We start from the raw sequence: 144,179 nt of genomic DNA, 5'->3' as shown, positions 1-144,179 counted from the left end.
GTGCTTGGGATTGCCCTGGCCCAGATGCTGAGGTCGGGACAACCCGACCCTGTCCCTAAGGAAGTCGTTCCAGTAGTTGTAAAAAATTTCAAGACAAAACCTCTCCCACTCTATCTTTGTACTCTTTGCCCTCTGTCTTCTCCTGTGGTTTCTTGAGAAGAGAGAGCCTCTGTCAACTCTGGAGCTGCCCTTTAGGTACTGTAATAATGGGATCAAAGTCCCCTTCTAAAGGGTGAAAAGATCTAACCCCTTGAGTCTTTCCTTAGAGGACAGGTTCTCCAGCTCTTTGATCATCTTTCTGGCCCTCTTTTGGACCTCCAGTCTGCCCACATAATTTTTTAATTGTGGGCCTCTGTAGCTTTGAATTCCTACTCTTCAGTGTATCCTGGTATCCTGGTATTTCTTTTTTCTTTTTCTTTTTTTTTTAAACTAATTCAGATAAGGAATTTCGTAAGACTTTTAGAAAGCTTTCTCAGAAGCAGCTAAAGCTTCCCTTATGTATCATTTCTCTTTCTCTCCCCCAACTCAGAGATGCAATTCTGATTACCAATTTCAGGTGTCTCTAAGGCCAGAATATTGAATAATTTCCTTATGTTCCAGTTGCTCGCACACTTTATGCAGAGGAATAGATTAAAGCAGACAGTAATCATTTCAGGGAGACTCAAAAACAGCTATTGTTACAAGAACACCTTTAATCTCCTGTTTCTGATTTTGAATTTAAAAGGAGACAGAACCTGGATAGCCTTGAGTGCAAGAACAGCAATGAATCTTACTATTGCCTATTTAATTGTTGTGGACATAAATTTGAGTTACAACACTCAGATCAAACCTGATCATTTTCCAATTTCGAAAGTACATGGACTATCTACACTTTTTAAAGTATATGTACACATACACATAAATACAGTTAATATTTTTTATGTATATGTACATATATCTAATATGTACATGCACACATGGTGACTTTTGAACTGACATATACACAGAGCTACAAATAACACTTTCTTGTTGTCAGGGATGGAAAAAAAGAAAGAAAGAAAATATATATATAACAAAAAAATAACAACATAAAATAACAAAATAAAAAATAATAAGAAGAAAAGCCATGTGAAGTAAACACTCTCTAGTATGCAAACCAGCCAAGCACCCTCAGAAGGTATTTTCCAGGAGGTTTGTAAAGGACAGGATGAATTGTTAATAGGAAGGTAGGGTTTACCTCTGATCTCTGCCAAGGAACGAATGTGATAGTGCCACTGCTATTAGAAAAATCGGTAACAGAGTAATTAATGCCAGTGGAATCAACCTGTGAGATAATGTACTTTATATACACATAGTCTAGGGCTCCCCTTGTACGCTCCACAACACAGGATATAGTGGAACCTTCATCAGCAGTCTGGAAGAAAGCAAAAATTTGGAACGTTTATTACTGTCAAAGTAAATCAAGGCAATTTCATTAAATAACACGAAAATATTTAATGCCAGACAAATGTTCAAGTAAAAAATTGCTGTCATGTTACTTTCAGCTCTTTTGGAGTGTTAGGAAGCTGAAACTGACCTTGATGCCAATCAGAACAATCCTAGTGGAATCTGCAAAAGTCTGATGCCTCCCTGAGGACTATTAAGGTAACAAATAACAATACACTGCAGTTCGTCCTGGACACAACCCCTTTCCTAAAACTATGCGTCAGAGACAGAATCAATATGCTTGAAATGTACCTGTCGAAAGCAAATGAAACTATTGCTTTATAATAACGTCAATATTGTAATTTTCCTTAGCAATAATTTAAAGAAAGATTTGGATCAGCACTTTCTCTAACCAGACACACTATGGATAGAAATAAACTATACCATCATCATTCAGAAAAACAGATTTTTCTCTTCTACTGTCCTCCTTACAATTCTGTATCTTCACAGATAACATGACTTCTGCAGCGACAACTTCACGTCTCTGGAATGAAGCTTTAATTGGTACTGACCTTCTATTTTAGAAAATAACGTTCATAAAATTAACATAGAAAATAATTTTATCTGAAAGTTATTGGAAAGGTTAAAGCTATCTTATGCATTAGATAAATTTCAGGGCTGCTTTGTAAGAAAGCATAGATACTGTGTGTGACTTCAGCTGCCTAGTAGACAGATATGCACAGTTAAACTACTGGTAAAAAAATGCTGTGTTCCTGCATCACCACTAAGAGCTCTAATACTTCCCTGGTGAAATGGACATATGATAGGTGCAAAACAATTACCGTGCCATATAATTATTTTTTTTCTTCATGGTTGGCTGATGATCTGTGGCATCACAGCGTATCAGAGGTACTTGAACCTGAAGGAATCTATTATCATAGCATATGGTAGGCACACAATAAGCAAACTGAACCAAACTGAAAACTAGTATCACTCAGGCAAGACAGTTATTTTAAAAACATCATAAGCACTTTGATTAAAAAAGAATGTAATTAAAGCTCATAAGAGTTCCCAAATGAAAACTGTATTAAATTTTTTTTTCCACAAAATAATCCAATACCAGTAGAGATAGCTATCATGTTATTCCCCCTTATAATTGATTAAAGAAGTAAAGAATGATTTATGTTTATTTCAAGCCTCCTCAAAAAGTAGCAAGTTTACACTCTGCATATAGAATGGATACCACTGAAAAAAGATTTCATCTGTTAAAACTAAAACAACAAAAAAACCCACTACTAAATCAACCAACTGACATCAAACATATGCAAATTATAACTTAGTTTATGACAGCAAATGAAGGTGGAAAAATCCATAACACTTTGTCATTGCATGATCTCTAGTAAAATTATCTCAAACACATCATGTGACACAGAAAACTAAAATAAAAATCTTTGCAATAATCCATTCTCAAAAAAAAACCAGAGAATTAAATCTTACATTTTAACTGGTAACTCAAATGTAACAGAAGTGAAGGTAAAATATTTTTCTAGAAAAAAAAAAATTAAGCCTTAGTCTTCAGTTTATATAGTAAACTAAATTTTCTTAACCATTTTTTTCTTTAGTTTTTTAAAATTATATAGTAAATCCCAGTGGAACTGAGGTTGTATTAACAGAACATATGCATCTCCAAATCCTAGGAAAACTTTGCTTAACCACAAAAGCAAACACTGCAAAATCTAGGGTTTGTTCAGGTCACTTGGTCCTGCCATTTAGCTTTCTGTGCCTGAAATATCACCTACAATTTCCATTATGACCACCTTACCTCAGGGATACATGCTCCAGTGAAGCCAAATAAACCATTAGCATTATCACTTTTCTGTATTCTTAATCTTGCTGTGGTGTTTTCTTGTGAAATTCGAGCTCCACCACGCACAGAAATGAGCTTTAGTATGAATAATTCTTCTCCTTCTTCCTCTTTGTCATCCTTTGCAGACACGATGAATGATTTATTGGTCTCTCCTTGCCAATACTCCAAATACCCAGAGACAGGGTGGACATCACTTTTTGCAGGAGTTGCATGAAGTTCATAGATCTCTGCTCGTGTCAACTTACGCTCATAAAGCCTTACATCCTGCATTAACCCTGTGTACCTACTGCTGCCGTTGATTCCTGCTCCAATTCTTACTATTCCTGGACCTGAGAAGGAAATTATAATTTTTTCTCATGTTATTGTATTTGTATGAAACAGTCAGCAACTGACTACCTGTTTTTCTTAAAAACCAATGGTAAACTGTTCATTGTCCCTGGATGAGGAATCATATTGATCTTGAGATCCAAAATCAGGAGGTTCCTTGAGCCTCATCTCAATGTTACAGGTAAGTCCTCACAGGCCAAACAATTCCATCCTATGCTGTCCAAGTTTTTCATCCTATTAGTTCTAGCAGCACATTATCATCATCCCTCATTTTTATAAGTCTTAGAGACTTGAGGCTCCCTCTTTCCTCCACAGATTTTCAGAGCAGAACTGCAACCCCTTTTAGCCCTTGTTTTGCTGAACAAATCCTACTTTGTTTCCCTCTGCTAGGGCAGCTGATCCATTCTGATGATACTCATGATTACTGCATTAACCCTTCTGGACATCCATTTCATCCACCACACTGTAATTCCATGCAAATTCCAAACTCTTTTTACAACAGCATTTATATTTCTCTGTCTCCAAACTATAGGATCACAGCTGCCTCATATTCATTCCTACTCTATCCTATTCTGTGCCATGCTATGCTCTTGTGCTAAAACACACACATCAGCTGTTTTCAGTTGCCTTTCAGAAAACGAAAGAAAACAAACAAACAAAAAAAGCTGTGCTCTTCAGTGTATTGTCATACATATGACACTGAGTGGCAGTTGTAGAGATGAGCAACCACAGGAACTGATAAAAGTCCCAGGGCACAAAGTGGAGGATGCTGAGAAAAACTGGGCTGCTATGCACACCACTGTGTATTACCCAACATTCAACGGAGAGAGATGACATACTTGCCTTACTATTGCATTATCCCCAGACACACGCCATCCCCACTAATAAAGAAAATTTACAGCACAGACATATCCTTCTAGCAATAAAAGCATAATTGCATTTCACATATATTTGTTCTAGAAACCGAGGGAGGGAAAAAAAAAAAACCTCTCAGCCTCTCAGCTTAGCTACAGTACTGCAAGTGTGATGGAAATTACTAATTGCAGAAGTACTATTCTTTTTACAAATGGAAAATTTGATTTCTTAAACTTCAACCTGGAATTTTAAAAGCAGAAATAAAATAGTACACCATACAATTAATAGTCCTCTACTCTCACTCAACATCGCAGCAGTTTGAATTTTTTAGAACATTCACACAATTTCCATAGGCTTTCTGAAAATCCTCAAAGAATTCTTATCCATTCCTTTCAATTAACTTAACAGATATAATCATTTCAGTGTATTTCTTCCACCTTTGAAGTGGCTAGACTATGCATTTCAGAGCTTTATATATGGAGAAAAATAGCAAAGGCTCACCATCAAGAATTGCTTCTCCTTTTAGACTCTTCATTCCTCCCAGAACTAGAATTCCATCAACGTAAAATTCAATTATACTTTCATCCAGAGTAATCAGAACGTGAAGCCAAGTATTCTCATCCAGGTATTTCATGACTGATGTTTTAGCCATGTATGTCATATTGGACCCTAATGCTGTATAATGAAGCACTACAGAAACATGAGAATCATTTGTCTGAATTTTCACACCATAATATAAAGTCCCATTATCGTTATCCTTTTCAACTATATAGCCATCTGTACTGACATTAGGAATTAACCAAGCTGAAAATGTAAAATTGGTTACTGCATTATTTCCATTGTTATGGGTATTCAGGACCGATAATGCCAAATGCATCCTCTTTTCCACTGAAATACAGAGCGTCTGTTCCACTGTGATGGCGCCTCATGTGGGGCTGTGATTGTACTGAGCTTGGGAATGATCCAAGCAACAAGAAATCTACCATTGATGGCAGTCCAGCTTGGAAGGTACTAGACAGTATTTCCCAACCTAGTCGGACAACACCAAAGGTGCCTTGCTGTCTCCAGATGGTGAAGTCCGTAATATAGGAAAGGTCATCTTCAGAAAGAGTATCTTCCACTATCTCTCTGTCCTGGCTCTCTGGATCTATAACAAACACTCCAAAAGGGTCATCATTGAAAGGGATCATGACAGTTACAGTAGGACTGGTTTCAGATAACTGACCACCAGGACCAGGAGACCCACCTGCGTAATAGAAGTTAGAGTAAAAGTTAATGATTAAACAACACACTCAGAAAAAAGTTTCAAAGTACTTTTTTTTTTTTTTAATAAAACAAGTTTCTAAAAAAACCTCAAACCCTCCTTTAAGATCCTCTGGACTTATAGCAAATGATCTAACTTGAAAATTACATAGGTTAATTGTATTATTCTTAAAACACTGTGCTGATGTAATTTCAGTAGAAAACAAACCCACATGCTATTTTTCAGCTGTAAAACACACAGATGTCTTTCAGGTGAAACATGACAAGGTCCATCTTTTCTTAATTAGCCAATAAGGTAGGTTACCTTTGATTCGTTTGATAAGCATGGGGGCCAAATTCAATTCTTGTATTGCTCAAAGACTTACAGGAATAGAGAATGGCAAAATCTTGCCTGTTGCCTCTGATACAGAAGTACATACACCTTGCAGAAACAGTAACCAGTTGTGTGTTAAAACTGCTGCCCAGTCCTGGTGTTAGTCATCTATCTTTGCACAGTAAGAATTCATGATATGAAGATCATGTTGTGAATGGAGAATCTCCGTGTTCAAAGTGTACAGTGATCTACCTGTTATAAGCAGGAAATCTTTTGTACATCCGTATGGACTTCACTTACAGGAAAGGCCAACACACATTTTCACTTGTATCAGAGCACAGAAGACCATGAATAGTACTAAAGTGGAATTAATCCAGATTAGGAAATGTGTCCAGTAGCAATTTAAAGTTGTAATTTAAGTCATGTGAAGTGGTAACTACAAGTATTTTACCTCCTCTAGGGAAACAAACAAACAAAAAAGCAACCTCTATTATGGTAGACACACATAACCTTTAATACCTTTGTTATTTCTTTGTTAGTATCTTTGTTTTATATTTTGTGCATGGAGATCTATGTATCTGAAATTCAGAACTCTTGGTTTTTGAAATGAAACTTCTGAACTTTAAGAAGTTTAATTTCAAAAACCAAGAGGCATCCCTTTTAAAGTTCAGATCACCAAAATGTGTTTAACAGTAATTCGGGAACTGAGTAACTCTCTATATATGGAAATCAAGATTAAATGAAAAATAAGACCTAAAACCTTACCAGAAAAGCATAGGATATCAAGACATGATTCAGAGCAATGCTCTTTCTAGTGTTGGTTTCTTTTTGATTGATTAAACATAACTCTTTTCTACCAGATATGAAGGAAATGGTGATATGGAAGACAATACCTGAAGCATTCACCAACTTTAGAATGTAAAATTCATTGAATTCAGGAATTCTATCTGAAATGGCACGTAGTGTTATTGACTTCGACCTTTCACCATCCATGAAGCACACAGTCCCATAAGTTTCATAGAATTCTTCTCCTGGCTTCAGTGCAGAGTTATTATCAAACAACTGCCAGGTCAAAGAAACATTGCCGAAGTGTCCTCTGTGTCTCAAAATCCTGTTCAGTGATACAGAAAGAATGAGAGTCCTGGCAGGCATGCATCAGCGTTGAGTAGAAAAGGAAAATGTGGAGACTCCTTTTACTGTAATCTTCCTTACAGTAAGAAGTAATATACTATGTAATATAAAGTAAAATACTAATATACTACAACTGTTCCATGAAGCCTTCCTTTTAAAGGCAACCACTTTTGCAGTACAATTCTACTCCCGGAATACGTACTTTAGAAAACAGAAGTAGCATACGCAGGTCCATGCAGAATACTACTGTGAAGCTACACATCACTGTGTCTTGTAATTCCAATTTATAATAATAAATATGAATGCATAATAGTTCAGAAAGTTAACATTAAAAATTAATATACTTGGACACTCTTAGACAGGAAAGAGAATCATCTACATTTAACCACAAACGTTTCTCCTTTCAGTCATCAAGTCTACTTAAACTTTTTCTTACACTTGTATTAAATTAGAATTACATTCTACGGCTTTCAGAAATCTACTGTTATTTGTGATTAAGAACGTAGTAAATGAAAAGATTTTTTTTTTTTTGGTAACTATCTGCTAACACAATTACACTAATTTCAAAAAGGCACTACAAATAAAAAGTGACCCATACAGTGCCTTTATTAAGAGTGCGCTTACATACAGGAAGTTTGCTTCTGTCGGTTTGCACGGTGACATAAAATGCCTTATAAATAGATTATATCAGGTTGAAGAATTAGTTCAGCTAAACTAGTCCAGCCACAGCAACACATTTATGTTGTTTCTGCTTCCAAAGGTTTTTCTTCTGTGGCGTTAACCAGGGTGCTCTATCCCAGCTGTGTAGCGCTGCTGCACTAATTCCAATTACCTCATTAAAACCTCTGTGTTTTCGGTGGTTTGGTTACATGCTACTTTGACCACTTTTTTATATGCTACACAACTGTCAAAGTAGTGACAGTATGGAAGAGACAGATCCCTAGTAAATATATTTTATCAATGATGACTGAGCAGGTTCCTCAGATGTTGGAGATCTTGGTATCCTATAATTCCATAAAGCACCTGTATATAAGCATGTTTACATCAAAACAATATTCTTAACACCACCAAATCCACAAAAATTATCCTGCAGATTAGACTATAAAGGACAAAAAAACAACAAAGCCCAAAACAGTGAACAGCACAACAACAAACACACAATGAACTTAATATCCTCTTTTCTTGAGACTATTCATATTTCAGATGTATTGACACAAGCATAAAGAACCAATTCACAGCCATAAGCATCTGCTTCAAGGCTTTAAAACAAACAGACAAAAAAAAAAGGATGATTTTTTAAATGCAAGAAGAACCTCTTCCCTAACTATTTGCACTATCGCATTTATTGTGACCTAACTTCTCTTTACAGCCTGTCTCAAGATTTCTTAACGAAAAATCATTTTTTCATCCAATTAAAACCCCATAGTAAATTTATGAAATGAATGTAACAAGGCGAGATGCCAAGTGCATTCAATTTTTAACCCTGCTAATTCTTCAATATATCATGGTGGCACAAAGGAAAATACTTTCAAAGGTCAGACTAATGAAGAGTGTCACATCCGGACTTTAAGTATAGATTTCAATCTGTAATTAACAGATAAAAGAAAAAAAAAATACAAAAACAGAAAGAAAGAATACAGTAGTTTGCAGTTGAAAATTTCAAAGATGGGTACAAAAAGCCACCTAGTGCCACACAGTTTTATTTAGCTATTTGTTGAGTGGTTTTTTTTCTTTTTCTGTCAGCCTAGGTTATATTGTGCTCAATCATTGAGATTTTTCTGTATCTACAGGTTCCTGAGATTATAACAGAACATCAATGCTGAAGTCTTATTTAGTTACATTTCAACATGAGCTTCTGTGCACTTTTTAATATTTACTGTGTACTCCATAGTATTACAGGTGATGTCTTCAACACATTACAAATCATTTAATCCAAAATTTTGTAAAACTGTTTTTCTATAGTGCACTTCTATCAATGCACACTTGTGCATTTGATTTAATCAAAGTGCTATTTATAAAGTACCACATACACCAGTTCCAAAAGAGTGCAAAGATATTCTTTAAACGTTACTTACCAAAAAATGTTACTTTTGCCTTCTTCAACTGGCTTCTCTAAAGGTTCCAAAGAGAAAATTCCATTAGGATCATCATTTGCTTCAATAATAACTGTTGCCATTCCAGCCTTAAAGATAACTGTATCTCCTAAAAAAGAGGACAATTATTATTATTAAAATTGGAATCAGAAATGTAGGTAACTCTAAATCCAATTATGTTTTCTACTCACTACAATTGCTTTTATACAAAGAAAAGGACAATTATAAAAGTCAGTGAAAAACAGAATTTGAGGTATTCAGCAGCAGGCAAATCAGAGTAAAAGTATTTAAGTAGTGTACCATCCAGAGAGCAAGACGTAAGATTTTCAGGAAAAATGACATGAACTGAGAAGATGTGATTCTTACTACACAGTATCCTTGCATGTAGTTGTTATGTGAGGTAACATTTTCTGTTTGATCATCTGGACAAGTCAAAAGAATAAGATATTCAGAGGTACAGAATAAAAGAGTAAGGTATTCAGAGAGCCCCGACCTTCTTTAGACCTAGAAGAAAAGTATTGCATTTAAACTAAATACAAGCTATGAGCAATGTCTAAGAGTTTATTCACTCCCATATCAAAGAATATCTAAAAGGAAGAAACATAAGATTCTTATTATGTAGATGGGAAGCTAGCAGGCTTTCAGTGTGCATATTAGTACAGGTAAATATTAAGGGATGTTAATTCTAACTCCATTGCATTGTCCATAGATGAACATAATGTGTCCACACCCACCCCATTTTTTGTCTTCTTTGAAAGTGTCCGACTAAATTTTGTTCCACGTTAAACAATGTGCTTATTCCTCTAACTTCATATACCTCTATTTGTATTTTCTCTCAGGAACAACAGTCCCCAAAAAAATTTCAGAACAGTCAAGGCCACTGTATGTAACCAATCATAGAAAGAAAACCAACTTTTGCTTTCAGGAATATGTATAGAAATATTCTTTATTCTTAGTGATTCTAGAATGGCTGTAAAACTATATGATGCTCATTTTAGAGGAAAAAGGAGGCTATGGATACCCATTCCCCATGTGCTAGGAGAAAAGCCATGATATGTTCCCAATGGGGTAGTATTGGGAGCTACCAGTAGATCCTGAAGAAAGTTATTAAAGTAGAAAGAGACAACAAAAGAGAAAACTTATGAAGGAAGAAGAATGGTTTTGTCTAATCCTTTCCCTAGTCTGATATTTTATAAGAGACCTGGGTACTACAGTGAATACCAGCCGACCTTGGGAAATAGCTTAGCTGCCTTATACTCAAATTACTGCTTTCCCTGTCAACCTCTGGCTGCCTGCTACCAATGTTCAGGGAAGGATTCAACTCAAGATCAATGCTGCCTTGTGAGAAACTCACAGGCCAGCCGCAGGGTGTCCACTGTAGCATGACCTCAATCACTTCAGTCTTATCGACTGCTAAAGACTAAGACCATCAGAGACTGTAATGAGAACTAAGATGCTTAGCGTGCTTACAGATGAAGAAATCTAATTTTAGGTTTCCTAATCTTGAATTGAATACCTGGTAGGTATTTTACTTTGAGAACGTGTCACACAATCTGAAGGTATAGTCTGATGGTTAATTGCCATCATCTTTCTTTGCTTTATTAAATTACAGCCCCTCAGGTTTCAATGGCTGATTCAATACAGCTTTGCTTTGCATTGCAAAGATTTGCAGCAGATTCAGAGCCTGTTATTACCTCTCAACTAGAGAACAGTAAAAAATGAAGGGCAGTAAATTAAAATTTGATAACACAATTGCAAATGACTCTCCCACAACACCATGAGTTTTGTTGGAGCTAGGTGTGGGGAGGGTCTTTATTAAATACTTAGGGCTCTGGAAAAATTATGAATTTCTTATACTTCACTTTTATTTTCTCATGTATATTACATAACAGTGATAATTTATTCTAAAAGATATGTATTTCAAAAACGTGAGGAATGGGCTGAATAATTTTGGTCATTCCTTTTTAAGTGTAAACTTTGAAAAATAAATAAATAAACAAAAATACGTTATTTCTAAGGTAATAAATCCTTTCTTTAGAGGTGGTCCCCTGGGTAAATTGTGACATATATTTTTCTGCAAATTAAGCCTTTTAAAACTATAGTCTCAGAGTGAAAAAAATGTATGCATACTTTTCGCTACTAATAAAATAGAGCAATTACATACCCTTCCTCCAAAATATGGCAGTTCTGTTTGTTTTTACAAAAATCATGTAGTTTTGTAATACACTCTGGAGCATGAAAAAAATAACTAAAAGAATACCTCTTTTCCTAAGACTGTTGGGTACTAAATTTTGTTTTTTTTTTTTTTTGCTTTGTGTTTTTGTATTGAAGTCCATCTAATTTGGAGCATTTATATTTGAAAAGGGACTTTCACTCCAGTTGTTTTTGCAGGCAAAGTATCAACTCTATCATTTGATTTTTGTTTCCAATAAAATAATTAAGGATGAAAATTCAAACACAGTATGCATTTATTGTATAAAAATCTTGAAGCAAACATTATTCGTATAATTCTTGGCATTTAAATATTGCTTTATGATAAGACCAAGATACTAAGAAATTGCCAGCAAAAAAAAAAAAAAAAAAAAGGAAGACTTACCTGTAGAATTGAAAAGGATAATATAAAATGTTTCATCAGTTTCAGGGGTATCATCATCGTTGATATACACAGATAAATTCTGCTCCCTTTCTCCAACATCAAACAAAATGACACTGTTCTTTCCACTGGGAACAAAGTCTCCCTCTTCAGCTGTTGCATCTCCATTAACAGTAATATACTGGACAACAACAGCGACATCAGCAGATCCATTCCTTAGGACTGTAAAGTTTGCAACACTTCCTTCTTGAACACTCACTGTCACAGGTTCTGAAAATACAAAAGCAACAAATCTGTCTGAGTTCAAGCCTGAGTTGCTTGCATTTGCTCTGTTTTCTTAATTCTCTCTAGTAGGATCTTCCTCTTCAATGAAACAATAAGATGTATGTGATAAAGGTAGGAAATAATTCAGGTACGAGAGAATATTTTGTACCTTGCCTCCTAACTGATCTCAACATCAACAAAGAGAAAAATGACACACACAAAAAAATGGGAAGGTTCTGAAGGAAACAAATATAAATTAAATACAAAAAAAAAAAAAAGTTTGGGGAGCTTTTCCACTTGCTCTTTTGGGATTACGATTTCGCAATGATCTGGTTTGTGAAAAAAATCCGTTTTAGGTAGTGTATGTATTCCACATTTATAAACAATAATATCTAACCTGCAAAATAAATGGGATCATCATTCTTTGTTATTTGTAAAATTGCAGTGGTTACATTGCCCAGCCTGGCTCCACCGGTAGCATTGAATAAACTGATGGTGAATACTTCCTCCTCTTCAGGCACCTGAAAGTATTAAGACATTAATTTCTAGCATACAAAACACTGAAGAATTTAAAATGAAAAGTTAGGGGGATTAATAAGCCAGAGATTTCTGAGTGTTGTTTTTATTTGTCAGTCCTTATGTGTCTCAAGAGGGATGATAATTCATACAGTTATACAGAAATTATCATCCATCTACAGTTTTTGTAAGTAAGTCCCTTCCTCTTTATCTTGCACAGATGACCCAAAAGTTACCTTCCAGTTTTATGTTTCTGATACATGTAGTTTTTTTTACAGCTTTATTTATTTATCATTAGGTGTAATCTTTCTTATATTACTTCAAATTTATCAGCATATAGGATTAGGATTGAAATTAGGATTCCAGTTATCAAGATACGAGTCTCAGTCAAACTTTCCTATAACTTTACCACAGTACAATTACTCTCAGCTTCTACCTTTTTTGTTTAGAGGTATGCACAGCTTCTGAAATTTCTCTATGATTTGCAGACATTATCTCAGTTCTACCCAAGTATTTTGATATTTCCTACAAGTTATTAGGCTCTTGAGAAACACACATTCCTTTTTTCTCCTTATACTCTAATGTTTTAGTACTTACTCTTTGTCCCATATTCTCACCCCAAAACACTGTAAAAGTGTTTACCTCATCTGGCAGTGAGTAAATGGTGATATTTTTTGAAAACTCCAGATTATCAAATAAAATAGTCCCTTGCTCTGGATAGACGTCATTGGTACATGCTGGATCAACAACCCAAGACACACTAACATTTCCATAGTTTCCTTGATTTCTTACAACTCTGTAAACAGCTAAAAAACATAAACAGAGTCAGTGTGCATATTCAGAGCAACAGAAATCAAAAAGGAACATCTGAAACATCTGAAACTGAGAAAAAGGAAATACAATAATAACCAATTTCACTTCTTATGAAACCAGTAACATGTTGGAGTGCTACAGAAAAGGACACACAAAGACAGATTACTAAAGCAGTGCAAACTGCTTTAATTTCACATGTTAATTCTTGCCTGTAAAAGTAATTGATAACTGAATAGATCAATTAAAATCACCCATAGGAAGATTTAACTCTATGTTTCTCTTATATAACACCCCATTCTTCATTCTCCACAAACAGAGCTACTACCTCCACGTTGCACTTTGCACATACATCAGTACTCCATCCCTCCTGTCTGGAAAATTCTCTAGCAATCCTTTTTACTCAGTTAATCCCTCTGTTTTTCCACACCCATACTTCTCCACTTCACTCTCCGCTGCTCATCTTGCTTGGCATTGTACCAATCTGTAAAGTCCTGAGTGGAGATTTTAGTAAGAAGTCTCCTAGACTTCTGTTATCCTAGAACAGGGAAAATAAGACTTGCAGAAGCAGACAGCAGATAAAGAAGTAACTCTAATAAAAAGGAATTACCGGTATGGATGACTTCTCCTTTGCTTTCACTTATTGTTACTGTTAGTTCGTAAGGTAGAAACTGAATGATACCATGCGGATCATCATTCTTCAAAATGGTTATATTGACCATTGTGGCATTCCCCAACTTGCCTGGCATTTCACTGTAGCCACTAAGTACCACAGAATATAGCTCATCCAGCTAGAAGAGGGAAACTCAGTCAGAACAAAAATACATATTCAACATCCACATCAAAAACAAAATGGTCTATAGTCCACAGTCCCCCATCAGGCAGAAAGGGATACAAACTTAAAATGAAATCACACACATTCTACATGCAATAAACGTTTGTATAATGCTATCAAATAAAGGAAATTGTTAGAACTTTCTATCTCTAAAAGCATCAGTTTCTCCAAAAGTCTATTATTATTATAAGCAAGGACTTATTTTGTGTACTTAATTTAGAATCGCATAATTTCACAAGTAATGTTTGTAACACACTCTGAAATGTAAATTTTCTTTCCTCCAAGACTTCTTAAGATTCCTGGCTTTGTAACAGGTAAAGCAAAGATTTTTAAACCATGGACAGCATGCTAATTTAGAAAGAATTGATCAACTGGCTTTATTAATCTAATGGGACATGGTACTTTCAAAAAAGTATCAGAGAACATTAGAAAAAAATATTGCATTTATCTATCTAGAAAACAGCATTACTCTACACTGGGGAGAACTCAGTGAAACTGGCTGGTGGTTAGCAGTAAAGAAACACACATGAACTGGTTCTTCACATACAATTCAATTAAACAATGGTGTTCAGTACTACAGAATGTCATGGATGCTAAAACCTTACCTGCGTTCAAAGCGTAACTGCTTCAATTAACAGAAAGAAAATCTGAAGGCACCCAAAGATACCATCCATTACTCCAGACATCCTTGGACTGCCCACCATTGGAGGCTGGGATGGCATTCTGGAGGAAAGTGATTATATATGTCCTGCTCATGTATGTGGCTTTTGGCCACTCTTGGAGATAGAAGAGTATAAAAGGACCTCCTTATTTTTTAGTCCTGACACTACAATTCGTATGTTTTTGCCTGAGCGTTTCAGCAGGATGACTTACCTAGTCTAATAATACTGCTGTAAGCAGGGAAATACTTTTATCTCAGCCTGCTGATGAACTAGTAAAAACTGGGAATGGAACTATTAAATAACCCGCTGTTTTAGTGCCTAAGTTTTACTAGATTAACTTATGTTCCTGGCTTCTGTAGTGGAGTTCAGACTTCTTATGTCTCCTTTCTTTGGAGTATGTAGGGAAAAGAAACCTGAATTTCTACAGCAGCCTATGCAATTGAAGTTGGAGTTGCTGTGATCCCCTGATTTCCTCATCATATGGTCCTCCATCCCTCCTTCAATCCATGACTGATGACCACCTGGCCCTACAAAAAGATTATTAACCTTCCTAAAACCTTTATGTTTTGTAAAGCTGGCTTTCTGACATCTTACTCCTAGATCAGCTCATTAGCAGGATCAGACAAACACAACTAACTGCTTATGCAAAATACAGCATAGGAATGTGCATGTAAAGGCAGCAAAAAATGCTGAATCACAGCAGCTAAAATTTATGTTAACATAAATGTGGTAAAATCAAACCCTTGCAAACTTCCTGATGGAATCCAGGATGGCTGATGCACAGGAAAGGGAACAAGCTACAGAAAAGCAGAAAGCAAAGAGAAAAGCAACAGACACATGCCTCAAATTGTGCAGATTTCTGGGATTACAAAACAATAGAGATATCAGAGAAATGAATATTCAGGCAAGACTGACAAGACCTGATTTGTATTGATATAAAGTGCTTTCATATGGTGCTTGACTATCTTATAGGCCTTTCAGTCACTCCTCCTCTATCTATTTCTCACACTTAAGAAAAAGAAAGCCTTCAAATGTTACAGAAAAATTGCTGGTATTTACAGGTGAAACCATCTATATTTTAGTAAGTGACAAACAAATATGTATGTGAATGCAATTTAAAGAGAGAAAAATATTAATTCTTACCTCTGGAATCCCATCCATCCTTGTCAGTAGAGTAATTATGATCTCTCTTTCACCAGGCTTAAACTCCAGAATTCCTGTGCTTCCATAAAACTCATTATTATCTCTTGGTTCTACAGTGTAGCGCAGAAACTGTCTGATGAGGCTTCCTCTAGTGCGAACAATCTGCAGCTCAACAGACTCCCCTTCCTGCAAAAAAATAAAATTAATCTTTTTCTAGCACTCTGTTAGAACTAAGTCGTCTGTAATGTTTAAGTGACGTTACTCGGATAGCTACCTTGATGCTGTAGGGACCTCTGGAAGAGGAAGAAAATTCGAACACTCCTCCAGGATCATCGTTTTCCAAAATTGTAATTTCACAAGTAGTAAACCCGTATTTCAGTATCTGATTTTCCACACTGACCCTGAGAAAGGAAGGTAAGAGGTTTTTTTCAACTTGCAACTCTGTTTAGCAAATCCATACAGAGGAGATCAGGATATTGACAAATTTTATGAATAAATTATGAAAGCCAACAGTTACCTACAAGGATTAAAACAAGTTAAGAATGATACAACATCAGAATGTTTTATCCATTCGTAAAAAATAAATAAATAAATAAATAAAATAAATAATTGCCTCTGAAGTAACTTTTTGTTTGTTTGTTTCTGATTAGCTTTTTATAGCTAGTAACTCTGTTGTTTGTTTGTCTGTTTTTGATAACACATGCACACAACACACAGGAAAAGAAACAGAATAGTGCCAGGAAAAAAAAAAAAAAAAAGTTAGTTAAATTCAGAACTACTTTGTACTTGGATCAAGGTATAAAGGAAATTCCAAAATCACCTATGCTGAGATTACACTGAAAAGCATAAATTTCCATTATTGCTTTGTTTGTCAAAGTTTACTACTGACATAAAGAGGCAGAAATTTGACCCTCGATACCATGGATTTCATCCTCAGCTCTGTGTTAGCCTGCCTTCTGTAGATGTGGAGACTACCTGTAGGATCCCTGTCTGACTCTACAAAATGTTGGACCTGCTCTCAGTAGCTCAGACTCATTCCCCTTTCTCATTACTCCTTTAAAGCACATGCTGAATGGTGCAAGAATGAAGTACGTTGACCAAATACGCATACTTCAGATTCCTCTCAGTAAAGGATTTCTCTCTCTGGGCTTCTCCTACACCATCTTGATCTTACTCTGTGACAGGAATGGGCAGTATCTGATAACAGTAATGAACCTTGCATATTACTTGCTTGCCTTTCCTCAGAAGCAGTAATTTTCATCATTTTAAATTTCTTATATTAAAAATTCCAGAGAAGCACTATTGCAGGATGCATCAAGAATACACCTTCAGATTGATGGTCTGCATATGATTTATTACATGTAGTTTTAGGTACTTAGATTCCTTTGCATCTTTCACGTTTCCTGTCAGTATTGTATTTTTCAATGAAATCGTGGTCCTGCATACTGTACATATTTTTGTGCTTTCACTGTGCTACAACCTAGACTTTATCAAACACTATTTCATGAAGAAATGTGATCTATTATATCCAGTTTTTGAAATCAGGCCCAGAACTGTGTCCAGAAGCACGTTTTAAGTAACTGGAACCTACACACACAAAAACAACTTAGCATTGTTGTAGCACAGTCTACAGGACAGGGTACAGGATGCAAAATAGGTAATACCTATTTAATAGAGTAACGTGCTCATGTTTGTTACATGTTTAAAAAAAAAAAAAGTCGGTAGAAAAAATAACCTGTGTTATATAAATTATATGCATGTTAGTCTAAATCAAGATAACTTTCCTTGTCTTTGACTAGAGAAAATTACTCTGTAACTCTAATCAGTTCAGCCATTTAGTTGGGGCAAACTGTATTTGTAGCAGTTTAAAACAATTAATTCATTATTCCATGAAACACTCAAATATCAAACACTGAGCCATGCATTCATAACTTTCATCATTCACAGATCCTACATAAAGAAATGCCTTCAAGCAAGAACCCCATGCCATCAAACGAAACACCAAAGGGGAAGCATGCGTTGTCTGAAGAGATGCAGAGACGTGATTCTTGGGGGGGAAAGAAATGATAAAGACAGTTTCTGTCCAAACCAACCACTTCTAAAACAAAGCATTGATTCACTGAGGACAGAAAACAGTTCACCGCACTTACCCAAAGAACACGACAAACCTTTCTGTCTCTACCCTGTCAACACAGAGGAAAAAAAAAAAAAAAAAAGAGGATGTAGAAAGTAATGAAAGTGCCACTTACTAAAATTTCAATACTACCCATCTTATAAAAGAACAAAAAACTAACAAAAGGGACAAAAAAAAAAAAAAGAAAAAGAAAAAAAAGAAGGCTTTCTTTTTACTTTCCAAAAGTTTATAATGTTCTTTTTATGGGAACCCTGCTTGCTTGGCATTTTCCTGTTGACAAAGGCCAGCAAGTGGGCAGTTCCCACTTAGGAGGAGTGACCCCATGACCAATTCAGCATGTCAAGAGCCACTCAAGGTGTTCCCTACCAAGCCCTCCTCAAAGAGCTTGATTACTGACTGCGTGATCACAACTGCAGCAGCCATCCACGATTATAACCCTTTATTAGGGAAATACATCTACGTGCCTCTGTGATATGGTGTTTCATCAGTCTGACAAAGTAATGATAAAAACAGATAAGCACAGAAAGAGTACTGATGGGTACACAAGGAAAAGTAATTAGGCACAAAATCACAGCAAACCTCATTTACAACAATTTTTTAGTTAATCAGATTACCAAAGTAGTATATATACATGTATAACATAAATACAAATATAAGAAAGAGAAGCAGAAGGAGAAAAAGGGGAAAAAGAGGGGACAAGGAAATAAAGGGACAAAAAAAAGAAAAGAAAAAGGGGAAAGGAAAAGGTATTTGCTAATCAAAAGGTTAAAAAATTAAATCAAGTTTCAACCAAGCATTTATAACAAAACTGCCACATGAAGTCAGTCAAAAGGGCAGCATTATTCTGCAATAGTAATCATGTATTTTGGCTTTCTTAATCAAAAATACATTAAATACAAAAACTGTATCGTCTATCAAAGCACCAAAAACAGATTAAAACAGTGTTTGTAAGGTGATAATTGGGCTCCACTAATCTCAAAAATAATTTAAATTTGGAATTCAATACAGACAAGAGTTCACTCTAAATTCTGAGAAGTAAATACATTCACAGACGTTCTTTCGAATAGGAAGTCTGAATTAATTGAAATTTGTTATTGATATTCACTGAAGCTAGGTATATATTGAGACATTCTCCCTTCCCTCAGAAACATGCAAAAGCATTCAAAAAACAGCAAAATATTAACACAATGAAAAGATCAAGGAGAAGATTCCAGAGTTGGTAATGCTAAAATTTAATTATATCGCTAAGCTGTTAGTAAAATAATTTACAACAGAAAATAAAAATGAATCACTATATCAAGTGAGCTTTTGATATGTATTAAACCTAGACAGCTTTCAGGTCAGGAAGCAACCAGTAAAATTCAGTCCATCAACTGGTAAAAAAGAACATTGTTCAGGTGGTTTCTCCATACAAACCCCATCTTGAACACCTGGATCCTTTTATTTATTTACTTATTTGTTTGTTTGTTTGTTTATTTATTTATTATCTGGTCATTTTTTTTCTCTGGCTGATATCATGAGTGGTCAGACCGCTATCACTGCCCTGGCACAGTAATGTTAGTTACTTCTCCAAAAAGTCATAAAACATCCTATGCAGAAACTTAATAGAAGCAGCTAGGTTTAGGTTTCCAGCTCCAAGATGCTGTTAAGCAAACAATGAATGAACGAAGCTGTGGCTGCCCCATCCCTGGAGGTATTCAAGACCAGGTTGGATGAGGCTGTGGCCAACCTGATCTAGTAGGTGCCATCCCTGCCCATGGCAGAGGGGTTGGAAGTGGATGATCTTTAAGGTCCCTTCCAACCTGAGCCATTCTGTGATTCGAAGAATGGTGCACTCAGTAGTATTCTTTATATCTATACTCTAAGGCATATACATGTAACTTTTCATAACATAGAATGCATATCCCTAACAAGAAATTTTTAAAAAATAGTATTGAAAAAAAAAAGAAGAATTAAGAGAACAAAGATAAATTAGGAAAGTACATTTTAAATTTAAATCCAAAATGTTTGTTGTAAAGTATTCTCACAGGTTTACTTTTTTCTAGGAATAATAAAAAAAAAAAAATCCCAATTCTATTGTTTTGAACAATTACATTGTAATGCAATTATCATACTCACATCCTGCAAACTTTTATCCTTTTAATCCAAATGCTTGCTTTTCGGTTCAGTGTACTCTTCATGTGCTAAACCTAAGTCCATACAGGGCTAAACCAGGCAAGGTGAAGCGTTCAGCAAATAGCTGCATAATACTTCCAGCAGCCAGCTCAGATCGACCCGGAGGAGCTACGGGGCTGGACACAGGGTCCGTGCCACCAGAGAGCTGCCAGGACACCAGCCCCATCCCCTGCCACGTGCACTTCCAACCTCGAAGAACAGAGGGGCGTTCATATACCACCCTTACACCACGGAGGAGATGCTCCCAGACTGCCTGACACTACACGGGTCCAGTTCAGTCCCGTTTCACTCCTCGTGGTATGTGAAACCAGCTCTTTAGGTGTTCCTCTGACAGCAGTATGGAAACAGGACAAAGAGGGCTATTCAGAAGCAGCAATAAAAGTTAAAACAGCTGCTTTGACATGGTGGCTTAACCGTGGCCAGCAGCTCCTCCAGCTAGTGAAAAGAACTCTTGACCAGGAATAAGGTGATACCAATCACTGGGAAAGCCACTTCCCTGTTTTTATCCTCAGCTTATTTTTTCCTGTAAAATGGCTATGTATGGACATGAAGTTTCATATCGTCACAGACAGTAAACCCTGGCAATGCTTATGATGCTGCCAAAAGAAATACAACCTCAAAGTGTGTAAAGCATTTCTTATACAACAAGACTAATGTGAAATGACTGATCATTAGGGAAATTCTTTCAGTAAAAAAAATCATAATTATTATGTAGCAAGAACTACAGATGAATTAGGACAACTGACAGGAGCTTCAAAATGTTTCTTACACTTTTTTAAACATGCAGTACAAGAAAATAGGAGAAATTAGAGTTTTGACTAAGTTTAAGGTACCATGAGAATTTCAATGTTAAGAACTAACTAGAACCACAAAATAATTAAATAAATAAATGAAAAATAGCTTTGAAGTTAATAACTTTTGACAAAATCTGGAATTTCTGCAGAACCTGAGTGTTCTGAAAGACACATGAGAAACTTAATTTCCACTGTGAATCTACATGGCTGTCATTATTAAACCACACTTCTCTAAAAGACTTTCTTTTCTATCAGGGTATCTCAAAAAGGGGGAAGTGAAATTGCTTGTGGAACATTACTCAATTTGCTTGCATTCAGTGTTCACCCCCTCTTCAATTTTTTCAGGATTATCTACTGATTTAATTAGAGGCAGGCTCTAGCTCTAAAGAACTGCATTAAAGTAGGATTTGCCACATTAGACTTTCCATAGTGCCTCTCATCAGAGGAAACACCTTCTCTCCAGGTTTAATCCATCATTTATTTGATTTTTGAGGCTATTTTAATTTTTCTGAGTCATAGCAGGAGAGATATGTTGTTATTTTGAGAAGTAATGAAAACAAGCAGTAGGTGTCCAGCGCACTCATTTCAACATTCTACTATTTTCAAATGACTTTTTCCCCGTTAAAACGCAGTCTGATCAAACCCTTGAGGCATCCCTGGAGGTTTTCAAGGCCAGGTTGGACTAGGCTGTGGGCCGACCTGATCTAATGGGTGGCATCCCTGCCCATGGCACTGGGGTTGGAAACTGATGATCTTTAAGGTCCCTTCCAACCCAAGCTATTCTGTGATTCTATGAAAATTTACATAAGTAAGATAGATATGGTTTTGAAACAGACACTAACCAAAGGGAATTACCAAGTAAGGAGAAAATCCTAGCTCCATTAAGCAGTATGGCAGTGAGTAACCCACAACACATAAACCCTTAAGCCCTGTCCATCAACACTACACAGTGATTTAAATGGCCCTCCTATGCTTTTCTAACTTTTTGACATGTAGCAACCTCTAAAACCCAAAAATGTTTAAAAACTGCCAGATATTTCACAGTGAAATAGTCAAGTCTGTATTTTACACTTTGTAATTTTCAAAAAATTACTTCATAACTCATAGGTCTAATCATTTTCCACATAAACTGATGACAGAATGTCAGCCTATGGAAATCTGTATCCCATCACAGAAATCACTAGAACAATAAAAATCTTCAAATAACGTTGCTTCAGTTTATTATATATAGTAAATGAGATTTATGTCGTAACATATGCATATGGATCTGTTCTGGCATCCTAACTTCCATGAGTTAAGACTCAAAAAATGCTGGAGCATAAGGACTGCCTAAACAGTTGTCTGTTTGTTGATTATCACTTCCACAAAATAAAAGTGATTTATCCCCAGATCCCAAAGTCTCCAAGTTCTCAGTCTCACCACCACTCACTCATGAGCACAAACACAGGCCACGTCCCCAGCCCACATACCCTGCAGGTTCTGGCCCTCTGGTTGTGCCAGGTGCCAAACTGATAGCTGTCTGCACCTTAACTGGGGGGCTGATAACTGCCAGTGAGAGATTACGTTGTGTAGAAGGAAAAAAACAGCAATCAGATTTTAAAAAAACTGATTTCTGTTTGTGCTTACCAGGTAAAATGAACAGCCCTAGTATGCATATATGCTCTCACAAAGCACACACACAATTTCCATGGCCTGTTCCACCTACATTCATCAAGAAGACCAAGGTCTTTCCTTTCTCACATAGATTTCACTACAGACATCTGGTTTTATTTATGCTTGGTCTCAATTCAGGCCTATTCAGATAGGGCAGGCATTCAACCTGAATCTGCTCCTAAAAAAAGAAAATATAGAGAAGCTTCAGCAGATACAAGACTCTCTTGCTCCTTCATTACTCATCATTACTCATCTGTGTTCTTTGGAATCATATTTTTCATGTTATACATTTTCCTCCAGTTTGTGGACAAAATTCAGAGCTAGTTTTAATATCTGTGGTCTAAGTATAGAGAGCATAAAGCAAGAAAGGATAACATTGTTTTTAATGGCTTGGAAAAAATATAGTTATGGATGCACTTAAAGCTTATTTAAAATTGAACTGCCTTGACAATACCACTAAGCCGTAAATAATACATCCTTGTTAGAACTAATTATTTTGATTATTTTACCCGTGCTATTAATAATTGCAATACATTGAATGCTTATGAACATATGTCTATGTCTGTAGTTTCATTAAAGTTCTTACATGCTTTCTTTTCTCGCTGACTTATGCTACAATTTACGGAACAGTACAAGCACATCTACAGCACAGTGCATCTTTGTTTTCATGCTCATTCACTACTGCTGTGAGGTGCTGGCTGCCAGCCTCGGAAACTGAAATCTTCTATTTGTCCACAAAATACCAACCAGGCTGAAAGCAATAGCACGGGCGTACACGTAACCCTGCCAGTATCCTTCAACCCTAATTTGAAGAGTCATGTCTAGTACTGAAAGGATGATCTCTGCAGTCATTTCATTCTTGGCTTCTGCTAATTAGTTGAAGTGAGGGATGCTACCAAGGTCTAGAGAAAAGTTCAGATTCTATCTCCTCCTTGCTTACTTCTTTTTCCAGGACAGACCACCTGTTCCTCGGTTCACTCTCTGACCCTGCCAAGTGTGGGAAAGCTGCTTACTGTTGGCACACTTTTCACCATCCACTTCATGATCAACAGAGCCTACGGCTTGCACCATACACAGCAAAAGCAGAACACTGGTTGTATTTGTTCAGCTGCCAGTTCAATCCCTGTTGCAGCCACCATTTTCAAGGTATAGCCTACAGTTGTAACTCAGGATAAATGGCAGAAAACTGTACTTTCACACACGTGAATCAAAAAAGTTACCCTTTCATGCTGCTTACTTCTATCTACTTACTTGTTTACCTCAATACCACTCTGCATTCTTGGCCACCTTACACTCAAAACTTGAACCATCATTTCTAATCCTAGTTTCCCCCTTTGTGCCAGAGACTCTAAAAAAATTCCTTGAGACAAACCAGTTTCTCCCACAGAAAGAAAGCGGAGAACTGCTTGCAATAGTCTCTGTTTTTATTCTGAAAAGGATTGCCTTTTTAATGTAATGAGTAGCCAAGGTAGAATAAAATAACTAGTTCTGAACTACATGCATTAACCAGCCACCTTTTAATCAAGCAAGCCAATCCCGCAAAGGAATAACATCTTCCCTGTGTGCCATAAAGATGTTCGAAAACCATGTTTTCTGAAATGGGATCTTCTAGTGATCAACAACAGCGTGAGGAGCTTCTTGCCTATTGTTTGCTAATGTGGAATCACTGTGGATATCTGTTGTGGATATCTAAGAGCTAGCCTACGCTTCCTGTACAGAATAAAAATACTTCTTCTGCATAAGGTAAGGACTATGTAAGTAGTAGATGTTCAGTGTGGAAGCTGGTGCTGGCAGACCACTGTAGTATGTTTTCAGTAAAAGTGGAAAATGTACCTTAGACAAATAGGAGGTAATACAAGAGCACGTGTGGTGGTATTTCTGTATTTACTTATGTAACTGAGCTGTGGGAAGCAGGACAGACGATATAGCCAAGACACTCTTGTTAGTAACTCAAAGAGGGAAAAGACTCCTGATTATAAACTAATTTAAGTTTTCTGAACAGTGTTCACATGCAGATAATAGTATCACCTGAGGGCCCTTACAGCCTGTTATCCTAAAATCCTCCACTAGATGAGAAGGGAGACCAGAACACTGTGCTTCAGAAACCCCACTGCATTCTCATTAGCAGAAGACTGCAATAATAGTCACACTGGGATATTCTGGGGGCTATGAGCTGACAGAAGTATCTAATTATCAAGGAATATTGAACATGCAGATCAAACAAATAAACTGCAAGTCTAATTCTACAGTGACACCCAAGTTATAAATGTTTTTTCTGACAGAAAAAGTTCTGCATTGCTTTTTAGTTCTCACTTTAGTTTTTCCCATTATCTTACTAAATATTATTTTTCCGAAAAAAAAAAGTGTTAAAACCAAGAGCTATAAAAAAGATCAAAACTGAAAGAACTTTCTAAATAGCATACAGAATTTTCATGAAAATATAAACAGTTAAGTCATTAGATAATAAATGCAAAATGGTTTCTTACATTGATCTCCACTCAAAGAACCCATACACAGTCTGAAACAAGGGCCCACTATTTCTTCAGACACATATCAACACAATGCAAGCAATACCATGTAATTAACACTGTGCTAATCTGTTATGCATAAATTGAGTACTGCAGCTGATACATATGAATAGAGAATAGGGTACAATACCTGTCCAAAGTTAATAACACAGTTTCGTTCATTTCAGGTACATCATCAGCTTTAATGGTGATGTTAATTGTGGTATCACTTTGTCCAGATAAGAAAACCACGGAGCCGTTAAAAGGACTTATATCATCCTGTGTTACCGCCTTTTGATTGGGACCAGAGGGTTTCAAACTCCAGAACACAGTTGCTTGACCATCAGTCCCATCTCGATGCAATGCAATGGAAACCTGTGAAACACATTAATTTGTTGTGACTTGCAAAAGTAGATGCAAAACCGATTACTCCCTTGCAAATTACTATTTGAATAAATAATAATAAAAACAAAAGTTTGGCCAGTTCTAATTTGAGAATGGGAAATGATCTATCTTATTCAGGATTTGTCTCAGTCCTACTTTACATGACTATGCTCGCAATTGGTGAGAGAGACTAACTGCAGTATCTTTTGCTCTGTGTGAGCATCAAGGGCTAACTGGTTTTAGATACTTACACAGAAAGCAAAGACCAATCTCAGTTCTCTGGAAATCAGTAACAGATTATTTCAGAGCATTTTTTTTTTTTTTTAAAGAAGAGAATATTTAGGATAAGACAGAACTTACAGGAAGGCTTTTCCTCACATTAATTGTCAAATGCTACACTGAATACAGCAAACTCCACCTTCTCCAAATAAGTTTTCCATAGCAAAAGACAATATAAAAAGGCTTACTTACCAGCGTAGCAGGGGAATCTTCTGGTTCAGAAAGAATAATCGGTAGATTGCTAATAAAGCCTATTTCTCCATTTGCAATATCTGGAGTAATCCTCAAAGAAATATTTCGAATTTCGCCTAATCTAGGACTCACAGATGGGACTAGAGGAATTCTATTCACCAGTTCAACTCCTTCCAGCTGTAGGAAAAAGTAAAAGAAAAGTGAGAAATAAGAAGCCTCAGCACCAAGTCAGAACAGTTCTGACATTTCAGAGTAATTTTCATATAAAGGAAGTATACATCTCCAGAGCAAATTCTTCCTACTGATAGCACTGCTGTTATAAAAATTTGTAAGTAGACATGTCAAAGAAATTAAGTGGATATTGTTGAGCTGTCAGCAGAATGGTACACCTCCCAGACAAATCATGTTAGTGTATGTAATTAAACACAGATCAAGCCAGAGAGAGAGACTCTGTTCCAGATCAGCTGATACATTACTAGAGCTATTAACAACAGTCATTGATGAGCAGCATAGGCAATTGTCTAACATCATTTTTTGTGGCTTGCATTGATAAAAATCTAGGGAAATCACTGAAGTCATAATAATTTACAGCCCTTGATCAAACAGCCAAATAATAATCCACTTTTCTTTCCTCTCCACAAAATTTTAAGGAATTCTCTATCTAAGAACTACCAGAGCCACATTAAGAATTTAAATTCAGTACAGTATTTCAAAACTGTATTTTACTTGTCACTGCATTTCTGATAGATTATAGATACTAAGAGGAAATAGATTTTTTTTCATCCTTTTCTTTAAAAGGGAAGCATCACTCGCTAAGCCCAGCACCAGTAGTGACACACCAAGGAAAGCAGAACTTGCCTGTTTAATTATTTCCTTTAAATATTATTTATTCCATGTGATTCTGTCTACATGCATCATTACAATAAATGTTTCCATAACAGATTTGCATATATTTCTGTGAACATTTCACTGGGGCATAAACTCCCACTGACATTTTTTCTTGGAGTTATCAGGTGTTATCATAGAGTAAAGCTTTATTTTTTGGGGATAAAATAGTGGCCTTTCTTAAATTCATATAGTAATCATGGTTCACCATTTCAAAAGATGATTTTTAAAGTCTTACAGTTCTTGAAACCAAACTCTATAAATATGTGGGCTGTATCATATTTTGTTCCACAACTGCTTGAGTAACACCCAGAAATATGCATGAACATTTATCTGATGATAGATGGAAATGTTTTACAAATACTGTATTTAGTAACTGATTCTCAACCATTCCAACTTGTTATCAAAAGTCTGAAGAACAGATGATGGCACTGTTTGTTTCTCCTCTTTTCTGAGCTTTCTCCTAGCATAGGCCCCGATTCTGCAATTAACAGGATGAAAGTGCACCATTGTGCGGTTATTAGCTCAGTAAACTTTCTGAAATACTACACAGCCAAAACAATTTGCTCTATTTAAAGTGTATGCTGTATTTGGATCCTGTATGGTACCTTTGGAATAAAGTAATAATCAATAAAGAACAGAGATTTTACTCTTTCTGCAATGTTTCCTTTAGTACCTTTTAAAGGAAACCAGTACAAAGAGAAAAAAATATATAGTTATTTGAACAATAACAATTAGTTTATGAGCTTAATTTTCAGAGTTAATCTTCCTAGCTATACCAAAAACCGCATCTCTGATTACAGCACGTTATTTAATTGAAGGTGTCACTAAGGAATATATCTCACATTAACATTATCTCCTGTACCTTTATTCATCCTACAGTTTCATTTGCTTCTCTGCTGATTCCTGAGTCAATTCTTTATTTTGCCTAAGTACAACTCATTCTAAACATGTTCACTGAGATTATCATTTATTCACGATGCAGAAGGATTGTCACAGTGATAAATAGTGGTGTTTTCCTTCTCTATGAGTTTCTAAATTAATTATTTGAGCTGGAAAGCTCCTCTGATTTAATTTCTTCAAACAAAGATTTTATTTATAGTTCATGGAGAAAGTACAGAAAAAAAAAAAAACAGATTGGAATCTACAGTTTGAAAATCCAGGCAAAGTGCTTGGAATGACTGAACATTCTGAAATATTTATCAGATGTGTGTCTTGACTACAGTCAAAGGACAAAAAAAAAAAAAAAAAAACAAAAACATTGAATACATGGAATTAGACATTTAAGAATTTTGTGGATCTCTCAAACCTCTTGCAATCATAAAACATACTAACGTGTTCTAGTATTTCAGAAGGCAATTCCTAATCTAACTGTGAATGCCATAAATAAATAAATAAATAAATAAAATTGCATATTAGATAAACAATATAATTCTGGCAAAACTTTTTGTTCTCATTATTCCTCCTGTAAGAGAATGTAGGGAGAAGGATGTGGAGGGAGGAAATCTTTCAAAGGTCTTAGAAGTGATTACAACGTCTTTGGTAGACTATAAGGAAAATATAAAACCTGGCAAATTTGAAATTCATGGATATAACATCAACACCTTCAACGATGATAAAAGTTATCTTTTACAAATTGAGATAGAAAAAAAAAAGGAAAGAAAAAAGTGAAGAAAACTATACAGGGAAAAAAAAAAGTAAGTTCTCCTAACAAATTTATATATAAATGCAATATAATATACATATAATATATAATGTATATTTGACCCTTTTTAATTTAGAATAGTTCAGCTGGAAGAGCAAAGATCACAGTATCACAGAATTGTAGGGGTTGGAAGGGACCTGGTCAGGCTGGAGAGTTGGGCAGGAAGAAACCAGATGAGGTTTAACAAGAGCAAGTGTAGAGTCCTGCATTTGGGAAGGAACAACCGCAAGTATCAGTACAGGCTGGGGGATGACCTGCTGGAGAAGGACCTGTATCAAGCCCAAGATACATTTACTTGCATGTCATTTCTGAAATTTTTCCTGCTTCAGTAATTTAATTTTAAGAACCTTATTTTTTTCACGTTCCAAGTCAGAGGCCAAGCAGAAACATGCTTCAAGGGGCAAGCAACAGACAACGCTGATCTCATTTTGATAAATTCCATGATTAGTACCTGAATCCTCTTTAGTTTTAAAATTTGTTTAATTACTAATGATTAGGGATAGAAAACTTTATAGCATAGTTATGAAAGATGTCTTTTTAAATAAGAAAATCTTTGCTTCAGAGCTAAGCACTTTTTTTTTTTTTACAGGAATGGTCATTTAAATTACAGTCAAGGGGAAGGATCAATTATTGAATCATATTCCTCATATTAAATAAGCTAAAAAACAAAAACAAAAACAAAACAGCTGAGATACCTGTATGAGGAAATGAGCACCATTTTGAAGAAATGCATCTTTTCTTATTGGTATACTCAAAGTATGATGTGTTTTTCCTTCTGGAAACAGGAGGATGCTGTTTCTAGACATATTTAGAATGCCATCTTTTGCTCTCTCAGGATCCAGAGCTCCAGCTGGAATATACAGTGCAGTATAAACTAACTGCACATTTCCAACTGTTCCTTTCTCCCTTACAAAACTCAAGGATAAAAAGCGTCCTGTTGGATTACTTTCAATCTTCTGATTCTCCAAAGGATAAAACTTTATTACGCCATAAACATCATCGCTGTCCTGAATGTAAAACAAAAGCTGCAAAACAGAAAACAGCATCACTTACTCAATGCTACAATTAATATACACCACAGTTTTCACGTTTTCATGAAAGTATGTCCTGACTGTCATCATACATTTTTATCGTTAGTGAATTGGCACTCAAGAAAGAAATCAGATTGACAGCCCCAAAGTGTTGCTTGTGCACAAGCAGCACACCACTGATAGCAGCAACTTTCCTGCTATGCCTCATCTATGTCAGAATGAGCTTTGAATAACTGATTTTTGGTTCAGCAGCCAAAGTGAATAATTTGAATATATTTCAGACTGTGAAAAAATCATTTAATTCACCAAATTCATTCCAATCATATGTTCAAAAAGCAAAGTAGGGACCTGAGTCACAGAATTGTCAGTAATGCTAATTACCCCTTATTTAAAAGTTCAGAGGTTAGTCTTAATCACTAAGCCATCCTCTTGAAGCTGTTACTCTGTGTAAAACATTCCAGTACCTACAGCAAATAAGCAAGTGAAAATAAATGCTCAACCTTCTCTTAGCAAGCAACCAATCAAGATAGCAGTTATGCAATGATATTTATGATGGGAATATTCTAAGCTAAATGCTACTGCATTAAATAGGTCTGGCCTTATAAAATATGTTAAGCCAAAGACTTTGGATGTGGCTCTTTATACTGAGAATACATCAGCTTGCTTCACTTAAACTCAAGCACAACTACTTCAATTTAGCCAATCCACCAAAACTGGTGGATCCTAATCCTAATCCTACTCCCTAATTATTATCTATCACCTCCTCAAAACAAGTTCTGAAATCAAACTTACCTCAGATGGTTCGCTGACTTCTGCGCCTCCCTGTATTGTATGAGCTAAGAGCTTCAGAAGATAGGGCTCTGCTTCTTCTGGTATGTTATCATCAATAATGGTCAGTGAAAGTGTGACCAGCATCTGTCCTTGATCAAAATGTATCTCCCCGGTCTCTGGAACAAGGTCTGCAGTCACAGGTGACAGATCACTGCTATTTCGAGTTATGACCCAGGTCACAGAAACATTTCCATGTGTTCCACCATTTCTTACGATCGTGATCCCTTCAAACCTGTGGTTTTGAATGAAAATAAAAATCTGTAACATGCAATTATAATTAATATCGGTTTACTTAGCTATCTGTTCCCTGGAAGATTTATACTGACTTCAGTGGAATCGATATTAACTGCTGCTACTGACATTTGAGTCAGGACTTAAAATTTGTGAAATCATACCACAGAAGTAGACTTTTCTCAGGTTGCTTATTCATGAGATAATATACATAAAGACATGAGTAATATATCTAAAGACATTAGTTAAAATTTATTTTGTTTACAGTAAGAAAGATACTGAGAAGAGGAAAGTTGGCATGTTTATATTTTTTCTCAGGAAAGATGTTAAATTTCAGAAAACTTTTTCTCAACTAAATTTCTACACTGTTTTATGGACTATATCAAAATACAATTGTCAGGCATGAGTGTTTAAATAATGATTTTATTTAAAATAAAGTGACTCAACTATTTGCCTATGCACTGAAATATAATTTATCAATATTTGTGATTATGGAAATGTCACGTTTCCTGTATCTGTGTATAAGAAAGAAAAAAAAAAAAGTGAATATTGAAGTGCTGGGCTCTACATACTAGAAATTGTTCATAAAATCATAGGTTGATACATTACCTCTTTCTCTGGGGATGAACCACCATCACTAGCTAGCAGTGGACATTTTTACTAAAACTGGCAATATTGTATAGATATTAGTTCTGCTTGTAAAGATTTGTGTGGAGATTTGTTTTTAATTTATCTGTAAAATTACATGTATTTAACTTTTTTGGAAGTCTATGGGTATTCAGTACTTCACAGAAGACACTCACCACCATTTTTTAACCAGAGACTGACTTTAAATACAGTATAGACAAAGATTTACTGGGAAAGGAAGCCTGAAATATATTTTCCACTTGTATGAATGGGTGTGTGGCCGCATCACAACTTCACTGATCCATCTTTTAGATTAAGGGTTTTTCAGTATTTTGATAATGTCATTAAATATTTACAGTTCTCATATATAGTTCATAAATATTAAAATACTTCTGCATAATTAGACATTTTCTCCCTTGAAAATTCTATATCGTTTATAATAATTACACAGTAGGTGATTTCTATATTAATTTTTCACTACTGATTTTATAATTACTGTCAGTGAAATCCTAAGGATGCTTTACAGTGCCAAACAAATCCCTTAACATGACGAGATACTGTTTGAAGATCTGTAGTACCTTGAAATTTGGTCTTCATCAATGATAACAGTTTGAGTAAACAGGATACTGTTGATTGAAAGCACTCCATAGGGTTTATCATTTGGTTGGATGGTGACGTGAACAACAGATGGATTAACCAAAACAGCATCTCCCTGTAACGTGTCCTTAAGGAGCATAATTTGGAAGGTCTCAGCAATTTCTGGTATGGCATCATCAAGGATCTTGAATTTCATATATACTTCATGAACTAGAGGTGTGAAGACAATAGTTGTATTTGGCTGAAGATCTAGGAAGTCTAAATTGAGCTGCGCGTGTGCTGTTGAATTCCCAGTTATGATGGTGTAACTGACGGAGACTTCACATTCATCAGGTCCAATTAATTTTCCACTGTCATCCTTACCACGAATCACTTGAATTGTGAGCATTTCGACTTCCTCAGGCACCATGTAAGTGCTCTGAGCAAATCGCACAGGGCTGTCATTTTTCTTAATATTAATCTGAACAGAATTCCTTGTGGTGTTGATTTCAGCCCCTCCCTCCACACTCCTGAGATGAACAACAAACAATTCATCATTTTCAGGTATCTGGAAAAATAATAGTAGCAACAGGGTGTAAGTCCCATTTCAAATACATGCAGAACACTTACTTAGAAATATGTTATGTATATTTAGCAATAAAGGGAAATAATATAAACATTACAACCCTTTTCACATTAAAATAAACAGGCAAAAAGAAACTCGCTTGCAACTTTGAAAATCCCTTCTCAAAATTGAATGTTTCCATTTTCTAAGACATACTTCTATGCTATGGAAATATGAAAAAGTGGGAAAAGACAAAAAAAAAAAAAGGGCAAACAAAAACTAGGCAAGAATCAGATGAAGCTCTATCTTTCCAACTAGAGAGTGTGAGGAGATCCAAACTCAACTTGTGGAAGTTGCTCTGCTTGGACACAAGTGTTCCTGACAGTTATTTAGTCTGACATCTTTATTTGCTGATGTTAACACCATTTTACATCTATGCATGCCTGAAAGAACAGAGGAACAACATATGAACACAACCTACCTTGGCCCTTTTGTTCCTATTCAACGGGAAAAAGAACAGTTCCTACTTTCAGACAGACTCACATTCCCAGCACAGCTTCAGTCACAGCTCTGAGAATGTGCTTGCTGATGCTTATCTATTAATTAGACTTTGGCATTTCTACATGTGGTTTGTTTAGAACTGCACTTTAGTTTTAGCTCTTTAGTCTCTAATAACTGATGCAGCAGACAAAAAAGAAGGGTTTATAAGCCTTGAATTGCAGAATTTAATATTTTTTACTTTATATTATTACATTTTATTCCCCAGTCTTGATAGGCTAAGTCTGTTTAACTGGAAAATATCATTATTTTATTAATACAGAGAGATTAGAAGGAAATATTTAAATATTACATAAGATCCTCACATCTCATTCTTGTTGTGGACTCTCAGAAAAAACAGTATTATTTGCTTCTGAGATAAATTCCACAACAAAATTGCTTATGTGTTACTAATGGCATTGCTTTGTTATAGGGCTGATGAATCCTTTCCATGTAGTTCTGTTTACTGAGCAAAAAAAGTTCAGAATTCCTTGTGGTCCAATATTTCTTCTCTTTTTACACATTTGTTAATTGGCCACCCTTAGATCCTGTTTCAGGGCACAAAGGGTATGCACGCCGCTGTCTTTGTAGCTGAGGCCAATTTTGTCCCTTGTTTGACTTGTGGCACTTAAACTTGCATAATATTATTGACTGATGCAGGTTGTTTGTTTTTTTTTCCAGCGTGAGATTTGCAAGCTCTCTGTCACCTCTCTCCTACACTACTATTTCCTATTTTATCTTATTAAAATTGATGTTAACTTACGCTTGTTTTAGTTCACTAGTTCATATACTGTCTTGCAGTACAAAAATACGCATTTGACAGTCAGAACGTACATGCCATTTTAGTTGCAGATAAAATCTTAGTATCCTACATAAATAAGGCATTGTGGAGCTTTCAATTACATCATGATTGACCAATAAATACACGAGTCAAACTTCGAATATAATAGTATAAATGATTTCCAGTGCTGCCTTGCCTCTTTAATTTTCTCTTAAAGTTGCAATTATACTTAAAAAGGAAACCTGCACAGGAAAAGTACTATAAATGCAGAGCTGTGGAAATCAGAACTGCAGTCCCCTACCTTCTGTAAGGCTGCACAATTCAGAAAAATACTTGTTTCATTGGTTTCCCTAACTCAGATCCTAAAAGCTCAAATTAAGTTCTGACAGTAGTGTTACTGGATTCTTGTGAACTCTATCATCATCATCATCAATAAAGGTTTTTGTGCAAAATTCATCTTTCACATACACTTGTGAAAGACTTTCAAAGAGTGGAAAGACGTTGACTAGACACACCAAATACAGATCAAACTTTTAGAAACAGAAGTTTGAGAGCATTTCTCAGAATAAAAATAAATAAAATCACATCCTCCCAAGAGAAAAGACCCTAATAATTTATTTCTGTGTGTAAGTCACTGAAATATTACATTGAATTGGAAAGAGATGTTTCTACACTTCAGCACCCCAGGTTGGCACAGCCTCTTAACACTAGAGTATCAGTAGAAATGTGGAAGGACATTTTTTATAACTAAGAGTAAAAAGGAAACAAGCTGCTTTACAGTTCTGTGCTCACTTCTGAGACACACACCTTTCACCATTATTGTTTTCTTATGAATTTCTTACTAAGTTGTTTTGCATCATATATACTTATTTTGATGTCTCAGTTTTCCCTCTTAAGCTTATTATAAAGGAAAAGAAAAACACAAAAGAAAAGTGCAGGTAAGAAAAAAGGAAAATCACAAGTTGCAAATTAGAAGAATGTTTTGTTTACTCTGAGATAAAAAGAAAGCCTCACAACCTATGAGTTATGTTGTGGTTTTTTTTTGTTTTGTTTTGGTTTTTTTGTGTGTGTGTTGTTTTTTTTTTTCAATTGGCCAATCTGAAAACAGAAAAATGTTAATTATCACCTAGTATTCATGCTTTCCACAAGACTGCATGTTTGTTTCAGGAATCTCATCTATTTTTAGGATTTTTTCAAATATGTTTCTACCCTGAAACATATTTGAAAAAAAAAAACCACAAACAAACAACGACAAAAAATATTTTTGAATCTGCCTTTTCCCTGTGAATCTTCAATGTGTAATATTCTTTCTTTAGTGACAAAGATAACATGTCTGCTCAGCCAGGATATGCACATAAACTAAAACTATTCACTGATGAGAATTAAAGAGGGAGCTTGGAAAGAGTAAAAATAATAGACCAGAGAGCCAAAATTTAACATCACTTCATCAAATAGAACTGCTTTTAACCTTATTTAAGCCAAGCCTTTTTGTAACTTATTACTCTAAGTCTTTCCAGAACTTCAGTTAACCTTCTACGTATCAAAGCCTAAGATGAAGTCAGCTTGTTCCTACCTGATCATCAAGCACTGTTAAATTATAAATCAGCTTTGATCTCCCAGGTGTGAATGTAATATTTCCCTTAGCTGGACTTAGGTCTTCTTCAGCTGGGTTTGGACCATCTTTTATCTGCAAAGAATTGATTTGTCTGATGAGAAGTCTATAAAGCAGGAATACAAATCCAGTGCAAGTACAATAACCAATATGCAGTGTGACTTGCATAACAAATGACTATCTGTTCAGCCATCTCCAACTTACAACTTACATGAACATTCAGTTGTGAAAATCTGCTCTTTTCTGGCAGACAGTGTAAGTCAGAACAACCACTCTGAAGAAATCCCGTATTTCCAGAATAAGAGGAAGAAAACTACTTCCATATAGGCCTATGGGGACTCTTTAGTATATTCTGATGCATAACTGACTCTTTCATATTACAGAAAGGATATTCATGCAAATTCAGTTTGAATCAATAGTATTTCATAATAAATTCCAAGACAAAGTAATAGTACTTACTGGTTTTGTGTCCCTTCTATCTTAACTTGTGATATTAAAGATACTAAATTTAACAGTCAAACTCAAAATACTACAAAGCCTCTTAAAGGTCATATGGGATTTTTTGGTTTTAGAACATTTTGTAAATTATTTTTCAACATACATATATAATGATGTGAGACAGACCTAAGTAATTGTCCAGAGAGTAAGATTTACTGTACCTTAAAACAAACATATTTGCAAAAAATTGCACAGAGAATCATATTCAGTACTTTAACTATTCATGCTATATTTAGTATTAATAAAATCCAGTGCAAAGCTTTTCTGGTTTTGACAGGTCTAGACTAAAGCTTTGAGGTCTAGATTAAAGCCTTACCCTATAGGACCAGGCAACTAGTACAGAAATATCTATATGAAAGATTTTATATATAATTTTAAAGTAAATAATAGAGTCTGAGCTAGATAAGAAAAAGAAAGCAATGAAGTCAGTAATTGTATCACATTCAAATCACATATGTAAATAACAGGATAAGTATTCAACATGATTAATTATTTCAAAAGCTTCATTTGCAGGGGATTCAAGATAGAGATCAAGATACAGATGATTATAGATACAGAAATTCACCAAATCCTGAGCACTCACAGTTCAAAGTTGGGATAATCATTAAAGACTCACGTGAATATTTGTATGTAAAATAAATATTTTTTAAAAAAATTAAAAAAACTTAGATAAGACACTTCTTACATACTTAATATGCATTATTTTCTAGTAATACATACTGATGTTGCCTCACGTACCTTTCTAAATGACAGAATATACTCGGTTTTCTCTAGTACCTCTTAACGTTAAACAGTCAATTAAACAGTCAGATAATTACAGTATTTTCTATATGACGGTTAATATGAATCCCTTTTATGAAACAGATCTACCTAATGTAGATGTAGGTATTTTGTCCTTCTTCCCCTTTTGCAAACACTTCAATAAATTATGATTACAGCCTCTCAGTTTAATCCAACAGACTACTGTATGAAGTCTTTTGGATAAACTCACCTCAAAAGTTATGACGACCGTCCCATAGGTTCCCCTCTCTCTAATTAGAGTGAGCGGCACAAATTCATTTCTGCCCCTGGGCTCATTCACTGTGATTAAGGCAGACTAATGAGGAAGAAAAGGAACAGACAATCAGACACAGATCGAATATCAAAGCAGAATGAAGAAACTGTTACCATAGAAATATCAAACTCCCACAGACAAGTTAATCCAATCCGCAAACCAGTCCACTGATGGCATACATTTCCTAGCAACCAATTAGTTCAGCTAATGAAAACCTTAAAAGATTTCAGATAAAAATGTATCACGTAATGCAATTTGTGTGTTTTTGTTGTTGTTGTTGTTTGTTTGTTTCTGTAAATGAACATAGTCAACATACACAAAGCACTGACATATCATCACTGGTATTTTTAGGAGCTCCTACACCCATTAAAAATAGGTTTTCACCATCATGAAGTCGTTTATTAGATAGCTAGCTATAAATGTACTCAGGACAATCATTTAGGTCACTGGTCACTTTTTTAGGCTATTGTAGGTAACAGATTTTGAAGATATCCACAAATCCCAGAAGCAGCTTGGCTTAGTACTGTGGCTCTAACATTTTCTTATGTTCTTATGTTTTTTCAGAGAAGTCCTATACAAAATTATATTGTCAGAATGCTGTCAATAAGGCATAGCTACTCGTTCTACTAATACAACCTCTGTATTATTGCAAATATCATCTGCTGGAGTAACAACAGCATCTTATCCCAGAGGGTGTTATAAAATGCATATATTATGACAATGTTCCCTCAGTAATTGGTAATTAACCCTACTGCAAGAAGCTGTGCCTGCTCTTCAGAGGAACAGGTTTATATTCAGAAGCTACTTCTTTGTTTACATGCTACATTTCAAAACTGAAATAACAGTAGCAATAAAAACAAACCAGATGTAAATTATACACTCAGGTAGAGAGTATTTATACATCCAAACAAGTCTGGAATTTTAACTGTTATAAATTTCCAATAGAAACAAAAATAATATGTCAGAAATACATGCTTATAGATTTACTTCCTTTCATTATCCTTTCAGAACTAAGCAAACTACCCACATTAAAGCCAGAGAAGACTGAAGAATATTCAAACCTGGATGGAACTGGAACTGTTTGTGTGACTCACAATAATCAAATAGTCTTCTTCCTCCACTGCAAAATGTTTCACACGTCTGGTATCCAGAACAGAAAGAGTCTGTATCTGCAAGGGAAATATGAGGGTGACTATGTTTATCTACATATGTATATAAACAAATACATTTTATATTACATTGTATATAGTGAGAAAAAGTACGCATAGAATGTTAAGAATTCCAAAATTATGTATAAAACTATACATGAAATAGCTTTTAAAACTTTATATTTTATATATATATATATATATATATAAGCAACTAATTTACAGAATTAACATAACTTATCATACATTTTCCAGAAAATGTTCTATGACTTGATTGCTTGAGAATTTCTTCCCCCACTTCCAAGCAGAGCTACAGGCTGGGAGATGAGTGGTTGGAAAGCTGCCTGGCCGAGAGGGACCTGGGAGTATTGGTTGATAGTCGGCTGAATATGAGCCAGCAGTGTGCCCAGGTGGCCAAGAAGGCCAACAGCATCCTGGCCTGTATAAGAAGCAGCGTGGCCAGCAGGGCTAGGGAAGTGATTGTGCCCCTGTACTCGGCTCTGGTGAGGCCACACCTCGAGTACTGTGTTCAGCTTTGGGCCCCTTGCTACAGGAAGGACATGGACGTGCTCGAGCGAGTCCAGAGAAAGGCAACGAAGCTGGTGAGGGGTCTGGAGAACAAGTCTTATGAGGAGCGGCTGAGGGAGCTGGGGTTGTTCAGCCTGGAGAAGAGGAGGCTCAGGGGCGACCTTATCGCACTCTACAGGTACCTTAAAGGAGGCTGTAGAGAGGTGGGGGTTGGTCTGTTCTCCCACGTGCCTGGTGACAGGACAAGGGGGAATGGGCTAAAGTTGCGCCAGGGGAGGTTTAGGTTGGATGTTAGGAAAAACTTCTTTACCGAAAGGGTTGTTAGGCATTGGAATGGGCTGCCCAGGGAAGTGGTTGAGTCACCATCCCTGGAGGTCTTTAAGAGACGTTTAGATGTTCAGCTTAGTGATATGGTTTAGTGAAGGACTTGTTAATGTTAGGTCAGAGGTTGGACTAGGTGATTTTGGAGGTCTCTTCCTACCTAGACAATTCTGTGATTCTGTGATTCCCAGGTAATCCTCCCTGCACCCTCAAATGTAAATATATAAAAAATACAAACAATGTAAACAACTAACTATGACAAACTTACATCACTGAAGTTATGTAGTATTTTAGGACACAAAACTAACTCTTGTCACACAGAGTGCTTTTTTCTAAAACATGGCCAGACTGGAGGACCTCCCTTGGTCCTTGCCAACCCATACTATTTTAAGATTTTAAAATTAAAATCGATTTACCCACAACAATCTGTGTCCAGCCATGAATGCATACACACTGTTGTTAGAAGCTCCCTGTGTGGCTCCTCCATGAGTAACCACAAGGTAGGAAGAGGCTCCAATTTGGAAAGACACACAACTTGTAGGATTCCACATACTGAAATTCTGCAAGAAGAATAAAAAAAAAGTAAGATTGTGACTTAAATTCCTTATTAACTAGCATGTCTGGTGTTCAAAAACAAACATTTACCTCAACAGGAACAAATACTCCTTTCCACTGGTAGACAGTAGAAAACAAAGCTGGAGGCATACGCAACAGAACACCGTACAGGATTTCTCTTGAGGTAAAGAAACACCAACCAGATGCTGATTCTTCCACAAAACTTTGCAAGACAGATAGGACACTGATACCACCCCCTGCAATATAGTAAAAAATAAAATAAAATAAAATAAAATAAAATAAAAACACTATTTACTATTATATTACTCTTGATATCTTTTCTAACCCCATTCCCATTATTTACCTCCCAAAGCCAGACCTAGTATGAGAAATGATGAAGTTGTGTCTTAGTATTTGTTATAAGTGTATATAAATACATAGAAATGTTACAATGCTAAGGATATAATGAGAGTTAAGCAGTAAATGTATTTTTCATTCATTACAACTGCACATGGAAGACATATAGGCAATTTGAGTCTGACTCATAATAATTGATCTTGGAATTTAGCTAACAAGAGAATTAGCTAGATAGCAAGTAGTAAAGAAAAAAAAAAAAAAAGACAAATTACAAAATGTTCATGTTTTGTTCCCCATTTACAACATGTTCATGTTTTTATTCCAAGACGGTCCCTAAGCACCGTCTTGTCAGAACTAAACTCCAGGAGCTAGACTCTTGCATGTCACATGTCATTTATACTGTGTTAGAAAGATCCTGAGTTACAAGTAGTACGGAACAAATTTTATTACACACACACAAATAAATAAATAAATAAATGGCTAGTGACAATAATGTTCAAATTAGCAGCAAAGACAGAAATAGAGATTACTGAAACTGGCAGAAGTGGCTGATGACAAGGTGATTCTTAAGCAGCTAAAGTATTTTATCTACTAAATCTTACATAGGAAAATATTAACTGAATTGTGTCTGAATACTTGAATTTACATTCCCAAGCTACATCTCCTGTATGCTTGGCTACTCTCTTACTATCTCCACTTCTACAAAAGCAGTGGACATTCTCTGTAAAGTGAACGTACTGATGCCAAATGCAGTATCTGATGATGTCTCCCACTCAACGCTCACAGAAACGTTAAGCCCATTACTCCGTGAAACTTTCAAATAAGCTGTAGTGTTGGCTTCTTCAATTATGATGAAATTTGTCCTAAATGTGAGAATCATAAAAATAAGGAAAAAATTATTTTATAGTATATTCATTGCTGTAATAAAAATAAGATTTTTACTGTACAATTCCAGATGCAGAATATACAACAGAAATAAAAAGAAAATATTAATAACAGGTTTCAGTATCTGATGGACTGGTAGCTACATTAATTAGGGTTTCCCAATGATCCTTACTACAATCATGCAAAATCATAGGCAATTCAACAAAATCTTTAAACAGACTGAAATTTAAGTATATTAAATTCACGTAATAAATGTTTAGATAATATTATTATTAAATATTAATATAAATTATTAACTCTAAATATCAATGTATTAATAAAATAGCATACATACATTTTTTATTTAAATAGTAAATTTATTTAATCTGTATGGTTTCAGCTGAATGGTTTTTAAAAATGGCAGTCCATATGTGTCACTTGCTTCTGAAAAACAGCCTTCAGTGAAAGTATATTTTTTACAGGTTTAAAAATGAAAGTAAATTATAAAACGTATGACTTCCTGGACACTGATATGAGGTTTGGAACTTTTAACATGGAATACTATCAGTGGAATATGTAGGCACTAGTGAAGTATTAGTTTATAAAGAAAAATAATAATAAATAAATTGAAATTTTGGATTATGAATAGTCCTTTTTATGCATTTTTCTACTCTTTTGTTTAGCAGTAATAGTATTTCACAATACCTTTCAAAGTTACAGATTTACAAATTGGGTTGCTGAATTTCTTTAATGCGATCCATCAAAAACAAAATTGTAGAGAAATATTATCTCTTTGGAGTATGAGCAACTATCTCCTTTTTACTGATCAGTGTAAAGTACCTATTTCCAACTGTATAGATGCTGAAAAGCCCTAGTGGAGCCTGGTTTTGTAATATTGTAATCATAGTTTCCACTCTCGTGCCTAGTCTGGCTCCTCCAGTTGGATTGAACAGGGTGACAATGAAGTGCTCATCCATTTCTGGTTCTTCATCTAGTACCGCAGAAATATGCAGCGTCTGATAACAAAACAAGCATACAATGTTATTGAGACATGATAACAGATGATGACACAGCTCTATCAGAATGTGCTACCTTTTTTTTAAATTTATTTCACTATAAGGCTTTGGATAGCATAGCAGGAGAAGAGCAGCTCATGAAGCTGGAGAGGACAGAATTGAGGCAAGCTCAGACTGAGTTCAGACTGAGGTTCTAAAGCCATCCATCTAGTGGCCTCCATTGGTGCAACACTAAGATGAGCATATTCACTTTTCGTTGTTGTTGTTCTCTTTTCTTTCTTTTCTCATCCTATGATCCTCTGAAGTTTTTGATCCTAATTTCATACTTTTGTTCTCTATTTATTCCATACATTTTTGGGTAGTTTATACTCACAACACAGCTATAAGTGTAATCAGTTAAGTTGGTTTTAATTTATTTTAGTTGGCAGCTAAGCTATCTTCAGGGAAACAGGGTAATCTCACTACTGGTGCTGTCAAGAAAGAAAAGGAAAAGGAAAAAAAAAAGCAAGAATAGTGAGAGATTTGAAATACTCTTTCCTCTCGATGCTTCTTTCCCTCTCCTACACCACTGTGGATGAAGATCAGGTCTTCTAAAGGCAATCTCAAACTAGCAAAGAGCAATCTAGAGAAAGCTAAGTGCTTCACTTTCATTTGGGGCTCACTGTCATCCTTCACACTACTCAAACAAGCAAAAAATTTCATAGGTACGCATAGCCTTGCTGTACAAAATAAAAAGTTAGTGATGATGCATTTGGAAATAATACAAAATTTACAATGTTTTATATTTCTGTTCATTTCCACAATAAACCATATTTACCAACTATATTAAGAAGGCTCCAACTTCTTATAGATCTGCTGCATTGTGATTCCAAATGCATCTAAAGGCCAGAAATTGAAAACCAGTGTTTCCAAGAAAAGTTTGTCTCAGTTTCTATCCTATTGCCTGTAATATGCTAACACTAGCTTCACCAGCTTTACTGGCAAAAATAAATAAATCGAATTGTGATTAAACCTTAGAAGAGTCAGGATTCACAAACTTAAGCTAGTTCATTTTGTAGCTGACATTCTTGTGAGGACAGTATAGAGGCAGTGAGCTTAATACTTAAGTTATTTTCCAATCCTAAGACAGACAACTGTTCTACTTTTTGTATTTGTTGCAGCACATTCTGTTTAGTTCAGACTAACTAAAATGTTAAATTACAGAATGGGATTTTTACTTTGATCTTAACTATTAGGCTTGCAAATTATCACTTTAATTTAAAGTAAGTTTGCATTTCAGCTATAGATTGACTACATAAAAAGAACTGTTCCAAAGCACACATGAACGTTATCTATAGTGTACTGTTTTCAATTTACCTCAACCCTTACAAACTAAGAAACACCTAAAGATGAGCCCATTTAATTTTCACACACTTCCACATCAGATAATAACAGGAAATCAGTCACAGCTCATGACTCAATTCACTTTATGAATGAAAGAAGTAGAAAAAATAAACAGAAGATAAAGCACAGACATTTCTGAAATCTTTCCAATATTTCCAAAAAAAAAGCTTCCTAGACTTCTCTGGTAATAACTAGCATATTACCTTGAACCTGACTCCCTCTTCGAGCACAATATATCCTTGAGAAGGGGTCAAATCCATTGTTGCCTCTGAAGAGTTAATCTCACTTACAAGATACTGAACAGTCACAGTGCCAAATATTCCCTGAGGTGGTTCTCTGATAATATTCAATACTGCAACACTTTCCATCAAATGGATAGATGTTTGCTCTCTCAGAAAGAAGTGATTGCTGTTATTGAATGACAAAACTCCATGGCCATCATCATTGGCAAGTATAGTAATTGTAGCTTTTGAAAAAGAAATAATGAAAATATTCTTTGGTTAACACAGTAAAATATAAATATACATATATAGTAACATAATACATAACATAAACACAAATACATTCTTCCTTTAGTGTGTATATAATGCTTATGTGTCCATGACATTACCTGAAGAGAATGGGAAGGCATTTCACTTTAACTAGGAAGATCTCTAGACAGGAAGAATATAGTCTCTCCTAGAAAAGGATTATGAACTCTCTAAAAAGACCTCAGTTCAGTGAGGTAGTACACATTGAAAAACTCATCTTCGTGCTTTCTGATTCATTGCTTTACATATAAACTTTTTAATTGCACAGATTTCACAGGGATGTTTCAGAACCTTCCAAAGGAGTATAAAGATTCACCATAGCAGGACAATGGTGCTTTCTGAAATATGATTATTCAGAAAAGTGGAATTAAAATGTGTGCCACAGAATTCTAAAGAAATGGAACATTAAAACTAAGTTTTACCTGTTGTGTTCTCCCCTAATTCCAGCCCCAGAGATGGATTTGTTAAAATTAACTGGAACTTCTCATCACCTTCAGGAATCTCATCATCAAAAATCATGACATCAACAGATTTATGCCTTTCTCCATCAGCAAAAAAAAGAGTCTAGCGTTGAAACACATAAAGCACCGAATACTTACATCAGTTAATATCACACAGAAATTTTTGACTACGGTAAACAGAATTCTGTGAAATAGGAAGGAAGGGAAAGCATAGGAAGAGCCATATTCTCTGTTCCTTATAAACTGATTGAATCAGAAATATAAAGGTTCAGCACATTACAGAATGAGGACAAGAAAGAATAATTTATTTTGAAAGTCCTGTTGCAAAAATAGTCTATGAAAAAGTTTGTATGTCTAATCAAAATTAAATTTGAAATCGATGTTTGAAAGTTTACATTTTGCTTTATATTAAAAAATATATTTTTAAAAAAGAAATAAATAGTAAGAATAAGAATATTTTTATTTCATTCTATTTAGATTACCAAAGCAACTGAAACAAGCTGAAACATCTAGCATCACTACTGATCATTCTGCAGAATAATCAAGAAGATATTCTTTTACGGAAGCTGAAAGAATAAAAAGTACTAGATTTAGAGTTGCTTCTTACCCTTGAGGTTACATTAAAATCCAAACCCAGCTGGGCCTCCAAATTTTGGGCATAAAAAAATACAGACACATTGCCATATGATCCTCTGTTTCGGTAAGCCATTACTGTCAGATTCCCATGAGATTCACTAACTTCAAAACTAAAATAAAAAGAATAATTCTCAATGTTCACTGATTATGTTCTTTTGAAAAAGATAGTACATTTTTATTACATTTTCACTCTGAATTATTCCCTACATTATAGTTCTCTAACGCATCCTTTTTACCTTTTTTCTCTTATCTAAATTGAATTAAGTAACATGAGGTTTTTGTTTTGTTTTGTTTTGTTTTTTGCTTACATGAATGGTGAGGCTGGAAGAGTTGATGCAGGCTGGGGAGGTTAGGCAAACTGGTGATATAAAAGGACAACAGTGAAAGTAGTAATAAGTAAAAGAATTCTGATTAGATGAATAGTGAATTTTTGTTTTCAGTGTGGGAATCCCACTTTCTAGTTCAGCTGAATTGAATGATTACTTTACCATCTCAAAGACATGGCCCTATTTTTAACAGGAGTTTTACTTTTAGAAAGAAAATGGGCAACACCAATCACTAATTGGCACAGTAAGTTCTTCAAGGAAGATGAGACTTACTTGGTACCTTCCCATTCAATTACTCCTCTTACACCATCATTAGCATCGATAACAATTTGAGAAGCTAAACCTTCCACATCTAAAAGGCAAAACAGAAAGACAAAAATTAAAGAACAATAAAATCAATTTTCTTGATTTTCAAGAATCACAGAAGCATTTATTCAATCGGTACTAATATTACAGTGTCTTTACAAAAAATGTGTAGGAGAAAATGGGAGTGGGCAAGATAACTGGAAAGAGTCCTTACTACTAGAAGTGCAATAATGCGTCTTGAATTAGCACTGTAATATTTAATAATGCATAAAAAAAAAAAAAGACTAAGGAAAATGTAGAAAGTTAAACAGCACATAAAACATTAGAAAATAATAAAGTCTAGATTTGCGATGGAATCTTAATTTGTCTTCACTATAAGTGTTTATTACAATGACATTCAATATTTTGCATTTGCCATTCTGAGTATGAGAAAGACAATGAGGAAGAATAATAAATGATTCAGCATTTCATCTTCTATTTGTGCTTCAGTGCCTCATCATACATTCTAATGGCACACCTCAGATTTCACTACAAATACACAACTATTAATTTATTTGTGGGGTGTTCACATACTGTAATATTCTACTGCTCCATAAAGACATACAGGTATTTACAATTAGCCTGAAATCGTAATTGAATACACTGCAGTGTGAAAAACACCAAATAATAGGTTAATGTCAGAAAAGTCTACTAACTTCAGAGACCAGAACTTTACAGTCAAAACTTAATACTTCTCAGAAAATAGGTTGTTGTTTTTCAGACAACCGCACCACACAACTACCTTAACTTACTTGTTTACTTTTTATAAACTTCAACTTACTTTCTAAAACCAAATTGACTTCACCGAGTCTGCCATAAGTATATTATGTTTAGATCCATATACATTTTTCCATCAATTCAGATAAAACTGAACAAAAGTAGAAGATTATTGCCATGAATCTAAGCCTGTCACTATGAGGTAGAGATGACGATGAGCAATAGCTCTACACAGACAACAGAAGTGTTACTGAGGTTTACAAATCCTGAGGGAGTAATGGCAATTAGAGACATTTCTGCTTCACTCCTGCATTTTCTCATGTCACCCTGAAGTCAGATCTGTTCACCCAGGATCTGTAAGAGTTTGCTCACAGACACACACGCGGACACACGTATTTGAGTCAGGCTATTTCTTCTACCAGAAGAATTCACTGACATGTTATGTGAACACATTTTTTCCTTATGACTTAAAACTATTATTTTCTCATTGTAAGTAAAGCTGACCCAATGCAGTGTCACATCAGTGTTAAATGGTCATGGTTCAAGGAGACAGCCAAAGAGAAAGTGAGACTATACAACACTGTTTAGTTTGGATGAATCTTTCATTCTTATATGCTACTCCTTTCATATTTTAGACTCAACTATTCACAAATCAGCAATGAGTCTTGCAAGTTACCTTTCAATCTGTAACGAATTAACTCAGTCACTTCTATAAGCATGCAAAGAAAAGGGAAAAGAGTCAAAGAAGATGTCTGACATTATATAACTAGTCTTTAGTACCACAGGATAATCCAACAGTTCTTAAAGCTAATGACTACTATTCTACTGAATTCTGAAGAAGCAAAATGAGAAGCAGACTAAGCAAATAATAAAGATCATTGCAAGAGTAGGAAAACCATAAAATATGTTTCCTAAAAGTGATAAAAGAATAAAAACAGACTTTTTTAAAAGAGTGAGCAGAGTAGCCACATAAAGTTTTTTTTTTACTTTTTTTTTCCATTTTGTAGTTTGTAAATGAAAATCAGATGAAAAAATCACCAATAAACTTTTCAAATAATTGTCCTTTCCAACTGATAATTACTAACTCCTCTACGAAAATTAATTTAAATTTTCCCAGAGTTTAAAAAGCAAGAGATTAAGTGTAATAATAAATCTATTTCATATTCTATGATGTTTCTTCTAAATAACCATGTCTCATCTCAGCATAGTTGGTAAGTAAGAGGAATAATGGTAATCTCCCAAGGTAATATAATATAAACCATTAAAAAGGAAAAGTAAAAATAATTTGCTATAAGATGTTTTTACCTAGCTTAGGTGGGGATGACGTTGAATGGTTCATGATGAGTTCCACTGAAGTTAAATTAACCAAGAAGAATTCTTGCACCTCTGGTATATCATCCTGCAAAACACAAATACAGTACATCCTCTTCTCATTGTCCTTTAAGAAACTTCCACAGAAGTCACCAAAAAGGATCACACAACAAGTCTCTAATATTACTGTGACACTAGAATTCATTTTTCTGTTTTCCTGAAATAATTTTATTGGGTCTGAAACTGATTATCGTGGAAGAATTAAGTAAGACATTATATATCATGAAAAAGATCCTGTGGTGACGCTAAACTATTCTTGCAAATAAATTACTGACCGATTTTAGAGGCATGTATCTCCAGCAATGAAAAAGTATGAGCCTGTAGCCAGCCATGAAGCACACTGTTCTAAATACTACTAGATAGTTGGTAAAGTTTTAATGAGACAACTTTATTACCTTTAGACAGAGGTAGAGCTGCTTTCTGTGACTATTTGATCCCTTGTGATTTTAATATTAAGATTGAAACCATCTTTCTAAATGATAGTGAAATATAACACAGGGCTTCAAATAATGGCTGCAAGCTTTAGTTCCCAAAATATTACCCTTTTGAAATCATACAGAAAAGTACAGAATTAAAGGGTTTAGAGGTTACCTCTAGAATAGTAATATTTATGGCAACTGATGTTTCTCCTTCTTCTAAAATCAGTGAGCCAGAAGCAGGTACATAATCAGCTCCTGGTTCAGCCACAGTCTCTTCTGTCTGATTACTTACAGTGAGCAATCCTGTAACTGTGGCATAAGTAACATTGATAGTACCTGTTTAATTTGTGAGGAGAAAAAAAAAAAGAAAAAAAAAATTGTTTTTCAGTTCTTATATAATGTTCACTGGAATGGATAAAGACAAGAGATCAAATTCTCATCCACAAAATAAAAAGACTAACTGCAAAACAGAAGGATTAAAAGAGTTATCCAAAGTACATTGGAGCTAGTGTACCTTTGTTACCGTTATCAATATGCCTTCAATTTGACCTTTGCTGACTTGTCTGTCTGCATAGGACTCAAAAATCATTGGGTCCAAATGCATCCAGAAATTTGAAGTTCTGTGGACCATAAATATGAAATTGCTGAAAGACTAACTGGGACATCTCATGTACCATTAATATGAGTTTTTGCAACAAGGACACTTTTTGGGAATGACAGATATCTAAGAAAGGCTCTAAAGACAGTGCTGGGAAACACAGATTAATAAATCTAGATACTTTCCTGGGTAGATTGACAAACTTCAATAGAGAACAAAATTAGGGGACACATGGATAAATATTACCAAGCAGAAAAGTTATACATTATAGTTTTGAGAATAAAGCCACCTCTCGCTAATCTGGTAGGGTAAGTCAAGTGGCAAACATAAGGAGTATGAACCTGAAATAAAATGATAGATGAAATTAAAAGCTGCTCTATATGAAATAAAATGTAAGAGATAAAAGAGTCCTAATTAATAAATAAGTAACGATGCTTATTTTAATTCAGTGAGAGATCTTGCACTTACTATGAACAATTATCTTAAAACATTAGTTTACTGAATAGTGTTCAAAGAGTACACTAGAGTATGGACTGGTATTAAAAAATAAATGGAAAAATAGTGTCATTAAAATGTCTCTAAAACTCTCTGGTGTCTCCAGATCTTGAAAAGCACTGTAAATGTTACTTCATTTCAAAACAAGTATGGCAAAAGAAACAGCCAGATTATCACCGAGGTGTAAATATAGTCCAAAAAGGCAAATAGGAAATTATTATACATGTTTTCTCACAACATAAGTTGCTATTTTCAGGCAACAAACACAAGATTCATTTTTTTTTTTCATGAAGCACACTATTGTATTGTAGAATTGAATACTATATAGTTTAAAGGATGTTAATGGATAAATTGATTCAAAGAGGAATCAGAAATTGTCAGAGGAGACATAAATTGAATTCAATGGTCTGGACACAACTTTTTCCATGTGACATTCCTAAGGTGCTGACTTCCTGAAATTCAGAGAAAAAATATGTGGGATGTGTGTACATGTCACTTTTCTCATGTTTTTTATTTTTTCTGAAGAGACTAATGCTTTGAGACAGACTCATTAGACAAAAATATGGTAACCTTAATAGCCACCTGATTGTTACAGCTTTCAGATCCCTTGCTGTATTAATGAGGATTATGACTCTAGTAATAAGTAATATTTAGTTTCCAAGTCTGCAGAAAGAAGCTTAGAAGTTCTGAAAAAAATACCAACTGTAACAAAGATTTTTCCAAACTTTCATTATCATGGCTTTTATTTGCCTAATGATAAGCAAAACAAAACTTCCTTTCTCTTGGAGTTGTTATACAGACCTAGAGATCCAAATTCTCTGTTAATAAAAAGCTGAATTGTTTTGTTTTCTTCTGGGATTAAAACCACCCTGGATGTGGAAGCAAAATTCAAAATTCCATGTGGTTCATCACTAGCTTCTACTGTTAGAACAGCTTCATATCCTTGACTATCCAAAACAGCAGCACCTGTAGAAGAAACTCCTGCAAGAGAATCAGTGGACTGCAGTGAATGAAGTGTTATGCAACTAATATTTTTGTCTTACATTATTGTTAATATTACATTTAAATAACGTTCAGTAGCCATGCAAATACCACGAAACCAAAGCTCACTGAAGTATGTGGATGGTGTGGGACCTACACACATATATATACTTACATTCTATAACAAATAGAAACAGAAATTTTATGCATACCAAGTACAAAGTCACAAAAATGTATTAAAAAATAAGAAAACTTAACAGGCCAGTGCCAAATATCAACTTCCCTATATTTTAAAAGGAAATAAACCATTTTCCCAGGAAGTACCTCCAAAAGCTTAAAACTATATTCCACTTCACAATCATTACATCAATAAACTGATATGTTTTCCAACTATTGCTTTGATGAATAATTTTGCTCATCCCGTTGGGCCACAGTGACTCTCGGAAGTTGATAAGGCACCTCGCAGCAACACAATCCATGTCAAGTTAGTTTGGTGTTTGGACATTAATTTCAGTTTGAAAAAAGGTATTTCAGAACGGATGCAGTTTAAGGCTTCTTTTCTCACTATAATTTTAATGGCAAGAATAAAATATTCTGACCACCTTGAATTCAGGGACAGATCAGTAAGTCTGCAGCTTGACAAGATTGTTTAAAAAGATAAAAATATCTGCATGTTTCATGGCAACTCTATCCATGACATATTAGTAAACTCAGTTTGCATTAAGATTAAGGGAAGAAACAACCATTGAATTAAATAGGCAGAGTTAAATCAGGATTGAAAACCATTTAAGTGTATTTGTGGAGACACGGTGGGATTTATATATACATACATAAGGACCAAGCCTATTTCAATAAAATGTTAATGAACTTTGCGTACTTTGCACCAGCTGCAGTTTGCTCAGTCCTATACCTCCAAAATGAAATAATAAAATTAAAAATATTATATTATTAAATGGTATTTTTAAGATGTAGCTGGCTATAGTTCTGCATTACCTTCTGTTTTGATGTTGTATAGGATGACTTGGTATTCTTCTTTTTCTTCAGGAATATGGTCATCCAGCAGATCAACATACAATGTTGTATTCAACGTCCCCTATTTGTTTTAAGGGTAAATTGATTAGCCATTATTTTATAAAACACAAGTGATATCATAATGACAAGTATTTTGAACAATTTCTTTAAGAAGAGTTAAGTATCAAGAATTGTAAGCTCCCTCCAGTTTGTAAGTCAAAAAGTGAGAAATTAAATAATCAAACCAAGAAAGAAGGACTGTTGAAAAGGCACACTTTTTCTCAGATCAGTTCTAATCACACTATTTTCCTGTAGCCAACATCACTGTTTATGGACTTACCTCAGGAAAAAAAAGTATTCCAGAATAGTTTGCAAAATTTTGTTTTACATTATGTCCTACTATCTTCCACTCAACAGTAACATTTCCCAGTCCTGGAGGAGTTCTTACGATGTGGAATTGTAATTGTTCTCCTAGGAATAAAGGACAAGATGCAGTGTTTCAGGGTCTCCTCTTCTACATGTTGGTTATAAAAATGAGAGGTCAAAAACATGCATCACACAGTTAAAGTATTTTTCCTGAAAGATATTGCTATTTTTGTCAGTTTGAATTTCACAGTAGTTATATACCACATTCACTTTTAATGCTGAAAAGAAAAACCTAAACTTAAACTCTTCTAGTTTTTTTTTTTCTGTTTTTAGTTCACACTTGGAAATAATTATGAACATATGAGGGAACTTGGTATAGATGAATAACTTAGAAAGGGAATGTTCATGAAAACATGCGCAAACATTAGAGCAATACAAGTCTGTAAACTGTACAAAACAGTAACTACTGTATGTACCAACAATAATAGTAGTTTTCTACAACAGTTCCCTGGAAAGAATACACATTATCTGAACATTTGCACTGTCTTGTGACTTTATTCAATGCATGCAGAAAAAAATGCTTATAATTATCTGTAAGTTCCATTTATGTGAGTTCGAACTTACAAATATGGTCACTGTTAGAAAACAAAACATTCAGAAAATGTTAATAATTTCTTATAATCTCAGAGGTAATCAGTATTGCTGGACAATGTGCATATAAAGGAAGCAAATACTATGGTATTTTGCACATTTATAACATTTAACCCCAAAGGCACTTTAATTAAAAAGAGTAGACCTCTTAGTAGGCTTTGTAAAATGTGGAAATTGTTTTATATTCACAAGTTTTTCACAAAATTTCCATTAAATATTTTAAATGTGGACATGTGAAATTAGCATGTTATATCAACATGGAATAGATCAGTAGGCAATATTTTGCAAAACATTCACAATAGAGGACAGATGGTTATTTATAATAGGTAGGTACATGGCATTCATATTTCATATGCATTTTTCAGGTCCACAGAATTTAAGTTCAACAGCACATTTTGTCCTGCATTGGCTTTCAGAGACATGAAATATGCAGAAATCTACAATTCTGAGATTTTTGAAAACAATACATGAGATTTCTTTTGCTTATTGAAGAATTAACAAAACATAAGATAATGTTATAATAACATTATGCTGCCCAACTAGTCCCTTTGATTATGCAATTTAGAGAGCAGCAACTTAGGATGCTGTCTTGCTATTCTACTGTATTACCTTACAGAATTGTACAGCATTGTACAGCTAAAACTGGCAAGAAAAATCTGAAAATTTTCTAGTTACATTTATTTTTTGTAAGGAAGAGTCAGAGATATGCATGTATATTGGCTACCAATGAAAGAGAAAGGAATTCTTAACTTCAAGAGCCCTTAATATACTTAAATAAAATTTAATATTGTAAAGAAGTAATACAAAAACTGTTTACACCCATTTTCAAATACATAAATGTGCTATTCAGCCCCAACATTTCAAACTTCAGTTAAGTCTCAGAGATGTCAACATTGATGTCGACATTGATGTCGACATCTTTGGCTTAAGTTGGTCCATGTTGCTTCTAAGAAAATTAAGGAATTCAAAATTTATTGATATCACAAGGATTCCACTTCTACAGTCAAATATCTGGATGGTAGACTCCCAATTTACAGGTTCCTCTGAGGCTAAATCATTACAGTGTTTAACACTGCACTGCAATCCACTATGTTCTATTTGAGAATTTTGCATATCCATTACAAAGAAATAAAGATTTAAAAGAAAAGTGGTTTCAATGGTTTAGTACCATTGGGAAAACACACACACACACAAATAAGGCAAAGCTTATTTCAATATATCTCTATAAGTTATAATGAATTTTCATTGAAGACTGGGAAAAATGCTTTATGATATAGAAAGCTGTTCCACTATAATCCAAACACTGAGAAGAAACTTGAAGTCATTATTACAGATTCCAAGTAGTTATTTACTGATCCATGTTTCCTACCAGCTTTACCAAGATTTTTTTGGTATTCCTATCCAGAAGAAATGCTAATATGAACACTAATTGATTTCTGAAGATTGAAAGTGTTATTAGGCTAAATTCAATATTTTTTTTAATATTTAATCCTTATCCATACTTTTACATTTCTACATTGTGACTTAATAAGTGATGCATCTCTTACATAGAGAAACAAAGAGGTGGGTATTTATCGCTGTGAAGAAGGGAGCATCAGCCGCTCTCCTCTTCCTCATTACTTTAAGCTACTGCAGTGCATTTTCTTGTAATACAGTTACACAACTGTCGCAGACCCCTGTCCAATAAAAAATACTACACTTATCCTCAATAAGGTAAAAAATAACATGCACATTGTGAAAACAAAATGTATTCACTTAACAGAAAATTTTCAATAACACAATAACTGTAAAAGTAATGATATTTGGATTTATGTCTGGTAAATTTTGCTTTCGAATGAAAAAAATATTTTGACAAACTAAAATAATCTAAATGCCTTAGCTCTTTTGCTCTTTCTCTATTTCTCCCTTTTTCTCTCTCTTTTTTTTTTTAATCAAAGACACTTAGTTCACTTGTTTTGTTTCTGGCTGGAAGGCAATGAACTATTTCTTTTCACAACCTGGAAAAATAATATAATAATAACTATATATAATAATAGAACTATAGCCAAGTACTTCAGTTTCAAGCAGCCAGCATTTGGTAGCATGCTATGAATAACATTTAACCAGTTGAAAGTATTCAGGGACTTTGGGACTGAGACAGTTTTTATTAATTCCTTGTGCTCATTAACAGCTCTTCTTAGCTAATCATATCACATCTGGCTTGGCACAGAATTAACACAAACCATACCTAGATAAAAAACCAAAGGTTATGATGCCCTTTCATGTTGGGAAAACAAAACAAAAAACCTTTGGTTGAGAAAGCCATTTTTCTTCAAACAGAAAATGTAGTGCACACATTAGGGGACAAGTTCCTGTTTTGTGAACTTTCCCTGCCCATCAGTTCAAACATCAGAGAAACGTGATACTGCAATACACTGAGATTCCATCAAAGGCCACCTAAAGCAATCACCACCAGTACTATTATCATCCTATGCAAAACTGCATCAAACTGTAGATGAAACATGCCGTGTATTCTTTAAAACAATAGTAGAAATGTTTAGTACATACCAAATTATTATTGTTCTTTCTCAAATGTTTGCTTTCTCTTATAATTGCTACTTCCCAAATCATCTGCCATAAAAAAACATCAGGTTCATGGGACAGACAAAGGGAAGATGTTACCCTAGTGTTTCTGCAGGAATGTTTTCTAGAATATTTTAAATTCTTTGTAAGTCGCTGATAGATCTGATTTGCTTATGACTATTAGGTGTGTGTATGTTGGCAGTCATGAAGTGGGCTGGCAGGAGCCTCGTGCAGGCCAACAAAGAGAAGGGCAGAGTCCTGCCCCTGGCGGGGAGCAGCCCCAGGCACCAGGGCGTGCACCCTGATGGAGAGCAGCTTGACAGAAAGGGCTTGGGGTCCTGCTGGACACTGCACTGGGCAGGAGCCAGCAACATGCCTTGTTACTAAGAAGGCTGATGGCATTCTGGGCTGAATTAGGCCAAGTATCCCTAGCAGGCTGAGAGAGCTATCCTTCCCCTCTACTCTGCACTGGTGAGGCTGCACCTGGAGCACTGGGTCCAGCTCTGGGCTCCCCAGTGCAAGACAGACCTAAACGTACTGGGAAGACTCCAACAGAGGGACACCGAGGTGATCAAGGGAAGGGAAGAGAGGCTGTGAGAGCTGAGACTGCTCAGCCTGGAGAAGGGGAGGCTCAGGGGGATCTCATCAGTGTCCTTCAATACCTGAAGGGAGGGTGGAACAGGACAGAGCCAGGCTCGTGTCAGTGGTGCCCAGGGACAGGACAAGAGGCAGCGGGCACAAACTGGAGCACAAGAGGTTCCCTCTGAATATCAGACAGCACTTTTGTGCTGTGTGGGAGCACTGGCACAGGTTGCCCAGAGAGATTGTGGGGTCTCCCTCCTTGGAGATACTCAAAAGCCTGGACATGGTCCTGAGCAACCTGCTCTAGGTGGCCCTGCTTGAGGGGGAAAGGACCAGATGACCTCCAGAGGCCCCTTCCAACCTTAAGCATTCTGTGATTCTATGAATGCTTGCACGAGTTCAAAGTACATGTCAGGTATGTGGATATTCACTTCTTGCTGGTGTTCTCTGAACAGTGAAACACAATCATTGTGAGTCATTATCAACTGAAAGCACAAAGATGGAAACTGGCATTAAAATTTGAGCGTGGTCAACACAAAGAACACACCTTCACAACCAATAACAGATCTTGAGGCTGTATGGAAGCTTATAATTCCTGCCACATTGTCACTTGCCAGAATAATCACTGTGACAGTGTCAAAACTGGGCAAAATTCGACTCCCTCCTTCAGTATGGACCAGGCTGATTTCAATACTTTCATCATCCTCTGGCTCTGGATCATCTATAATGGGCAGCGTGACCATCATCTTTGTTTCACCTACAAGGAGAAGAACGTATACAACCGTGTGTCCACTTGGAAACCACCTTGTAAAAAGACTCAATCATCTCATTTTGAAAATAATTAAATACATAAAATATATTAAAATTGCATGAAACAAACTTATTTACCTTTCTGGAAGTCAGTGAATGTCATTATGAAATTTTATCTAATTACTATTGATCAGTCACATTAAGCCAATAAAACGATCACATCATTAAATATACTATGTAGAAATTAATTATATAGGAATTATTTCGGAGTGCCTAGAATTCTTTATTTTCATTACAAATTCTATGACTTTAAAATTTAACTTAGAAAAGGGGAATATCATTCTTGAAAAAAAAATAAATTGCCAGGTGCTAAGCTCTCCGATGAACCATTTACACAAGGGTGTACATTCAATATGAGTACATTTACTGAGCCAGGGAATGCATTGAAATGGGATGACATTTTGTTAGTTCCTTGCCTTTGGGACTATCAAAGAATAATAATGTAAGCAGCAAACACCGTTAATCTCTAGTCGCTATATATCCATTAAAATTTACAACACAATCCTGTTGTTCAGTGCGTGTGCATAACCCAGCTGTGTTTTATGATCATTAGAATATCAATTTACAGAATACATATGTATTTCCTGCTAGATTGTCTTTCAAAATACTTCAAAATCAGTTTTTACTAAACTTATAACTGGTAATGTAATTACATGTCAGCCTCACAATCATTGCCAGCAGCCATGCCTTACTATTCAGATGATTTATCAAGCTAGCACACTAGAATCTTTACTACGCACCTGGAAATTGCTTTCAAAATATCAGTTCGATTAACTCAGACTTTGAAAAAATAAAATACAGCATAAAATACAGCATGCTGCATGGTACTTAAGTAATGTCTGAGAGGGACTTGTTTGTCCTGTTTGCAATTCTTTTAAATATGTTCTGTTATGTTACGTTTAAATATGTTTTGTTATGTTACAATATGATCTCAGAATTTAAAGAGATGTCATGAAAAATTAGTACTGTAGTGACCGAGGGCTAACAAAAGACCACTTAGGCCTGATTCTCATTTCCATTATCCTTGCTGTAACAACTATCTTCGACTTTATTAATCCTTACTTATGTGGTAAAGGAAATCTTTATAGTGCAATATTTATACTGCAATATTTCTTTAATAAAAACCCTTAGGTATTTATTGTGCTTAGATATTTCATTGTGCTTTGCTACCACTGTGTGTGTTCTGCAAGATAATGCTACATGCTAATGAACAACCATACTCTTTTGCACGTGTATCCTTAGCATTCAGGAAAATTTAGCCTAAGAAGAAGATATCAGTTGTCAAAACATCCACAGTATCGTGTACTTGTCACGTTCTTTTTTCTTTTTCTTAGTTTTACAAAACAGAAGCCAAAACGAGAGCTTGTCTCACCTTCAGCAAACACCAGAGTCTCACCGACACCTATAAAATCCAAGTTTGGAGTAGCAGTCCCACCAATGACACGCCATTCCACTGTCACTTGTCCCAGGCTGCCTTCTGTTCTGTGTATCATTAGCTGCACGTTGGTCTGAGGACGTTCCTCTACTTCAACATACAGACCTTTCTCTGTTGCATTGGGACTTACACTGTAGATCTTAAACACTCCAAATGCGTCTCCATTCATCATTATGATAACTGTGGAGGTATTTGGCTGTCCTATGGTTGGTTGGTTTTTTGAGCTGGCTGAGACGTTCATCAGTTCTGCTTTCAAAAGGGTTATAGTGAATCTCTCATCCAGTTCTGGCAGGCTGTCAGGCAGTATGGTAACTGTTAGATTTGCAGACTCTTCCCCTTCCTGCATTATGGCCCACTGTCTTGTAACAGGTTCATAATCACTGCCAGCGATGGCTTGTGTGCTGAAGAGGGCGAATGCACTGGTAACGTTTTTCTTGTAGGTCCGGAACCCTGAAGTGTTGTTAGTTAATGGGCTGATATCTGACGTCAGCCAAAGGCAGAGAGGAATCCCTGAGGCACTGGAAAATGTAAAGGCTGAACATGCTTGTTCTTTTAGGCACTGAGCTGCACAGGAATACACAGGGTCACTTGCTGCTGACACATTCACTCTGGTCTTGGATGGTTTGTCAGGAATTCCTTGTACAGGAGGCTCGTAGTAGGCCAGGATATCCTGACCTTGCTCCACAGCAAGAGCTACAACGTCAGTCTCAGAAGTGCTGTAGAAAATCTGCAGCTGACCAAATCTTCCCTCACTAAAAGACATTATAATAAAATAAAGTTCTGTTAGTTGACAAAGGATGTCTAATATTCTACATGTTTCTGGGTTAATAATAGAAGTGAACAAAATCAACTGACCCTTTCTGAATTGCTGAAAAATTCCAAATAACACATCAAAATGCATTCCCTTTGAAACTAGTACCAGAATAACTGAGTTATCTTATTTTTTTGTGGATAGCAAGTTTGATTATTTATAGCTTAGGTAGTAGTCTGTTAAGAATGCATATTTGTAAACATTTGGTTCTAGGAGTTAACTTAGTCTTCTTCAGGACTTGGCAGCTCTCCTTACTTGCAAGGAAGAAAAAGCCGGTGACACCCAGACTTATCATCCTTCCTCTAGGATCACATGCATAAAACCTGTTTTCCTTCTCTTATTTTCATCCTGTAAGGGCTGGCCATTTTGTCCTCCTGTTCAAATCACAGGAACAGGCTACCATGCAGGTTTAAATGATTTGATGATTAAACGGACAAAATGAATAGTACACTGTGTACGCTGAGTTTACATTGCCAATGTAAACTCAGCGTATTCAATGTATACTACTGTATACAATGTATACAATGTATACTACATGTATACAAATGTATACAAATGTATACAAAGTATACAATGTATACTACAAAGTATTCAATGTATACTACGTTTAAGTAATTTATGTAATACACAGACATCTACTTCAAAAACAATGTGTTTGAAATGAAAATACATTGAGATGGCAGATCAAAGAATTGATGCACATATTTTTATGAGAGGAGCATGAAATTTGACATTATAGTGAAAACAAAAGTGAAGAATAAATAGTAATTACAAATAAAGCAAACATTATACAAACCTTCGCCTGACTGTTATGTTTGCCAGCAAATTTCTTTCTAGTGGCTCCTGAACTCGATATAAGGATTGATGAAAGAAAACTGTGCCATAAGGATTATCATTGGCAGGTATTATAATACTTGCCACGCCATCTAACCCAATAGCACCACCATTGGAGGCCTGAGTTAATTCTACACGGACAATCTCAAAGAGAAGAAAAGAAAAAGAAGTAATGCAGCTAGACAATTTGTGGTTTTTCTAACAATAATTACAAGCAAAGTATAACATGAAATTATAGCACCTTCCTGCCGGAACATTTCTTGTTTTCCATCATACATATTTCTAGAACAAGTCAAAATTAATACCATCTTCAAGGAAGATGTAAGTGCTTGACTTACTTCTTCTATTTCTGGAACATCATCAGCCAGGATTTCCAATAGTAGCATCTGAAAGGCTTCCCCAGGGGCAAAAGTAATATTGCCTGAGGCAACCTGCAAGTCCTCATCAGCAGGGTGTCCACCAATGGTAGCAACCCACTCAACAGTAACGTTACCAAGTGTCCCAGCATTGCGGATTACTGGCAGATTTATGGGTACTGATCCAGATTCAGGCTCCTCCACAGTAAATTCGGTCATCTGGAACACTGAAGTGCAGCACAAAGAGGTGTATTTCATTAACAGTAATATTTAAAATAAAAACACCATCCTAGTTACTGAATTATATATTTTATTTCACTTGATTGCATTCATTTGCACAATTAAAAAAATGTTAATCAGGTTTAAACTTCAAATTGAACTTTCAGTATCATTTTATCTGCAAATAAAATTGGCATGAAAATTCAGCCCCCACCCAAGAGTTTATTCCAACGTATCCATTGTTCAAGGCTAGCCATGATCTAAGTTTTTAGAAGACGGTCAGAAGGTAATTTTTCCCAGTGAGGAAATTTTTTATCATTTTTTATGTCACGTATGGAAAAAATGTGTCAACATATTCCATCTAAATTGTTTCAAATATAAGTCTTTCTTGTATAAAATCTTTAGTTGTTAAGAATGAAGTTAATGAATTATCCATGTGGAATTATTTACTTTTGTCAATTTCCTTTACATTTTGCTGATAAAATGGAATAACTGAAATAAAGTAGGGTACTAAAGGGAGAAAGAGTAAGTCAAATAAAATGGCTGGAAAACATACACCAGAAATACTGAAATAGAAAAAATAAATAGAAAAGATAAATTTCTAAAATGTCATTAAATTTTTGAAATTACCATTTTTTTCTCAAAACCTGTGTAATGAAACTATTTTTGGAAAGTGTCCACAATCCATTTTACTGATAATGATAGAAAGAAGAAAAACTACAATAACTAACAACCAGAACATACAAGAATGCAATTTAAGTCATATTTGTACTTTCCAATTTCCCCAGATATTTAAACCTGCTTTGCCTGATTATTTTGTAAAACAATGACACTGCACTATCTAAACAGGTTTTGGCATGTAAACTTAAGCTTCAAGCTATTGCAGAAATGCAACATTTAGAATAGATAAAAAAATACAAATTAAATTAAAATCCATCCCCATTAGGAGACTCCAAAATCCACCTTCGTCTCACAAAATCTTGATATATAAGTTGACTGAATGCTTCAATTTCGCTATATAAGGGCACCATTTGCCCTTACTTACACGTTTTAATTTAGTTTATCTTATTTTGTCCTTTACTGTGTTCATCCAGACTTCCCTTTTTGTATTCTGAAAATTTTTATTCCATTGCCCAGTAATAACTCACCCACAAATCAGCAGATTGCTACTGGACAAGAGAAAATATGCAAATAAGACTCATTTACCAAAGGATCCAAACGGGTCATCAGAAGCCTCAATGGTTATGACTGCCCTCGTCAAAGATCCAAGCAAGGCTCCTCCTGTCGTTTGATTCAGCAGCTGAACATAAAAGGACTCCTCAACTTCAGGATTGATATCATTAATTATATAAATTGGCACAGCTTTACTTGTTTCTCCTTCTAGTAAGACAACATCTGATGAGGCTACACTGTAGTCCTCACCTAGATTTGTACATGAAAAAATAACAAAACAATCAAAACACAGAAGAATATTAAGGCATTCTGGTTCATTATGAAACATCACTAATGTTTATCAGCACTAATATTTATCTGTTCTTTTTGCATTCCCTTGTGTTCATATGTTGGTGTGTTTTTTTGTGTTTTTTTTTTTCTTTATCTTCATACCCAGAAAATACAATTGTTTATTTCCTAGTGCCTTTTAGATATCTGGATGGATGAAAATAAATCTCATCTTGGCCAAAACAGAGTTTACACTGTCAGTCCAAGAAGCAATTACAAAAGGTCCATTATTATCTTCCATTGAGAAGATCACACAACTGTGACATTTCTATATTTGATTTCTGATAGTTGTCTGGCTTTCCAAGAGATAAAATGAAACAGAAGTACCTTTTTCAAAGGAGATTTTACTAAAGGACATAAGGTCACTCCTTCCCTCGTGGAGCTTTTCAGGGATCACCTGAGAGCTTTACCTTTCATTTGCAAAGTAAAAGTCTTCTTGAATTGTGCTTAACATTTGTCTGTTTCACAGAGGAGTCACCAGCTCTCAATTTCCCTCCAAGAAACTCAAATAAGCCATGTATGGTAGGTTGAAATATGTACAAAGGACTAAGTACTAGCTATATATACTACTACAGGATTTTTTATTTTATTTTATTTTTTTGAGAAAGTGAGTGGCCACCAGGGAAACAAACAGCCAATTCCTTTCCTTAGTTTTCTTGCTAGATTCTTCAGTGATGATATCTCTGAGTTTTTTTAAATTTGATGTAAGGTCTCTTCTATAGGACCTGAATTCCTGTCTCCTAAGTACACTCAGTAAGTATCTCACACTTTGGTATTTTTTCTACTTGTTTTACTAGACTGCATTCAATACACACTTGCTTGCTTTGGTTACTCGAAGCATACAGTATGCTCTTTCTGGTTTAACACAGAATGTGTATTTCTGCTATTTTGATTTCTTACCAGCTGTTGCAGTTATTGGCATAGCTTTGAATTTCACAGAAACATCTGCAAAAATTCCCCCAGTTCTGGTCACGTTAATGATTGGTCCAACATAATTTTCAGCAACTCGCACAGCTGAAGCTGAAAGCTGAAGTGTTCCAAAAGCATCATCATTGGCATTGATAATTACATGAGCTATAGTCTCACCCACTGATCCAAGACGAGGAGAATTTACAACTGAAATATAAAAAAAACCTCTTAGAGCAAGCCTGAAATGCCTCCTATATATGGCTATACTGTTCATATACATACACCTGAGTTTAGTGGATGGCCACTACTAGCTTTCAATAAAATTTTCATTTTAGATTTGGACAAAATATAACTACAAACTGCACAAGCATATTTTTGATGTTTGAATTATATTATGTCAGAAAATCCACATTCTTACTAACTTATTATTCTACCCTGCTGTGGAGCATACAAAACACCAGTTCTTTGAAGAGGTGAGGTACTAGCAAAATTACTTATTTATTTGTCCATAGGACAATAGAATTTTACACTAGCAATGATGAACTATAAGTAACCTTTCAGTTTCCCAGTAGAATTTTTTGTAGTGTTTCCCTTAAAAATCAAGATTAATGTGGGAGAGTCATGGGGGAGAGGGAAGGGAAATTAGGCATGCCAAGAAGCTCTTAAGCATAAATAAGGCTGTAATGACCTGAATTTATCTGATCGGGCAAACATCCTCTACGCTAAAAAGCCAGCATGAAGCTGCAATTCTACACCACTTAATGTTTAAAAGGCTTTTTTCGCTTTCAGTAAGTGCAACTAGCTTATTTCCTATCATTGTGCTTTACAGAAACAACAGGTGAGCAGGTATTAGCACACAAAACCAATACAGTAATACAGTTGGCCTAAAACACCTGGGATAAAGCAGATGCAGAAGGGAGAAAGAAATGTCCACCCCTGACAAAATTTTGTGGTAAAGGAAATATATGCTGACACACAGAATCTTCATACTTAATGTGAGATACTCTGACATATAACTTACAGGATTCTTAACTATACAGAGTTAGGCAGAGGTAAAATTTTACTGTAATTTCAATTGCTGCATTTTATCCTATTAAATATAAATATTAGCCTACATATTTAAGCTTTTGGTTTACATATGAAAGACACTTACTTGGCCGATCCTGTACTTTGTCGATCAAAACAGTATTGTTTAGCTCCACAAAAACAGATTCTGACCTCTCAGGATCATAATCATCCAAAATAGGCAAAGATATTGTGGCTTCGCTTTCATTGGCTGCGAAGATCACATAACCAGTAATGGGTATATAATCTTCTCCTTGTATTGCTCTAACAACATCAGGTGGAAGAAAGGGTGACTTTTCATCATCACCTAAAGTTCTGTATGTAACCACTACTGTACCAAGAAGACCACCAAGCCTTACTATTGTCAGGGAGATATTTTTTGTTTCTTCCTCAACTTTTATTGGTCTGTTTCTCTCAGAAAAGATGAACAGTCCATATGGATCATCATTAGCTAAAACTGTTAATGTTGCATTAGTGTGATTTCCAAGACGACCACTGGACACATTGATGATCAAAACTGAAAACACCTGATCCAGTTCAGGCACGTTGTCAGGAGAAACTTGTATGGTAATATTTGCTCTCACTTGGCCAACATCAAATGTTACATTCCCATATGCAGAGACCAGGTCTTCTGTAAGATCACAGACTATGACCCAATACAGAGTCACCTCAGACAGGGCCCCATGAGTTCTCACAACCTAAGTGGAAAACACAAAGATTTATGTATTTCTTTGTACTATAAGAAAGAAGAACATAAAAGTGTAAAATGGCATACAGCAAAGTCACAGAATCACAGAATATCCTGAGTTACAAAAGATCCACAGGGATTATCAGGTCCAACACCTGACTCCACACAGGACCACCCAAAATCAAATCGCATGTCTGACAGAGTAGTCCAAATGCTTCTTGAACTCTGGCAGCTCAGTGCTGTGACCATGTCCCTGGGGAGCCTGTCCCAGTGCCCGACCACCTCTGGGTGCAGAACCTTTCCCTAACCCCCAGCCTGACCCTCCCCTGTCCCAGCCCCATGCCGTTCCCTCGGGTCCTGTCGCTGTCCCCAGAGAGCAGAGCTCAGCGCCTGCCCCTCCGCTCCCCTCGTGAGGGAGCTGCAGGCCGCCATGAGGCCTGCCCTCGGCCTGCTCTGCTCTGGGCTGAACAAACCCAGGGACCTCAGCCGCTCCTCATACTTCTTGCCCTCTAGACCCTTCACCACCATAGTAGCCCTCCTTTGGATGCTCTCTAATAGTTTATGTCCTTCATATATTGTAGCACACACAGTGCTAGAGGTGAGGCTTCACCAGCACAGAGCAGAGCAGGACAATCCCTTCCCTTGACCATCCAGCATTGCTGTGCCTTATGCTCCAGAACACAGTTGACCATTTTGGCTGCTAAGGCACACTGCTGGTTCATATTTCTCTTGCTGTCAAGCAAAACCCCCAGATCCCTTTCCATGGGGCTGCTCTTCAGCCTCTTGTCCCCAGGCCTGTCCGTACAGCCAGCATTGCCCCTTGCCAGGTGCAGAATCCAGCACTTCCTCGTTTAACTTAATTCCAGTCAACTGTGACCTCTCCAGACTCCAAGACTATTGAAAAATTATTGAGAGAGGTCTTGCAATGACATCAGCCAGCTCTTTCTGTACTTTGGGATTAATCCCACTGGACCCCATAGACTTATATGCATCCAGCTGGAGCAGCAAATCCTGCACAAGTTCAAAGTTGGCTGGGAGTTTATCATCATCACAGTCCTGAAATTCAGAGCTTTGGGTGTCCCCGAGCCCATCATTGGTGTTAAAGACAGAGGCAAAGAAGGCATTAACCTCTGCTTTATTGGCGTACTTATTTGTGAGGTTACCAACCTCAACAAGTAATGGATCAATGTTTTCTCTGCTCCTCCTTTTGCTGTTAGCATCCTTTAAAAAAAGCACTTTTTGTTGTCCCCACAGTACTGGCCAGCTTCAACTCTGAGTGAACATCACCTCTGTAGTCCTTGTTCAACTGACCTTGCTTCCAATGCCCACAGATTTTCCTTTTTCGCCTAAATTCTAGAATAAGATCCCTGCTCAGCCAAGCTGGCCTTCTGCCCAGCTTGCTCAACTTCTGACTCTTTGGAATTGCCTGTTCCTGTGCTCTTAAGAGGTGTTACTTAACTAACCAGCACTGATGGACTCCAATACCTTCAAAAGCAGGTTCCAAGGGGACCTCACAAACTAGTTCACTGAGTAGTCTGAAGTCTGCTGTCTCCATAGCTAGGGCTGAACTTTTGCTGGCAGTTTTCCTCCTATTACCAAAGATTTTAAACTCAGCCATCTCATGGTCACTATGGCCAGGACAGCCTCCAATCACCACTTCACCCACAAGACCCTCACTGTTTACAAGCAACAAATCTGGAGGGCACCTTTCTTAGTCAGCTTCCAGAGTAACTGTACCAACAAGTTATTGTTAACGTGCCTCAGGAATTTCCAGTACCTGTTTGTATTGGCTGTATGGTATTCCCAGCTAACATCTGGGAAGTTGAAGTCACCCACAGGGACAAGGGCAGATGACCTAGAGATATCCCTTAGTTCATTATAGAATAATTTGGCAATGTTGTCCTCCTGGCTGGGTGGTCTATAGCAGACTCCCACAACAACTTCATCTTATTGTTATAACTTATTTCCATGTCCCTTAATCCTTACCCGGAGGATCTTAAGCATGTCATTGCCAACTGCAAGCTGCACACAATCCAGCCCCTCCATTATATACAGTGCAAAGTCATTGACATGATGAGTTAAAAATAAACTAATTTTAAAAACAGTGTAATCTTTATCATCTTAGCTTTGCTGTATTTGTTGTGTCATCAGCACTTACTTTAAAATATTCATACCTCAAATGTAAACAAGTAGAAGTAAATTTAAACTTATATAAAACATTTTAGTTTTAAGCTGAAAGATACACTTTAGAAAGTGAAGTATAAAATGTCAAGACAAATGTACATGATAAAGTTAAGTTAAAATGCTGTAGACCTATTATAAAAATATTGCAGAATGCTCTGTAAAATAGACATAAAAGAGGATTGCATAGCAATATGAGACCCAAAACTTTCTAACCTGCAACATAATATTGCTATCTCCATCTTCAGGCTCAGTTCCATTTACCGAGAGTGACTCAGTACTGAACTCAAAGACGCCATGAGCATCATCAGAAGCCTCAATAGTCACAACGATGTGGGATGCAATTCCCAAGCTGGCTGTAAGTGCAAGTGCCAAAATGAGTTATTTTTTTATACCATCTTTTCTTAAAAGCTAAGGAAGTTTGTTACAAAAAGCACACAGAAAAGCATAACTGGAATATTTCTGCTGTTTTGCATTTTGTGGTGTGTTTTTTTTTTGTTTTAAATGTGGAATAATTATCCACATGGATAAGGAACTCACTTTCAATAATGCAGTCCTGGCAGCCCTTCTATGGAACAACACTCCAAAGCAACATATAAAATGCAAATATTTTAAGAGAGGATCAAAAATAAAATTACTTGTCTAATTAAGGAAAATGAACTAGAATTTAGGGTAGGGGAGAGTTACGTGGTAAAACACAGTGTAAGCAGTGCAGACAGGACAAAAGCAGGTACTATTTTAACTGAAGCTGGAACAAAGAAAAAGCTAGTCCAGGAAATTCTACTACTGTAATGATCATCTTGTGTGAGATAACTTGCTGCTTAGAAAGAGAAAGAGCCTGGCATTTTAAAAAAAATCTGGAAACACAGAAGAGGAAACAACACTTCCCAGGAAGTTCCAAAAAGTGGTTAAACCACAGACTTACTCTCAGGTTCAAACTGAACTCCTTTGTATTTTCAAATAAAACAGAAAATCAGGCTGTCACTGTGGAATAAATTATTTGATTTCGATAATGGGTGCTAACACAATATTTTCAGGTCTCTAGGGTTTAATTCAAAATCCGCCATCATTAGCGTTTCCCTCATAGTAGGTGCTTTTGTTTTCATCTTATTTCTGCATATTGTATGTTTTTAATTTTCTCAAGATTAAATTATCTTTGTTTTCTGTATGTTGTGACAAAAATAGACTTCAAAAATGAAAAATAATCAAAGCATTCTTTTAGAAAAAAAAGAGCTAACACCACTTTTTATTAAGAGTATTTTTGAGATGCAGAGATCAAAGCATAAAGCAAGTGGCAAAAGAAAGTATCAAAACACACAGTCAGGTAATTTTTAAATTACCTTAAATTTAAAAAGTTTCTCTCCTCTTTGCTCTCCAGAAAATTTTACAAAATTTACAAACAAAGCTAATTTTTCTAACTACTTCTGGAATAACTACATTGTGTTCTATAAAAATACAGCTTTGAAGATAGAGAAGCTGTTATTTTCTGTATTACGGTTAGTATTGACTGTTGTTGAAATTAAGCCTTTTTTAAAATGGGAAAGAATGTTTTGACAGGACTCTATGATATATCTCAAACCACAAGCAAAATAACACTATGATAAACTGTGTCAGTAGTGTAGTTCATGAGGGATATTACAGTTAGCATAAAGAAATAAAGATTAATCCAAAATGCTTACCATGCTGATGGACAGTTGGAAGGAAGAAATCCATGTTCCCATCACCACTACCACTGCCATCATTTCTAAAGAGCTCAGCAACTTTAAGATGACAGACATACAGATATATACACATATATACATTTATAAATCAGAGCGCAAGCAAAGAGAAATTTAAACTATTCTGGACAACAGGAAAAAAAGAGGGAAGCACTCTAGGAAGGTATCAACTTTGCTTCTGAAAGTGTACAGGAGTTCTAATAAAGACTGAAATATTTACATATGCCACCTCTTACTTAATTTATGACATTGGAAATAGCAATGGGAAGTCAGAATGAAAGAAAACACATACACATAGTTTATCTTTCCTCTCTTTCCCTCTTTGTGTCCCCATTTTGTATTTCCCCTTTCTCACTCCTAACTGAGGCTTGTCATGGAGGAATCTAAATTGAAAAAAAAAAAAAAAAAAAAGGTAGGGGAGACGATAAAGTCCCTCAAGCTCCTTATTCTAATATTTTCTCACAAAGTGAAAATGTTGGGAAAATCTGCAGAAAACTTAACTAATGGGGACTTCATAAGCTTTGTGTTTGTGTTGGAAAGGCCAAAAAGAAGGCTCATTTTAAAAAGGCTATATAGTTACTGGATTACTAAAGTTAGTTGTAAATTTTCTGTCACAACAATTTGAAAGAGAAAAGTTTGACTCCTTTTAACAAAACAACTATTCAACCAAAAAGACAAAATACGTGAAAAGTCTCAAGACTTTACCAAAAGAATCACTGAGACCATGTTGCACCATAGACACATACAATCATAGCAGAGAGCTGGATTAATTCAAGGAAATCTGATACATCCTCCCAGAAGGGACCACACTTGCAATTTCTGAATTGTTTAAAAAAATAACATCAGTTTAAAAAAAAAAAATCAATTTATGGCTGTCAGTGTTTCTAATTACTTTTCCCTCCAACAAGCTTTACAATCTCCGTTAAAATTTTTCTCAAATGGAAAAAAAAATCTGTAAGGTATTCAGGGGTTTATGTGGCAGCACCACTATGCTTTGCCGTCCCTTCAGACTAGCCCTTCAAACCAATAATTCTTTCAAGTGTTTGTCTTGTTCTTACAGACAGTTATCTACGAGCTACCTCTGCAGCTACAGCTCAGCAAACTCCCTATGGCCCTCAACATCCACAGCCTATTACTGCTATAATCCATTTGACCTATGTATTGCAGTTCTTCTGATTTCACTCATGTGGAAGAAAAAACAAAACAAAACAAAAAAAAACCAAAACAAACAAACAAAAACACAACACTTTGACTGTTTAGCCTTAAATATTTTATAAATATTCCATATTTTTGAAATGCAACATATTGCTAATATATTTTTGCATTATTTTAGTTCTCATTACCAACCATGAAGTTATACAAAGTGAAAAGCAGCAATTGCCTTTAGATGACCTAACAGATGGCAGTGATACACTTTCCCTAATACATGGTAATAATATACTTGCTATGGGATCTGGTTGTTTCCACCAAGGATTAAGAAAAGAACTGAGGAACAGTTCTTCCCTACGAAAAAAGACAGCTGTATGGGGGTGGGGATGTAGAGGTGCTTTTTGTTTGTTTTCAGAAATAACATAGAAAATAATGCCAAGAAAGACAAGATTTTTATGAACGAGTAGAGGTCATGAAAATACAACTAAGGGCCTGATATATGTGCCTTACCTCCTCCCTCTGGGTTCAACAGCTCCACTTTAAACGTTTTTTCTAATTCAGGAATAGTATTATCAGTGATGTTAACAGTAATGTACTTGTATCTTTCTCCTGGCTGAAATTCCAGTGTACCCACAACAGCCTGCAATATAAGAGCTCTTCATATTTTTGTTCAAGTCTAATGTTTTCATCCATATAAAAAAAAGAAACAGAACCTTCATTTTGTCTTTTTCAAAACATCTACTTTTGCTCACTTAAGCTTTAAAAAAAAATCTGAAAAATCTGTTTTACAAAAGAAAAAAAAAAAGAAGAAGACATCTAAGTTGACATACTGGTGAGCATCTGCATTCATGTACATTTTTCTTATTTTTCTGCACAAATGATCAGTTGGACAAGCAAGTGCAGATACATGCAGGTTATTTTGCTAGGCATATACAAATCCCAGTATGTACAAGCATAATGTTAACCTGTACATGCACTTGAATAATATGGTCTGTAACAACAGCAAAACTCACAAATTGCTACACTGGAAACTCTGTTAAGAAAAAAAAAAAAAGTTCAAAACCAGAGGCTTTTCCTAGACAATGCAACTTACTGCAGAGAAAAGAATGGAGAAGTCACATGATGTATATTTTTAAGTGAATATTACATATCCATTTGCCACATCACCTTGTAAAGTAGTCTTTCTGTGAAAGAATCATAGCTGGGCTAGAGCAGTCAAACTGAAAGCTATCTCCACGATAAATAACTCTAATTAATTCCAAAACAATTATACCACCTTGGCAGTTGCCATACCTGATAATCTTTGGGACTGAAAGCTGTGACTGGCACTGTTCTGTATTCCACCAGAACTGTTCCAAGAAGGCCTTGTGCACGAACTACCAGTAATCTGACGTGTCCAGCTTCTTCTTTAATAGTAATATGGGGCACAGAAGAGGCTGGAAGAATCATTTTATCACCTGGCTGAGGAGGTGGCCCCACAGAGAACTGGAGCAGACCTGGAAGACAAGAATTACTACTTACATGGCTTTTCATAACAAATTTTAAAGATGATAAACAATTTAAATAAAGTGATTGATAACATATCTTGTGATGGTTCTGAAATTAAAAACCACATATACCAGTATACCCTTAAGCCTCAATCACACTATTTCCAGAGATGTGCTGTGTGCCTTACCCTCTCTCACTGATATTCTTGTCAGTCTTGATAAAAGGCACAGCACAATAATAAAACCTTCTCTTCCCAAAAGAGCCTCACAGGCCACGGTTTTGCGTATTTACTGGTACAAGACATATGGAGAAATGACTCTCATTGTCAGGAATTCTCATTTGATGAAAAACCTGGACAGGATCAACTACATGCAGAGCCTTTATTTGCCCTCACAAGAGAATCATTGCTTGTTTGGGCAGGGAAGATTTGAGGCCTTTTTGTAAAATTATAAAAGAAAACTAATTCAGTATTCATTCATGTATATAAACAATGAATTAATTCAAGTTAGATAAAGTGGAATATATGAGATTGCTTCCTCAACTATTACAACCAAGCAAAGTTTTCATCTGACTGGAAAGAACTACACAATAATCTGAAACAAAGCTGTATAATTCCCATCATTGTTACCGTATGGGTGGTCACTGGCTTTGATGCTGATATCAGTAGTTTCCTTTTCTGGATCTATACTTGCTCCACTGGTAGGAGTTGAACCTAGTTTCCCATCTCCAGACACTGCAGAGACTAATGTCACACGGAAATATTCATTTAACTCCGGAATGTCATCATCAATAACATGCAAATTTAACACCTAGAGAAGGACCAAATCATGGAGAAATCAAACCATGCAACATTCTTTGATTAGTCAGTCAGCTGTATCTGCTGTATAGTTCTGAAAGCAAAGGACACTATTTTTGCTCTCCACATAAATTCAACTAATTTCTAAGATAACATTTTATGTCTAGAATATGCTTTCCAAAAACAATGCTTCCAAGCTACTGGAAATGGAAGGCATATTTTCTGAATTGTTTCAAACTACATAAATAAGTGATAATAAATACTTGTTTGGTTGGTTTTGTATATCTTCACAAAAGCAGAGTTTAATTTCCATGTACTGAACATGAAATATCTGATAAATTTTAAAATCTTTTTGAAATTATGCTTATGAAGAGACATTACAGTGATTAATCCAATTTAGAGAGCAAATAAATTGAGCTTATTATACCACCTGACACTTTGACCTGCAGATCATACGATTTACTAACATAACCTTGCTCTAAACACGCTAACACATTCACTTCAGAAAATTCCATCTTTCTTTATGTTTCGATATGGTCGGACAAACATATAGAAAACATTTAAGTAGCTGATCATATTTAGAGGCATGGTAATGAGTAGATTACAAATGTCAGTTGAAAGTCCCTTAGGATATCCCACCTGAAGAGCAGCTTGCTACCAGCCCGTTTCTTAGAGCCATGCACATTAGCTCCTCTGTATGTATGCAGTAAATTGGACCAGTAAGCTGTGTAGCAAGAGCCTACATCAGCCATTTTCTGCCACTAGATAGAGTAATGTGGGCCTCGTCTATGTTGCCATGCTAGAAAAGCTTTGGAAATTTCTGCTATATATGATTGTATGAAATGCAGTAATATCATTTCACAGAGAAATAAAGCTGAATGAACAAACTATTATAACATGAATGAACTATTTTCAGATACCACACGCTTTTGCCAGTCATCACATTATCCAGATTCACAGTTCTAGTGAAGTCACTGGGATCCCTGCAAATGACTTCAGCGAATTTGAGTCCACATTGACTTCTGCAGCCTGATATAAGTGAAACTGAGGATGGTATTTTCTACTCACAATTCATCCTTATTATACAAACAATAATAGAAAGTGTATGTTGTTTCTACAGTACTGTGGTCCCGCACCACTTCTTCAAATAAATTTAACAATTCTGTGCTGTACATCAGGATTGAATTCATTGAAACAGATTATTTTTATTTCTATTTCTAGCACACGCTGTTTATTACCACAGAATTTTAATCATAGGACAGCCCACGTTGGATGGGACATCAAAAGATGAAGTTCAATGTTTCATGGAAAAAAAAAAAATAGATGAAATAATCCAGCACCATGTTCAACTGCATCTTAAGCACCCCTGGTGATGGGAATTCTACCATAGAACCATACATTGGTTTGGGCTGGAAGGGACCTTAAAGCCCACCCAGCGCCACCCCCTGCCATGGGCAGGGACACCTCCCCCCAGCCCAGGCTGCCCTCAGCCCCATCCAGCCTGGCCTTGGGCTCTGCCAGGGATGGGGCAGCCGCAGCTCCTCTGGGCAGCCTGGGCCTGGGCCTCACCGCCCTCTGAGGGAAGAATTTCCTCCTTCGCCCCCTCCCTCGCCCTGCTGCCCACGCTGCTGTTGGTGCAGCCCAGGGTACGGGTGGCTTTCTGGGCTGCAAGCACACATTGCCGGCTCATGTCGAGCTTCTCATCAACCACCACGCCCAGGTCCTTCCCCCCCCAAGGGGTGCTCTCAGTGCTTTCTCTGCCCAGCCTGTGTTTGTGCTTGGGATTGCCCTGGCCCAGATGCTGAGGTCGGGACAACCCGACCCTGTCCCTAAGGAAGTCGTTCCAGTAGTTGTAAAAAATTTCAAGACAAAACCTCTCCCACTCTATCTTTGTACTCTTTGCCCTCTGTCTTCTCCTGTGGTTTCTTGAGAAGAGAGAGCCTCTGTCAACTCTGGAGCTGCCCTTTAGGTACTGTAATAATGGGATCAAAGTCCCCTTCTAAAGGGTGAAAAGATCTAACCCCTTGAGTCTTTCCTTAGAGGACAGGTTCTCCAGCTCTTTGATCATCTTTCTGGCCCTCTTTTGGACCTCCAGTCTGCCCACATAATTTTTTAATTGTGGGCCTCTGTAGCTTTGAATTCCTACTCTTCAGTGTATCCTGGTATCCTGGTATTTCTTTTTTCTTTTTCTTTTTTTTTTAAACTAATTCAGATAAGGAATTTCGTAAGACTTTTAGAAAGCTTTCTCAGAAGCAGCTAAAGCTTCCCTTATGTATCATTTCTCTTTCTCTCCCCCAACTCAGAGATGCAATTCTGATTACCAATTTCAGGTGTCTCTAAGGCCAGAATATTGAATAATTTCCTTATGTTCCAGTTGCTCGCACACTTTATGCAGAGGAATAGATTAAAGCAGACAGTAATCATTTCAGGGAGACTCAAAAACAGCTATTGTTACAAGAACACCTTTAATCTCCTGTTTCTGATTTTGAATTTAAAAGGAGACAGAACCTGGATAGCCTTGAGTGCAAGAACAGCAATGAATCTTACTATTGCCTATTTAATTGTTGTGGACATAAATTTGAGTTACAACACTCAGATCAAACCTGATCATTTTCCAATTTCGAAAGTACATGGACTATCTACACTTTTTAAAGTATATGTACACATACACATAAATACAGTTAATATTTTTTATGTATATGTACATATATCTAATATGTACATGCACACATGGTGACTTTTGAACTGACATATACACAGAGCTACAAATAACACTTTCTTGTTGTCAGGGATGGAAAAAAAGAAAGAAAGAAAATATATATATAACAAAAAAATAACAACATAAAATAACAAAATAAAAAATAATAAGAAGAAAAGCCATGTGAAGTAAACACTCTCTAGTATGCAAACCAGCCAAGCACCCTCAGAAGGTATTTTCCAGGAGGTTTGTAAAGGACAGGATGAATTGTTAATAGGAAGGTAGGGTTTACCTCTGATCTCTGCCAAGGAACGAATGTGATAGTGCCACTGCTATTAGAAAAATCGGTAACAGAGTAATTAATGCCAGTGGAATCAACCTGTGAGATAATGTACTTTATATACACATAGTCTAGGGCTCCCCTTGTACGCTCCACAACACAGGATATAGTGGAACCTTCATCAGCAGTCTGGAAGAAAGCAAAAATTTGGAACGTTTATTACTGTCAAAGTAAATCAAGGCAATTTCATTAAATAACACGAAAATATTTAATGCCAGACAAATGTTCAAGTAAAAAATTGCTGTCATGTTACTTTCAGCTCTTTTGGAGTGTTAGGAAGCTGAAACTGACCTTGATGCCAATCAGAACAATCCTAGTGGAATCTGCAAAAGTCTGATGCCTCCCTGAGGACTATTAAGGTAACAAATAACAATACACTGCAGTTCGTCCTGGACACAACCCCTTTCCTAAAACTATGCGTCAGAGACAGAATCAATATGCTTGAAATGTACCTGTCGAAAGCAAATGAAACTATTGCTTTATAATAACGTCAATATTGTAATTTTCCTTAGCAATAATTTAAAGAAAGATTTGGATCAGCACTTTCTCTAACCAGACACACTATGGATAGAAATAAACTATACCATCATCATTCAGAAAAACAGATTTTTCTCTTCTACTGTCCTCCTTACAATTCTGTATCTTCACAGATAACATGACTTCTGCAGCGACAACTTCACGTCTCTGGAATGAAGCTTTAATTGGTACTGACCTTCTATTTTAGAAAATAACGTTCATAAAATTAACATAGAAAATAATTTTATCTGAAAGTTATTGGAAAGGTTAAAGCTATCTTATGCATTAGATAAATTTCAGGGCTGCTTTGTAAGAAAGCATAGATACTGTGTGTGACTTCAGCTGCCTAGTAGACAGATATGCACAGTTAAACTACTGGTAAAAAAATGCTGTGTTCCTGCATCACCACTAAGAGCTCTAATACTTCCCTGGTGAAATGGACATATGATAGGTGCAAAACAATTACCGTGCCATATAATTATTTTTTTTCTTCATGGTTGGCTGATGATCTGTGGCATCACAGCGTATCAGAGGTACTTGAACCTGAAGGAATCTATTATCATAGCATATGGTAGGCACACAATAAGCAAACTGAACCAAACTGAAAACTAGTATCACTCAGGCAAGACAGTTATTTTAAAAACATCATAAGCACTTTGATTAAAAAAGAATGTAATTAAAGCTCATAAGAGTTCCCAAATGAAAACTATATTAAATTTTTTTTTCCACAAAATAATCCAATACCAGTAGAGATAGCTATCATGTTATTCCCCCTTATAATTGATTAAAGAAGTAAAGAATGATTTATGTTTATTTCAAGCCTCCTCAAAAAGTAGCAAGTTTACACTCTGCATATAGAATGGATACCACTGAAAAAAGATTTCATCTGTTAAAACTAAAACAACAAAAAAAACCACTACTAAATCAACCAACTGACATCAAACATATGCAAATTATAACTTAGTTTATGACAGCAAATGAAGGTGGAAAAATCCATAACACTTTGTCATTGCATGATCTCTAGTAAAATTATCTCAAACACATCATGTGACACAGAAAACTAAAATAAAAATCTTTGCAATAATCCATTCTCAAAAAAAAACCAGAGAATTAAATCTTACATTTTAACTGGTAACTCAAATGTAACAGAAGTGAAGGTAAAATATTTTTCTAGAAAAAAAAAATTAAGCCTTAGTCTTCAGTTTATATAGTAAACTAAATTTTCTTAACCATTTTTTTCTTTAGTTTTTTAAAATTATATAGTAAATCCCAGTGGAACTGAGGTTGTATTAACAGAACATATGCATCTCCAAATCCTAGGAAAAGTTTGCTTAACCACAAAAGCAAACACTGCAAAATCTAGGGTTTGTTCAGGTCACTTGGTCCTGCCATTTAGCTTTCTGTGCCTGAAATATCACCTACAATTTCCATTATGACCACCTTACCTCAGGGATACATGCTCCAGTGAAGCCAAATAAACCATTAGCATTATCACTTTTCTGTATTCTTAATCTTGCTGTGGTGTTTTCTTGTGAAATTCGAGCTCCACCACGCACAGAAATGAGCTTTAGTATGAATAATTCTTCTCCTTCTTCCTCTTTGTCATCCTTTGCAGACACGATGAATGATTTATTGGTCTCTCCTTGCCAATACTCCAAATACCCAGAGACAGGGTGGACATCACTTTTTGCAGGAGTTGCATGAAGTTCATAGATCTCTGCTCGTGTCAACTTACGCTCATAAAGCCTTACATCCTGCATTAACCCTGTGTACCTACTGCTGCCGTTGATTCCTGCTCCAATTCTTACTATTCCTGGACCTGAGAAGGAAATTATAATTTTTTCTCATGTTATTGTATTTGTATGAAACAGTCAGCAACTGACTACCTGTTTTTCTTAAAAACCAATGGTAAACTGTTCATTGTCCCTGGATGAGGAATCATATTGATCTTGAGATCCAAAATCAGGAGGTTCCTTGAGCCTCATCTCAATGTTACAGGTAAGTCCTCACAGGCCAAACAATTCCATCCTATGCTGTCCAAGTTTTTCATCCTATTAGTTCTAGCAGCACATTATCATCATCCCTCATTTTTATAAGTCTTAGAGACTTGAGGCTCCCTCTTTCCTCCACAGATTTTCAGAGCAGAACTGCAACCCCTTTTAGCCCTTGTTTTGCTGAACAAATCCTACTTTGTTTCCCTCTGCTAGGGCAGCTGATCCATTCTGATGATACTCATGATTACTGCATTAACCCTTCTGGACATCCATTTCATCCACCACACTGTAATTCCATGCAAATTCCAAACTCTTTTTACAACAGCATTTATATTTCTCTGTCTCCAAACTATAGGATCACAGCTGCCTCATATTCATTCCTACTCTATCCTATTCTGTGCCATGCTATGCTCTTGTGCTAAAACACACACATCAGCTGTTTTCAGTTGCCTTTCAGAAAACGAAAGAAAACAAACAAACAAAAAAAGCTGTGCTCTTCAGTGTATTGTCATACATATGACACTGAGTGGCAGTTGTAGAGATGAGCAACCACAGGAACTGATAAAAGTCCCAGGGCACAAAGTGGAGGATGCTGAGAAAAACTGGGCTGCTATGCACACCACTGTGTATTACCCAACATTCAACGGAGAGAGATGACATACTTGCCTTACTATTGCATTATCCCCAGACACACGCCATCCCCACTAATAAAGAAAATTTACAGCACAGACATATCCTTCTAGCAATAAAAGCATAATTGCATTTCACATATATTTGTTCTAGAAACCGAGGGAGGGAAAAAAAAAAACCTCTCAGCCTCTCAGCTTAGCTACAGTACTGCAAGTGTGATGGAAATTACTAATTGCAGAAGTACTATTCTTTTTACAAATGGAAAATTTGATTTCTTAAACTTCAACCTGGAATTTTAAAAGCAGAAATAAAATAGTACACCATACAATTAATAGTCCTCTACTCTCACTCAACATCGCAGCAGTTTGAATTTTTTAGAACATTCACACAATTTCCATAGGCTTTCTGAAAATCCTCAAAGAATTCTTATCCATTCCTTTCAATTAACTTAACAGATATAATCATTTCAGTGTATTTCTTCCACCTTTGAAGTGGCTAGACTATGCATTTCAGAGCTTTATATATGGAGAAAAATAGCAAAGGCTCACCATCAAGAATTGCTTCTCCTTTTAGACTCTTCATTCCTCCCAGAACTAGAATTCCATCAACGTAAAATTCAATTATACTTTCATCCAGAGTAATCAGAACGTGAAGCCAAGTATTCTCATCCAGGTATTTCATGACTGATGTTTTAGCCATGTATGTCATATTGGACCCTAATGCTGTATAATGAAGCACTACAGAAACATGAGAATCATTTGTCTGAATTTTCACACCATAATATAAAGTCCCATTATCGTTATCCTTTTCAACTATATAGCCATCTGTACTGACATTAGGAATTAACCAAGCTGAAAATGTAAAATTGGTTACTGCATTATTTCCATTGTTATGGGTATTCAGGACCGATAATGCCAAATGCATCCTCTTTTCCACTGAAATACAGAGCGTCTGTTCCACTGTGATGGCGCCTCATGTGGGGCTGTGATTGTACTGAGCTTGGGAATGATCCAAGCAACAAGAAATCTACCATTGATGGCAGTCCAGCTTGGAAGGTACTAGACAGTATTTCCCAACCTAGTCGGACAACACCAAAGGTGCCTTGCTGTCTCCAGATGGTGAAGTCCGTAATATAGGAAAGGTCATCTTCAGAAAGAGTATCTTCCACTATCTCTCTGTCCTGGCTCTCTGGATCTATAACAAACACTCCAAAAGGGTCATCATTGAAAGGGATCATGACAGTTACAGTAGGACTGGTTTCAGATAACTGACCACCAGGACCAGGAGACCCACCTGCGTAATAGAAGTTAGAGTAAAAGTTAATGATTAAACAACACACTCAGAAAAAAGTTTCAAAGTACTTTTTTTTTTTTTTAATAAAACAAGTTTCTAAAAAAACCTCAAACCCTCCTTTAAGATCCTCTGGACTTATAGCAAATGATCTAACTTGAAAATTACATAGGTTAATTGTATTATTCTTAAAACACTGTGCTGATGTAATTTCAGTAGAAAACAAACCCACATGCTATTTTTCAGCTGTAAAACACACAGATGTCTTTCAGGTGAAACATGACAAGGTCCATCTTTTCTTAATTAGCCAATAAGGTAGGTTACCTTTGATTCGTTTGATAAGCATGGGGGCCAAATTCAATTCTTGTATTGCTCAAAGACTTACAGGAATAGAGAATGGCAAAATCTTGCCTGTTGCCTCTGATACAGAAGTACATACACCTTGCAGAAACAGTAACCAGTTGTGTGTTAAAACTGCTGCCCAGTCCTGGTGTTAGTCATCTATCTTTGCACAGTAAGAATTCATGATATGAAGATCATGTTGTGAATGGAGAATCTCCGTGTTCAAAGTGTACAGTGATCTACCTGTTATAAGCAGGAAATCTTTTGTACATCCGTATGGACTTCACTTACAGGAAAGGCCAACACACATTTTCACTTGTATCAGAGCACAGAAGACCATGAATAGTACTAAAGTGGAATTAATCCAGATTAGGAAATGTGTCCAGTAGCAATTTAAAGTTGTAATTTAAGTCATGTGAAGTGGTAACTACAAGTATTTTACCTCCTCTAGGGAAACAAACAAACAAAAAAGCAACCTCTATTATGGTAGACACACATAACCTTTAATACCTTTGTTATTTCTTTGTTAGTATCTTTGTTTTATATTTTGTGCATGGAGATCTATGTATCTGAAATTCAGAACTCTTGGTTTTTGAAATGAAACTTCTGAACTTTAAGAAGTTTAATTTCAAAAACCAAGAGGCATCCCTTTTAAAGTTCAGATCACCAAAATGTGTTTAACAGTAATTCGGGAACTGAGTAACTCTCTATATATGGAAATCAAGATTAAATGAAAAATAAGACCTAAAACCTTACCAGAAAAGCATAGGATATCAAGACATGATTCAAAGCAATGCTCTTTCTAGTGTTGGTTTCTTTTTGATTGATTAAACATAACTCTTTTCTACCAGATATGAAGGAAATGGTGATATGGAAGACAATACCTGAAGCATTCACCAACTTTAGAATGTAAAATTCATTGAATTCAGGAATTCTATCTGAAATGGCACGTAGTGTTATTGACTTCGACCTTTCACCATCCATGAAGCACACAGTCCCATAAGTTTCATAGAATTCTTCTCCTGGCTTCAGTGCAGAGTTATTATCAAACAACTGCCAGGTCAAAGAAACATTGCCGAAGTGTCCTCTGTGTCTCAAAATCCTGTTCAGTGATACAGAAAGAATGAGAGTCCTGGCAGGCATGCATCAGCGTTGAGTAGAAAAGGAAAATGTGGAGACTCCTTTTACTGTAATCTTCCTTACAGTAAGAAGTAATATACTATGTAATATAAAGTAAAATGCTAATATACTACAACTGTTCCATGAAGCCTTCCTTTTAAAGGCAACCACTTTTGCAGTACAATTCTACTCCCGGAATACGTACTTTAGAAAACAGAAGTAGCATACGCAGGTCCATGCAGAATACTACTGTGAAGCTACACATCACTGTGTCTTGTAATTCCAATTTATAATAATAAATATGAATGCATAATAGTTCAGAAAGTTAACATTAAAAATTAATATACTTGGACACTCTTAGACAGGAAAGAGAATCATCTACATTTAACCACAAACGTTTCTCCTTTCAGTCATCAAGTCTACTTAAACTTTTTCTTACACTTGTATTAAATTAGAATTACATTCTACGGCTTTCAGAAATCTACTGTTATTTGTGATTAAGAACGTAGTAAATGAAAAGATTTTTTTTTTTTTGGTAACTATCTGCTAACACAATTACACTAATTTCAAAAAGGCACTACAAATAAAAAGTGACCCATACAGTGCCTTTATTAAGAGTGCGCTTACATACAGGAAGTTTGCTTCTGTCGGTTTGCACGGTGACATAAAATGCCTTATAAATAGATTATATCAGGTTGAAGAATTAGTTCAGCTAAACTAGTCCAGCCACAGCAACACATTTATGTTGTTTCTGCTTCCAAAGGTTTTTCTTCTGTGGCGTTAACCAGGGTGCTCTATCCCAGCTGTGTAGCGCTGCTGCACTAACTCCAATTACCTCATTAAAACCTCTGTGTTTTCGGTGGTTTGGTTACATGCTACTTTGACCACTTTTTTATATGCTACACAACTGTCAAAGTAGTGACAGTATGGAAGAGACAGATCCCTAGTAAATATATTTTATCAATGATGACTGAGCAGGTTCCTCAGATGTTGGAGATCTTGGTATCCTATAATTCCATAAAGCACCTGTATATAAGCATGTTTACATCAAAACAATATTCTTAACACCACCAAATCCACAAAAATTATCCTGCAGATTAGACTATAAAGGACAAAAAAACAACAAAGCCCAAAACAGTGAACAGCACAACAACAAACACACAATGAACTTAATATCCTCTTTTCTTGAGACTATTCATATTTCAGATGTATTGACACAAGCATAAAGAACCAATTCACAGCCATAAGCATCTGCTTCAAGGCTTTAAAACAAACAGACAAAAAAAAAAGGATGATTTTTTAAATGCAAGAAGAACCTCTTCCCTAACTATTTGCACTATCGCATTTATTGTGACCTAACTTCTCTTTACAGCCTGTCTCAAGATTTCTTAACGAAAAATCATTTTTTCATCCAATTAAAACCCCATAGTAAATTTATGAAATGAATGTAACAAGGCGAGATGCCAAGTGCATTCAATTTTTAACCCTGCTAATTCTTCAATATATCATGGTGGCACAAAGGAAAATACTTTCAAAGGTCAGACTAATGAAGAGTGTCACATCCGGACTTTAAGTATAGATTTCAATCTGTAATTAACAGATAAAAGAAAAAAAAAATACAAAAACAGAAAGAAAGAATACAGTAGTTTGCAGTTGAAAATTTCAAAGATGGGTACAAAAAGCCACCTAGTGCCACACAGTTTTATTTAGCTATTTGTTGAGTGGTTTTTTTTCTTTTTCTGTCAGCCTAGGTTATATTGTGCTCAATCATTCAGATTTTTCTGTATCTACAGGTTCCTGAGATTATAACAGAACATCAATGCTGAAGTCTTATTTAGTTACATTTCAACATGAGCTTCTGTGCACTTTTTAATATTTACTGTGTACTCCATAGTATTACAGGTGATGTCTTCAACACATTACAAATCATTTAATCCAAAATTTTGTAAAACTGTTTTTCTATAGTGCACTTCTATCAATGCACACTTGTGCATTTGATTTAATCAAAGTGCTATTTATAAAGTACCACATACACCAGTTCCAAAAGAGTGCAAAGATATTCTTTAAACGTTACTTACCAAAAAATGTTACTTTTGCCTTCTTCAACTGGCTTCTCTAAAGGTTCCAAAGAGAAAATTCCATTAGGATCATCATTTGCTTCAATAATAACTGTTGCCATTCCAGCCTTAAAGATAACTGTATCTCCTAAAAAAGAGGACAATTATTATTATTAAAATTGGAATCAGAAATGTAGGTAACTCTAAATCCAATTATGTTTTCTACTCACTACAATTGCTTTTATACAAAGAAAAGGACAATTATAAAAGTCAGTGAAAAACAGAATTTGAGGTATTCAGCAGCAGGCAAATCAGAGTAAAAGTATTTAAGTAGTGTACCATCCAGAGAGCAAGACGTAAGATTTTCAGGAAAAATGACATGAACTGAGAAGATGTGATTCTTACTACACAGTATCCTTGCATGTAGTTGTTATGTGAGGTAACATTTTCTGTTTGATCATCTGGACAAGTCAAAAGAATAAGATATTCAGAGGTACAGAATAAAAGAGTAAGGTATTCAGAGAGCCCCGACCTTCTTTAGACCTAGAAGAAAAGTATTGCATTTAAACTAAATACAAGCTATGAGCAATGTCTAAGAGTTTATTCACTCCCATATCAAAGAATATCTAAAAGGAAGAAACATAAGATTCTTATTATGTAGATGGGAAGCTAGCAGGCTTTCAGTGTGCATATTAGTACAGGTAAATATTAAGGGATGTTAATTCTAACTCCATTGCATTGTCCATAGATGAACATAATGTGTCCACACCCACCCCATTTTTTGTCTTCTTTGAAAGTGTCCGACTAAATTTTGTTCCACGTTAAACAATGTGCTTATTCCTCTAACTTCATATACCTCTATTTGTATTTTCTCTCAGGAACAACAGTCCCCAAAAAAATTTCAGAACAGTCAAGGCCACTGTATGTAACCAATCATAGAAAGAAAACCAACTTTTGCTTTCAGGAATATGTATAGAAATATTCTTTATTCTTAGTGATTCTAGAATGGCTGTAAAACTATATGATGCTCATTTTAGAGGAAAAAGGAGGCTATGGATACCCATTCCCCATGTGCTAGGAGAAAAGCCATGATATGTTCCCAATGGGGTAGTATTGGGAGCTACCAGTAGATCCTGAAGAAAGTTATTAAAGTAGAAAGAGACAACAAAAGAGAAAACTTATGAAGGAAGAAGAATGGTTTTGTCTAATCCTTTCCCTAGTCTGATATTTTATAAGAGACCTGGGTACTACAGTGAATACCAGCCGACCTTGGGAAATAGCTTAGCTGCCTTATACTCAAATTACTGCTTTCCCTGTCAACCTCTGGCTGCCTGCTACCAATGTTCAGGGAAGGATTCAACTCAAGATCAATGCTGCCTTGTGAGAAACTCACAGGCCAGCCGCAGGGTGTCCACTGTAGCATGACCTCAATCACTTCAGTCTTATCGACTGCTAAAGACTAAGACCATCAGAGACTGTAATGAGAACTAAGATGCTTAGCGTGCTTACAGATGAAGAAATCTAATTTTAGGTTTCCTAATCTTGAATTGAATACCTGGTAGGTATTTTACTTTGAGAACGTGTCACACAATCTGAAGGTATAGTCTGATGGTTAATTGCCATCATCTTTCTTTGCTTTATTAAATTACAGCCCCTCAGGTTTCAATGGCTGATTCAATACAGCTTTGCTTTGCATTGCAAAGATTTGCAGCAGATTCAGAGCCTGTTATTACCTCTCAACTAGAGAACAGTAAAAAATGAAGGGCAGTAAATTAAAATTTGATAACACAATTGCAAATGACTCTCCCACAACACCATGAGTTTTGTTGGAGCTAGGTGTGGGGAGGGTCTTTATTAAATACTTAGGGCTCTGGAAAAATTATGAATTTCTTATACTTCACTTTTATTTTCTCATGTATATTACATAACAGTGATAATTTATTCTAAAAGATATGTATTTCAAAAACGTGAGGAATGGGCTGAATAATTTTGGTCATTCCTTTTTAAGTGTAAACTTTGAAAAATAAATAAATAAACAAAAATACGTTATTTCTAAGGTAATAAATCCTTTCTTTAGAGGTGGTCCCCTGGGTAAATTGTGACATATATTTTTCTGCAAATTAAGCCTTTTAAAACTATAGTCTCAGAGTGAAAAAAATGTATGCATACTTTTCGCTACTAATAAAATAGAGCAATTACATACCCTTCCTCCAAAATATGGCAGTTCTGTTTGTTTTTACAAAAATCATGTAGTTTTGTAATACACTCTGGAGCATGAAAAAAATAACTAAAAGAATACCTCTTTTCCTAAGACTGTTGGGTACTAAATTTTGTTTTTTTTTTTTTTTGCTTTGTGTTTTTGTATTGAAGTCCATCTAATTTGGAGCATTTATATTTGAAAAGGGACTTTCACTCCAGTTGTTTTTGCAGGCAAAGTATCAACTCTATCATTTGATTTTTGTTTCCAATAAAATAATTAAGGATGAAAATTCAAACACAGTATGCATTTATTGTATAAAAATCTTGAAGCAAACATTATTCGTATAATTCTTGGCATTTAAATATTGCTTTATGATAAGACCAAGATACTAAGAAATTGCCAGCAAAAAAAAAAAAAAAAAAAAGGAAGACTTACCTGTAGAATTGAAAAGGATAATATAAAATGTTTCATCAGTTTCAGGGGTATCATCATCGTTGATATACACAGATAAATTCTGCTCCCTTTCTCCAACATCAAACAAAATGACACTGTTCTTTCCACTGGGAACAAAGTCTCCCTCTTCAGCTGTTGCATCTCCATTAACAGTAATATACTGGACAACAACAGCGACATCAGCAGATCCATTCCTTAGGACTGTAAAGTTTGCAACACTTCCTTCTTGAACACTCACTGTCACAGGTTCTGAAAATACAAAAGCAACAAATCTGTCTGAGTTCAAGCCTGAGTTGCTTGCATTTGCTCTGTTTTCTTAATTCTCTCTAGTAGGATCTTCCTCTTCAATGAAACAATAAGATGTATGTGATAAAGGTAGGAAATAATTCAGGTACGAGAGAATATTTTGTACCTTGCCTCCTAACTGATCTCAACATCAACAAAGAGAAAAATGACACACACAAAAAAATGGGAAGGTTCTGAAGGAAACAAATATAAATTAAATACAAAAAAAAAAAAAAGTTTGGGGAGCTTTTCCACTTGCTCTTTTGGGATTACGATTTCGCAATGATCTGGTTTGTGAAAAAAATCCGTTTTAGGTAGTGTATGTATTCCACATTTATAAACAATAATATCTAACCTGCAAAATAAATGGGATCATCATTCTTTGTTATTTGTAAAATTGCAGTGGTTACATTGCCCAGCCTGGCTCCACCGGTAGCATTGAATAAACTGATGGTGAATACTTCCTCCTCTTCAGGCACCTGAAAGTATTAAGACATTAATTTCTAGCATACAAAACACTGAAGAATTTAAAATGAAAAGTTAGGGGGATTAATAAGCCAGAGATTTCTGAGTGTTGTTTTTATTTGTCAGTCCTTATGTGTCTCAAGAGGGATGATAATTCATACAGTTATACAGAAATTATCATCCATCTACAGTTTTTGTAAGTAAGTCCCTTCCTCTTTATCTTGCACAGATGACCCAAAAGTTACCTTCCAGTTTTATGTTTCTGATACATGTAGTTTTTTTTACAGCTTTATTTATTTATCATTAGGTGTAATCTTTCTTATATTACTTCAAATTTATCAGCATATAGGATTAGGATTGAAATTAGGATTCCAGTTATCAAGATACGAGTCTCAGTCAAACTTTCCTATAACTTTACCACAGTACAATTACTCTCAGCTTCTACCTTTTTTGTTTAGAGGTATGCACAGCTTCTGAAATTTCTCTATGATTTGCAGACATTATCTCAGTTCTACCCAAGTATTTTGATATTTCCTACAAGTTATTAGGCTCTTGAGAAACACACATTCCTTTTTTCTCCTTATACTCTAATGTTTTAGTACTTACTCTTTGTCCCATATTCTCACCCCAAAACACTGTAAAAGTGTTTACCTCATCTGGCAGTGAGTAAATGGTGATATTTTTTGAAAACTCCAGATTATCAAATAAAATAGTCCCTTGCTCTGGATAGACGTCATTGGTACATGCTGGATCAACAACCCAAGACACACTAACATTTCCATAGTTTCCTTGATTTCTTACAACTCTGTAAACAGCTAAAAAACATAAACAGAGTCAGTGTGCATATTCAGAGCAACAGAAATCAAAAAGGAACATCTGAAACATCTGAAACTGAGAAAAAGGAAATACAATAATAACCAATTTCACTTCTTATGAAACCAGTAACATGTTGGAGTGCTACAGAAAAGGACACACAAAGACAGATTACTAAAGCAGTGCAAACTGCTTTAATTTCACATGTTAATTCTTGCCTGTAAAAGTAATTGATAACTGAATAGATCAATTAAAATCACCCATAGGAAGATTTAACTCTATGTTTCTCTTATATAACACCCCATTCTTCATTCTCCACAAACAGAGCTACTACCTCCACGTTGCACTTTGCACATACATCAGTACTCCATCCCTCCTGTCTGGAAAATTCTCTAGCAATCCTTTTTACTCAGTTAATCCCTCTGTTTTTCCACACCCATACTTCTCCACTTCACTCTCCGCTGCTCATCTTGCTTGGCATTGTACCAATCTGTAAAGTCCTGAGTGGAGATTTTAGTAAGAAGTCTCCTAGACTTCTGTTATCCTAGAACAGGGAAAATAAGACTTGCAGAAGCAGACAGCAGATAAAGAAGTAACTCTAATAAAAAGGAATTACCGGTATGGATGACTTCTCCTTTGCTTTCACTTATTGTTACTGTTAGTTCGTAAGGTAGAAACTGAATGATACCATGCGGATCATCATTCTTCAAAATGGTTATATTGACCATTGTGGCATTCCCCAACTTGCCTGGCATTTCACTGTAGCCACTAAGTACCACAGAATATAGCTCATCCAGCTAGAAGAGGGAAACTCAGTCAGAACAAAAATACATATTCAACATCCACATCAAAAACAAAATGGTCTATAGTCCACAGTCCCCCATCAGGCAGAAAGGGATACAAACTTAAAATGAAATCACACACATTCTACATGCAATAAACGTTTGTATAATGCTATCAAATAAAGGAAATTGTTAGAACTTTCTATCTCTAAAAGCATCAGTTTCTCCAAAAGTCTATTATTATTATAAGCAAGGACTTATTTTGTGTACTTAATTTAGAATCGCATAATTTCACAAGTAATGTTTGTAACACACTCTGAAATGTAAATTTTCTTTCCTCCAAGACTTCTTAAGATTCCTGGCTTTGTAACAGGTAAAGCAAAGATTTTTAAACCATGGACAGCATGCTAATTTAGAAAGAATTGATCAACTGGCTTTATTAATCTAATGGGACATGGTACTTTCAAAAAAGTATCAGAGAACATTAGAAAAAAATATTGCATTTATCTATCTAGAAAACAGCATTACTCTACACTGGGGAGAACTCAGTGAAACTGGCTGGTGGTTAGCAGTAAAGAAACACACATGAACTGGTTCTTCACATACAATTCAATTAAACAATGGTGTTCAGTACTACAGAATGTCATGGATGCTAAAACCTTACCTGCGTTCAAAGCGTAACTGCTTCAATTAACAGAAAGAAAATCTGAAGGCACCCAAAGATACCATCCATTACTCCAGACATCCTTGGACTGCCCACCATTGGAGGCTGGGATGGCATTCTGGAGGAAAGTGATTATATATGTCCTGCTCATGTATGTGGCTTTTGGCCACTCTTGGAGATAGAAGAGTATAAAAGGACCTCCTTATTTTTTAGTCCTGACACTACAATTCGTATGTTTTTGCCTGAGCATTTCAGCAGGATGACTTACCTAGTCTAATAATACTGCTGTAAGCAGGGAAATACTTTTATCTCAGCCTGCTGATGAACTAGTAAAAACTGGGAATGGAACTATTAAATAACCCGCTGTTTTAGTGCCTAAGTTTTACTAGATTAACTTATGTTCCTGGCTTCTGTAGTGGAGTTCAGACTTCTTATGTCTCCTTTCTTTGGAGTATGTAGGGAAAAGAAACCTGAATTTCTACAGCAGCCTATGCAATTGAAGTTGGAGTTGCTGTGATCCCCTGATTTCCTCATCATATGGTCCTCCATCCCTCCTTCAATCCATGACTGATGACCACCTGGCCCTACAAAAAGATTATTAACCTTCCTAAAACCTTTATGTTTTGTAAAGCTGGCTTTCTGACATCTTACTCCTAGATCAGCTCATTAGCAGGATCAGACAAACACAACTAACTGCTTATGCAAAATACAGCATAGGAATGTGCATGTAAAGGCAGCAAAAAATGCTGAATCACAGCAGCTAAAATTTATGTTAACATAAATGTGGTAAAATCAAACCCTTGCAAACTTCCTGATGGAATCCAGGATGGCTGATGCACAGGAAAGGGAACAAGCTACAGAAAAGCAGAAAGCAAAGAGAAAAGCAACAGACACATGCCTCAAATTGTGCAGATTTCTGGGATTACAAAACAATAGAGATATCAGAGAAATGAATATTCAGGCAAGACTGACAAGACCTGATTTGTATTGATATAAAGTGCTTTCATATGGTGCTTGACTATCTTATAGGCCTTTCAGTCACTCCTCCTCTATCTATTTCTCACACTTAAGAAAAAGAAAGCCTTCAAATGTTACAGAAAAATTGCTGGTATTTACAGGTGAAACCATCTATATTTTAGTAAGTGACAAACAAATATGTATGTGAATGCAATTTAAAGAGAGAAAAATATTAATTCTTACCTCTGGAATCCCATCCATCCTTGTCAGTAGAGTAATTATGATCTCTCTTTCACCAGGCTTAAACTCCAGAATTCCTGTGCTTCCATAAAACTCATTATTATCTCTTGGTTCTACAGTGTAGCGCAGAAACTGTCTGATGAGGCTTCCTCTAGTGCGAACAATCTGCAGCTCAACAGACTCCCCTTCCTGCAAAAAAATAAAATTAATCTTTTTCTAGCACTCTGTTAGAACTAAGTCGTCTGTAATGTTTAAGTGACGTTACTCGGATAGCTACCTTGATGCTGTAGGGACCTCTGGAAGAGGAAGAAAATTCGAACACTCCTCCAGGATCATCGTTTTCCAAAATTGTAATTTCACAAGTAGTAAACCCGTATTTCAGTATCTGATTTTCCACACTGACCCTGAGAAAGGAAGGTAAGAGGTTTTTTTCAACTTGCAACTCTGTTTAGCAAATCCATACAGAGGAGATCAGGATATTGACAAATTTTATGAATAAATTATGAAAGCCAACAGTTACCTACAAGGATTAAAACAAGTTAAGAATGATACAACATCAGAATGTTTTATCCATTCGTAAAAAATAAATAAATAAATAAATAAAATAAATAATTGCCTCTGAAGTAACTTTTTGTTTGTTTGTTTCTGATTAGCTTTTTATAGCTAGTAACTCTGTTGTTTGTTTGTCTGTTTTTGATAACACATGCACACAACACACAGGAAAAGAAACAGAATAGTGCCAGGAAAAAAAAAAAAAAAAAGTTAGTTAAATTCAGAACTACTTTGTACTTGGATCAAGGTATAAAGGAAATTCCAAAATCACCTATGCTGAGATTACACTGAAAAGCATAAATTTCCATTATTGCTTTGTTTGTCAAAGTTTACTACTGACATAAAGAGGCAGAAATTTGACCCTCGATACCATGGATTTCATCCTCAGCTCTGTGTTAGCCTGCCTTCTGTAGATGTGGAGACTACCTGTAGGATCCCTGTCTGACTCTACAAAATGTTGGACCTGCTCTCAGTAGCTCAGACTCATTCCCCTTTCTCATTACTCCTTTAAAGCACATGCTGAATGGTGCAAGAATGAAGTACGTTGACCAAATACGCATACTTCAGATTCCTCTCAGTAAAGGATTTCTCTCTCTGGGCTTCTCCTACACCCATCTTGATCGTACTCTGTGACAGGAATGGGCAGTATCTGATAACAGTAATGAACCTTGCATATTACTTGCTTGCCTTTCCTCAGAAGCAGTAATTTTCATCATTTTAAATTTCTTATATTAAAAATTCCAGAGAAGCACTATTGCAGGATGCATCAAGAATACACCTTCAGATTGATGGTCTGCATATGATTTATTACATGTAGTTTTAGGTACTTAGATTCCTTTGCATCTTTCACGTTTCCTGTCAGTATTGTATTTTTCAATGAAATCGTGGTCCTGCATACTGTACATATTTTTGTGCTTTCACTGTGCTACAACCTAGACTTTATCAAACACTATTTCATGAAGAAATGTGATCTATTATATCCAGTTTTTGAAATCAGGCCCAGAACTGTGTCCAGAAGCACGTTTTAAGTAACTGGAACCTACACACACAAAAACAACTTAGCATTGTTGTAGCACAGTCTACAGGACAGGGTACAGGATGCAAAATAGGTAATACCTATTTAATAGAGTAACGTGCTCATGTTTGTTACATGTTTAAAAAAAAAAAAAGTCGGTAGAAAAAATAACCTGTGTTATATAAATTATATGCATGTTAGTCTAAATCAAGATAACTTTCCTTGTCTTTGACTAGAGAAAATTACTCTGTAACTCTAATCAGTTCAGCCATTTAGTTGGGGCAAACTGTATTTGTAGCAGTTTAAAACAATTAATTCATTATTCCATGAAACACTCAAATATCAAACACTGAGCCATGCATTCATAACTTTCATCATTCACAGATCCTACATAAAGAAATGCCTTCAAGCAAGAACCCCATGCCATCAAACGAAACACCAAAGGGGAAGCATGCGTTGTCTGAAGAGATGCAGAGACGTGATTCTTGGGGGGGAAAGAAATGATAAAGACAGTTTCTGTCCAAACCAACCACTTCTAAAACAAAGCATTGATTCACTGAGGACAGAAAACAGTTCACCGCACTTACCCAAAGAACACGACAAACCTTTCTGTCTCTACCCTGTCAACACAGAGGAAAAAAAAAAAAAAAAAAGAGGATGTAGAAAGTAATGAAAGTGCCACTTACTAAAATTTCAATACTACCCATCTTATAAAAGAACAAAAAACTAACAAAAGGGACAAAAAAAAAAAAAAGAAAAAGAAAAAAAAGAAGGCTTTCTTTTTACTTTCCAAAAGTTTATAATGTTCTTTTTATGGGAACCCTGCTTGCTTGGCATTTTCCTGTTGACAAAGGCCAGCAAGTGGGCAGTTCCCACTTAGGAGGAGTGACCCCATGACCAATTCAGCATGTCAAGAGCCACTCAAGGTGTTCCCTACCAAGCCCTCCTCAAAGAGCTTGATTACTGACTGCGTGATCACAACTGCAGCAGCCATCCACGATTATAACCCTTTATTAGGGAAATACATCTACGTGCCTCTGTGATATGGTGTTTCATCAGTCTGACAAAGTAATGATAAAAACAGATAAGCACAGAAAGAGTACTGATGGGTACACAAGGAAAAGTAATTAGGCACAAAATCACAGCAAACCTCATTTACAACAATTTTTTAGTTAATCAGATTACCAAAGTAGTATATATACATGTATAACATAAATACAAATATAAGAAAGAGAAGCAGAAGGAGAAAAAGGGGAAAAAGAGGGGACAAGGAAATAAAGGGACAAAAAAAAGAAAAGAAAAAGGGGAAAGGAAAAGGTATTTGCTAATCAAAAGGTTAAAAAATTAAATCAAGTTTCAACCAAGCATTTATAACAAAACTGCCACATGAAGTCAGTCAAAAGGGCAGCATTATTCTGCAATAGTAATCATGTATTTTGGCTTTCTTAATCAAAAATACATTAAATACAAAAACTGTATCGTCTATCAAAGCACCAAAAACAGATTAAAACAGTGTTTGTAAGGTGATAATTGGGCTCCACTAATCTCAAAAATAATTTAAATTTGGAATTCAATACAGACAAGAGTTCACTCTAAATTCTGAGAAGTAAATACATTCACAGACGTTCTTTCGAATAGGAAGTCTGAATTAATTGAAATTTGTTATTGATATTCACTGAAGCTAGGTATATATTGAGACATTCTCCCTTCCCTCAGAAACATGCAAAAGCATTCAAAAAACAGCAAAATATTAACACAATGAAAAGATCAAGGAGAAGATTCCAGAGTTGGTAATGCTAAAATTTAATTATATCGCTAAGCTGTTAGTAAAATAATTTACAACAGAAAATAAAAATGAATCACTATATCAAGTGAGCTTTTGATATGTATTAAACCTAGACAGCTTTCAGGTCAGGAAGCAACCAGTAAAATTCAGTCCATCAACTGGTAAAAAAGAACATTGTTCAGGTGGTTTCTCCATACAAACCCCATCTTGAACACCTGGATCCTTTTATTTATTTACTTATTTGTTTGTTTGTTTGTTTATTTATTTATTATCTGGTCATTTTTTTTCTCTGGCTGATATCATGAGTGGTCAGACCGCTATCACTGCCCTGGCACAGTAATGTTAGTTACTTCTCCAAAAAGTCATAAAACATCCTATGCAGAAACTTAATAGAAGCAGCTAGGTTTAGGTTTCCAGCTCCAAGATGCTGTTAAGCAAACAATGAATGAACGAAGCTGTGGCTGCCCCATCCCTGGAGGTATTCAAGACCAGGTTGGATGAGGCTGTGGCCAACCTGATCTAGTAGGTGCCATCCCTGCCCATGGCAGAGGGGTTGGAAGTGGATGATCTTTAAGGTCCCTTCCAACCTGAGCCATTCTGTGATTCGAAGAATGGTGCACTCAGTAGTATTCTTTATATCTATACTCTAAGGCATATACATGTAACTTTTCATAACATAGAATGCATATCCCTAACAAGAAATTTTTAAAAAATAGTATTGAAAAAAAAAAGAAGAATTAAGAGAACAAAGATAAATTAGGAAAGTACATTTTAAATTTAAATCCAAAATGTTTGTTGTAAAGTATTCTCACAGGTTTACTTTTTTCTAGGAATAATAAAAAAAAAAAAATCCCAATTCTATTGTTTTGAACAATTACATTGTAATGCAATTATCATACTCACATCCTGCAAACTTTTATCCTTTTAATCCAAATGCTTGCTTTTCGGTTCAGTGTACTCTTCATGTGCTAAACCTAAGTCCATACAGGGCTAAACCAGGCAAGGTGAAGCGTTCAGCAAATAGCTGCATAATACTTCCAGCAGCCAGCTCAGATCGACCCGGAGGAGCTACGGGGCTGGACACAGGGTCCGTGCCACCAGAGAGCTGCCAGGACACCAGCCCCATCCCCTGCCACGTGCACTTCCAACCTCGAAGAACAGAGGGGCGTTCATATACCACCCTTACACCACGGAGGAGATGCTCCCAGACTGCCTGACACTACACGGGTCCAGTTCAGTCCCGTTTCACTCCTCGTGGTATGTGAAACCAGCTCTTTAGGTGTTCCTCTGACAGCAGTATGGAAACAGGACAAAGAGGGCTATTCAGAAGCAGCAATAAAAGTTAAAACAGCTGCTTTGACATGGTGGCTTAACCGTGGCCAGCAGCTCCTCCAGCTAGTGAAAAGAACTCTTGACCAGGAATAAGGTGATACCAATCACTGGGAAAGCCACTTCCCTGTTTTTATCCTCAGCTTATTTTTTCCTGTAAAATGGCTATGTATGGACATGAAGTTTCATATCGTCACAGACAGTAAACCCTGGCAATGCTTATGATGCTGCCAAAAGAAATACAACCTCAAAGTGTGTAAAGCATTTCTTATACAACAAGACTAATGTGAAATGACTGATCATTAGGGAAATTCTTTCAGTAAAAAAAATCATAATTATTATGTAGCAAGAACTACAGATGAATTAGGACAACTGACAGGAGCTTCAAAATGTTTCTTACACTTTTTTAAACATGCAGTACAAGAAAATAGGAGAAATTAGAGTTTTGACTAAGTTTAAGGTACCATGAGAATTTCAATGTTAAGAACTAACTAGAACCACAAAATAATTAAATAAATAAATGAAAAATAGCTTTGAAGTTAATAACTTTTGACAAAATCTGGAATTTCTGCAGAACCTGAGTGTTCTGAAAGACACATGAGAAACTTAATTTCCACTGTGAATCTACATGGCTGTCATTATTAAACCACACTTCTCTAAAAGACTTTCTTTTCTATCAGGGTATCTCAAAAAGGGGGAAGTGAAATTGCTTGTGGAACATTACTCAATTTGCTTGCATTCAGTGTTCACCCCCTCTTCAATTTTTTCAGGATTATCTACTGATTTAATTAGAGGCAGGCTCTAGCTCTAAAGAACTGCATTAAAGTAGGATTTGCCACATTAGACTTTCCATAGTGCCTCTCATCAGAGGAAACACCTTCTCTCCAGGTTTAATCCATCATTTATTTGATTTTTGAGGCTATTTTAATTTTTCTGAGTCATAGCAGGAGAGATATGTTGTTATTTTGAGAAGTAATGAAAACAAGCAGTAGGTGTCCAGCGCACTCATTTCAACATTCTACTATTTTCAAATGACTTTTTCCCCGTTAAAACGCAGTCTGATCAAACCCTTGAGGCATCCCTGGAGGTTTTCAAGGCCAGGTTGGACTAGGCTGTGGGCCGACCTGATCTAATGGGTGGCATCCCTGCCCATGGCACTGGGGTTGGAAACTGATGATCTTTAAGGTCCCTTCCAACCCAAGCTATTCTGTGATTCTATGAAAATTTACATAAGTAAGATAGATATGGTTTTGAAACAGACACTAACCAAAGGGAATTACCAAGTAAGGAGAAAATCCTAGCTCCATTAAGCAGTATGGCAGTGAGTAACCCACAACACATAAACCCTTAAGCCCTGTCCATCAACACTACACAGTGATTTAAATGGCCCTCCTATGCTTTTCTAACTTTTTGACATGTAGCAACCTCTAAAACCCAAAAATGTTTAAAAACTGCCAGATATTTCACAGTGAAATAGTCAAGTCTGTATTTTACACTTTGTAATTTTCAAAAAATTACTTCATAACTCATAGGTCTAATCATTTTCCACATAAACTGATGACAGAATGTCAGCCTATGGAAATCTGTATCCCATCACAGAAATCACTAGAACAATAAAAATCTTCAAATAACGTTGCTTCAGTTTATTATATATAGTAAATGAGATTTATGTCGTAACATATGCATATGGATCTGTTCTGGCATCCTAACTTCCATGAGTTAAGACTCAAAAAATGCTGGAGCATAAGGACTGCCTAAACAGTTGTCTGTTTGTTGATTATCACTTCCACAAAATAAAAGTGATTTATCCCCAGATCCCAAAGTCTCCAAGTTCTCAGTCTCACCACCACTCACTCATGAGCACAAACACAGGCCACGTCCCCAGCCCACATACCCTGCAGGTTCTGGCCCTCTGGTTGTGCCAGGTGCCAAACTGATAGCTGTCTGCACCTTAACTGGGGGGCTGATAACTGCCAGTGAGAGATTACGTTGTGTAGAAGGAAAAAAACAGCAATCAGATTTTAAAAAAACTGATTTCTGTTTGTGCTTACCAGGTAAAATGAACAGCCCTAGTATGCATATATGCTCTCACAAAGCACACACACAATTTCCATGGCCTGTTCCACCTACATTCATCAAGAAGACCAAGGTCTTTCCTTTCTCACATAGATTTCACTACAGACATCTGGTTTTATTTATGCTTGGTCTCAATTCAGGCCTATTCAGATAGGGCAGGCATTCAACCTGAATCTGCTCCTAAAAAAAGAAAATATAGAGAAGCTTCAGCAGATACAAGACTCTCTTGCTCCTTCATTACTCATCATTACTCATCTGTGTTCTTTGGAATCATATTTTTCATGTTATACATTTTCCTCCAGTTTGTGGACAAAATTCAGAGCTAGTTTTAATATCTGTGGTCTAAGTATAGAGAGCATAAAGCAAGAAAGGATAACATTGTTTTTAATGGCTTGGAAAAAATATAGTTATGGATGCACTTAAAGCTTATTTAAAATTGAACTGCCTTGACAATACCACTAAGCCGTAAATAATACATCCTTGTTAGAACTAATTATTTTGATTATTTTACCCGTGCTATTAATAATTGCAATACATTGAATGCTTATGAACATATGTCTATGTCTGTAGTTTCATTAAAGTTCTTACATGCTTTCTTTTCTCGCTGACTTATGCTACAATTTACGGAACAGTACAAGCACATCTACAGCACAGTGCATCTTTGTTTTCATGCTCATTCACTACTGCTGTGAGGTGCTGGCTGCCAGCCTCGGAAACTGAAATCTTCTATTTGTCCACAAAATACCAACCAGGCTGAAAGCAATAGCACGGGCGTACACGTAACCCTGCCAGTATCCTTCAACCCTAATTTGAAGAGTCATGTCTAGTACTGAAAGGATGATCTCTGCAGTCATTTCATTCTTGGCTTCTGCTAATTAGTTGAAGTGAGGGATGCTACCAAGGTCTAGAGAAAAGTTCAGATTCTATCTCCTCCTTGCTTACTTCTTTTTCCAGGACAGACCACCTGTTCCTCGGTTCACTCTCTGACCCTGCCAAGTGTGGGAAAGCTGCTTACTGTTGGCACACTTTTCACCATCCACTTCATGATCAACAGAGCCTACGGCTTGCACCATACACAGCAAAAGCAGAACACTGGTTGTATTTGTTCAGCTGCCAGTTCAATCCCTGTTGCAGCCACCATTTTCAAGGTATAGCCTACAGTTGTAACTCAGGATAAATGGCAGAAAACTGTACTTTCACACACGTGAATCAAAAAAGTTACCCTTTCATGCTGCTTACTTCTATCTACTTACTTGTTTACCTCAATACCACTCTGCATTCTTGGCCACCTTACACTCAAAACTTGAACCATCATTTCTAATCCTAGTTTCCCCCTTTGTGCCAGAGACTCTAAAAAAATTCCTTGAGACAAACCAGTTTCTCCCACAGAAAGAAAGCGGAGAACTGCTTGCAATAGTCTCTGTTTTTATTCTGAAAAGGATTGCCTTTTTAATGTAATGAGTAGCCAAGGTAGAATAAAATAACTAGTTCTGAACTACATGCATTAACCAGCCACCTTTTAATCAAGCAAGCCAATCCCGCAAAGGAATAACATCTTCCCTGTGTGCCATAAAGATGTTCGAAAACCATGTTTTCTGAAATGGGATCTTCTAGTGATCAACAACAGCGTGAGGAGCTTCTTGCCTATTGTTTGCTAATGTGGAATCACTGTGGATATCTGTTGTGGATATCTAAGAGCTAGCCTACGCTTCCTGTACAGAATAAAAATACTTCTTCTGCATAAGGTAAGGACTATGTAAGTAGTAGATGTTCAGTGTGGAAGCTGGTGCTGGCAGACCACTGTAGTATGTTTTCAGTAAAAGTGGAAAATGTACCTTAGACAAATAGGAGGTAATACAAGAGCACGTGTGGTGGTATTTCTGTATTTACTTATGTAACTGAGCTGTGGGAAGCAGGACAGACGATATAGCCAAGACACTCTTGTTAGTAACTCAAAGAGGGAAAAGACTCCTGATTATAAACTAATTTAAGTTTTCTGAACAGTGTTCACATGCAGATAATAGTATCACCTGAGGGCCCTTACAGCCTGTTATCCTAAAATCCTCCACTAGATGAGAAGGGAGACCAGAACACTGTGCTTCAGAAACCCCACTGCATTCTCATTAGCAGAAGACTGCAATAATAGTCACACTGGGATATTCTGGGGGCTATGAGCTGACAGAAGTATCTAATTATCAAGGAATATTGAACATGCAGATCAAACAAATAAACTGCAAGTCTAATTCTACAGTGACACCCAAGTTATAAATGTTTTTTTCTGACAGAAAAAGTTCTGCATTGCTTTTTAGTTCTCACTTTAGTTTTTCCCATTATCTTACTAAATATTATTTTTCCGAAAAAAAAAAAGTGTTAAAACCAAGAGCTATAAAAAAGATCAAAACTGAAAGAACTTTCTAAATAGCATACAGAATTTTCATGAAAATATAAACAGTTAAGTCATTAGATAATAAATGCAAAATGGTTTCTTACATTGATCTCCAGTCAAAGAACCCATACACAGTCTGAAACAAGGGCCCACTATTTCTTCAGACACATATCAACACAATGCAAGCAATACCATGTAATTAACACTGTGCTAATCTGTTATGCATAAATTGAGTACTGCAGCTGATACATATGAATAGAGAATAGGGTACAATACCTGTCCAAAGTTAATAACACAGTTTCGTTCATTTCAGGTACATCATCAGCTTTAATGGTGATGTTAATTGTGGTATCACTTTGTCCAGATAAGAAAACCACGGAGCCGTTAAAAGGACTTATATCATCCTGTGTTACCGCCTTTTGATTGGGACCAGAGGGTTTCAAACTCCAGAACACAGTTGCTTGACCATCAGTCCCATCTCGATGCAATGCAATGGAAACCTGTGAAACACATTAATTTGTTGTGACTTGCAAAAGTAGATGCAAAACCGATTACTCCCTTGCAAATTACTATTTGAATAAATAATAATAAAAACAAAAGTTTGGCCAGTTCTAATTTGAGAATGGGAAATGATCTATCTTATTCAGGATTTGTCTCAGTCCTACTTTACATGACTATGCTCGCAATTGGTGAGAGAGACTAACTGCAGTATCTTTTGCTCTGTGTGAGCATCAAGGGCTAACTGGTTTTAGATACTTACACAGAAAGCAAAGACCAATCTCAGTTCTCTGGAAATCAGTAACAGATTATTTCAGAGCATTTTTTTTTTTTTTAAAGAAGAGAATATTTAGGATAAGACAGAACTTACAGGAAGGCTTTTCCTCACATTAATTGTCAAATGCTACACTGAATACAGCAAACTCCACCTTCTCCAAATAAGTTTTCCATAGCAAAAGACAATATAAAAAGGCTTACTTACCAGCGTAGCAGGGGAATCTTCTGGTTCAGAAAGAATAATCGGTAGATTGCTAATAAAGCCTATTTCTCCATTTGCAATATCTGGAGTAATCCTCAAAGAAATATTTCGAATTTCGCCTAATCTAGGACTCACAGATGGGACTAGAGGAATTCTATTCACCAGTTCAACTCCTTCCAGCTGTAGGAAAAAGTAAAAGAAAAGTGAGAAATAAGAAGCCTCAGCACCAAGTCAGAACAGTTCTGACATTTCAGAGTAATTTTCATATAAAGGAAGTATACATCTCCAGAGCAAATTCTTCCTACTGATAGCACTGCTGTTATAAAAATTTGTAAGTAGACATGTCAAAGAAATTAAGTGGATATTGTTGAGCTGTCAGCAGAATGGTACACCTCCCAGACAAATCATGTTAGTGTATGTAATTAAACACAGATCAAGCCAGAGAGAGAGACTCTGTTCCAGATCAGCTGATACATTACTAGAGCTATTAACAACAGTCATTGATGAGCAGCATAGGCAATTGTCTAACATCATTTTTTGTGGCTTGCATTGATAAAAATCTAGGGAAATCACTGAAGTCATAATAATTTACAGCCCTTGATCAAACAGCCAAATAATAATCCACTTTTCTTTCCTCTCCACAAAATTTTAAGGAATTCTCTATCTAAGAACTACCAGAGCCACATTAAGAATTTAAATTCAGTACAGTATTTCAAAACTGTATTTTACTTGTCACTGCATTTCTGATAGATTATAGATACTAAGAGGAAATAGATTTTTTTTCATCCTTTTCTTTAAAAGGGAAGCATCACTCGCTAAGCCCAGCACCAGTAGTGACACACCAAGGAAAGCAGAACTTGCCTGTTTAATTATTTCCTTTAAATATTATTTATTCCATGTGATTCTGTCTACATGCATCATTACAATAAATGTTTCCATAACAGATTTGCATATATTTCTGTGAACATTTCACTGGGGCATAAACTCCCACTGACATTTTTTCTTGGAGTTATCAGGTGTTATCATAGAGTAAAGCTTTATTTTTTGGGGATAAAATAGTGGCCTTTCTTAAATTCATATAGTAATCATGGTTCACCATTTCAAAAGATGATTTTTAAAGTCTTACAGTTCTTGAAACCAAACTCTATAAATATGTGGGCTGTATCATATTTTGTTCCACAACTGCTTGAGTAACACCCAGAAATATGCATGAACATTTATCTGATGATAGATGGAAATGTTTTACAAATACTGTATTTAGTAACTGATTCTCAACCATTCCAACTTGTTATCAAAAGTCTGAAGAACAGATGATGGCACTGTTTGTTTCTCCTCTTTTCTGAGCTTTCTCCTAGCATAGGCCCCGATTCTGCAATTAACAGGATGAAAGTGCACCATTGTGCGGTTATTAGCTCAGTAAACTTTCTGAAATACTACACAGCCAAAACAATTTGCTCTATTTAAAGTGTATGCTGTATTTGGATCCTGTATGGTACCTTTGGAATAAAGTAATAATCAATAAAGAACAGAGATTTTACTCTTTCTGCAATGTTTCCTTTAGTACCTTTTAAAGGAAACCAGTACAAAGAGAAAAAAATATATAGTTATTTGAACAATAACAATTAGTTTATGAGCTTAATTTTCAGAGTTAATCTTCCTAGCTATACCAAAAACCGCATCTCTGATTACAGCACGTTATTTAATTGAAGGTGTCACTAAGGAATATATCTCACATTAACATTATCTCCTGTACCTTTATTCATCCTACAGTTTCATTTGCTTCTCTGCTGATTCCTGAGTCAATTCTTTATTTTGCCTAAGTACAACTCATTCTAAACATGTTCACTGAGATTATCATTTATTCACGATGCAGAAGGATTGTCACAGTGATAAATAGTGGTGTTTTCCTTCTCTATGAGTTTCTAAATTAATTATTTGAGCTGGAAAGCTCCTCTGATTTAATTTCTTCAAACAAAGATTTTATTTATAGTTCATGGAGAAAGTACAGAAAAAAAAAAAAACAGATTGGAATCTACAGTTTGAAAATCCAGGCAAAGTGCTTGGAATGACTGAACATTCTGAAATATTTATCAGATGTGTGTCTTGACTACAGTCAAAGGACAAAAAAAAAAAAAAAAAAAAAAACATTGAATACATGGAATTAGACATTTAAGAATTTTGTGGATCTCTCAAACCTCTTGCAATCATAAAACATACTAACGTGTTCTAGTATTTCAGAAGGCAATTCCTAACCTAACTGTGAATGCCATAAATAAATAAATAAATAAAATTGCATATTAGATAAACAATATAATTCTGGCAAAACTTTTTGTTCTCATTATTCCTCCTGTAAGAGAATGTAGGGAGAAGGATGTGGAGGGAGGAAATCTTTCAAAGGTCTTAGAAGTGATTACAACGTCTTTGGTAGACTATAAGGAAAATATAAAACCTGGCAAATTTGAAATTCATGGATATAACATCAACACCTTCAACGATGATAAAAGTTATCTTTTACAAATTGAGATAGAAAAAAAAAAGGAAAGAAAAAAGTGAAGAAAACTATACAGGGAAAAAAAAAAGTAAGTTCTCCTAACAAATTTATATATAAATGCAATATAATATACATATAATATATAATGTATATTTGACCCTTTTTAATTTAGAATAGTTCAGCTGGAAGAGCAAAGATCACAGTATCACAGAATTGTAGGGGTTGGAAGGGACCTGGTCAGGCTGGAGAGTTGGGCAGGAAGAAACCAGATGAGGTTTAACAAGAGCAAGTGTAGAGTCCTGCATTTGGGAAGGAACAACCGCAAGTATCAGTACAGGCTGGGGGATGACCTGCTGGAGAAGGACCTGTATCAAGCCCAAGATACATTTACTTGCATGTCATTTCTGAAATTTTTCCTGCTTCAGTAATTTAATTTTAAGAACCTTATTTTTTTCACGTTCCAAGTCAGAGGCCAAGCAGAAACATGCTTCAAGGGGCAAGCAACAGACAACGCTGATCTCATTTTGATAAATTCCATGATTAGTACCTGAATCCTCTTTAGTTTTAAAATTTGTTTAATTACTAATGATTAGGGATAGAAAACTTTATAGCATAGTTATGAAAGATGTCTTTTTAAATAAGAAAATCTTTGCTTCAGAGCTAAGCACTTTTTTTTTTTTTACAGGAATGGTCATTTAAATTACAGTCAAGGGGAAGGATCAATTATTGAATCATATTCCTCATATTAAATAAGCTAAAAAACAAAAACAAAAAAAAAACAGCTGAGATACCTGTATGAGGAAATGAGCACCATTTTGAAGAAATGCATCTTTTCTTATTGGTATACTCAAAGTATGATGTGTTTTTCCTTCTGGAAACAGGAGGATGCTGTTTCTAGACATATTTAGAATGCCATCTTTTGCTCTCTCAGGATCCAGAGCTCCAGCTGGAATATACAGTGCAGTATAAACTAACTGCACATTTCCAACTGTTCCTTTCTCCCTTACAAAACTCAAGGATAAAAAGCGTCCTGTTGGATTACTTTCAATCTTCTGATTCTCCAAAGGATAAAACTTTATTACGCCATAAACATCATCGCTGTCCTGAATGTAAAACAAAAGCTGCAAAACAGAAAACAGCATCACTTACTCAATGCTACAATTAATATACACCACAGTTTTCACGTTTTCATGAAAGTATGTCCTGACTGTCATCATACATTTTTATCGTTAGTGAATTGGCACTCAAGAAAGAAATCAGATTGACAGCCCCAAAGTGTTGCTTGTGCACAAGCAGCACACCACTGATAGCAGCAACTTTCCTGCTATGCCTCATCTATGTCAGAATGAGCTTTGAATAACTGATTTTTGGTTCAGCAGCCAAAGTGAATAATTTGAATATATTTCAGACTGTGAAAAAATCATTTAATTCACCAAATTCATTCCAATCATATGTTCAAAAAGCAAAGTAGGGACCTGAGTCACAGAATTGTCAGTAATGCTAATTACCCCTTATTTAAAAGTTCAGAGGTTAGTCTTAATCACTAAGCCATCCTCTTGAAGCTGTTACTCTGTGTAAAACATTCCAGTACCTACAGCAAATAAGCAAGTGAAAATAAATGCTCAACCTTCTCTTAGCAAGCAACCAATCAAGATAGCAGTTATGCAATGATATTTATGATGGGAATATTCTAAGCTAAATGCTACTGCATTAAATAGGTCTGGCCTTATAAAATATGTTAAGCCAAAGACTTTGGATGTGGCTCTTTATACTGAGAATACATCAGCTTGCTTCACTTAAACTCAAGCACAACTACTTCAATTTAGCCAATCCACCAAAACTGGTGGATCCTAATCCTAATCCTACTCCCTAATTATTATCTATCACCTCCTCAAAACAAGTTCTGAAATCAAACTTACCTCAGATGGTTCGCTGACTTCTGCGCCTCCCTGTATTGTATGAGCTAAGAGCTTCAGAAGATAGGGCTCTGCTTCTTCTGGTATGTTATCATCAATAATGGTCAGTGAAAGTGTGACCAGCATCTGTCCTTGATCAAAATGTATCTCCCCGGTCTCTGGAACAAGGTCTGCAGTCACAGGTGACAGATCACTGCTATTTCGAGTTATGACCCAGGTCACAGAAACATTTCCATGTGTTCCACCATTTCTTACGATCGTGATCCCTTCAAACCTGTGGTTTTGAATGAAAATAAAAATCTGTAACATGCAATTATAATTAATATCGGTTTACTTAGCTATCTGTTCCCTGGCAGATTTATACTGACTTCAGTGGAATCGATATTAACTGCTGCTACTGACATTTGAGTCAGGACTTAAAATTTGTGAAATCATACCACAGAAGTAGACTTTTCTCAGGTTGCTTATTCATGAGATAATATACATAAAGACATGAGTAATATATCTAAAGACATTAGTTAAAATTTATTTTGTTTACAGTAAGAAAGATACTGAGAAGAGGAAAGTTGGCATGTTTATATTTTTTCTCAGGAAAGATGTTAAATTTCAGAAAACTTTTTCTCAACTAAATTTCTACACTGTTTTATGGACTATATCAAAATACAATTGTCAGGCATGAGTGTTTAAATAATGATTTTATTTAAAATAAAGTGACTCAACTATTTGCCTATGCACTGAAATATAATTTATCAATATTTGTGATTATGGAAATGTCACGTTTCCTGTATCTGTGTATAAGAAAGAAAAAAAAAAAAAGTGAATATTGAAGTGCTGGGCTCTACATACTAGAAATTGTTCATAAAATCATAGGTTGATACATTACCTCTTTCTCTGGGGATGAACCACCATCACTAGCTAGCAGTGGACATTTTTACTAAAACTGGCAATATTGTATAGATATTAGTTCTGCTTGTAAAGATTTGTGTGGAGATTTGTTTTTAATTTATCTGTAAAATTACATGTATTTAACTTTTTTGGAAGTCTATGGGTATTCAGTACTTCACAGAAGACACTCACCACCATTTTTTAACCAGAGACTGACTTTAAATACAGTATAGACAAAGATTTACTGGGAAAGGAAGCCTGAAATATATTTTCCACTTGTATGAATGGGTGTGTGGCCGCATCACAACTTCACTGATCCATCTTTTAGATTAAGGGTTTTTCAGTATTTTGATAATGTCATTAAATATTTACAGTTCTCATATATAGTTCATAAATATTAAAATACTTCTGCATAATTAGACATTTTCTCCCTTGAAAATTCTATATCGTTTATAATAATTACACAGTAGGTGATTTCTATATTAATTTTTCACTACTGATTTTATAATTACTGTTAGTGAAATCCTAAGGATGCTTTACAGTGCCAAACAAATCCCTTAACATGACGAGATACTGTTTGAAGATCTGTAGTACCTTGAAATTTGGTCTTCATCAATGATAACAGTTTGAGTAAACAGGATACTGTTGATTGAAAGCACTCCATAGGGTTTATCATTTGGTTGGATGGTGACGTGAACAACAGATGGATTAACCAAAACAGCATCTCCCTGTAACGTGTCCTTAAGGAGCATAATTTGGAAGGTCTCAGCAATTTCTGGTATGGCATCATCAAGGATCTTGAATTTCATATATACTTCATGAACTAGAGGTGTGAAGACAATAGTTGTATTTGGCTGAAGATCTAGGAAGTCTAAATTGAGCTGCGCATGTGCTGTTGAATTCCCAGTTATGATGGTGTAACTGACGGAGACTTCACATTCATCAGGTCCAATTAATTTTCCACTGTCATCCTTACCACGAATCACTTGAATTGTGAGCATTTCGACTTCCTCAGGCACCATGTAAGTGCTCTGAGCAAATCGCACAGGGCTGTCATTTTTCTTAATATTAATCTGAACAGAATTCCTTGTGGTGTTGATTTCAGCCCCTCCCTCCACACTCCTGAGATGAACAACAAACAATTCATCATTTTCAGGTATCTGGAAAAATAATAGTAGCAACAGGGTGTAAGTCCCATTTCAAATATATGCAGAACACTTACTTAGAAATATGTTATGTATATTTAGCAATAAAGGGAAATAATACAAACATTACAACCCTTTTCACATTAAAATAAACAGGCAAAAAGAAACTCGCTTGCAACTTTGAAAATCCCTTCTCAAAATTGAATGTTTCCATTTTCTAAGACATACTTCTATGCTATGGAAATATGAAAAAGTGGGAAAAGACAAAAAAAAAAAAAGGGCAAACAAAAACTAGGCAAGAATCAGATGAAGCTCTCTCTTTCCAACTAGAGAGTGTGAGGAGATCCAAACTCAACTTGTGGAAGTTGCTCTGCTTGGACACAAGTGTTCCTGACAGTTATTTAGTCTGACATCTTTATTTGCTGATGTTAACACCATTTTACATCTATGCATGCCTGAAAGAACAGAGGAACAACATATGAACACAACCTACCTTGGCCCTTTTGTTCCTATTCAACGGGAAAAAGAACAGTTCCTACTTTCAGACAGACTCACATTCCCAGCACAGCTTCAGTCACAGCTCTGAGAATGTGCTTGCTGATGCTTATCTATTAATTAGACTTTGGCATTTCTACATGTGGTTTGTTTAGAACTGCACTTTAGTTTTAGCTCTTTAGTCTCTAATAACTGATGCAGCAGACAAAAAAGAAGGGTTTATAAGCCTTGAATTGCAGAATTTAATATTTTTTACTTTATATTATTACATTTTATTCCCCAGTCTTGATAGGCTAAGTCTGTTTAACTGGAAAATATCATTATTTTATTAATACAGAGAGATTAGAAGGAAATATTTAAATATTACATAAGATCCTCACATCTCATTCTTGTTGTGGACTCTCAGAAAAAACAGTATTATTTGCTTCTGAGATAAATTCCACAACAAAATTGCTTATGTGTTACTAATGGCATTGCTTTGTTATAGGGCTGATGAATCCTTTCCATGTAGTTCTGTTTACTGAGCAAAAAAAGTTCAGAATTCCTTGTGGTCCAATATTTCTTCTCTTTTTACACATTTGTTAATTGGCCACCCTTAGATCCTGTTTCAGGGCACAAAGGGTATGCACGCCGCTGTCTTTGTAGCTGAGGCCAATTTTGTCCCTTGTTTGACTTGTGGCACTTAAACTTGCATAATATTATTGACTGATGCAGGTTGTTTGTTTTTTTTTCCAGCGTGAGATTTGCAAGCTCTCTGTCACCTCTCTCCTACACTACTATTTCCTATTTTATCTTATTAAAATTGATGTTAACTTACGCTTGTTTTAGTTCACTAGTTCATATACTGTCTTGCAGTACAAAAATACGCATTTGACAGTCAGAACGTACATGCCATTTTAGTTGCAGATAAAATCTTAGTATCCTACATAAATAAGGCATTGTGGAGCTTTCAATTACATCATGATTGACCAATAAATACATGAGTCAAACTTCGAATATAATAGTATAAATGATTTCCAGTGCTGCCTTGCCTCTTTAATTTTCTCTTAAAGTTGCAATTATACTTAAAAAGGAAACCTGCACAGGAAAAGTACTATAAATGCAGAGCTGTGGAAATCAGAACTGCAGTCCCCTACCTTCTGTAAGGCTGCACAATTCAGAAAAATACTTGTTTCATTGGTTTCCCTAACTCAGATCCTAAAAGCTCAAATTAAGTTCTGACAGTAGTGTTACTGGATTCTTGTGAACTCTATCATCATCATCATCAATAAAGGTTTTTGTGCAAAATTCATCTTTCACATACACTTGTGAAAGACTTTCAAAGAGTGGAAAGACGTTGACTAGACACACCAAATACAGATCAAACTTTTAGAAACAGAAGTTTGAGAGCATTTCTCAGAATAAAAATAAATAAAATCACATCCTCCCAAGAGAAAAGACCCTAATAATTTATTTCTGTGTGTAAGTCACTGAAATATTACATTGAATTGGAAAGAGATGTTTCTACACTTCAGCACCCCAGGTTGGCACAGCCTCTTAACACTAGAGTATCAGTAGAAATGTGGAAGGACATTTTTTATAACTAAGAGTAAAAAGGAAACAAGCTGCTTTACAGTTCTGTGCTCACTTCTGAGACACACACCTTTCACCATTATTGTTTTCTTATGAATTTCTTACTAAGTTGTTTTGCATCATATATACTTATTTTGATGTCTCAGTTTTCCCTCTTAAGCTTATTATAAAGGAAAAGAAAAACACAAAAGAAAAGTGCAGGTAAGAAAAAAGGAAAATCACAAGTTGCAAATTAGAAGAATGTTTTGTTTACTCTGAGATAAAAAGAAAGCCTCACAACCTATGAGTTATGTTGTGGTTTTTTTTTGTTTTGGTTTGGTTTTTTTGTGTGTGTGTTGTTTTTTTTTTTCAATTGGCCAATCTGAAAACAGAAAAATGTTAATTATCACCTAGTATTCATGCTTTCCACAAGACTGCATGTTTGTTTCAGGAATCTCATCTATTTTTAGGATTTTTTCAAATATGTTTCTACCCTGAAACATATTTGAAAAAAAAAAACCACAAACAAACAACGACAAAAAATATTTTTGAATCTGCCTTTTCCCTGTGAATCTTCAATGTGTAATATTCTTTCTTTAGTGACAAAGATAACATGTCTGCTCAGCCAGGATATGCACATAAACTAAAACTATTCACTGATGAGAATTAAAGAGGGAGCTTGGAAAGAGTAAAAATAATAGACCAGAGAGCCAAAATTTAACATCACTTCATCAAATAGAACTGCTTTTAACCTTATTTAAGCCAAGCCTTTTTGTAACTTATTACTCTAAGTCTTTCCAGAACTTCAGTTAACCTTCTACGTATCAAAGCCTAAGATGAAGTCAGCTTGTTCCTACCTGATCATCAAGCACTGTTAAATTATAAATCAGCTTTGATCTCCCAGGTGTGAATGTAATATTTCCCTTAGCTGGACTTAGGTCTTCTTCAGCTGGGTTTGGACCATCTTTTATCTGCAAAGAATTGATTTGTCTGATGAGAAGTCTATAAAGCAGGAATACAAATCCAGTGCAAGTACAATAACCAATATGCAGTGTGACTTGCATAACAAATGACTATCTGTTCAGCCATCTCCAACTTACAACTTACATGAACATTCAGTTGTGAAAATCTGCTCTTTTCTGGCAGACAGTGTAAGTCAGAACAACCACTCTGAAGAAATCCCGTATTTCCAGAATAAGAGGAAGAAAACTACTTCCATATAGGCCTATGGGGACTCTTTAGTATATTCTGATGCATAACTGACTCTTTCATATTACAGAAAGGATATTCATGCAAATTCAGTTTGAATCAATAGTATTTCATAATAAATTCCAAGACAAAGTAATAGTACTTACTGGTTTTGTGTCCCTTCTATCTTAACTTGTGATATTAAAGATACTAAATTTAACAGTCAAACTCAAAATACTACAAAGCCTCTTAAAGGTCATATGGGATTTTTTGGTTTTAGAACATTTTGTAAATTATTTTTCAACATACATATATAATGATGTGAGACAGACCTAAGTAATTGTCCAGAGAGTAAGATTTACTGTACCTTAAAACAAACATATTTGCAAAAAATTGCACAGAGAATCATATTCAGTACTTTAACTATTCATGCTATATTTAGTATTAATAAAATCCAGTGCAAAGCTTTTCTGGTTTTGACAGGTCTAGACTAAAGCTTTGAGGTCTAGATTAAAGCCTTACCCTATAGGACCAGGCAACTAGTACAGAAATATCTATATGAAAGATTTTATATATAATTTTAAAGTAAATAATAGAGTCTGAGCTAGATAAGAAAAAGAAAGCAATGAAGTCAGTAATTGTATCACATTCAAATCACATATGTAAATAACAGGATAAGTATTCAACATGATTAATTATTTCAAAAGCTTCATTTGCAGGGGATTCAAGATAGAGATCAAGATACAGATGATTATAGATACAGAAATTCACCAAATCCTGAGCACTCACAGTTCAAAGTTGGGATAATCATTAAAGACTCACTTGAATATTTGTATGTAAAATAAATATTTTTTAAAAAAATTAAAAAAACTTAGATAAGACACTTCTTACATACTTAATATGCATTATTTTCTAGTAATACATACTGATGTTGCCTCACGTACCTTTCTAAATGACAGAATATACTCGGTTTTCTCTAGTACCTCTTAACGTTAAACAGTCAATTAAACAGTCAGATAATTACAGTATTTTCTATATGACGGTTAATATGAATCCCTTTTATGAAACAGATCTACCTAATGTAGATGTAGGTATTTTGTCCTTCTTCCCCTTTTGCAAACACTTCAATAAATTATGATTACAGCCTCTCAGTTTAATCCAACAGACTACTGTATGAAGTCTTTTGGATAAACTCACCTCAAAAGTTATGACGACCGTCCCATAGGTTCCCCTCTCTCTAATTAGAGTGAGCGGCACAAATTCATTTCTGCCCCTGGGCTCATTCACTGTGATTAAGGCAGACTAATGAGGAAGAAAAGGAACAGACAATCAGACACAGATCAAATATCACAGCAGAATGAAGAAACTGTTACCATAGAAATATCAAACTCCCACAGACAAGTTAATCCAATCCGCAAACCAGTCCACTGATGGCATACATTTCCTAGCAACCAATTAGTTCAGCTAATGAAAACCTTAAAAGATTTCAGATAAAAATGTATCACGTAATGCAATTTGTGTGTTTTTGTTGTTGTTGTTGTTTGTTTGTTTCTGTAAATGAACATAGTCAACATACACAAAGCACTGACATATCATCACTGGTATTTTTAGGAGCTCCTACACCCATTAAAAATAGGTTTTCACCATCATGAAGTCGTTTATTAGATAGCTAGCTATAAATGTACTCAGGACAATCATTTAGGTCACTGGTCACTTTTTTAGGCTATTGTAGGTAACAGATTTTGAAGATATCCACAAATCCCAGAAGCAGCTTGGCTTAGTACTGTGGCTCTAACATTTTCTTATGTTCTTATGTTTTTTCAGAGAAGTCCTATACAAAATTATATTGTCAGAATGCTGTCAATAAGGCATAGCTACTCGTTCTACTAATACAACCTCTGTATTATTGCAAATATCATCTGCTGGAGTAACAACAGCATCTTATCCCAGAGGGTGTTATAAAATGCATATATTATGACAATGTTCCCTCAGCTTGTCAGTCAAGTATAATAAGGCTCACTACTGATGGTAAAATGTATATATTCTCAAGATTTTCAAATCACATTTTTACCTTTAACTTTCCTAGGGTATTATTCCTCAGTTTCTTCCCTACTATATTTAGATCTTGACTTATAGATGAGGGACAGTGATACTGAACAACTTTAAGTAAGTTTTATCTTTAAGATGAGCAACACTGATATCCATCCAAGTGCGAGGCTCTCAGGCTATTTCTCAATACCTAAAAGCATACAGTAGTATTAAAGCTGTATATATGCATGAATTACATACATATGTATGAATTACCTCTAGAGACGGTTTAAAAGATGTAACTCAGAATCAGTTTTCGAGGGATTCAGTTGAATAACTAACCAGCATCTTTGAAAATTTCACCTTTATGCTTTATAAAATTTTCATATATACCATATAAAAAGCCATACCATGTTAAAAGAAATTATTCCAAAGGCATTGTCATTTGATAAGACTGTTACAGTGACAGACTTGGGTGAGCCAAGCTTTATCTTTGCAGACGGTTTCTAAAATTAACAAAAAATAAGATATTAAATATGGTAAATATAGGCAAAAATAAAAGCATCTTGATTTTACTGTTTTAAATATTATTCTCTGAAAATTGTACATCTTTTTATTAAATATTACAGTAAAAATTATTTAAAGCAACAGAATGCACCAAAATAATTCTTCCTCATTTAGGAAGTATATTCTATATGGTCAACAGCAAAGTGAATGAAACAAACCTTTCGAATGATTACTTACAGTTTGGCAATCTACTAGGAATAGGGAACTAGGTTTGAAGCATGTAGGTCTGCCAAGAACTCAAAAATTATTCTTTTTTTTCCTAACACTTGTATAAAACTGAAACTTTGAAGCTATTATGTGAAGTGAGTTATCAACTAAAGGAAACTTATTATTTACAGTGTTGTAAAAATGAGCTACTACATTTACATGTCAAAAGAAGAAGGAAAAATATAGACTTCTACATTCACTGCCAACATTTCCCAAAATGTATTAAAAGCATAAAATTTTTCTTTACAGAACTGATTTCAAGCTTAGTCATGAACTGCTACCTTAAAAAAAAAAAAAAGAAAGAAAAAAAAAAAAAGGAATGCAGGCTCCTCATAGAATGACTCACGTGAGATAGAACCATATGCACAGATTTATCAATATGTTTTTTAAAAATGTTTGGTTGTTCAAAGGGAAGTCTTGTTTACCCTCTGCAGGACTGGAAATCATCCTGCTTTTTTTGCTACTTCCACCCTTTCTTGTAGGTGCAGTGTGTAGGAAAACAGGAAAGGCTGACCCTTCACAGTCTAATTCCTTGGCACTCCAGCACAACACCTTCAAATACCAACAACTGAATGCAGCGTTTGCTGAAGTTTCAGACTATGTCTATACTGCACAGCAATGTCACATAGACACCCACAGGAACAACAAAACTTTCTTAAAAGGAGCAATAAGAACCATCCTGGCTAGTCTCCAAATTTTAGTTCTTACCTATTAAGACTCAGACCCACAAGCATGACTGCACAGAGTTCTACAGAATACCATTCATTTCTGTCAGATTACATAGCATTTTCTGGGCAAACGGATAAATTGAAAAACTTAGACTTACTGGTAATGTCAAGTAAAATGTGAATGTCTCATCAGCCTCCGGAAGATCGTCATCACAGACAGATATATACACTGTTCGGTTTGTTTCTGTATCAGGTATAAATGCAGCTGCATATGTGTCAAAAAAGTCTCCTGTATCTTCTCCATAAAGCTACAATAAATGTCTAAAGGTAATAAAGTTGTCTCATTAAAACTTTACCAACTATCTAGTAGTATTTAGAACAGTGTGCTTCATGGCTGGCTACAGGCTCATACTTTTTCATTGCTGGAGATACATGCCTCTAAAATCGGTCAGTAATTTATTTGCAAGAATAGTTTAGCGTCACCACAGGATCTTTTTCATGATATATAATGTCTTACTTAATTCTTCCACGATAATCAGTTTCAGACCCAATAAAATTATTTCAGGAAAACAGAAAAATGAATTCTAGTGTCACAGTAATATTAGAGACTTGTTGTGTGATCCTTTTTGGTGACTTCTGTGGAAGTTTCTTAAAGGACAATGAGAAGAGGATGTACTGTATTTGTGTTTTGCAGGATGATATACCAGAGGTGCAAGAATTCTTCTTGGTTAATTTAACTTCAGTGGAACTCATCATGAACCATTCAACGTCATCCCCACCTAAGCTAGGTAAAAACATCTTATAGCAAATTATTTTTACTTTTCCTTTTTAATGGTTTATATTATATTACCTTGGGAGATTACCATTATTCCTCTTACTTACCAACTATGCTGAGATGAGACATGGTTATTTAGAAGAAACATCATAGAATATGAAATAGATTTATTATTACACTTAATCTCTTGCTTTTTAAACTCTGGGAAAATTTAAATTAATTTTCGTAGAGGAGTTAGTAATTATCAGTTGGAAAGGACAATTATTTGAAAAGTTTATTGGTGATTTTTTCATCTGATTTTCATTTACAAACTACAAAATGGAAAAAAAAAGTAAAAAAAAAACTTTATGTGGCTACTCTGCTCACTCTTTTAAAAAAGTCTGTTTTTATTCTTTTATCACTTTTAGGAAACATATTTTATGGTTTTCCTACTCTTGCAATGATCTTTATTATTTGCTTAGTCTGCTTCTCATTTTGCTTCTTCAGAATTCAGTAGAATAGTAGTCATTAGCTTTAAGAACTGTTGGATTATCCTGTGGTACTAAAGACTAGTTATATAATGTCAGACATCTTCTTTGACTCTTTTCCCTTTTCTTTGCATGCTTATAGAAGTGACTGAGTTAATTCGTTACAGATTGAAAGGTAACTTGCAAGACTCATTGCTGATTTGTGAATAGTTGAGTCTAAAATATGAAAGGAGTAGCATATAAGAATGAAAGATTCATCCAAACTAAACAGTGTTGTATAGTCTCACTTTCTCTTTGGCTGTCTCCTTGAACCATGACCATTTAACACTGATGTGACACTGCATTGGGTCAGCTTTACTTACAATGAGAAAATAATAGTTTTAAGTCATAAGGAAAAAATGTGTTCACATAACATGTCAGTGAATTCTTCTGGTAGAAGAAATAGCCTGACTCAAATACGTGTGTCCGCGTGTGTGTCTGTGAGCAAACTCTTACAGATCCTGGGTGAACAGATCTGACTTCAGGGTGACATGAGAAAATGCAGGAGTGAAGCAGAAATGTCTCTGATTGCCATTACTCCCTCAGGATTTGTAAACCTCAGTAACACTTCTGTTGTCTGTGTAGAGCTATTGCTCATCGTCATCTCTACCTCATAGTGACAGGCTTAGATTCATGGCAATAATCTTCTACTTTTGTTCAGTTTTATCTGAATTGATGGAAAAATGTATATGGATCTAAACATAATATACTTATGGCAGACTCGGTGAAGTCAATTTGGTTTTAGAAAGTAAGTTGAAGTTTATAAAAAGTAAACAAGTAAGTTAAGGTAGTTGTGTGGTGCGGTTGTCTGAAAAACAACAACCTATTTTCTGAGAAGTATTAAGTTTTGACTGTAAAGTTCTGGTCTCTGAAGTTAGTAGACTTTTCTGACATTAACCTATTATTTGGTGTTTTTCACACTGCAGTGTATTCAATTACGATTTCAGGCTAATTGTAAATACCTGTATGTCTTTATGGAGCAGTAGAATATTACAGTATGTGAACACCCCACAAATAAATTAATAGTTGTGTATTTGTAGTGAAATCTGAGGTGTGCCATTAGAATGTATGATGAGGCACTGAAGCACAAATAGAAGATGAAATGCTGAATCATTTATTATTCTTCCTCATTGTCTTTCTCATACTCAGAATGGCAAATGCAAAATATTGAATGTCATTGTAATAAACACTTATAGTGAAGACAAATTAAGATTCCATCGCAAATCTAGACTTTATTATTTTCTAATGTTTTATGTGCTGTTTAACTTTCTACATTTTCCTTAGTCTTTTTTTTTTTTATGCATTATTAAATATTACAGTGCTAATTCAAGACGCATTATTGCACTTCTAGTAGTAAGGACTCTTTCCAGTTATCTTGCCCACTCCCATTTTCTCCTACACATTTTTTGTAAAGACACTGTAATATTAGTACCGATTGAATAAATGCTTCTGTGATTCTTGAAAATCAAGAAAATTGATTTTATTGTTCTTTAATTTTTGTCTTTCTGTTTTGCCTTTTAGATGTGGAAGGTTTAGCTTCTCAAATTGTTATCGATGCTAATGATGGTGTAAGAGGAGTAATTGAATGGGAAGGTACCAAGTAAGTCTCATCTTCCTTGAAGAACTTACTGTGCCAATTAGTGATTGGTGTTGCCCATTTTCTTTCTAAAAGTAAAACTCCTGTTAAAAATAGGGCCATGTCTTTGAGATGGTAAAGTAATCATTCAATTCAGCTGAACTAGAAAGTGGGATTCCCACACTGAAAACAAAAATTCACTATTCATCTAATCAGAATTCTTTTACTTATTACTACTTTCACTGTTGTCCTTTTATATCACCAATTTGCCTAACCTCCCCAGCCTGCATCAACTCTTCCAGCCTCACCATTCATGTAAGCAAAAAACAAAACAAAACAAAACAAAAACCTCATGTTACTTAATTCAATTTAGATAAGAGAAAAAAGGTAAAAAGGATGCGTTAGAGAACTATAATGTAGGGAATAATTCAGAGTGAAAATGTAATAAAAATGTACTATCTTTTTCAAAAGAACATAATCAGTGAACATTGAGAATTATTCTTTTTATTTTAGTTTTGAAGTTAGTGAATCTCATGGGAATCTGACAGTAATGGCTTACCGAAACAGAGGATCATATGGCAATGTGTCTGTATTTTTTTATGCCCAAAATTTGGAGGCCCAGCTGGGTTTGGATTTTAATGTAACCTCAAGGGTAAGAAGCAACTCTAAATCTAGTACTTTTTATTCTTTCAGCTTCCGTAAAAGAATATCTTCTTGATTATTCTGCAGAATGATCAGTAGTGATGCTAGATGTTTCAGCTTGTTTCAGTTGCTTTGGTAATCTAAATAGAATGAAATAAAAATATTCTTATTCTTACTATTTATTTCTTTTTTAAAAATATATTTTTTAATATAAAGCAAAATGTAAACTTTCAAACATCGATTTCAAATTTAATTTTGATTAGACATACAAACTTTTTCATAGACTATTTTTGCAACAGGACTTTCAAAATAAATTATTCTTTCTTGTCCTCATTCTGTAATGTGCTGAACCTTTATATTTCTGATTCAATCAGTTTATAAGGAACAGAGAATATGGCTCTTCCTATGCTTTCCCTTCCTTCCTATTTCACAGAATTCTGTTTACCGTAGTCAAAAATTTCTGTGTGATATTAACTGATGTAAGTATTCGGTGCTTTATGTGTTTCAACGCTAGACTCTTTTTTTTGCTGATGGAGAAAGGCATAAATCTGTTGATGTCATGATTTTTGATGATGAGATTCCTGAAGGTGATGAGAAGTTCCAGTTAATTTTAACAAATCCATCTCTGGGGCTGGAATTAGGGGAGAACACAACAGGTAAAACTTAGTTTTAATGTTCCATTTCTTTAGAATTCTGTGGCACACATTTTAATTCCACTTTTCTGAATAATCATATTTCAGAAAGCACCATTGTCCTGCTATGGTGAATCTTTATACTCCTTTGGAAGGTTCTGAAACATCCCTGTGAAATCTGTGCAATTAAAAAGTTTATATGTAAAGCAATGAATCAGAAAGCACGAAGATGAGTTTTTCAATGTGTACTACCTCACTGAACTGAGGTCTTTTTAGAGAGTTCATAATCCTTTTCTAGGAGAGACTATATTCTTCCTGTCTAGAGATCTTCCTAGTTAAAGTGAAATGCCTTCCCATTCTCTTCAGGTAATGTCATGGACACATAAGCATTATATACACACTAAAGGAAGAATGTATTTGTGTTTATGTTATGTATTATGTTACTATATATGTATATTTATATTTTACTGTGTTAACCAAAGAATATTTTCATTATTTCTTTTTCAAAAGCTACAATTACTATACTTGCCAATGATGATGGCCATGGAGTTTTGTCATTCAATAACAGCAATCACTTCTTTCTGAGAGAGCAAACATCTATCCATTTGATGGAAAGTGTTGCAGTATTGAATATTATCAGAGAACCACCTCAGGGAATATTTGGCACTGTGACTGTTCAGTATCTTGTAAGTGAGATTAACTCTTCAGAGGCAACAATGGATTTGACCCCTTCTCAAGGATATATTGTGCTCGAAGAGGGAGTCAGGTTCAAGGTAATATGCTAGTTATTACCAGAGAAGTCTAGGAAGCTTTTTTTTTGGAAATATTGGAAAGATTTCAGAAATGTCTGTGCTTTATCTTCTGTTTATTTTTTCTACTTCTTTCATTCATAAAGTGAATTGAGTCATGAGCTGTGACTGATTTCCTGTTATTATCTGATGTGGAAGTGTGTGAAAATTAAATGGGCTCATCTTTAGGTGTTTCTTAGTTTGTAAGGGTTGAGGTAAATTGAAAACAGTACACTATAGATAACGTTCATGTGTGCTTTGGAACAGTTCTTTTTATGTAGTCAATCTATAGCTGAAATGCAAACTTACTTTAAATTAAAGTGATAATTTGCAAGCCTAATAGTTAAGATCAAAGTAAAAATCCCATTCTGTAATTTAACATTTTAGTTAGTCTGAACTAAACAGAATGTGCTGCAACAAATACAAAAAGTAGAACAGTTGTCTGTCTTAGGATTGGAAAATAACTTAAGTATTAAGCTCACTGCCTCTATACTGTCCTCACAAGAATGTCAGCTACAAAATGAACTAGCTTAAGTTTGTGAATCCTGACTCTTCTAAGGTTTAATCACAATTCGATTTATTTATTTTTGCCAGTAAAGCTGGTGAAGCTAGTGTTAGCATATTACAGGCAATAGGATAGAAACTGAGACAAACTTTTCTTGGAAACACTGGTTTTCAATTTCTGGCCTTTAGATGCATTTGGAATCACAATGCAGCAGATCTATAAGAAGTTGGAGCCTTCTTAATATAGTTGGTAAATATGGTTTATTGTGGAAATGAACAGAAATATAAAACATTGTAAATTTTGTATTATTTCCAAATGCATCATCACTAACTTTTTATTTTGTACAGCAAGGCTATGCGTACCTATGAAATTTTTTGCTTGTTTGAGTAGTGTGAAGGATGACAGTGAGCCCCAAATGAAAGTGAAGCACTTAGCTTTCTCTAGATTGCTCTTTGCTAGTTTGAGATTGCCTTTAGAAGACCTGATCTTCATCCACAGTGGTGTAGGAGAGGGAAAGAAGCATCGAGAGGAAAGAGTATTTCAAATCTCTCACTATTCTTGCTTTTTTTTTTCCTTTTCCTTTTCTTTCTTGACAGCACCAGTAGTGAGATTACCCTGTTTCCCTGAAGATAGCTTAGCTGCCAACTAAAATAAATTAAAACCAACTTAACTGATTACACTTATAGCTGTGTTGTGAGTATAAACTACCCAAAAATGTATGGAATAAATAGAGAACAAAAGTATGAAATTAGGATCAAAAACTTCAGAGGATCATAGGATGAGAAAAGAAAGAAAAGAGAACAACAACAACGAAAAGTGAATATGCTCATCTTAGTGTTGCACCAATGGAGGCCACTAGATGGATGGCTTTAGAACCTCAGTCTGAACTCAGTCTGAGCTTGCCTCAATTCTGTCCTCTCCAGCTTCATGAGCTGCTCTTCTCCTGCTATGCTATCCAAAGCCTTATAGTGAAATAAATTTAAAAAAAAGGTAGCACATTCTGATAGAGCTGTGTCATCATCTGTTATCATGTCTCAATAACATTGTATGCTTGTTTTGTTATCAGACGCTGCATATTTCTGCGGTACTAGATGAAGAACCAGAAATGGATGAGCACTTCATTGTCACCCTGTTCAATCCAACTGGAGGAGCCAGACTAGGCACGAGAGTGGAAACTATGATTACAATATTACAAAACCAGGCTCCACTAGGGCTTTTCAGCATCTATACAGTTGGAAATAGGTACTTTACACTGATCAGTAAAAAGGAGATAGTTGCTCATACTCCAAAGAGATAATATTTCTCTACAATTTTGTTTTTGATGGATCGCATTAAAGAAATTCAGCAACCCAATTTGTAAATCTGTAACTTTGAAAGGTATTGTGAAATACTATTACTGCTAAACAAAAGAGTAGAAAAATGCATAAAAAGGACTATTCATAATCCAAAATTTCAATTTATTTATTATTATTTTTCTTTATAAACTAATACTTCACTAGTGCCTACATATTCCACTGATAGTATTCCATGTTAAAAGTTCCAAACCTCATATCAGTGTCCAGGAAGTCATACGTTTTATAATTTACTTTCATTTTTAAACCTGTAAAAAATATACTTTCACTGAAGGCTGTTTTTCAGAAGCAAGTGACACATATGGACTGCCATTTTTAAAAACCATTCAGCTGAAACCATACAGATTAAATAAATTTACTATTTAAATAAAAAATGTATGTATGCTATTTTATTAATACATTGATATTTAGAGTTAATAATTTATATTAATATTTAATAATAATATTATCTAAACATTTATTACGTGAATTTAATATACTTAAATTTCAGTCTGTTTAAAGATTTTGTTGAATTGCCTATGATTTTGCATGATTGTAGTAAGGATCATTGGGAAACCCTAATTAATGTAGCTACCAGTCCATCAGATACTGAAACCTGTTATTAATATTTTCTTTTTATTTCTGTTGTATATTCTGCATCTGGAATTGTACAGTAAAAATCTTATTTTTATTACAGCAATGAATATACTATAAAATAATTTTTTCCTTATTTTTATGATTCTCACATTTAGGACAAATTTCATCATAATTGAAGAAGCCAACACTACAGCTTATTTGAAAGTTTCACGGAGTAATGGGCTTAACGTTTCTGTGAGCGTTGAGTGGGAGACATCATCAGATACTGCATTTGGCATCAGTACGTTCACTTTACAGAGAATGTCCACTGCTTTTGTAGAAGTGGAGATAGTAAGAGAGTAGCCAAGCATACAGGAGATGTAGCTTGGGAATGTAAATTCAAGTATTCAGACACAATTCAGTTAATATTTTCCTATGTAAGATTTAGTAGATAAAATACTTTAGCTGCTTAAGAATCACCTTGTCATCAGCCACTTCTGCCAGTTTCAGTAATCTCTATTTCTGTCTTTGCTGCTAATTTGAACATTATTGTCACTAGCCATTTATTTATTTATTTATTTGTGTGTGTGTAATAAAATTTGTTCCGTACTACTTGTAACTCAGGATCTTTCTAACACAGTATAAATGACATGTGACATGCAAGAGTCTAGCTCCTGGAGTTTAGTTCTGACAAGACGGTGCTTAGGGACCGTCTTGGAATAAAAACATGAACATGTTGTAAATGGGGAACAAAACATGAACATTTTGTAATTTGTCTTTTTTTTTTTTTTTCTTTACTACTTGCTATCTAGCTAATTCTCTTGTTAGCTAAATTCCAAGATCAATTATTATGAGTCAGACTCAAATTGCCTATATGTCTTCCATGTGCAGTTGTAATGAATGAAAAATACATTTACTGCTTAACTCTCATTATATCCTTAGCATTGTAACATTTCTATGTATTTATATACACTTATAACAAATACTAAGACACAACTTCATCATTTCTCATACTAGGTCTGGCTTTGGGAGGTAAATAATGGGAATGGGGTTAGAAAAGATATCAAGAGTAATATAATAGTAAATAGTGTTTTTATTTTATTTTATTTTATTTTATTTTATTTTTTACTATATTGCAGGGGGTGGTATCAGTGTCCTATCTGTCTTGCAAAGTTTTGTGGAAGAATCAGCATCTGGTTGGTGTTTCTTTACCTCAAGAGAAATCCTGTACGGTGTTCTGTTGCGTATGCCTCCAGCTTTGTTTTCTACTGTCTACCAGTGGAAAGGAGTATTTGTTCCTGTTGAGGTAAATGTTTGTTTTTGAACACCAGACATGCTAGTTAATAAGGAATTTAAGTCACAATCTTACTTTTTTTTTATTCTTCTTGCAGAATTTCAGTATGTGGAATCCTACAAGTTGTGTGTCTTTCCAAATTGGAGCCTCTTCCTACCTTGTGGTTACTCATGGAGGAGCCACACAGGGAGCTTCTAACAACAGTGTGTATGCATTCATGGCTGGACACAGATTGTTGTGGGTAAATCGATTTTAATTTTAAAATCTTAAAATAGTATGGGTTGGCAAGGACCAAGGGAGGTCCTCCAGTCTGGCCATGTTTTAGAAAAAAGCACTCTGTGTGACAAGAGTTAGTTTTGTGTCCTAAAATACTACATAACTTCAGTGATGTAAGTTTGTCATAGTTAGTTGTTTACATTGTTTGTATTTTTTATATATTTACATTTGAGGGTGCAGGGAGGATTACCTGGGAATCACAGAATCACAGAATTGTCTAGGTAGGAAGAGACCTCCAAAATCACCTAGTCCAACCTCTGACCTAACACTAACAAGTCCTTCACTAAACCATATCACTAAGCTGAACATCTAAACGTCTCTTAAAGACCTCCAGGGATGGTGACTCAACCACTTCCCTGGGCAGCCCATTCCAATGCCTAACAACCCTTTCGGTAAAGAAGTTTTTCCTAACATCCAACCTAAACCTCCCCTGGCGCAACTTTAGCCCATTCCCCCTCGTCCTGTCACCAGGCACGTGGGAGAACAGACCAACCCCCACCTCTCTACAGCCTCCTTTAAGGTACCTGTAGAGTGCGATAAGGTCGCCCCTGAGCCTCCTCTTCTCCAGGCTGAACAACCCCAGCTCCCTCAGCCGCTCCTCATAAGACTTGTTCTCCAGACCCCTCACCAGCTTCGTTGCCTTTCTCTGGACTCGCTCGAGCACGTCCATGTCCTTCCTGTAGCAAGGGGCCCAAAGCTGAACACAGTACTCGAGGTGTGGCCTCACCAGAGCCGAGTACAGGGGCACAATCACTTCCCTAGCCCTGCTGGCCACGCTGCTTCTTATACAGGCCAGGATGCTGTTGGCCTTCTTGGCCACCTGGGCACACTGCTGGCTCATATTCAGCCGACTATCAACCAATACTCCCAGGTCCCTCTCGGCCAGGCAGCTTTCCAACCACTCATCTCCCAGCCTGTAGCTCTGCTTGGAAGTGGGGGAAGAAATTCTCAAGCAATCAAGTCATAGAACATTTTCTGGAAAATGTATGATAAGTTATGTTAATTCTGTAAATTAGTTGCTTATATATATATATATATATATATAAAATATAAAGTTTTAAAAGCTATTTCATGTATAGTTTTATACATAATTTTGGAATTCTTAACATTCTATGCGTACTTTTTCTCACTATATACAATGTAATATAAAATGTATTTGTTTATATACATATGTAGATAAACATAGTCACCCTCATATTTCCCTTGCAGATACAGACTCTTTCTGTTCTGGATACCAGACGTGTGAAACATTTTGCCGTGGAGGAAGAAGACTATTTGATTATTGTGAGTCACACAAACAGTTCCAGTTCCATCCAGGTTTGAATATTCTTCAGTCTTCTCTGGCTTTAATGTGGGTAGTTTGCTTATTTCTGAAAGGATAATGAAAGGAAGTAAATCTATAAGCATGTATTTCTGACATATTATTTTTGTTTCTATTGGAAATTTATAACAGTTAAAATTCCAGACTTGTTTGGATGTATAAATACTCTCTACCTGAGTGTACAATTTACATCTGGTTTGTTTTTATTGCTACTGTTATTTCAGTTTTGAAATGTAGCATGTAAACAAAGAAGTAGCTTCTGAATATAAACCTGTTCCTCTGAAGAGCAGGCACAGCTTCTTGCAGTAGGGTTAATTACCAATTACTGAGGGAACATTGTCATAATATATGCATTTTATAACACCCTCTGCGATAAGATGCTGTTGTTACTCCAGCAGATGATATTTGCAATAATACAGAGGTTGTATTAGTAGAACGAGTAGCTATGCCTTATTGACAGCATTCTGACAATATAATTTTGTATAGGACTTCTCTGAAAAAACATAAGAACATAAGAAAATGTTAGAGCCACAGTACTAAGCCAAGCTGCTTCTGGGATTTGTGGATATCTTCAAAATCTGTTACCTACAATAGCCTAAAAAAGTGACCAGTGACCTAAATGATTGTCCTGAGTACATTTATAGCTAGCTATCTAATAAACGACTTCATGATGGTGAAAACCTATTTTTAATGGGTGTAGGAGCTCCTAAAAATACCAGTGATGATATGTCAGTGCTTTGTGTATGTTGACTATGTTCATTTACAGAAACAAACAAACAACAACAACAACAAAAACACACAAATTGCATTACGTGATACATTTTTATCTGAAATCTTTTAAGGTTTTCATTAGCTGAACTAATTGGTTGCTAGGAAATGTATGCCATCAGTGGACTGGTTTGCGGATTGGATTAACTTGTCTGTGGGAGTTTGATATTTCTATGGTAACAGTTTCTTCATTCTGCTGTGATATTTGATCTGTGTCTGATTGTCTGTTCCTTTTCTTCCTCATTAGTCTGCCTTAATCACAGTGAATGAGCCCAGGGGCAGAAATGAATTTGTGCCGCTCACTCTAATTAGAGAGAGGGGAACCTATGGGACGGTCGTCATAACTTTTGAGGTGAGTTTATCCAAAAGACTTCATACAGTAGTCTGTTGGATTAAACTGAGAGGCTGTAATCATAATTTATTGAAGTGTTTGCAAAAGGGGAAGAAGGACAAAATACCTACATCTACATTAGGTAGATCTGTTTCATAAAAGGGATTCATATTAACCGTCATATAGAAAATACTGTAATTATCTGACTGTTTAATTGACTGTTTAACGTTAAGAGGTACTAGAGAAAACCGAGTATATTCTGTCATTTAGAAAGGTACGTGAGGCAACATCAGTATGTATTACTAGAAAATAATGCATATTAAGTATGTAAGAAGTGTCTTATCTAAGTTTTTTTAATTTTTTTAAAAAATATTTATTTTACATACAAATATTCAAGTGAGTCTTTAATGATTATCCCAACTTTGAACTGTGAGTGCTCAGGATTTGGTGAATTTCTGTATCTATAATCATCTGTATCTTGATCTCTATCTTGAATCCCCTGCAAATGAAGCTTTTGAAATAATTAATCATGTTGAATACTTATCCTGTTATTTACATATGTGATTTGAATGTGATACAATTACTGACTTCATTGCTTTCTTTTTCTTATCTAGCTCAGACTCTATTATTTACTTTAAAATTATATATAAAATCTTTCATATAGATATTTCTGTACTAGTTGCCTGGTCCTATAGGGTAAGGCTTTAATCTAGACCTCAAAGCTTTAGTCTAGACCTGTCAAAACCAGAAAAGCTTTGCACTGGATTTTATTAATACTAAATATAGCATGAATAGTTAAAGTACTGAATATGATTCTCTGTGCAATTTTTTGCAAATATGTTTGTTTTAAGGTACAGTAAATCTTACTCTCTGGACAATTACTTAGGTCTGTCTCACATCATTATATATGTATGTTGAAAAATAATTTACAAAATGTTCTAAAACCAAAAAATCCCATATGACCTTTAAGAGGCTTTGTAGTATTTTGAGTTTGACTGTTAAATTTAGTATCTTTAATATCACAAGTTAAGATAGAAGGGACACAAAACCAGTAAGTACTATTACTTTGTCTTGGAATTTATTATGAAATACTATTGATTCAAACTGAATTTGCATGAATATCCTTTCTGTAATATGAAAGAGTCAGTTATGCATCAGAATATACTAAAGAGTCCCCATAGGCCTATATGGAAGTAGTTTTCTTCCTCTTATTCTGGAAATACGGGATTTCTTCAGAGTGGTTGTTCTGACTTACACTGTCTGCCAGAAAAGAGCAGATTTTCACAACTGAATGTTCATGTAAGTTGTAAGTTGGAGATGGCTGAACAGATAGTCATTTGTTATGCAAGTCACACTGCATATTGGTTATTGTACTTGCACTGGATTTGTATTCCTGCTTTATAGACTTCTCATCAGACAAATCAATTCTTTGCAGATAAAAGATGGTCCAAACCCAGCTGAAGAAGACCTAAGTCCAGCTAAGGGAAATATTACATTCACACCTGGGAGATCAAAGCTGATTTATAATTTAACAGTGCTTGATGATCAGGTAGGAACAAGCTGACTTCATCTTAGGCTTTGATACGTAGAAGGTTAACTGAAGTTCTGGAAAGACTTAGAGTAATAAGTTACAAAAAGGCTTGGCTTAAATAAGGTTAAAAGCAGTTCTATTTGATGAAGTGATGTTAAATTTTGGCTCTCTGGTCTATTATTTTTACTCTTTCCAAGCTCCCTCTTTAATTCTCATCAGTGAATAGTTTTAGTTTATGTGCATATCCTGGCTGAGCAGACATGTTATCTTTGTCACTAAAGAAAGAATATTACACATTGAAGATTCACAGGGAAAAGGCAGATTCAAAAATATTTTTTGTCGTTGTTTGTTTGTGGTTTTTTTTTTTCAAATATGTTTCAGGGTAGAAACATATTTGAAAAAATCCTAAAAATAGATGAGATTCCTGAAACAAACATGCAGTCTTGTGGAAAGCATGAATACTAGGTGATAATTAACATTTTTCTGTTTTCAGATTGGCCAATTGAAAAAAAAAAACAACACACACACAAAAAAACCAAACCAAAACAAAAAAAAACCACAACATAACTCATAGGTTGTGAGGCTTTCTTTTTATCTCAGAGTAAACAAAACATTCTTCTAATTTGCAACTTGTGATTTTCCTTTTTTCTTACCTGCACTTTTCTTTTGTGTTTTTCTTTTCCTTTATAATAAGCTTAAGAGGGAAAACTGAGACATCAAAATAAGTATATATGATGCAAAACAACTTAGTAAGAAATTCATAAGAAAACAATAATGGTGAAAGGTGTGTGTCTCAGAAGTGAGCACAGAACTGTAAAGCAGCTTGTTTCCTTTTTACTCTTAGTTATAAAAAATGTCCTTCCACATTTCTACTGATACTCTAGTGTTAAGAGGCTGTGCCAACCTGGGGTGCTGAAGTGTAGAAACATCTCTTTCCAATTCAATGTAATATTTCAGTGACTTACACACAGAAATAAATTATTAGGGTCTTTTCTCTTGGGAGGATGTGATTTTATTTATTTTTATTCTGAGAAATGCTCTCAAACTTCTGTTTCTAAAAGTTTGATCTGTATTTGGTGTGTCTAGTCAACGTCTTTCCACTCTTTGAAAGTCTTTCACAAGTGTATGTGAAAGATGAATTTTGCACAAAAACCTTTATTGATGATGATGATGATAGAGTTCACAAGAATCCAGTAACACTACTGTCAGAACTTAATTTGAGCTTTTAGGATCTGAGTTAGGGAAATCAATGAAACAAGTATTTTTCTGAATTGTGCAGCCTTACAGAAGGTAGGGGACTGCAGTTCTGATTTCCACAGCTCTGCATTTATAGTACTTTTCCTGTGCAGGTTTCCTTTTTAAGTATAATTGCAACTTTAAGAGAAAATTAAAGAGGCAAGGCAGCACTGGAAATCATTTATACTATTATATTCGAAGTTTGACTCATGTATTTATTGGTCAATCATGATGTAATTGAAAGCTCCACAATGCCTTATTTATGTAGGATACTAAGATTTTATCTGCAACTAAAATGGCATGTACGTTCTGACTGTCAAATGCGTATTTTTGTACTGCAAGACAGTATATGAACTAGTGAACTAAAACAAGCGTAAGTTAACATCAATTTTAATAAGATAAAATAGGAAATAGTAGTGTAGGAGAGAGGTGACAGAGAGCTTGCAAATCTCACGCTGGAAAAAAAAACAAACAACCTGCATCAGTCAATAATATTATGCAAGTTTAAGTGCCACAAGTCAAACAAGGGACAAAATTGGCCTCAGCTACAAAGACAGCGGCGTGCATACCCTTTGTGCCCTGAAACAGGATCTAAGGGTGGCCAATTAACAAATGTGTAAAAAGAGAAGAAATATTGGACCACAAGGAATTCTGAACTTTTTTTGCTCAGTAAACAGAACTACATGGAAAGGATTCATCAGCCCTATAACAAAGCAATGCCATTAGTAACACATAAGCAATTTTGTTGTGGAATTTATCTCAGAAGCAAATAATACTGTTTTTTCTGAGAGTCCACAACAAGAATGAGATGTGAGGATCTTATGTAATATTTAAATATTTCCTTCTAATCTCTCTGTATTAATAAAATAATGATATTTTCCAGTTAAACAGACTTAGCCTATCAAGACTGGGGAATAAAATGTAATAATATAAAGTAAAAAATATTAAATTCTGCAATTCAAGGCTTATAAACCCTTCTTTTTTGTCTGCTGCATCAGTTATTAGAGACTAAAGAGCTAAAACTAAAGTGCAGTTCTAAACAAACCACATGTAGAAATGCCAAAGTCTAATTAATAGATAAGCATCAGCAAGCACATTCTCAGAGCTGTGACTGAAGCTGTGCTGGGAATGTGAGTCTGTCTGAAAGTAGGAACTGTTCTTTTTCCCGTTGAATAGGAACAAAAGGGCCAAGGTAGGTTGTGTTCATATGTTGTTCCTCTGTTCTTTCAGGCATGCATAGATGTAAAATGGTGTTAACATCAGCAAATAAAGATGTCAGACTAAATAACTGTCAGGAACACTTGTGTCCAAGCAGAGCAACTTCCACAAGTTGAGTTTGGATCTCCTCACACTCTCTAGTTGGAAAGAGAGAGCTTCATCTGATTCTTGCCTAGTTTTTGTTTGCCCTTTTTTTTTTTTTGTCTTTTCCCACTTTTTCATATTTCCATAGCATAGAAGTATGTCTTAGAAAATGGAAACATTCAATTTTGAGAAGGGATTTTCAAAGTTGCAAGCGAGTTTCTTTTTGCCTGTTTATTTTAATGTGAAAAGGGTTGTAATGTTTGTATTATTTCCCTTTATTGCTAAATATACATAACATATTTCTAAGTAAGTGTTCTGCATATATTTGAAATGGGACTTACACCCTGTTGCTACTATTATTTTTCCAGATACCTGAAAATGATGAATTGTTTGTTGTTCATCTCAGGAGTGTGGAGGGAGGGGCTGAAATCAACACCACAAGGAATTCTGTTCAGATTAATATTAAGAAAAATGACAGCCCTGTGCGATTTGCTCAGAGCACTTACATGGTGCCTGAGGAAGTCGAAATGCTCACAATTCAAGTGATTCGTGGTAAGGATGACAGTGGAAAATTAATTGGACCTGATGAATGTGAAGTCTCCGTCAGTTACACCATCATAACTGGGAATTCAACAGCACACGCGCAGCTCAATTTAGACTTCCTAGATCTTCAGCCAAATACAACTATTGTCTTCACACCTCTAGTTCATGAAGTATATATGAAATTCAAGATCCTTGATGATGCCATACCAGAAATTGCTGAGACCTTCCAAATTATGCTCCTTAAGGACACGTTACAGGGAGATGCTGTTTTGGTTAATCCATCTGTTGTTCACGTCACCATCCAACCAAATGATAAACCCTATGGAGTGCTTTCAATCAACAGTATCCTGTTTACTCAAACTGTTATCATTGATGAAGACCAAATTTCAAGGTACTACAGATCTTCAAACAGTATCTCGTCATGTTAAGGGATTTGTTTGGCACTGTAAAGCATCCTTAGGATTTCACTGACAGTAATTATAAAATCAGTAGTGAAAAATTAATATAGAAATCACCTAGTGTGTAATTATTATAAACGATATAGAATTTTCAAGGGAGAAAATGTCTAATTATGCAGAAGTATTTTAATATTTATGAACTATATATGAGAACTGTAAATATTTAATGACATTATCAAAATACTGAAAAACCCTTAATCTAAAAGATGGATCAGTGAAGTTGTGATGCGGCCACACACCCATTCATACAAGTGGAAAATATATTTCAGGCTTCCTTTCCCAGTAAATCTTTGTCTATACTGTATTTAAAGTCAGTCTCTGGTTAAAAAATGGTGGTGAGTGTCTTCTGTGAAGTACTGAATACCCATAGACTTCCAAAAAAGTTAAATACATGTAATTTTACAGATAAATTAAAAACAAATCTCCACACAAATCTTTACAAGCAGAACTAATATCTATACAATATTGCCAGTTTTAGTAAAAATGTCCACTGCTAGCTAGTGATGGTGGTTCATCCCCAGAGAAAGAGGTAATGTATCAACCTATGATTTTATGAACAATTTCTAGTATGTAGAGCCCAGCACTTCAATATTCACTTTTTTTTTTTTTCTTTCTTATACACAGATACAGGAAACGTGACATTTCCATAATCACAAATATTGATAAATTATATTTCAGTGCATAGGCAAATAGTTGAGTCACTTTATTTTAAATAAAATCATTATTTAAACACTCATGCCTGACAATTGTATTTTGATATAGTCCATAAAACAGTGTAGAAATTTAGTTGAGAAAAAGTTTTCTGAAATTTAACATCTTTCCTGAGAAAAAATATAAACATGCCAACTTTCCTCTTCTCAGTATCTTTCTTACTGTAAACAAAATAAATTTTAACTAATGTCTTTAGATATATTACTCATGTCTTTATGTATATTATCTCATGAATAAGCAACCTGAGAAAAGTCTACTTCTGTGGTATGATTTCACAAATTTTAAGTCCTGACTCAAATGTCAGTAGCAGCAGTTAATATCGATTCCACTGAAGTCAGTATAAATCTGCCAGGGAACAGATAGCTAAGTAAACCGATATTAATTATAATTGCATGTTACAGATTTTTATTTTCATTCAAAACCACAGGTTTGAAGGGATCACGATCGTAAGAAATGGTGGAACACATGGAAATGTTTCTGTGACCTGGGTCATAACTCGAAATAGCAGTGATCTGTCACCTGTGACTGCAGACCTTGTTCCAGAGACCGGGGAGATACATTTTGATCAAGGACAGATGCTGGTCACACTTTCACTGACCATTATTGATGATAACATACCAGAAGAAGCAGAGCCCTATCTTCTGAAGCTCTTAGCTCATACAATACAGGGAGGCGCAGAAGTCAGCGAACCATCTGAGGTAAGTTTGATTTCAGAACTTGTTTTGAGGAGGTGATAGATAATAATTAGGGAGTAGGATTAGGATTAGGATCCACCAGTTTTGGTGGATTGGCTAAATTGAAGTAGTTGTGCTTGAGTTTAAGTGAAGCAAGCTGATGTATTCTCAGTATAAAGAGCCACATCCAAAGTCTTTGGCTTAACATATTTTATAAGGCCAGACCTATTTAATGCAGTAGCATTTAGCTTAGAATATTCCCATCATAAATATCATTGCATAACTGCTATCTTGATTGGTTGCTTGCTAAGAGAAGGTTGAGCATTTATTTTCACTTGCTTATTTGCTGTAGGTACTGGAATGTTTTACACAGAGTAACAGCTTCAAGAGGATGGCTTAGTGATTAAGACTAACCTCTGAACTTTTAAATAAGGGGTAATTAGCATTACTGACAATTCTGTGACTCAGGTCCCTACTTTGCTTTTTGAACATATGATTGGAATGAATTTGGTGAATTAAATGATTTTTTCACAGTCTGAAATATATTCAAATTATTCACTTTGGCTGCTGAACCAAAAATCAGTTATTCAAAGCTCATTCTGACATAGATGAGGCATAGCAGGAAAGTTGCTGCTATCAGTGGTGTGCTGCTTGTGCACAAGCAACACTTTGGGGCTGTCAATCTGATTTCTTTCTTGAGTGCCAATTCACTAACGATAAAAATGTATGATGACAGTCAGGACATACTTTCATGAAAACGTGAAAACTGTGGTGTATATTAATTGTAGCATTGAGTAAGTGATGCTGTTTTCTGTTTTGCAGCTTTTGTTTTACATTCAGGACAGCGATGATGTTTATGGCGTAATAAAGTTTTATCCTTTGGAGAATCAGAAGATTGAAAGTAATCCAACAGGACGCTTTTTATCCTTGAGTTTTGTAAGGGAGAAAGGAACAGTTGGAAATGTGCAGTTAGTTTATACTGCACTGTATATTCCAGCTGGAGCTCTGGATCCTGAGAGAGCAAAAGATGGCATTCTAAATATGTCTAGAAACAGCATCCTCCTGTTTCCAGAAGGAAAAACACATCATACTTTGAGTATACCAATAAGAAAAGATGCATTTCTTCAAAATGGTGCTCATTTCCTCATACAGGTATCTCAGCTGTTTTTTTTTTGTTTTTGTTTTTTAGCTTATTTAATATGAGGAATATGATTCAATAATTGATCCTTCCCCTTGACTGTAATTTAAATGACCATTCCTGTAAAAAAAAAAAAAGTGCTTAGCTCTGAAGCAAAGATTTTCTTATTTAAAAAGACATCTTTCATAACTATGCTATAAAGTTTTCTATCCCTAATCATTAGTAATTAAACAAATTTTAAAACTAAAGAGGATTCAGGTACTAATCATGGAATTTATCAAAATGAGATCAGCGTTGTCTGTTGCTTGCCCCTTGAAGCATGTTTCTGCTTGGCCTCTGACTTGGAACGTGAAAAAAATAAGGTTCTTAAAATTAAATTACTGAAGCAGGAAAAATTTCAGAAATGACATGCAAGTAAATGTATCTTGGGCTTGATACAGGTCCTTCTCCAGCAGGTCATCCCCCAGCCTGTACTGATACTTGCGGTTGTTCCTTCCCAAATGCAGGACTCTACACTTGCTCTTGTTAAACCTCATCTGGTTTCTTCCTGCCCAACTCTCCAGCCTGACCAGGTCCCTTCCAACCCCTACAATTCTGTGATACTGTGATCTTTGCTCTTCCAGCTGAACTATTCTAAATTAAAAAGGGTCAAATATACATTATATATTATATGTATATTATATTGCATTTATATATAAATTTGTTAGGAGAACTTACTTTTTTTTTTCCCTGTATAGTTTTCTTCACTTTTTTCTTTCCTTTTTTTTTTTCTATCTCAATTTGTAAAAGATAACTTTTATCATCGTTGAAGGTGTTGATGTTATATCCATGAATTTCAAATTTGCCAGGTTTTATATTTTCCTTATAGTCTACCAAAGACGTTGTAATCACTTCTAAGACCTTTGAAAGATTTCCTCCCTCCACATCCTTCTCCCTACATTCTCTTACAGGAGGAATAATGAGAACAAAAAGTTTTGCCAGAATTATATTGTTTATCTAATATGCAATTTTATTTATTTATTTATTTATGGCATTCACAGTTAGATTAGGAATTGCCTTCTGAAATACTAGAACACGTTAGTATGTTTTATGATTGCAAGAGGTTTGAGAGATCCACAAAATTCTTAAATGTCTAATTCCATGTATTCAATGTTTTTTTTTTTTTTTTTTTTTTTGTCCTTTGACTGTAGTCAAGACACACATCTGATAAATATTTCAGAATGTTCAGTCATTCCAAGCACTTTGCCTGGATTTTCAAACTGTAGATTCCAATCTGTTTTTTTTTTTTTCTGTACTTTCTCCATGAACTATAAATAAAATCTTTGTTTGAAGAAATTAAATCAGAGGAGCTTTCCAGCTCAAATAATTAATTTAGAAACTCATAGAGAAGGAAAACACCACTATTTATCACTGTGACAATCCTTCTGCATCGTGAATAAATGATAATCTCAGTGAACATGTTTAGAATGAGTTGTACTTAGGCAAAATAAAGAATTGACTCAGGAATCAGCAGAGAAGCAAATGAAACTGTAGGATGAATAAAGGTACAGGAGATAATGTTAATGTGAGATATATTCCTTAGTGACACCTTCAATTAAATAACGTGCTGTAATCAGAGATGCGGTTTTTGGTATAGCTAGGAAGATTAACTCTGAAAATTAAGCTCATAAACTAATTGTTATTGTTCAAATAACTATATATTTTTTTCTCTTTGTACTGGTTTCCTTTAAAAGGTACTAAAGGAAACATTGCAGAAAGAGTAAAATCTCTGTTCTTTATTGATTATTACTTTATTCCAAAGGTACCATACAGGATCCAAATACAGCATACACTTTAAATAGAGCAAATTGTTTTGGCTGTGTAGTATTTCAGAAAGTTTACTGAGCTAATAACCGCACAATGGTGCACTTTCATCCTGTTAATTGCAGAATCGGGGCCTATGCTAGGAGAAAGCTCAGAAAAGAGGAGAAACAAACAGTGCCATCATCTGTTCTTCAGACTTTTGATAACAAGTTGGAATGGTTGAGAATCAGTTACTAAATACAGTATTTGTAAAACATTTCCATCTATCATCAGATAAATGTTCATGCATATTTCTGGGTGTTACTCAAGCAGTTGTGGAACAAAATATGATACAGCCCACATATTTATAGAGTTTGGTTTCAAGAACTGTAAGACTTTAAAAATCATCTTTTGAAATGGTGAACCATGATTACTATATGAATTTAAGAAAGGCCACTATTTTATCCCCAAAAAATAAAGCTTTACTCTATGATAACACCTGATAACTCCAAGAAAAAATGTCAGTGGGAGTTTATGCCCCAGTGAAATGTTCACAGAAATATATGCAAATCTGTTATGGAAACATTTATTGTAATGATGCATGTAGACAGAATCACATGGAATAAATAATATTTAAAGGAAATAATTAAACAGGCAAGTTCTGCTTTCCTTGGTGTGTCACTACTGGTGCTGGGCTTAGCGAGTGATGCTTCCCTTTTAAAGAAAAGGATGAAAAAAAATCTATTTCCTCTTAGTATCTATAATCTATCAGAAATGCAGTGACAAGTAAAATACAGTTTTGAAATACTGTACTGAATTTAAATTCTTAATGTGGCTCTGGTAGTTCTTAGATAGAGAATTCCTTAAAATTTTGTGGAGAGGAAAGAAAAGTGGATTATTATTTGGCTGTTTGATCAAGGGCTGTAAATTATTATGACTTCAGTGATTTCCCTAGATTTTTATCAATGCAAGCCACAAAAAATGATGTTAGACAATTGCCTATGCTGCTCATCAATGACTGTTGTTAATAGCTCTAGTAATGTATCAGCTGATCTGGAACAGAGTCTCTCTCTCTGGCTTGATCTGTGTTTAATTACATACACTAACATGATTTGTCTGGGAGGTGTACCATTCTGCTGACAGCTCAACAATATCCACTTAATTTCTTTGACATGTCTACTTACAAATTTTTATAACAGCAGTGCTATCAGTAGGAAGAATTTGCTCTGGAGATGTATACTTCCTTTATATGAAAATTACTCTGAAATGTCAGAACTGTTCTGACTTGGTGCTGAGGCTTCTTATTTCTCACTTTTCTTTTACTTTTTCCTACAGCTGGAAGGAGTTGAACTGGTGAATAGAATTCCTCTAGTCCCATCTGTGAGTCCTAGATTAGGCGAAATTCGAAATATTTCTTTGAGGATTACTCCAGATATTGCAAATGGAGAAATAGGCTTTATTAGCAATCTACCGATTATTCTTTCTGAACCAGAAGATTCCCCTGCTACGCTGGTAAGTAAGCCTTTTTATATTGTCTTTTGCTATGGAAAACTTATTTGGAGAAGGTGGAGTTTGCTGTATTCAGTGTAGCATTTGACAATTAATGTGAGGAAAAGCCTTCCTGTAAGTTCTGTCTTATCCTAAATATTCTCTTCTTTAAAAAAAAAAAAAATGCTCTGAAATAATCTGTTACTGATTTCCAGAGAACTGAGATTGGTCTTTGCTTTCTGTGTAAGTATCTAAAACCAGTTAGCCCTTGATGCTCACACAGAGCAAAAGATACTGCAGTTAGTCTCTCTCACCAATTGCGAGCATAGTCATGTAAAGTAGGACTGAGACAAATCCTGAATAAGATAGATCATTTCCCATTCTCAAATTAGAACTGGCCAAACTTTTGTTTTTATTATTATTTATTCAAATAGTAATTTGCAAGGGAGTAATCGGTTTTGCATCTACTTTTGCAAGTCACAACAAATTAATGTGTTTCACAGGTTTCCATTGCATTGCATCGAGATGGGACTGATGGTCAAGCAACTGTGTTCTGGAGTTTGAAACCCTCTGGTCCCAATCAAAAGGCGGTAACACAGGATGATATAAGTCCTTTTAACGGCTCCGTGGTTTTCTTATCTGGACAAAGTGATACCACAATTAACATCACCATTAAAGCTGATGATGTACCTGAAATGAACGAAACTGTGTTATTAACTTTGGACAGGTATTGTACCCTATTCTCTATTCATATGTATCAGCTGCAGTACTCAATTTATGCATAACAGATTAGCACAGTGTTAATTACATGGTATTGCTTGCATTGTGTTGATATGTGTCTGAAGAAATAGTGGGCCCTTGTTTCAGACTGTGTATGGGTTCTTTGACTGGAGATCAATGTAAGAAACCATTTTGCATTTATTATCTAATGACTTAACTGTTTATATTTTCATGAAAATTCTGTATGCTATTTAGAAAGTTCTTTCAGTTTTGATCTTTTTTATAGCTCTTGGTTTTAACACTTTTTTTTTTTCGGAAAAATAATATTTAGTAAGATAATGGGAAAAACTAAAGTGAGAACTAAAAAGCAATGCAGAACTTTTTCTGTCAGAAAAAACATTTATAACTTGGGTGTCACTGTAGAATTAGACTTGCAGTTTGTTTGATCTGCATGTTCAATATTCCTTGATAATTAGATACTTCTGTCAGCTCATAGCCCCCAGAATATCCCAGTGTGACTATTATTGCAGTCTTCTGCTAATGAGAATGCAGTGGGGTTTCTGAAGCACAGTGTTCTGGTCTCCCTTCTCATCTAGTGGAGGATTTTAGGATAACAGGCTGTAAGGGCCCTCAGGTGATACTATTATCTGCATGTGAACACTGTTCAGAAAACTTAAATTAGTTTATAATCAGGAGTCTTTTCCCTCTTTGAGTTACTAACAAGAGTGTCTTGGCTATATCGTCTGTCCTGCTTCCCACAGCTCAGTTACATAAGTAAATACAGAAATACCACCACACGTGCTCTTGTATTACCTCCTATTTGTCTAAGGTACATTTTCCACTTTTACTGAAAACATACTACAGTGGTCTGCCAGCACCAGCTTCCACACTGAACATCTACTACTTACATAGTCCTTACCTTATGCAGAAGAAGTATTTTTATTCTGTACAGGAAGCGTAGGCTAGCTCTTAGATATCCACAACAGATATCCACAGTGATTCCACATTAGCAAACAATAGGCAAGAAGCTCCTCACGCTGTTGTTGATCACTAGAAGATCCCATTTCAGAAAACATGGTTTTCGAACATCTTTATGGCACACAGGGAAGATGTTATTCCTTTGCGGGATTGGCTTGCTTGATTAAAAGGTGGCTGGTTAATGCATGTAGTTCAGAACTAGTTATTTTATTCTACCTTGGCTACTCATTACATTAAAAAGGCAATCCTTTTCAGAATAAAAACAGAGACTATTGCAAGCAGTTCTCCGCTTTCTTTCTGTGGGAGAAACTGGTTTGTCTCAAGGAATTTTTTTAGAGTCTCTGGCACAAAGGGGGAAACTAGGATTAGAAATGATGGTTCAAGTTTTGAGTGTAAGGTGGCCAAGAATGCAGAGTGGTATTGAGGTAAACAAGTAAGTAGATAGAAGTAAGCAGCATGAAAGGGTAACTTTTTTGATTCACGTGTGTGAAAGTACAGTTTTCTGCCATTTATCCTGAGTTACAACTGTAGGCTATACCTTGAAAATGGTGGCTGCAACAGGGATTGAACTGGCAGCTGAACAAATACAACCAGTGTTCTGCTTTTGCTGTGTATGGTGCAAGCCGTAGGCTCTGTTGATCATGAAGTGGATGGTGAAAAGTGTGCCAACAGTAAGCAGCTTTCCCACACTTGGCAGGGTCAGAGAGTGAACCGAGGAACAGGTGGTCTGTCCTGGAAAAAGAAGTAAGCAAGGAGGAGATAGAATCTGAACTTTTCTCTAGACCTTGGTAGCATCCCTCACTTCAACTAATTAGCAGAAGCCAAGAATGAAATGACTGCAGAGATCATCCTTTCAGTACTAGACATGACTCTTCAAATTAGGGTTGAAGGATACTGGCAGGGTTACGTGTACGCCCGTGCTATTGCTTTCAGCCTGGTTGGTATTTTGTGGACAAATAGAAGATTTCAGTTTCCGAGGCTGGCAGCCAGCACCTCACAGCAGTAGTGAATGAGCATGAAAACAAAGATGCACTGTGCTGTAGATGTGCTTGTACTGTTCCGTAAATTGTAGCATAAGTCAGCGAGAAAAGAAAGCATGTAAGAACTTTAATGAAACTACAGACATAGACATATGTTCATAAGCATTCAATGTATTGCAATTATTAATAGCACGGGTAAAATAATCAAAATAATTAGTTCTAACAAGGATGTATTATTTACGGCTTAGTGGTATTGTCAAGGCAGTTCAATTTTAAATAAGCTTTAAGTGCATCCATAACTATATTTTTTCCAAGCCATTAAAAACAATGTTATCCTTTCTTGCTTTATGCTCTCTATACTTAGACCACAGATATTAAAACTAGCTCTGAATTTTGTCCACAAACTGGAGGAAAATGTATAACATGAAAAATATGATTCCAAAGAACACAGATGAGTAATGATGAGTAATGAAGGAGCAAGAGAGTCTTGTATCTGCTGAAGCTTCTTTATATTTTCTTTTTTTAGGAGCAGATTCAGGTTGAATGCCTGCCCTATCTGAATAGGCCTGAATTGAGACCAAGCATAAATAAAACCAGATGTCTGTAGTGAAATCTATGTGAGAAAGGAAAGACCTTGGTCTTCTTGATGAATGTAGGTGGAACAGGCCATGGAAATTGTGTGTGTGCTTTGTGAGAGCATATATGCATACTAGGGCTGTTCATTTTACCTGGTAAGCACAAACAGAAATCAGTTTTTTTTAAATCTGATTGCTGTTTTTTCCTTCTACACAACGTAATCTCTCACTGGCAGTTATCAGCCCCCCAGTTAAGGTGCAGACAGCTATCAGTTTGGCACCTGGCACAACCAGAGGGCCAGAACCTGCAGGGTATGTGGGCTGGGGACGTGGCCTGTGTTTGTGCTCATGAGTGAGTGGTGGTGAGACTGAGAACTTGGAGACTTTGGGATCTGGGGATAAATCACTTTTATTTTGTGGAAGTGATAATCAACAAACAGACAACTGTTTAGGCAGTCCTTATGCTCCAGCATTTTTTGAGTCTTAACTCATGGAAGTTAGGATGCCAGAACAGATCCATATGCATATGTTACGACATAAATCTCATTTACTATATATAATAAACTGAAGCAACGTTATTTGAAGATTTTTATTGTTCTAGTGATTTCTGTGATGGGATACAGATTTCCATAGGCTGACATTCTGTCATCAGTTTATGTGGAAAATGATTAGACCTATGAGTTATGAAGTAATTTTTTGAAAATTACAAATGTAAAATACAGACTTGACTATTTCACTGTGAAATATCTGGCAGTTTTTAAACATTTTTGGGTTTTAGAGGTTGCTACATGTCAAAAAGTTAGAAAAGCATAGGAGGGCCATTTAAATCACTGTGTAGTGTTGATGGACAGGGCTTAAGGGTTTATGTGTTGTGGGTTACTCACTGCCATACTGCTTAATGGAGCTAGGATTTTCTCCTTACTTGGTAATTCCCTTTGGTTAGTGTCTGTTTCAAAACCATATCTATCTTACTTATGTAAATTTTCATAGAATCACAGAATAGCTTGGGTTGGAAGGGACCTTAAAGATCATCAGTTTCCAACCCCAGTGCCATGGGCAGGGATGCCACCCATTAGATCAGGTCGGCCCACAGCCTAGTCCAACCTGGCCTTGAAAACCTCCAGGGATGCCTCAAGGGTTTGATCAGACTGCGTTTTAACGGGGAAAAAGTCATTTGAAAATAGTAGAATGTTGAAATGAGTGCGCTGGACACCTACTGCTTGTTTTCATTACTTCTCAAAATAACAACATATCTCTCCTGCTATGACTCAGAAAAATTAAAATAGCCTCAAAAATCAAATAAATGATGGATTAAACCTGGAGAGAAGGTGTTTCCTCTGATGAGAGGCACTATGGAAAGTCTAATGTGGCAAATCCTACTTTAATGCAGTTCTTTAGAGCTAGAGCCTGCCTCTAATTAAATCAGTAGATAATCCTGAAAAAATTGAAGAGGGGGTGAACACTGAATGCAAGCAAATTGAGTAATGTTCCACAAGCAATTTCACTTCCCCCTTTTTGAGATACCCTGATAGAAAAGAAAGTCTTTTAGAGAAGTGTGGTTTAATAATGACAGCCATGTAGATTCACAGTGGAAATTAAGTTTCTCATGTGTCTTTCAGAACACTCAGGTTCTGCAGAAATTCCAGATTTTGTCAAAAGTTATTAACTTCAAAGCTATTTTTCATTTATTTATTTAATTATTTTGTGGTTCTAGTTAGTTCTTAACATTGAAATTCTCATGGTACCTTAAACTTAGTCAAAACTCTAATTTCTCCTATTTTCTTGTACTGCATGTTTAAAAAAGTGTAAGAAACATTTTGAAGCTCCTGTCAGTTGTCCTAATTCATCTGTAGTTCTTGCTACATAATAATTATGATTTTTTTTACTGAAAGAATTTCCCTAATGATCAGTCATTTCACATTAGTCTTGTTGTATAAGAAATGCTTTACACACTTTGAGGTTGTATTTCTTTTGGCAGCATCATAAGCATTGCCAGGGTTTACTGTCTGTGACGATATGAAACTTCATGTCCATACATAGCCATTTTACAGGAAAAAATAAGCTGAGGATAAAAACAGGGAAGTGGCTTTCCCAGTGATTGGTATCACCTTATTCCTGGTCAAGAGTTCTTTTCACTAGCTGGAGGAGCTGCTGGCCACGGTTAAGCCACCATGTCAAAGCAGCTGTTTTAACTTTTATTGCTGCTTCTGAATAGCCCTCTTTGTCCTGTTTCCATACTGCTGTCAGAGGAACACCTAAAGAGCTGGTTTCACATACCACGAGGAGTGAAACGGGACTGAACTGGACCCGTGTAGTGTCAGGCAGTCTGGGAGCATCTCCTCCGTGGTGTAAGGGTGGTATATGAACGCCCCTCTGTTCTTCGAGGTTGGAAGTGCACGTGGCAGGGGATGGGGCTGGTGTCCTGGCAGCTCTCTGGTGGCACGGACCCTGTGTCCAGCCCCGTAGCTCCTCCGGGTCGATCTGAGCTGGCTGCTGGAAGTATTATGCAGCTATTTGCTGAACGCTTCACCTTGCCTGGTTTAGCCCTGTATGGACTTAGGTTTAGCACATGAAGAGTACACTGAACCGAAAAGCAAGCATTTGGATTAAAAGGATAAAAGTTTGCAGGATGTGAGTATGATAATTGCATTACAATGTAATTGTTCAAAACAATAGAATTGGGATTTTTTTTTTTTTATTATTCCTAGAAAAAAGTAAACCTGTGAGAATACTTTACAACAAACATTTTGGATTTAAATTTAAAATGTACTTTCCTAATTTATCTTTGTTCTCTTAATTCTTCTTTTTTTTTTCAATACTATTTTTTAAAAATTTCTTGTTAGGGATATGCATTCTATGTTATGAAAAGTTACATGTATATGCCTTAGAGTATAGATATAAAGAATACTACTGAGTGCACCATTCTTCGAATCACAGAATGGCTCAGGTTGGAAGGGACCTTAAAGATCATCCACTTCCAACCCCTCTGCCATGGGCAGGGATGGCACCTACTAGATCAGGTTGGCCACAGCCTCATCCAACCTGGTCTTGAATACCTCCAGGGATGGGGCAGCCACAGCTTCGTTCATTCATTGTTTGCTTAACAGCATCTTGGAGCTGGAAACCTAAACCTAGCTGCTTCTATTAAGTTTCTGCATAGGATGTTTTATGACTTTTTGGAGAAGTAACTAACATTACTGTGCCAGGGCAGTGATAGCGGTCTGACCACTCATGATATCAGCCAGAGAAAAAAAATGACCAGATAATAAATAAATAAACAAACAAACAAACAAATAAGTAAATAAATAAAAGGATCCAGGTGTTCAAGATGGGGTTTGTATGGAGAAACCACCTGAACAATGTTCTTTTTTACCAGTTGATGGACTGAATTTTACTGGTTGCTTCCTGACCTGAAAGCTGTCTAGGTTTAATACATATCAAAAGCTCACTTGATATAGTGATTCATTTTTATTTTCTGTTGTAAATTATTTTACTAACAGCTTAGCGATATAATTAAATTTTAGCATTACCAACTCTGGAATCTTCTCCTTGATCTTTTCATTGTGTTAATATTTTGCTGTTTTTTGAATGCTTTTGCATGTTTCTGAGGGAAGGGAGAATGTCTCAATATATACCTAGCTTCAGTGAATATCAATAACAAATTTCAATTAATTCAGACTTCCTATTCGAAAGAACGTCTGTGAATGTATTTACTTCTCAGAATTTAGAGTGAACTCTTGTCTGTATTGAATTCCAAATTTAAATTATTTTTGAGATTAGTGGAGCCCAATTATCACCTTACAAACACTGTTTTAATCTGTTTTTGGTGCTTTGATAGACGATACAGTTTTTGTATTTAATGTATTTTTGATTAAGAAAGCCAAAATACATGATTACTATTGCAGAATAATGCTGCCCTTTTGACTGACTTCATGTGGCAGTTTTGTTATAAATGCTTGGTTGAAACTTGATTTAATTTTTTAACCTTTTGATTAGCAAATACCTTTTCCTTTCCCCTTTTTCTTTTCTTTTTTTTGTCCCTTTATTTCCTTGTCCCCTCTTTTTCCCCTTTTTCTCCTTCTGCTTCTCTTTCTTATATTTGTATTTATGTTATACATGTATATATACTACTTTGGTAATCTGATTAACTAAAAAATTGTTGTAAATGAGGTTTGCTGTGATTTTGTGCCTAATTACTTTTCCTTGTGTACCCATCAGTACTCTTTCTGTGCTTATCTGTTTTTATCATTACTTTGTCAGACTGATGAAACACCATATCACAGAGGCACGTAGATGTATTTCCCTAATAAAGGGTTATAATCGTGGATGGCTGCTGCAGTTGTGATCACGCAGTCAGTAATCAAGCTCTTTGAGGAGGGCTTGGTAGGGAACACCTTGAGTGGCTCTTGACATGCTGAATTGGTCATGGGGTCACTCCTCCTAAGTGGGAACTGCCCACTTGCTGGCCTTTGTCAACAGGAAAATGCCAAGCAAGCAGGGTTCCCATAAAAAGAACATTATAAACTTTTGGAAAGTAAAAAGAAAGCCTTCTTTTTTTTCTTTTTCTTTTTTTTTTTTTGTCCCTTTTGTTAGTTTTTTGTTCTTTTATAAGATGGGTAGTATTGAAATTTTAGTAAGTGGCACTTTCATTACTTTCTACATCCTCTTTTTTTTTTTTTTTTTTCCTCTGTGTTGACAGGGTAGAGACAGAAAGGTTTGTCGTGTTCTTTGGGTAAGTGCGGTGAACTGTTTTCTGTCCTCAGTGAATCAATGCTTTGTTTTAGAAGTGGTTGGTTTGGACAGAAACTGTCTTTATCATTTCTTTCCCCCCCAAGAATCACGTCTCTGCATCTCTTCAGACAACGCATGCTTCCCCTTTGGTGTTTCGTTTGATGGCATGGGGTTCTTGCTTGAAGGCATTTCTTTATGTAGGATCTGTGAATGATGAAAGTTATGAATGCATGGCTCAGTGTTTGATATTTGAGTGTTTCATGGAATAATGAATTAATTGTTTTAAACTGCTACAAATACAGTTTGCCCCAACTAAATGGCTGAACTGATTAGAGTTACAGAGTAATTTTCTCTAGTCAAAGACAAGGAAAGTTATCTTGATTTAGACTAACATGCATATAATTTATATAACACAGGTTATTTTTTCTACCGACTTTTTTTTTTTTTAAACATGTAACAAACATGAGCACGTTACTCTATTAAATAGGTATTACCTATTTTGCATCCTGTACCCTGTCCTGTAGACTGTGCTACAACAATGCTAAGTTGTTTTTGTGTGTGTAGGTTCCAGTTACTTAAAACGTGCTTCTGGACACAGTTCTGGGCCTGATTTCAAAAACTGGATATAATAGATCACATTTCTTCATGAAATAGTGTTTGATAAAGTCTAGGTTGTAGCACAGTGAAAGCACAAAAATATGTACAGTATGCAGGACCACGATTTCATTGAAAAATACAATACTGACAGGAAACGTGAAAGATGCAAAGGAATCTAAGTACCTAAAACTACATGTAATAAATCATATGCAGACCATCAATCTGAAGGTGTATTCTTGATGCATCCTGCAATAGTGCTTCTCTGGAATTTTTAATATAAGAAATTTAAAATGATGAAAATTACTGCTTCTGAGGAAAGGCAAGCAAGTAATATGCAAGGTTCATTACTGTTATCAGATACTGCCCATTCCTGTCACAGAGTACGATCAAGATGGTGTAGGAGAAGCCCAGAGAGAGAAATCCTTTACTGAGAGGAATCTGAAGTATGCGTATTTGGTCAACGTACTTCATTCTTGCACCATTCAGCATGTGCTTTAAAGGAGTAATGAGAAAGGGGAATGAGTCTGAGCTACTGAGAGCAGGTCCAACATTTTGTAGAGTCAGACAGGGATCCTACAGGTAGTCTCCACATCTACAGAAGGCAGGCTAACACAGAGCTGAGGATGAAATCCATGGTATCGAGGGTCAAATTTCTGCCTCTTTATGTCAGTAGTAAACTTTGACAAACAAAGCAATAATGGAAATTTATGCTTTTCAGTGTAATCTCAGCATAGGTGATTTTGGAATTTCCTTTATACCTTGATCCAAGTACAAAGTAGTTCTGAATTTAACTAACTTTTTTTTTTTTTTTTTCCTGGCACTATTCTGTTTCTTTTCCTGTGTGTTGTGTGCATGTGTTATCAAAAACAGACAAACAAACAACAGAGTTACTAGCTATAAAAAGCTAATCAGAAACAAACAAACAAAAAGTTACTTCAGAGGCAATTATTTATTTTATTTATTTATTTATTTATTTTTTACGAATGGATAAAACATTCT

General features: G+C 35.5%; 2 protein-coding genes and 1 pseudogene across 5 annotated transcripts; 1 reads left to right on the top strand and 2 right to left on the bottom strand.

Moving 5' to 3' along the window:
• Positions 1-28,454: 28,454 nt before the first annotated feature.
• On the bottom strand, positions 28,455-40,030 carry LOC310891615 (adhesion G-protein coupled receptor V1-like; the record flags this gene model as incomplete). The annotated part of the gene is made up of 7 exons (XM_083853860.1): positions 28,455-29,809; positions 30,608-30,878; positions 32,083-32,648; positions 35,537-35,650; positions 37,065-37,169; positions 39,541-39,684; positions 40,007-40,030. 7 exons carry the CDS (start codon positions 40,028-40,030, stop codon positions 29,429-29,431), a joined length of 1,605 nt encoding a protein of 534 aa, XP_083709986.1. The 3' UTR covers positions 28,455-29,428.
• LOC310891618 (adhesion G-protein coupled receptor V1-like) lies at positions 39,784-114,300 on the bottom strand (annotated as a pseudogene). Its single transcript has 45 exons — positions 114,235-114,300; positions 112,574-112,723; positions 111,384-111,479; positions 110,143-110,247; positions 108,615-108,728; positions 105,161-105,726; positions 103,685-103,955; positions 102,557-102,886; positions 99,278-99,454; positions 98,575-98,798; positions 91,309-91,341; positions 89,432-89,558; positions 89,158-89,343; positions 87,128-87,308; positions 86,350-86,513; positions 85,589-85,712; positions 84,931-85,197; positions 82,317-82,443; positions 80,004-80,221; positions 78,036-78,780; positions 76,309-76,682; positions 74,300-74,476; positions 71,142-71,322; positions 70,319-70,521; positions 69,536-69,665; positions 67,838-67,918; positions 66,375-66,514; positions 63,378-63,987; positions 62,216-62,431; positions 61,022-61,237; positions 59,579-59,823; positions 59,203-59,384; positions 57,533-58,347; positions 55,898-56,107; positions 51,530-51,660; positions 51,172-51,271; positions 49,999-50,178; positions 48,277-48,440; positions 47,620-47,713; positions 45,526-45,604; positions 44,898-45,036; positions 44,252-44,393; positions 43,503-43,765; positions 41,741-41,916; positions 39,784-40,899 (listed from the first exon to the last, which is right to left on the bottom strand). The product of its transcript is annotated as an adhesion G-protein coupled receptor V1-like (transcript).
• LOC310891616 (adhesion G-protein coupled receptor V1-like) lies at positions 112,794-135,971 on the top strand. Of its 3 annotated transcripts, XM_083853862.1 has the most exons (14): positions 112,794-113,203; positions 115,218-115,924; positions 116,429-116,570; positions 117,057-117,319; positions 118,906-119,081; positions 119,923-120,047; positions 120,886-121,052; positions 121,138-121,281; positions 122,526-122,633; positions 123,653-123,757; positions 125,172-125,285; positions 128,174-128,739; positions 129,945-130,215; positions 131,014-135,969. In XM_083853862.1, the coding sequence occupies exons 2-14, from the start codon at positions 115,823-115,825 to the stop codon at positions 131,392-131,394; spliced, it is 2,664 nt and encodes an 887-aa protein (XP_083709988.1). In that variant the 5' UTR covers positions 112,794-113,203; positions 115,218-115,822; the 3' UTR covers positions 131,395-135,969. The 3 variants fall into 3 exon arrangements, with proteins under 3 accessions (XP_083709988.1, XP_083709987.1, XP_083709989.1); XM_083853861.1 differs by lacking the exon at positions 112,794-113,203 and having other exon boundaries at positions 114,686-115,924; XM_083853863.1 differs by lacking the exons at positions 112,794-113,203; positions 116,429-116,570 and having other exon boundaries at positions 114,690-115,924; positions 131,014-135,971.
• Positions 135,972-144,179: the final 8,208 nt, after the last annotated feature.

The sequence above is a fragment of the Anser anser genome (genome assembly GCF_964211835.1).
Source record: "Anser anser genome assembly, contig: HAP1_SCAFFOLD_198, whole genome shotgun sequence".
In the NCBI taxonomy this organism is placed as follows: Eukaryota; Metazoa; Chordata; class Aves; order Anseriformes; family Anatidae; genus Anser; species Anser anser.
This window is presented reverse-complemented; position numbering and strand designations above follow the sequence as displayed.

Coding starts and splice junctions, on each gene's coding strand:
- LOC310891616 (XM_083853862.1), top strand. CDS start 115,823: ATGGCTTACCGAAACAGAGGATCATATGGCAATGTGTCTGTATTTTTT. Junction 115,925..116,428: donor ATTTTAATGTAACCTCAAGG/GTAAGAAGCAAC, acceptor TTTCAACGCTAG/ACTCTTTTTTTTGCTGATGG. Junction 119,082..119,922: donor ATCTATACAGTTGGAAATAG/GTACTTTACACT, acceptor TCTCACATTTAG/GACAAATTTCATCATAATTG.